The sequence below is a fragment of the Trichosurus vulpecula genome, chromosome 1, assembly GCF_011100635.1.
Source record: "Trichosurus vulpecula isolate mTriVul1 chromosome 1, mTriVul1.pri, whole genome shotgun sequence".
NCBI lineage: Eukaryota > Metazoa > Chordata > Mammalia > Diprotodontia > Phalangeridae > Trichosurus > Trichosurus vulpecula.
The window spans coordinates 6,702,756-6,846,934 of NC_050573.1; the positions used below are offsets into that span (position 1 = coordinate 6,702,756).

General features: G+C 39.7%; 1 protein-coding gene and 1 gene segment (V, D, J or C); both read left to right on the forward strand.

Annotated features, from left to right (window-relative positions):
- The first annotated feature begins 35,302 nt into the window (after positions 1–35,302).
- On the forward strand, positions 35,303–104,151 carry LOC118846435 (vomeronasal type-2 receptor 26-like). Its single transcript, XM_036755012.1, has 6 exons — positions 35,303–35,523; positions 36,531–36,822; positions 53,331–54,134; positions 60,096–60,323; positions 78,313–78,436; positions 103,181–104,151. Exons 1-6 carry the CDS (start codon positions 35,303–35,305, stop codon positions 104,149–104,151), a joined length of 2,640 nt encoding a protein of 879 aa, XP_036610907.1.
- A 15,584-nt stretch (positions 104,152–119,735) lies between these two features.
- Positions 119,736–120,281, forward strand: LOC118846492. The segment is given in 2 exon segments: positions 119,736–119,800; positions 119,965–120,281. Coding segments are annotated over 2 exon segments (363 nt in total).
- The last annotated feature ends 23,898 nt before the right edge of the window (positions 120,282–144,179 follow it).

Genomic DNA, 144,179 nt, shown 5'->3' on the forward strand with positions numbered 1-144,179 from the left:
AGGGGTATTACAAAGATCGCATGATTGTAAAGGTGCTTGGCACAATGCTTGGCGTAGAATAAATGCTATTTGAATGTACACTGTTTTAAGTTAAAAATAATTGCTTCATATTTATTAACCTTATGTGGATTTTCTTCACTGTGAAGTTTTGGTGATGAGATGAATGATTCTCTGTATCAGGCAGTTCGGGGCCATATCTGACTGAGGTAAAGCCACCACAATGGAAATTAATTGGTTTTGGTTTTCAAGTTTAAATAGATGATAATTGTTTATGATATTGTTATATGTCTAAAATTTTTCTTATTGCATAACTTGGTAAGCAGCTGTATCATCTGTGTTGTTAGAGAAGCAATTTCTTTTACAATCTAAATGTCATTAGGTTAAGAATTGTAATTTAAGAAATCTTCAATTACCAAATTTTGTCTTTAATTGTTTTGCTATCATTTGGGAAATTTGTGAGATCATTAATTAAGCTGTTGATGTTATTGCTTAGAGATAGTATTTACCAGAGTACGTTTAGTTTTGGTTTTTATTCTCAATTATGTGGAAAAGGTTTGGTGATCAAAATTTGGGAATTGTTTAGCACTTAGGAATAATAATATCAGGATAAATTATGAGCTGTTTCTGAGAAGGAGAGATTTTTTTATAAAAAATCCTTTGTATGATTTTTAGAAAGCCTCGAGCTTGAATAAGTGTGCTCAGAGAAACAGCAAAAGATAGCAAACAGACCCAAGGTTTTCTATTTAACCCCTTCTTGGGGTCCATGTTACTTCTCTTTATTTTGTAAAGTTGCCAAGGCACCTGGAAAACTATCTGCATGGGCAAGGTCATCAGCCCCAGACAAAGAACTTCTTTGAGTTATGTAGGTCCTAAACACTGAACTTAGCTTGCTGAGAAATTAAAAGTTTATATACAATAGATAGAAAGGATTCTAATATTTGGCTTTTACACCACGACAAATTTAAAGTGGAGAACGAGAACGTTTAATTAAATCCCTTATGTATGCGAGTCCTGGTAAATCTTTACTGCTTATTGTAGCTCCGTATCTGACTCTAAGCTGTGACTGCTGGGACGTGCTGTTTAAGGTTAAAAGGCACTTGGGACTATAACTACTTTTGTTTTAAGTTTGAATCTGGGTATAGTTGTCTACATTACATCAGTATCTGAGAGAAATGCCACAAGCTACTCAGAAAGAATGTGATCCATACTGTTAACGGTGGAGATCTGCATTTGGGACAAAAGCCGAGGGGACAATCTTAGCCTCAGTCTAGGATGGGATCCTCCTGGCCTCAGTTTCCCCCTGTGTTCATTTGGAAAGGAAGTTTCCCACCTATTTCTGAGTGTAGCAATGCGGTGGCAGAGATACTACATAACTGAGGAATCAAAACTATATCTGGATTATAAACAAGAGCCAAGGATGTTTTATCCTATAATATTTGACATATCACATGTCCCTGCCTTTTTTCCTTCTATAGCAAATTTCTGTGATCAGAGCAAGTAGTCAGTAAAAGATATGAGCTCTTTTTGTGTTATCTCTTACTGGGCAATCTAATATTATTTTATCTAGAACAAGGGCAGGTACAGAAATTTAAACAAACTGCTTAAGGCTCACTTTAAGATGTTCCCTTTGTCTAAAAGGAATCTAAGAGCAGTAGTATTTTTCTACAATCACTCTCTCACTGCTATCAATGTGAGATTCCATTACAATACCTTTTTGACTAAGAAACTTTGTAATGTTTCGGAATTCTGCTATAACTAGAAACTTTGTTTGTAATGATGCTTTGGAATTAGTGTTACGTATGGACTTTTGCACCAACTTAGTAAAGCTTTATGAAGAAGAGTAGAAATGCATACGAGCCACTTAGAACTCACTTTGTAAATGTTCCCTAAGCAATGTGAGAATGTTATTTTGTTATTTCATTAATATCATGCATGCTTAAAATTTTGGAAAATATGGGAGGAAAGGGGGATGATAAATAGTAAAGGACGAGACCTGGCCCACGTCGCCTTGGTCTCTCAAGTGTTAGAAAACTTATTATTACAGAAAATATATCAATAATCCATGTGAATGGTCATCAATCTAGACAATCCTTTGAGGTTAGAGGTAACTGCCTTGCAGATGAGGAAGCACGGAAAATAGGAGCTATAGAATCTGAACTACCCGACCATTTGCTGGTACTAATTCCCTCTTTTCCTCCGAGTCTTCCTTCCCCAACCTTTACTACAGAAGAACAGAAGAAGGTGTCATCTTTAGGGGCCGAGGAGCAGGAAGTCCGATGGTATCTCCCAGATGGAAGAGAGGTACTGACCAAATCAGGTATGAGACAGGTCCTTCACCATTTACACCAGGGCAGTCACTGGGATGTCCAGAGCCTGTGCGATGCTGTTCTCACGCGGTATGTGTCAACTGGCCTTTACACCCTAGCAAGACAATTGGTACAGGGATGCCTTGTTTGTTGAAGGACAAACAGGACTGCTTTGCGCCAAACCCCGATGGGTGGAAGGCCACCAGGTCTTCGGCCGTTTCAAAGCATACAGGTGGACTTTACTGAGCTGCCCCCCATAGGCTGTCTCAAATACCTGCTGGTCGTAGTGGACCATCTGACATCTTGGGTGGAGGCTTTTCCCTTGCCCCAGGCTACTGCCCCTATGGCATGTAAGATTTTGCTGGAACAAATAATCCCACGGTATGGGATGGTGGAACGAATTGACTCGGACCAGGGGACTCATTTTGGGGGAAAGATCCTGTAGCTCCTTATGCAAGCCTTGGATATTACATGGGAGTTTCATACTCCTTGGCATCCTCCCTCATCAGGTAAGGTAGAAAGGATGAATCGGGAGACCAAGAGACAGCTTATGAAGTTGATGTCAGAAACGCAGTTACCTTGGACTAAGCGTCTCCCCCTGGCCCTACTCAGAATACGTACTAAACCTCGAAGGGACGTGGGGTTGTCTCCTTATGAACTCCTATTTGGTCACCCTTATCTAGGAAGAGGAGAAACTTTGGATCCTATATATGAACAGGAAGATGGGTTTTTTAAGGGAATATGTATCTGCCTTGGCAAAACACCTCCATATTTTACAGACTAAGAAGTTGATCGCTCAGACCCCACCTTTAGGCTTTCCGGTGCATAAGTACCAACTAGGAGACTGGATCCTGATCTGGACATGGAAGGAAGAAAAGCTTGCCCCAACCCAGGAGGGGACTTTCCAAGTCCTGTTGACATCGGACACCGCGGTGTAGACCACAGAGCGAGGCTGGACCCATCACTCCCGAGTGAAGACATCTACTAAGCCACCCAGCAAATGGACTGTTGAACCCTCGTCCCAGGGGGACCCATTAAAAATACATCTGGGGTGTAAGCCTCCCACCGGCTGGATGCATAAACCCTGAACCCCTACTTGATCCATAACATTGCTAATAGCTATAAGTGGAGCTGTGCTCCTTCCTATTTGCCTCCCATGTATGCTGCAATTGATTACCAGAATGATAATAAGGACTCTATCAAAGATGATTAAGTTAGAAGGTACAACCAGTGGATCTATCAGACTGATGATCCTCAAAGGGGGGGAATGGGAACCAGTTGAGCAGGAGGACCCACTAGAGCAGACCAATGAGTTGGATCGTGCAATTGAAGCAGTGTATATGAATTGGCGTGGGAAGCTTTCAACTATGGAATAAGAGAGGGGATTTGTGTGGGATACAAGATTGTGAAAGCTTCCCATGAATAAATCAGGCAAGATAATACTCAAATAGTACAAATTTAGTTAGGATGTAGACCTTACTAGGCCTAAGTTTCGTTTTCCTGTAAATCATATGATTTCGGGGAAATCAGGTGGTCTCCCCCTGTCCCCCTCCCCTAGCCTACTCCCATAACATCATCTTAACATTGAAATTTCCCTATAAGGTAATTCTGTAGTTTTTATGCTAGTATTGGGTAAACTTATTCTGGGATAGATTGTGAGGCCACCTGTCCCAGCAAATAGGGACAGGGGTCCAGCCTCTAGGGGTGGAATTTCTTAGAATTGTTTGTACAAGGTTATATATCCCCTTGCTTGCCTTCTCCCCCTTGCCTCTATGCACTACCATCTCTGCCCTGGTAGTGGGAGATGCCCAATTCTCGCCAGACTTGATCAAAATAAAGCTTCTGTTTTGTTTCTACCTTGGAAAAACCGAGATACCTTTTTTTTATTTTGAGCCTGTTGTTTGTCCCACACACACCTAAGGCAACTGGCCCACCCCAGCTCACGGAGATCACCTAATTACCTTACTTGACATTCCTTTCTCTCTTGCTCTTGGCCCAGCACCGACTACTTGCATATACCAACCACTCTTTAATCCCACATAGACCACCTAACTAGCCTACTTGATATTCCTTTCACTGCTGCACCTGGCCCACCCCAGACTACTTAGCATTCCTTAATCCTATCTAGATTCTTTTCACTGTCCTTTTTTTGTATATAAGCATCAGCCTCACCCCCATTAATTTTCAGGTTAACTAGGAACCCTGCCCACTGCTATTGGTTTCACAATAAACTTTGCCACTGATTGGAAGATGGCTTGAGTTCATCAATTCATTCCAGGTGGACACTGACCTGTACCCTGACATTTTTGGGTTCCCTGCAACCCCAAACTGCATCATTTTGGTGTCCCATATGGGGAATTGCCTCACCCTTTAAGTCCTCCATTCAAGACCAGAAGGTAGAGTAAGCCTCCTCTCTCTCTATCCCTTTTTTGCTCTGCAGTTGGGGAGTCACTTTCCAAGCACCTAGGAAGACCTGGAGGTATTTTTTGGAGCCTGAAGCTCTCAGGCTCCATTTGGGTCCAGCAGGTCAAGTCTATGGGCTGGGGCACACTTTCCACCACATAGAAGATGCACTACCTGGAAGCTATTCCCATTTCTCTCATTTCTCTGGGATGCTGGGGAACTTGAGTGGCTGCAGGTGTTTCTTGGTTTCTTGAAGCTTACAGGGAAAGAAATGGACACATTTCCCTCTACACCTCAGAATCTTCCTTCATGAAGGGCCTCCCAGTCCCCAGGCCTGTGCCTGCTAGATCCTCCCTCTCTACCAGCCTCATGTCCTTGGAATCCTACTTTTTCACCCAGCCACACAGCAGAACTTGGCTTCTCAACAGCCCCCAACCCCTAGACCTACCCTTGAGTGATTTGGAATTTTCCCAAGATTTGCCTCTAGGTTATCTTTTACAAAATTGGAAAAACCTTAGTGTCCAAGACCTGGAAAAGCAGTACTTTTTGCCTGGTCTTAATACAATCTAGAGGACCAAGAAAAAATGTTGGATTTGTGCAGGGGCTTTCTGACAAGACTCTCTGACTTTTGAATGTTCCCTGTCATTACTGATATCACACTGTCTTTTTGTCATATTAAGTTGTTCTATGTTTGTCTCTGTGATGCTAGTGAGTGTGTGTAATCTGAAAGCCTGTGAGATTTAAAATGTAGCTGGCCAGCAAGAGAAGACTGTAAGGACTGTAGCTGGACTTTTCTGGGAATGCCTCTTTCTCCTTCTCTCCCCTTTTCCATCTCTGCATGATTACAGCCATTTTAGAGGAGCCTGGGGTGGGGAGGGAGGAGACAGAGAATGAGAAATGCTTTATTACTTAGATTACATGATTGATAATGGCCTGGAAAGGGGGTAAGAGAAGTGTCAGATCAGAATTAGAAATAAGATATGTGCAGTTTTAAAAGGGTTTTAATATAAGTCCACCAGAGTGATAAGTAAATAGAAGGAAAGATAAGAAAGCTGAAAGCATATAGGAATGAAAGGAAGAGAGGGTTTGAGAGTAAACAGTTTGGAAACTTGGAAAGAAAAAAACGTTGATTAAAAACTCTCTGTCTGTCTCTGCATCTGTCTTTCTCTTTCTGTCTCTGTCTGTTATCTCTCTCTCTCTCTCTCTCTCTCTCTCTCTCTCTCTCTCTCTCTCTCTCTCTCTCCCTCTCTCTCTCCATTCCAACTTTGGCCACATTGTGGAGAAACAAACAAAATAAAAAAGGGAGAACCCTTTCCCCCAGATCAAAAAGAAGAAGATTGACTAGTACTTAACCATTTCCTACCTCACATAAAGAAAAGAACTTTCGTGTAATGAGACTCCCACAAGGCAGTCTCCCACAAAATTGGAACTAATTCAGCTTACAAGATCTTAAAAAGAGATGCAGGAGGATGATAAATGCTGGAGAGGATGTGGGAAAATTGGAACATTGTTACATTGCTGGTGGAGTTGTGAGATGATCCAGCCATTTTGGAGAGTAATTTGGAACTACACCCAAAAGGCCCTAGGAATGTTCATACCCTTTGACCCAGCAATACCACTTCTAGGGTTGTATCCCAAAGAAATCACACAAGAGGGAAAGGGACCCATATGTACAAAAATATTTATAGCGGCTCTTTTTGTGGTAGCCAAGAATTGGAAATCAAAGGGATGCCCATCAATTGGGGAATGGCTGAACAAGCTGTGGTATATGAAGGTAATGGAATACTATTGTGCCATAAGAAATGGGGATGATACGGACTTTGTAACAACCTGGAAAAACCTACACAACATAATGCTGAGTGAGCGGAGCAGAGCCGGGAGAACATTGTACACAACCACAGATATATGGATTCCTTGAGGACCAACCCTGACAGACTTCACTCTTCTCAGCAACACAAGGTGCAAAGACAACTCCAAGGGCCTCACGATGGAGAATGCTATCTACATCCAGAGAAAGAACTGTGAAAAAAGAACTGTGAAAGAAAGAACTTCAAAAGTTTGAAGGCAGATTGAGGCACACTACATGCTCGCCTTTTTTTCTTCTCTTGTGTTTTTGTTTTTGGGGTTTTTTTTGGTTCTGTTTCTTCTTTCTCATGATTCATTCCATTGGTCATAATTCTTCTCTATAACTTGACTAGTGTATAAATTAATTCAATGAGAAGTTATACATGGTTGTTATGTGAGATTCCACACTGTCTTGGGAAGGGAGGGGAGAAAATCTGGAACTCAAAATTATGTAGAACCATGTGTTGTAAACTAAAAATAAAAATTAAAAAAAAGAGATGCCTTAAAATTGAAGCCTTTGAGCTCTCCAGTACTAGGGAGAAGAGACTAAGCGCCAACTGAATCTTTTACCAGAGGTCCCAACTTGCCTGTCTGCCAAGTTCAATGCTCCACTCTTATTTTCTTAAGGGGTGGACATAGAAGTGAGTTTTATTTTGAATAAAAATTTAAAAAAATGTAAGATTCTTCTCCCTCTGGTTCTCAGCTCTGAACAGGCTAAGGATACAGTAAAATGTTAGAACAGCTAAAAACATTTTAGCTGATTCTGGAGGGTTTGAAACTGACCATTTAGATGTTCTCAAACACCTCCTTACAATCTCAATCACTCTTTTCTCCCACTCCCTTCCCTTAATCAAGAAGGTATTTCAGTCTGGGGATTCCCAACAGTGTGTGTTTTCCTGTTAACCCCTCTCTTCCCAGATCAGATTAAGAGAAGAGAGTGCTGGAGAATGGTAGAGAATTTAGTTAGCCTACAAATTCATCCTCCCTCACCTGGTCAAAGGAAGGAGGGGTTAAGGGTAGCAGCTATAACCAGGGCCCCACTAGCAATGGCTCTGGCCCCTGGGCACCCTGTAGCTCTCCCAGAAAGCCTAGAAATAACATTCAGGTTCAGCATATCCTGCTCACCCCCAACAGCTGTGGGGAGAGAGGAATGTGGGATGGATCAAGGCAGTATGAAGTAAGAAGTCAGCCAGCCTCTGCACTTGGGAAGCCCATTCTTTTAAAGTTGTACTTTTAACATGTCGATGATGAGGTGCTGATTCTCTATGTAAAGTAATTTGGAAATACATTCAATAACATTGAAGTCACCTGATTGATAATGGGTTTGTTTCAAGTTTCAAACTGGTAAACTTTTGTGTCAGTTACATCAAGATTTGGATGTTAGAGTATGAAATGAGAGACACTGAAAGGACAGTGGAAAAAGTGTTTCCCTGCTAACCCTATCTTATAATGTTTTATAACTGCCATTAAAAAAACTGGGTATTTTCACCTTAGCGCAGAGTTATGAGGAAGTTGTAGTTAAAACAATTTGGCTCTCACTTATGCAAATTGTGATTAAGATATTTGGTTTATTTTTAAAGCTGAAACCTAAAACTGGTAATTGGTTACTGTTTGTGAAAAGGAGGGGATGAGGTGAAAGCCTTATCCAAATTGGTTCTGCCCATTCAGGGCAGTCCTTAGGGCTGGTCAAAAGGCACAGCCCACAGCAGATCCAAGAGTGTATAGGCAGCCCCTTCTCAGGGGTCCCTGTCATTCCCCCCCTTATTTTGTAAACTTGCCAGAGAGTGTTTTTGGGTTATGAAGTTCCTAAACAATGAACTTGGCCCGCTGAGATTTTGCAAGTATACAGAAGTGATCTCTAATGACTGGATTTTGTACCAGGATAAATTTAAATTTGAGATGTAAGCCCTGGAAAATTGTCCCTCAAGGTATGATTAGTAAAACTTGCTGTTTGGGCTAAAAGCCCTTGGGACTATAATTGATTTTGAGTTGTCTGATGGATCATGATAATCTATCCATAATCAATAGTCAAAAATCCACCAGGTGAAAGAATTCCACAAGTTACTCAGAGAGAATGTGATACAAGTGGAGGTATGCAGTTGGAAAAGCTTAGAGGACAGTCTTAGCCTTAGTCTAAGATGGGATTCTCCTGGCTCAGTTTTCCCATTGTGTTCCTTTGAAAAGGAGTGATACCCACCTGGCTATTCCTGAGTCTGGCTGTGAGGTGGAATTGATACAGCATGGTTGGAAAACTGTGAATTATCTGAATTCAAACAGAGCTTAGGAAGTTTTAAACTGTCATATTAGGTATGATTTTGTCTCTGCTTCGTCCTTGTATAGCAAATTTCTATATTCAGAGCAAATGGTCAGCAAAAAATATGAGCACAATCCATACATGTGAGATCTTGCTGTTTTGACCTGGATGTGTAGTCCTTCCATATCCCAAAAGAGCAGCTAATTTAGTACTCGGGCTTGTAATATGTTTGCCTGCATAGTCATTTGAATTATTTTTTCATAAACTAAGGCCAGGAGAATAAAATGTGTGTTTGAGATCTGAGCTATTCAACCTAAAATTATATTCCTAAGATATAGATCTTAGGCAACTTAGAAATTGGGTATTGCTATTAATTACTGAAATTAAATCAGAAACATTTTCAGTTTGCTTTGGGGAAAAGTATTCCAGTACAATCAATTCTCTTAGAGGGAGGTAATGTATAGAAAAATAGATATTTGGCTTAGTCCTTACTTAAGTATCCTCCCAAGTATTTTGTTATAATTGGAGCAAAAGTCAGTCTCTGGCAAATCCGTTTATATAACTATTGAACCCAAGGGTGGGAAACTTTTACATGCAAGAATGTTGATACTTCTATTTTTCTGTATAGAAATGAATCCCAATAGCATCAAATCCTCCTAAAGAAGTTGGAATCATAGTTGAAACTTTGGAGAAAGTAACAAGATCTGATAAGCTTGTTTGTCAAATATAAAGGATTCTAATGGGGCTCTTGCTTTCTTTGTTTTCCCCCATTCTGACATCACTTTTAATTCTCCCTATATTTGGGCCTTACATAGCAAACTTGCTCTTCAGATTCCTGCCTTCCAGACTAGAGGCCATTTCACCTACAGTTGGTAGCAAACAGTGGGTACCAGATCATGTCCCCCCATCATCCCCAGGATGCAGCCTGAGTTCTTCCAATCAACCTCCTCCCTGGGACCCCCTTGAGGTAGGGACAGCTCTACACACCTTGCCAGCAGGAAAACAGTTTCAGAAGCATGAGAACTTCATCCCTCACCCCAAAAGATTTTGGATCCCATTTGCTGGAGGTGGGAATGATGAGCTGATAGGACCTGGACCCCTAAAAGGAAAAGGCCATGTCTTTGAAAGCAACCCAGTCTCTGAATTTTCCCATACATTTCAGCATCCCAGATCACTGGCACCTTCAACCAAGGCAACTGACTCAGCCCTGCAAACCTAGATCACCTAATTGCTTCCTGTCATTTTTTTCACTGTTGCTCTTGGCCTAAGACAGACTACTTGCCTAGTCAACCACTCCTTAATCCCATCTAGATGACCTAATTAGCCTACTTGATATTTCTTTCACTGTTATACCTGGTCCAACCCAGACTACTTACCACTCCTTAATTCCATCCATATTCTTTTCACTGTCTTTTTTTGTATATACACAGAGTTCACTAGGAACTCTGCCTGCTTTGGCATTACAATAAACTTTACCACTGACTGTAAGATGGTTTGAGTAGGTGAATTAATTCCAGGTGGACACTGACCTGTACTCTGACATTTTGGGGTTCTCAGGAACCCCAAACTACATCAGTGAGATCAAAGGCACCATGCCATGGGTATGTATTTCAAGATATTTCTCTGGTTTTCCTTGTTCTTATACAATCTATTACTCAAACAGTGATGTTCCTGTGAGTTGTAAGTGACTGTACAAGAATAACCTTTTAGTTACCATGTCCATCAATGACCATGATAAGGGCATTACCTGCAGAAACTCACCCATCCAACTGGAGATTTCCCCTTCTGGGCATGGGGAGCAGTCAAAACAGCATGCAGCCTTTCCCTCTAAGGGACTCTTCCTGAATCCAGGACCACAACTATCACTGCATACTCCAGATGGTACCTAAGACAGAAACAGAAGAGTGCAATACACCTCTTTAACAGAGAGATACTGAACTTCTGGGTAGAAAAATGAAAATATTTTCTATGTAACCCCTGCTTCCACTGAAAGTGATGCTGTAGATAGAATTTTTAGCATGGAGTCAGGACCAAACCCAGTTCAACCTGAGAATCACACATTTTCTGTTTGGCCCTGGACAAAATACTCAACCTCTGTCTGCCTCAGTTTACTAAACGATAAAATGGGAAAATAGTGCTTAACTGAAAGGATCATTGGGAGGGTAAAATGAGACATTAAAAACCACCTGGCACAGCTTATATGCTAAATACATGCCTCGTCCCCACCACTTCCTTTTATATAACTTTAAGAGGGAAAAGATTCCTTTGGAAAGTGTCAGTTTTATCATTAATTTGGAGAACCTCTGAGTTGTTATGCCTGGAATGAGGCTGAGTACCTAACTAAAAGATTAAAAGAACCTTTTCTGAAAGACTGATTAAGGAAGCTCTTTTCTTGCCAAGAAACCTCTTGAGAAGAGACTTTTACTTCCTAAGAGAAGTGAGTGCTGGAAAAGTTAGTCCAGAGTTCAATGGTCACCAGTGGTAGTTGACACATGTTGATGACTGTCTAAGAGCTTTGAACATTGTTGAAGCATTTAAATGTGAACTAATGTTATTTATTTTCTTGGTAATTCATTAGATAGCCAGTGACATTGAACTACATTTAAGCTGTGGAGGGGTAAGGGGTGAGGAGAAGGGAGAGACAGAGTAAGAGCATTTTTGAGGAATAGTTATCTCTTGGATGGAAGATCAGAGTTAATCTGTTAATGAAATAAATTATTTATTTATATTCATTTATTAGAAAATATCATAACATAACACTTGATTGCCATAAACCTGGAATGAGAATTAATATGGTAATGTTTCATTTCTCAGGCTAAGTAGAGATTTGCCATGATTGTTGACTAATACATGTAAGAGTCTTAATCCATGAACCCAGGCTAACTACATTAAATGTTATGAGATTTACAGCTGTTTCATACATAAAGGGATTGAAATAGAAACCAGTTAAAATGTGTAGGCCATAACTCCGCATTTACCACTTAAAGTGTTACTTTGACCATCTCTTGAATGCTGGGGATTTCAGTTTATAAATGGTAAATTAACTGAATTGATCTTAACCTGTGAGATTCTAGGATTATTAAGGTAGTATGGGTGGTAGTGACCTAATGTGTTGGACAAAAAGCTTCTCTGTTGAAAGATAAAGAAAAAAATGCACTTAATCTATTACCATCCAGTTTGCAAGGCTCTTAGAGTTTAAAGTCAGGAAGAGATAAGTGATAGTTCAAGGTACAGTAAAAGTTAATATAAAGCTCCTTTGAAAAACCAGCCTATTCTGTAGCAATTAGAAATTCTGCCAATTAGAAGAAATATGAAATTCCAACCATTTTTCAGCTCCATGGGAACAAAGACTCTGAAGGGCTCAAGGCTATTTCTTTCCCTGAATTAATCTCGATGGATGCCCTACATTTGTTTGCATAATTGTAGGGCTGTGGAAAGAAAACTGGATTTGGAAGCATCTTGGGAAAGCAGGCATCTTTCTGTTTCCTCATGAGTCAAATTAAGAGAGTCGACTGGGGTGGAGTCAAGATGGTGGCTGGAAAGCAGGGACTTGCTTACATTCTCCCCCAAATCCCTCCAAACACCTTCAAAAAATGGCTCTGACCAAATTCTAGAGCTGCAGAACCCACTAAATAGCAGAGGGAAACAGGTCTCCAGCCCAAGAGAGCCTGGATAGTTGCTGGAAAGGGTCTATCCCATGGTGCTGGGAGTGGAGTGCAGCCCAGCATGGGTCACACTGGGACAGACCAGACCCAGAGTCAACCAGCTGAAACAGGCTTTGGGGCCATGAATCAGTAAGGTGTGGCAGTCACCAGACTTCTCAACCCACAAACGCCAAAGAGCAGGTTAGAGGGAAACTGCTAGATGGAGTTCAGAGCAGTCCAGCCACCAGCCCTGGGGGTGGTGGAGGTGGTGCAGCAGTGGTTGTGGCAGCAGCAGGAAGCTCCTGAAGCAGCCTCCAGAGCCCCAGAGTTGGCTGCTTTCCAAGTCCCTGGCTCACATGGTGGGAGGAATCTAGCAGTGGATCAGAGCAGGAGTGCAAGGAACACTTTGTGGGCACAAAGGCAGATTCTCTTGCTATGCCCCACTTGAATCTGGGTCACAGTCCTGGTTGGCAGTTCTTGGGGCAGGAGGAGGGCTCCTGTGGCAGAGCTTCCAGTGACAGTGGAGTAGAAGTAGCTCTGGAAACAGCAGTGCTTGGACCCTAAAGCTTGGGACAAAGTACTCTCTACTCTACAAGCAGTCATATCCTGACAAAAAGTTCAAAGGTAAAGTAGGTGGCTGTGAACATGGCCAGGAAGAGAAAAGGATGCAGACTCAGACGAGACTCAGACTATAGATTCTTTTTTTGATGACAAAGAAGATCAAAACATACAGCCAGAAGAAGTCAGCAAAGTCAAATTGTCTAAATCAAAAGCCTCCAAGAAAAATACGAATTAGTCTCAGGCCATGGAAGAGCTCAAAAAGGATTTGGAAAAGCAAGGAAGAGAGGTAGAGGAAAAATTGGGAAGAGAAATGAGAGTGATGCCAGAAAACCGTGAAAAACAAGTCAACAACTTGCTAAATGAGACCCAAAAAATCCTGAAGAAAATAACACCTTAAAAACAGACTAACCCAAATGTCAAAAGAGCTCCAAAAGCCAATGAGGAGAATAATGCCTTGAAAGGCAGAATTAGCCAAATGGAAAAAGAGGTCCAAAAGACCACTGAAGAAAACACCACCTTAAAAATTAGTTTGGAGCAAGTGGAAGCTAGTGACTTTATGAGAAATCAAGATATTATAAAACAGAACCAAGGGAATGAAAAAAATGGAAGACAATGTGAAATATCTCATTGGAAAAACCACTGACCTGGAAAATAGATCCAGGAGAGAGAATTTAAAAATTATTGGACTACCTGAAAGCCATGATCAAAAAAAGAGCCTAGACATCATCTTTCAAGAAACCATCAAGGAGAACTGCCCTGATATTCTAGAGCCACAGGGCAAAATAGAAATTGAAAGAATCCATCGATCGCCTCCTCAAAAAGATCCCAAAAAGAAAACTCCTAGGAATATTGTTGCCAAATTCCAGAGTTCCTAGGTCAAGGAGAAAATAATGCAAGAAGCCAGAAAGAAACAATTTGAGTATTGTGGAAACACAATAAGTATAACACAAGATCTAGCAGTTTCCATATTAAAGGATCAAAGGGCTTGGAATATGATATTGCAGAGGTCAAAGGAGCTAGGATTAAAACCAAGAATCACCTACCCGGCAAAAATGAATATAATGTTCCAAGGCCAAATATGGATTTTCAATAAAATAGAGGACTTTCAAGCTTTCTCAGTGAAAAGACCAGAGCTGAATAGAAATTTTGACTTTCAAATACAAGAATCAAGAGAAGCATGAAAAGGTAAACAAGAAAGAGAAATCATAAAGGACTTAACTAAAGTTGAACTGTTTCATTTACATTCCTATGTGGAAAGATGATGTGTATAATTCATGAGACCTTTCTCAGTGTTAGGGGAATTGAAGGAAATATACATAGATATAAACAGAGGGCACAGGGTGAGCTCAATATGAAGTTATGATATCTAAAAAATAAAACTAAGAGATGAGAGAGGAACATATTGAGAGAGGGAGAAAGGGAGAGATAGAATGGGGTAAATTATCTCACATGAAAGTGGCAAGAAAAAGTTCATTGGAAGGGAAGAGGCAGCAGGTGAGGGGGAATGAGTGAATCTTGATCTCATCGGATTTGATTTGAGGAGGGAATAACATACACACTCAATTGGGTATCTTATCCCACAGGAAAGTAGGGGGAAGGGGATAAAAAAGGGGGGATGATAGAAGGGAGGGCAGATGGGGGAGCAGGTAATCAAAAGCAAACACTTTTGAAAAGGGACATGGTCAAAGGAGAATACTGAATAAAGAGGGACAGAATAGGATGGAGGGAAAGACAGTCTTTCGCAATTGTGGAAGGCTTTTACATAATGATACCTGTGTGGACTATGTTGAATTGCTTGCCTTCTTAGGGAGGGTGGGTGGGAAGGGAAGAGTGGAGAGAATTTGGAACTCAAAGTTTTAAAATCAGATGCTCAAAAGAAAAAGTTTTTGAATGCAACTGAGAAATAAGATATATAGGGAATGGGGCATAGAAATCTATCCTGCCCTACAAGAAACTGATGGGAAAGGGGATAGAGGGGTAGAAGCAGAGTGACAGAAGTGAGGGCTGACTAGGGAATGGGGCAATCAGAACATATTCCATCTTAGAGTGGGGGGAGGGTAGAAATGGGGAGAAAATTTGCAACTGAACATCTTGTGGAAATCAATGTTGAAAACCAAAATTTTAAATAAATAATAAAATATTTTAAAAAAAAAAAGAGAGGTGAAGGACCCAGAATACAAAATGAAACATAATATTCTTTTGGACTTAGTCAATGTGTAAATTTGTTTTGCTTGACTATACATGGAGAGCTTTATTTTTTTCTTTCAGTTTCAATTCAGAAGAGGGAAGAGTTGGAGTGGGATGGAGAGAAGGTTAGAATTTCTGATATAAAAGATATACATACCGACATAGATGTACATATTATATATGTCTACATCCTTTCAGTTATGCATATGTATATGTTTTTTGTATATAGTCATTAAATACCACCTAAGTTGCTCATTACCTGTGGAACTTTGAATAAAACACTTACTCTACCTGGGGATCACTTCCCTCAGATGCAAAATGGAGTGTGGTTGGCTAAATGGCCGGTGAGGTTTCTTCATTACCAATATGTATAATCTTATTTTGAAAATTCGTCATTAGATGTCTTTGATTTATAAATATATGCAAAGTTGTTTTTTTCGGTAATTTTAAAATAGTGTCTGACTCTTCATGACCTTATTTGGGATTTTTGAGCAAAGATATTGGAGTGGTTAACCATTTCCTTCTAGCTCATTTTACAGATGAGGAAGTGAAGCAAACAGGGTTGAGTGACTTGCCCAGGGTCCCATAGATACTAATTGTCTGAGGCCCAATTTCAACTTGTGAAGATAAGTCTACCTGACTCCAGGCCTGTCATTCTCTCCAGTGAATCCACTAGATGCCCATATAAGTAATGTAGAGTAAACCAAATAGGGCAAGGATTTTTCTTGTGATTAGAAGCAAAAGAAAAGATTTAAACAGTCTCTGACCTTTGAATCTAACCATCCCCACACTATGGTATCCTCACAGATTGTGAAATCTTGACCCAGTGGAGCCTCAGGGACAAACTGCCCCCACTTTCACGAGAGTATCAGAACAATCAGAAGAGAATACATAGTTCATAATGGCATATTGAGCTTCTGACCTTCTATTCTCATCCACAAATACATGGTCACCAGCACTGTTGTTAAATTGGGTCTTCTTTAGGAAGGAGTGAAGCTGAAAAGGAAGAGAAATCCTCAACACTGGGTTTTATCTGAGGGAAGAGCTCCCTTATATGAGGGATAGTGGGCTTATTTTGTAGTGTTGTGGAGTTCTCTAGTCTTATTTGGAGGTGGGATCAAATCTGGCTTCATGCTGGGATGCACAGAAATGAACTTCTGGAACCCAGAGTTTTGCTTACCTCACCCATGTTTATAATTTCAGTTTTACCCTCAACCCCTCACTATCTCCCACCCCCTTTATCCAATCTATTTCCAAGGTCTCTTTTTACTTTTGCAACATTTCTTAAATATACCTCCACCCTCCTCTGAGACTGCCACAACCTCACAATCTGACAGTGGACTACGGCAATAGTTTACTGGTTGGTCTATCTTCCACAAGCCTGTCCTCATTCCAGCCAGTACTCCATTCAGGCACCAAAGTAATTTTTCTAAGGTACACCAGTTCCTTCAAGTTTCAACTAAAATCTCAGCTTCTAAAAGAAGCCCTTCTTAATCTACCTTAATTTCAGTGACTTCCATTAATTATTCCTTATTTATCTAATATGCAGTTTGTTTGTAGATGAAGAAACTGAGACAAAGTGTGACTTATCTAAAGTCACACTGTTAATATCAGTTTCTGAAGTGAGATTTGAACTCAGGTCTTCCTCAATCCAAGCCAGTCCCTCTATGTGCTGTGCCACCTTGCTGCCCTAAATGTTTCCTAAATTCTTTCCCTATTATTCCAACTTATCCAATAAACTCCTTGTTTGTTCATATACATTTTCTTGTAGTCTCTCCAATCAGGCCATGTTATCACTTTTTGCAGATGATATGATGATTTACTTATAAAATCCTAGAGAATCAGGTAAAAAAAACTATTTAAAATATAAGCAACTTCAGCAAAGTTGCAGGATATAAAATATACCCACATAAATCCTTGGCATTCCTGTACATTACTAACAAAACCCAACAACAAGAGATAGAAACAGAAATTCCATTTAAAGTTACTGTGCACACTATAAATATCTGGGAGTCTATCTGCCAAGACAAACACAGGGACTATATAAGCATAATTATGAAACACCTCTCACAGAAATAAAGTCAGGCCTAAATAAATGAAAAAACATGAGTTGCTCATGGTTAGGCCGAGCTAATATAATAAAAATGACAATTTTACCTAAATTAATTTACTTATTAAGTACCATACCAATTGAACCACCAAAAATTATTTTACAGAGCTAGATAAAATAATAACAAAATTCATCTGGAAGAACTAGAGGTCTAGAATATATAGGAAATTAATGAAAAGAAATGCTAGGGAAGGTGACCTAGCCATACCAGATATTAAACTGTATTATAAAGCAGCAGTCATCAAAACTACATGCTACTGTCTAAGAAACAGAATCATGGGTCATTGGAATAGGTTAGGTACACAAGACTCAGCAGTCAAAGACTATAGCAATCTACTCTTTGATAAACCCAAAGAATTCAGCTTCTCGGCTAAGACTTTACCATTTCACAAAAACTGCAGGGAAAAATGGAAAATGGTAGGGCAGAGACTGGGCATAGACCAATATCTTACACCATATACCAAAATAAAGTCAAAATAGGGTCATGATTTAGGAATGAGGGCTGATACTATAAGCAATTTGGGAGAGCAAAGAATAGTTTCCCTATTAGATTTATGGAAAAGCAAAGAATTCATGACACAACAAGAGACAGAGAGTATTACAAAATGCAAAATGGATAATTTTGATTATGTCACATTAAAAAGTTTTTGTTGAAAATAAAGCCAATGCAACAAAGATTAGGAGGGAAGCAGAAAATCTTTATGACTAGTGTCTCTGACAAAGGCCTCATCTCTAAAATATACAGGGAAAAGAGCCAAACTTATAGGAATACAAATCATTCCCCAATTGAGAAATGGTCAAAGGATATGAACAGGCAGTTTTCAGAGGAAGAGATTAAAGATATCTATAGGCATATGAAAAAATATGCAAATCAAACAACTCAGGTACCGCATCTCTCCTGTCAGATTGGCTAAAATGATGAAACAGGAAAACAATAAATGCTGGAGAGGATGTGGGAAAATTGGAACATTGTTACATTGCTGGTGGAGTTGTGAAATGATCCAGCCATTCTGGAGAGCAATTTGAAACTATACCCAAAGGGCAACAAAAATATTCATACCCTTTGACCCAGCAATACCACTTCTAGGGTTGTATCCCAAAGAGATCACACAAGTGGGAAAAGGACCCATATGTACAAAAATATTTACAGCAGCTCTTTTTGTAGTAACAAAGAATTGGAAATCAAGGGGATGCTCATCAACTGTGGAATGGCTGAACAAGTTGTGGTATATGAATGTAATGGAATACTATTGTGCTATAAGAAATAGGAAAGATACAGACTTCATAATAACCTGGAAAAACCTACACGATATAACGCTGAGTGAGCGGAGCAGAACTAGGAGAACATTATACACAACCACAGATATATGGATTCTGTGATGACTAACCTTGATAGACCTCACTCTTCTCAGCAAAATAAGGTTCAAAGACAACTCCAAAGGAATCATGAGGGAGAGAGCTATCTACATCCAGAGAAAGAACTATGGAGATTGAATGCAGATTGAGGCAATTTCACCTAAGGTCCTTGAAGCGCGGTTTGGAAAACGTGCTCCAAGAAAAGGAGAGCCATCCATTTGATTGTCCACAGGAAAGCATCGTTTGGTTCGCTGGAAAAAAGGAAAAGAGGAAAGGCACTGATTGGTACCACAAATGCGCTCATTTCGTTTCTCCAACCACCAAAACCCTCGAAAGAGACTGAAAAGGGAAAACACTTGCCTTGCAGGCAGTAGGAGACAAGTCTGGGGACAAGAGATACACCTATGCTCCGGCAGAGTCTCTCTCCGTGGGAAACACTGTCTTGGTGGCCGACGGTTCCATTTGGGCCCAATCGAATGGGGGCGAGATTCTGAGAAGAGTAGCGAGGGTGCCTTCCTTCCCTATCTAACCGCCTCCGCCACCTCTTGCGAACCAAATTGGCCACCAGCAGGAAGCGAGGTAGTTCTCTGAGCTCAATCTCATTTAGGAACAGGGGCATGCGACCTGCTAGGAAAGGCTGGGTCGAGCGGCCGCCTCCAGGCAAAAGATTCCATCCCCAAGGGCAGCTCCCTTTTCTCAACCTGCATCAGAGGGCGCCGCCAAACCCAGCTAAGTGGCCAGCATCAGAAGGAGAAGTCTTGCTCCCTGGGGAATCCGGAGGACTTGGGCAGAGAGCAGCAAGGACCGCCTCCCTCCAGCTTGGAGGCATGCCTGGCTCAGTGGATGAGCGCACGAATTGATACTGACTCTTAAGGAGCCAGGCTCCCTAGGCAGACTGGCGAGGGGGCCTTTCGATGAGCGGGCCGCCTTAAGCGGTCCGGGTGGGATGAGATCCTGCTAATGGCGGAGGTGGGCGGGGTGCGGCAGGGCAGAGGACAGGGAGGCTCCACCAGAACGCGCGGAAGCTTCCTTTTCTCAGAGACTGGGGGAAGGTACGCGCTTACAAGCGGGACAGGCAGAGTTCAATCCCGGATGAAACGCCACATCGCTAAGGACTTTCCCTACTCTGTCGGGCTGGACTATGCCAACGGTCGTGGGAGAGGCGAGAAAACCCTCAGACCCGGTAAGGTGGGACTTTGAAAATCAGAGCAATTGCTTGCAAGCATTCTGGGACCTCTGGTTCTTCCGATGCACCTGCTGAACGTCGAAGACTCTGGAGATCCGGGCCTTTTCTCAATCTTTCTGTGCCACCCAGTGGGTACATGCCTTGGTGCTGAAGGGTTCCGGGGCCTTTCGTGAGTTTTGTCAAGGGACCAGGCTCCATTTCCCTTGACTGCGGCATACAACACCGGCCATTTCCCGAGTGCAGGCACGATACACTGGCTTTTCGAAAGAAGATTTTATTTCCCCACGCCCAACGTCAGGAAAAGCAAATTTCGAGATACATGGTTTTGGGTCAGTTTTCAGTTGCCAATTTTATTTCTGCCCGCCACTCTGCGTCCCTCTGCCACTGCCTCCCCCCTTCTCTGTATCCCCTGCTCCAGGGTGACTTGGTCAGTCATCCGATAGTGTTTATACCCTGGCTATCAGAAAAAACTCTCTCTCTCTCTCTCTCTCTCTCTCTCTCTCTCTCTCTCTCTCTCTCTCTATCTCTCTCTCTTTCTCTCTCTCTCTCTCCTCCCGCTCCGCGACCCCCTCCGCCTCCCTGCCTTTGTCTTTGTGTGGAAGAGACGTCGATAATTAGAAAGCGAAAGAAAGTGAAAAGTCTTCTGCTTTCGATCCGTATTCAGATGCCATCAGATCCCGGTCCAGAGTGGGAAAGCACTCTTCATCGCGAGTCCTTTGGCAGGCTCCTGCGTCACTGGGTTGCTGAGAAGAGCTCCGCCTTCGAGGGCTGTTGGATCGTACAATATGCGGAGTTCTCTTGGTTCTCCTCGCCATCTTCTGCAGGAGTCCGTGGCAGTCTTTGCCGGTTTCTCCCAAAATCATCTGCTTCCACATTTCATAACGTTTTTCATCTCTTGTTTGCTCATTTTAACAATCATGTTACTAGCTGCTACTGTTGGGGTGTAAAACCAACAACACCAGCACACAGGAGGGCTACTAGCACAGGTTCTTTGATGTGCTTTTCTGAAGGAAAGTAACATAAAGAAGTTTACAATCTCACTTTAATTAAACATACATATATCATTCAGTTACTTTAGGGGGAAAAGTCAGCACCCAGAACTTCAGAGAAAATGTGAACAGAAATTCCAAGCCAGAACCTATATAAACAGAGCAAATGACAAAAATCAGCAGATAAGGCTTCTGTCTGTCCATAGCAATGCTCATATAGTTACCACAGAGAGAAGCACAAACATCTGTGTTTTCAAAGCCAGAGGGCCTCTTAACGGCTGCCCAGAGTCTTGTCTGGCCAAATCACACAACCACTCTTCCAATGAGTAAGTCCCAAAGCAAAATGCTAACCTCAGAGTTTATATACTGTTTCTAATCAAGGACTCTTGATTCAATCAAATACTCTTGATTCAAAGAAAGGCAAAACTCAATCAAAAGCACTCGATTTCCTTAGTGTTCCTTAGTTCCTTAGCACACCAAACCAAAAAAAAAAAAACAGTAAGAAGTCCCACTTTGCCTGCCATTACAGTCATGAATTCTTCCCCTACCCATAGATATGGCAGGCAGACTATTCCTTGCTCTTCTAAATTGATTGCTTCATTGTTTATGGTATCTTTGAGCAACATGTAGTTTCTTTCCTTTTATCTTTTAATTAAATTTATTTTTTGCTACTCCTGCTTTTTTAAAAATTCAGCTGAAGCATAATGGATTCTGCTCCAGCCCTTCACCTTTTCTCTGTGTGTCTCTCAGGTTCAAGGGATTTTTTCTTCTAAGCAACATATTGTACGATTCTGTTTTTCGATCCACTGTGCTATTTGCTTTCATTTTATGAGAGAATTCATCCCATTCACATACATAGTTATGATTACTACCTGTGTATTTTCTTCCATCCTATTCTTCCTCCTGTTTGCCCTCTCTCTCTCCTTTCAGTTTCTCCCACATCACTAGTGCTTTACTTCTGCCTACCACCTCCCCGAATCTGCCCTCCCTTATGTCCCCATCCCTTTAGTTAATGTCCTTCCCTTCTTCCTCCCTGTTGGGTAAGGTAAATTCATATATTCATCTGATTGTGTATATTATTCCTTCGTTGAGCCAAAACTGATGAGAAAAAGGTTCAAGCAATGCCAATCGCCCCACCTCCACTGCCATAGGTCTTTTTCACCTCTTTTTCACCTCTTCACTGTGAGATCATTTACCCCTTCCAACTCCCCCTTTCTTCTCCACCCATTTTGCCCCTATTTCTCATCCCTTATTTTTTTATGTCATTCCCTCAAATACACCTTATGCCCATACTCCCTGTCTATGTATATTCCTTTTATCTGTACTGTTAGTTATACAATTTTTAAAAGTAACAAGTATCATCTTCCCATGTATGGATGTACGCAGTTTCTATTCTCAAAGAGATACTATTGAATCCCTTCTTTCCTTTTCTCTTTTTACCAGTTTATACTTCTCTTGGGTCTTGATATGGGAGGTCAATTTTTTGTTTAGTTCTGGTTTCTTCCTTATGAAGGCTTGAAATTCTTCTATTTAATTGAATGACCATTTTTCTCTTGATGTATTATGCATCATTTTGCCAGGTAAGTGATTCTATAGTCCTACATCTTTTGCCCTCCAGAACATCTTGTTCCATGACCTCTGATATTCTATGTTGTAGCTGCCAAGTCTTGTGTGATCCTGATTGGGACTTCCTGATACTTGAATTGTTTCTTTTTGTCCACTTGCAGTGTTTTTTCCTTGACTTTTTTATTCTATGTATATGAATTTTATTCTATGTATATGAATTTCCTTGAGGTTTTTATTTTAGGATCTGTCTCCTAAGGTGACAGGTGGATTCCTTCAATGCCTGTTTTGCTCTGTTTCCAAGACACCAGGACAGTTTTCCTTGATAATTTCTTAAAAGATGCTGTCCAGGTCCTCCTTTTTATTATGGCTTTCAAATAGTCCAATGATTCTAATATTGTCTCTCCTGGATCTATATTTTCCAGCTCAATTGTCCTTCCCTTAAGGTATTTTACATTTTCTTCCATTTGTTTAATCTTCTGAATTTGTTTGCTTGATTCATGATGTCTCATACTCATTAGCTTCCACTTGCCTAACTGTAACTTTCAGGTTTTTTTCTCCATTAACTTTTGTACTTTCTTTTCCATTTGGCCAATTGTACTCTTAATGAGTTGTATTCTTCAGTGGATTGTTGCATCTCCTTTTCCATTTGGTCAATTCTATTTTTTAAGCAGTTTCCCAAGGTGTTGACTCCTTTTATCCTAATTCTCTTGCATCACTCTCATTTCTTTTCCCCATTCTTCTTCTACCTCTCTTATATGATTTATATATGTTCTGATCTGCATTCAGACTACATAATTCTTTCTCTGGATGTGGATAGCATTTTCCATCATGAGCCTTTTGGATCTTATGTGATTTTTAAGTTCCCTTTTGAGCTCTTCCAGGAGTTCTTTCTTGGCTTGAGGTGACTTCCAATTTTTCTTTCTGGCTTTTCCATAGGTGTTTTGACATTGTTGTCTTCATCTGAGTTTGTCTCTTGGTCTTTCCTGTCAGTATAATAAAGTTCAATGGTCAGATTCTTTTTTTGTTGTTTTTCTTCATCTTTTTTGGGCATTTATCCCTTTTTAAAAAAATTTTATCTCTGCTCCCAGGGTAGAAGGAACTTGGTCTCACGCTTCCTGAACCAATGGCTACAGGCCTTAGGTGTTTACCTGGTGCTGGGCTGATGTTTCCTTGTGGGCCCACAGGGGACCATAGTGTCTGGTGGTGTGTGCTTTTCTCATGAAGCACAAAACCTTTTTTAATGAGGGCATGATGGGGGCTCCTATTCCAGTGTTTCTCAAGTCACACAATCAATTCCAAAGTTCTTAATAGAGGACTTGAGCATGTTCTCATGTTGCTTCTTCTGAGCAACATGTGAGCAATTGGCCAGTGTGAATTCTCCATTAAATAATCTTTTAGGCAATAGTGTGTATGAGATTCAGGAAATATGTCCAGCCCATCAGAATTGCCTTCTTTGAAGTAATATTTCAATGCTTGGCAGTTTAGTTTGAGAAAAGATCTCAGTATCCAGTACCTTATCCTGCTAAGTGATCTTAGGAATCTTCCTAAGGCAATTCATATGGAAGTGATTCAGTTTCCTGGCATGGTGCAGGTAGATTGTCCAGGTTTCACAGGAATACAACAATGGGGTCAGCACAACAGCACTGTAGACCTTCAATTTGATATTCAGTCTAGTACCTCTTCTCTCCCATACTTTCCTTCAGGGACTCCCAAACAGTGAGCTGGTTCTGGCAATTTTTGTATCAACCTCATTATCATTGTACTTCCCTAGAAAGTACATTGCAAAGTTAAGTGAACTTACCTACAGTATTCTCCATTTGCTGTAACTGATGGTTCCAAATAGAGATAGTGTTATTCTGACTGGTGTAGCACCTGAATTTTCTTGGTGTTAATTGTTAGGCCAAAATTAGCACAAGCAGCAGAAAATCAACCCATACTTTGTTACACCTAAGCTTCAGAGGCTGCATTGAGTGCACAATGATCTGTGAACAAAAAAAGAATTATTCGCCAACTCTGAGTAAATGCTTATTCACTTTCTCCTTCCCTCCATCTCAGTACTTTGAGTAAAGTAGGAGCCTTGGTGGACTTGTGAGAGATGGAGTGGGGTGGATTTGAGGTCTTGAAGTTGGAGCCAAGGCAATAGTTTCTGTCTCTGTCTCTGTCTCTCTCTGTCTCTCTCTCTCTCACACACACACACACAGGCGCATGCGTGTGTGTGTGTGTGTGTGTGTGTGTGTGTGTGTGTGTGTGTATGTATAATCCTGGAAATTGAGAGAATTCCCACAAACAGGAATGGCTGAAAAAGTTGTGGTATAAGATTGTGGTGGAATACTATTGTGTTATAATAAATGATGAGTACAGCATTTTCAGAAAAACCTGGAAAGACTTAGAGGAACCAATGCAAAATGAAGTGAGCAGAACAAGAAAAGGAGTGTACACAGTAACTGTGATATTGTATAACAATCTACTATGAACGAACTTGACAAAATGAATTGTCTGTCCCAACCCCCCAATTAATTATAAAACGTTAAGATATTTTGCCTGAATAAATGAATTAGTTCAATGTATACTGGCATAAATAATTCCTTAATCACTTTTAAAGAATCACTGGGTTTTTTCATCACGGTATGAAACAGAAGTTCCATAAAGAAAATACCCGGAGACTGGTGGAGAAGAATAGGTCATAACCTGTGGAGATATGGATACCACACCAAAGTTCCAGGAGTTCAGCCATTTAAGTTGTGGTTGTATACCGTCATGAAGGAGTCCTTAATGTGAACTGACAGTAGGTATGGGAAATGAGTGCATTTACTCATAACTCTTTGTCTCCCGCTCCCACGTTGTCCAAGGGATGACACTGAGAACTTCAAATATTCTGAAAATCTAGAGTTCCCACATATTACTCAGTTCACTGGTAGCAGTGTCCATCAAAACCAGCAGTAACATCTTCAATACATCATTAGTCAGTTGTACTGTGGGGATCCAGCCCATATGTACAAGTAGAATTTGAAAAGGTAGCCAGAAAGAATGCCACAATAAAGTAATTTGGATTCATATATCAACAAAATTGATAAATATGGCTATTAGTGTAGGTTGTTCATCAGACTAATTATTCCCAAAACTAGAAGTGTAAGGTTGTGCTCTAGAAAAAAATTATTGCCTATGGAATCCCATTTATTCTTAATCTGTTTCTGGTATTTGTGTCTGGCTTCAGGAGCATCACATTACATTTGGGAATAAAGGTGCAGCGCAGTAACCCATCACTAGAGGCCAAGATAGAGAAGATCTCCAAAATCACCATGGCCTTTCCTTTACTGCTCTGATGTGGGAGAAAAGAGGCCCAGACAGCACAAAACACTAGCATGCTGAAATTGATGAAGGTATCAGGCAGGTTCCTGACCAAGAAAGCTACAGTATAGCTTCATGGGGCCAGGAGGCCTATGTTGCCCAGGACACAATAAAATGCAAAGACAGAGCCCTCATTACATCTAAGGGTTATGTAGCCAGATTCAGAGTGTGTGTCTGCCTCAGGAAACGGGGGATATGTTCACAATCAGATGCCACAGAAAATCACTTGAATCCCTGTGCAGATGAGAACAACATAGTTGGACACTCTAGGATGTATCAGCATCCAGATCCTGTCCCCTGGCCTTGTAATTCTGAAAGCTAGAACCATTATAATGGCTGTGGTCAAAATGGAGCAAACAGTCACTGTGAACTTAACTATTATTTGTTGAAGTAGACAGGTGATGGTGGTAGCATGGCCTATGAAGAACAAGGATAAGAGGAAACAGAAGGCAAGGGGAATGAAGAGAGAATTGCCAAGGGGCCGGTTATTGGCTGTGACTATGGGAGTGTCTTGGAACTTCACAAAGACCCCCAGAACCAGAGCTGTCAGTGAAGAGAAGGAAATAGCTACAAAGGCCAAAGTCATCCCCAAAGGTTCTTTCATATTTAGGAAGGTCACAAGCCTGGGGAGGCAGTGATCCCTCTGCTTATTTTGATATTCATTTTCTGGGCATTTCACACATTGCTCTGTATCTGCAGGAGAAAAACAAGGGCTCCAGTTTGAGATTCAAAAAATTATCCCCATTCCCAGACATAGGAAATAATCATTAGAACTGTAATAATGTCATATGCCTTCATAGGACCAAAAAATCCTCTTTCCTCTTTGCTGAGACAGAATGTCAGTGCTAAGTTGCATGGCACCCAAGGCTAGACCCACTCTGTTCATGTCCTCTATCATTGATTGGGCTTGCATTACATTGATCCTCTGTATTCCTTTTACTCAAGTCATTATAGCTGTTTTTTTCTTAATCTATTCACTTAGTACAATAATCTTAGAAACTGTAGCTCTTATAAAGATTGTTTCTGTGTGTTGTTGTCTTGTGCAATAATAATTCTACCTGGAGACTGATTTAATATTTTCTCATTCTTCCCATATCGCAGTCCACTCCCTCCCACAATTTTGTAAATGTCTATTCTGTGTGTGTTCGTGTTGTTTCCTTTGCTGGTATGGAAACTCTCAGAATGAAAGAATCATTTCCTTTTTGTTTTTGTTTCCCCTACCATTTATCACCAAGAATATCACATAATAAATGTCTATTACTTGTCTGAAAGATTAATAATTTATTGAATAGCTGGAATATTATAGAGAGATGTTCTTTAATTTTTAAGTGGCCCTCCAGTTAATCCTCATAAAATTGATGGAATTGCAAGGTATATTCAACAATGAATTTCATAACCTTTAATACTTTGGTTTAATCAGATTTCTTAAGGTGAAATTCTCATTAGATCATAGATTGAATTGGTTTTCACTTGTTTGGACTAGTAGGTGGATCATATTTTGACCTTCTTTCAGATTCATGAGATACACTTTTAAGTTTACCTTGGAATTGGCTTCACAAAGAAACTGTCTGGTACCTTAAGACTCATCCTTGCTGTCATCAGGCAGTCTTTTCCCTAGACATTCCTGTTTCTTCTATTTGCTTTTACATTTTTCAAGTCCCAAACAGACACTTGAATTGCTTCTGTGACATCATAGGTGAAAATCCAAACAGATTTGTCTACAGGTGTTGTCACAAATCCCTAAAGAAATCTTTAATTTTACTGTAAATGAATAAATAAATGGCAACTTGAATAGAGAAAGCTTGCTTATCTTGCTTTAGTCAGTCACTTAACAAACAATCATTATCTTGGGATTCTAATGCATACTTTATTGTTAAGTCAATTGCAAAGCAGGACCAATTTGTCCCCTTGTTGAGTACCCTTAACCAAAGCCTCTTCATTTCTCATTATAACTGGGTATTCTGAGTGATTTCTCTGTGTACAAAAGTTAAGAAATTCAGAAACATAACTATATTTACTCTTCGAATTTCGCATTCTTCATTCTCAAAGAAAATCAATGACATCATGAGCATGATTTGTTAACTTGCACATGAACTGGATTTGAGTAAGGCAGATCTGCACAATGCCATCAGCCTTGCCCTCTTCTCCAGAGTAATTGGAGTCCAGTGGAAATACAAGGTCAAGATGACTGGAAATGGCACAGGATGTAGTGGGTAACCTTCATATTTCTAAATTAATGTCTTTCCAAGGTCTGTTTGAAGCCACATCCATTAAATAACAAAGGGTTATATGAGAACTGAGACAAAAGGTGGCTCAGTTTACCATCCCAAAGATATAAATGTGGGAGGGGAAGACCCTCAGAGTTTTTGGGTAGGACAGAAAACAGTTGCTATTTACACTCGTTCTAAGCCATCGAAGCCTAAACAATGATTGCAGAGTCTTTGAGTGGGCCTGTTATTGGCCATTCAATGAAAGCCAGAATTTATAAGAATACAAGTCATTCCCCAAATGATAAATGGGCAAACAATATGAACAGGCAATTTTCAGATGAAGAAATTAAAGCTATTTCTAGTCATATGAAAAGAATTTTTCTAAATCATTATTGATTAGAAAAATGCAAATTAAAATGCCTCACAGCCATCAGATTGGCTAATATGACAAAAAAGGAAAATAATAAATGTTGGAGAAGATGTGGAAAAATTGGAATACATTGTTAGTGGAGTTGTGGATTTATCCAACCATTTATCCAACCATTCTCAACAGGAATTTGGAACTATGACCAAAAGGCTATATAACCTTGGACCCAGTAATGCTACTACTGGGTCTGTATCACAAAGACATGATGAAAAAAGGCAAAGCACCCACATATAAAATACATTTATATGACCTCTTTTGTGGTGGCAAAGAACTGGAAATTGAGGGCATGACAATCAATTAAGGTATGACTGAAAAAGTTGTAGTATATGAATGTAATGGAATACTATTGTACTGTAAGAAATGATGAGAAGGCAGATTTCACAAAAAAATAAAAACTTGGGAAAGACGTACACAAACTGATGCTGACTGAAGTGTGCAGAACCATGAGAACATTGTGAGGAGTAACAGCAACATTGTGTGATGACCAACATTGATAGACTTAGCTCTTCTCAGCATTACAAGGATCTAAGACAATTCCAAACCTCATGATGGAAAATGCTGTCCACAACCAGGTAAGGAATTATGGAGTCTGAATGCAGATTGAATCACACTATTTTCACATTTTTTGTTTTGTTTTCCTTTCTCATGTTTCACTCCCTTTTATTAAGATTTTTTCACAACATGACTAACATGGAAATATGTTTGTACATGTATAACCTATATCAATTTGTGTGCCATCTTGAAGAGCAGGGAGGGTAGGGAGTGGGAAAATTATGCAATTCAAAATCTTATAAAAGTGAATGTTGAAAACTAAGACTAAATAAATTAAAAGAATAAATTAAATTTTATAAAAAAGAAACTTCCTTTCATTAATCTTTAGATTTGAGTTTCTTGTCAGCATAACCTAGGTCCTTAGTTATGGATCTCTAAAGAGCAGGTAGATGTGGTCCACTTTCCAGGTCCCAGAGGGTTAGGCTCAAGCAATGCAATAAAGTTTGCTCACAATTTCCATAACTGAAAAAAATTTCCTCACAAGACACAAATTGGACCAGATCCATAAATGAAAAGAAACAGAATGGACCTAATCCAGAGTTGAATCACAATACGGGGTCAGTGTGGTAAACCAGTTACCACAATTCCTTCAGGTCATTTGATGAAAGCAGATAGTTCATAGAGAAGATACCTTGAGAATGCTTGAAAAAATAAGTCATATTTTGTAAAGCTATAGACAACACACAAAAGTTCCAAGAGTTTAACCATTTAATTCAACCATTTGGTTGAACCCAATGGTGAAGGAATACTTAAAGGGAATCCACAGTAGATATGGTAGATGGAAGAGATTCCTTATAACTCTTGGTCTCCTATTCTCCCATTGCCCAAGGGATGATTCTGTGAACTTCAAACATTCAGAAGATTTGGAGTTTCCAGATTTTACCCACTGCATTGGTGTTTACCTAAATTCTTATCAACCGCCTCAAAACAGCACTGATTAGATGCGCCAGTTGTGAGTGGAATTTAACAAAATAGCAAAAGAGAATGTCACATATATGCTAATTAAGGTTCAAACATAACAAAAACTGACAAATATTATTATGCCAGATTAATGTGGATTATTCTTCAAGCCTATTATTTCCAGAACTGGAAGTATTAGGTTGTGTTCTGGAAAAAAATCTTGCCCCTTGAATCCTTTTGATTCTTGGTCTGTTTTAGGGTATTTCTGTCTGGCTTCCAGAGGATTGGGAATAAAAATGCAGCCCAGTAACCCAGCACTGGAGACCAAGATGGAGACATCTCTACAATCACCATGGCCTTCCCTTTGGTGCTCTCATATGTGGGAAGAAAAGATGCCCAGACACTGCAAAACACTAGCATACTGAAAGTGATAAACTTGGCTTCATTGAAAGTATCAGGCAGCTTCCTGGCCAGGAAAGCTACAGTAAAGCTTCCCAGGGCCAGAAAACCCATATAGCCCAGGACACAGTAAAATGCCAAGGCAGAGCCCTCATTAGATCTAAGGATTATGTGGCCAGATTCAGAGTATGTGTCTGCCTCGGGAAAGGGGGGATGGGCTCCCAACCAGATGGCACAGAAAATAACTTGAATACCTGAGCAGATGATAACAACATAGTTGGACACTCTAGGATGTATGAACATCTGGATCTTGCTCCCTGGCCTTATTACCTTGAAAGCCAGAACCACTATGATGGTTTTGGCAAAATGGAGGAAACAGCCACTGTGAACACAACTGCAAATACTGTTTGTTGGAGGAGACAGGTGGCAGGGGTAGGCTGGTCTATGAAGAGCAAGGAGCAAAGGAAACAGAAGGTAAGGGATATAAGAAGAGTGTAACTGAGAGTCTAGTTATTGGCTTTGACAATGGGAGTGTCTTGAAACTTCACAAAGATCCACAGAACCAGAGCTGTCAGTAAAGAGAAGGTAACAGCTACAATGGCCAAAATCATCCCCAAAGGTTCTTTCTTACTTAGGAAGGTGACAAGCTTGGAGAGGCAGCAATCTCTCTGCTTATTTGGATATTCATCTTCTGGGCACTTCATACACTGCTCTGCATCTGCAGGAGACAAGCAAGGAGTCAATATTTAGGTTAAGAAAAATATCCTTGTGTGCTTCTAGGGCCAAGATGGCTGAGTAAGCAGTAAATTACTCACACTATCCTTTAATGAAATTGAAAAACCCAGAAAATACACCCCTGGAAAATCCTGGATGAATGGAGACAGCAGAAAGATGGGGTGCAGCAGTTTTTTAACCTGTGAGGCTAGGGATATTAACAGGAAAGGGCCCTCTTGCTGTGGATGAAGGTGACCAGTACAGAGTGGGAGGTGCCATGGAAAGCCAGCAGCAAGCCCCACCTCAGCAAGGCAAGAACCAAAACTAGGACCCCCTACATGACTTTGCACGGACAGGGAGTTGGCAGACACCAATGTAGAGAACAATCACTTGCATAATAAATGGGTGTCCACTAGCAGTTGAACCTACCCTTGTTCTAGGAAAGCTAATGGGGAGGAGTTAATGCTCACCTACTCCCAACACCTCAAACCACAAGCATAAACAAGGAGGGAAATAAGATGGAGAGAGAGATGCAGAATCATAACTGTGAATGTGAATCAGGTGAACTCTCCCATAGAAATAGAAGCAGTTGCCAGAATGGGCTAAAAAACATAATCCTTCAATGTGCTGTTTACAAGAAACACATTTGAAACAGGGGGATACAAACAGGGTAAAGGTAAAAGGCTGGAGTAGAATATATTATGTTTCAGCTGAAGTAAAAAAATAAAGCAGGCGTGGCAATCCTAATCTCAGACAAACCAAAAGCAAAAATAGATCTAATTAAGAGAGATAAAAAGTAAACTATATGCTGCACCCTAGATGATGAAGTAATATCATTACTAAACATATATGCACCAAGTGGTATAGCATCCACATTCTTGGAGGACAAATTAAGTGAATTACAGGAAGAAATAGACAGCAAAACTTCACTAGTAAGGGACCTCAACCTACTTGTCTCTGCACTAGATTAATCTAACCTCAAAATAAACAAGACAGAAGTTAAGGAGATGAATAGAGTTTTTAAAAGTTAGCTACGGTAGACTTTGGGAAAAAAACTGAACAGGATAAAAAGGAACATACTTTTTCTCAGTGCTACGTGGCACCTACACAAAAACTGACCATGTACTAGGGCATAGACTCACATAGATATTGGCTATAAAAACGTAAAATGTCACAATTCAATGCAGAAAGACAGGAATGTTAAATGTATGCTTTTCAGATCATGATGCAATAAAAACTATATGTAATAAAGGGCCATGGAAAAATAGACTAAAAATTAATTGGAAACTAGTCTATTCCTAAAGAAGGAGTGAGTGAGTCAAGCAACAAATCATAGAAACAACCAATAACTTCACCCAAGAGAATAACGATAATTAGACAACATACCAAAACTTATGGGATACAATGAAAGCATCTTAGGGGAAGTTTTATATTTCTGAATGCTTACATAAATAAAATAGAGATAGAGGAGATCAATGAATTGGGCAGGAAACTAAAAAAGTTAGAAAAAGAACAAATAAAAATCCCCAATTAAATACCAAATTAGAAATACTTAAAACCAAAGGAGAGATTAATTAAATTTAAGTCAATAAAACTATTGAGCTAATCAATAAAACTAAGAGCTGGTTTTATGGGGAAAAAACAATAAAATAGATAAACGTTTAGTTAATTTGATTAAAGATAAGAAGAAAACCAACATACCAGTATCAAAATGAAAAGAGTGAATTCACTACCAATGAAGGGGAAATTCAAAGAATAATTAGGAACTATTTTGTCCTGCTGGATGTCAATAAATTTGACAATCTTAATGAAATGGACAAATATTGACAAAAATACAAATTGCCCAGATTAACAGAGGAGGAAGTAAAATACTTAAATAACTCACCTCAGAAACAAGAAATTGCAGATGATATGAAGACACATTTAGATAATTCTAGACAATAAAATAAAAAAAAGCTATTTGAAAAAATTAACACATTTAGCAAATTTTCAGGATATAAAATAAACCCATATCAATAATTAGCACTTTTATTTATTACTAACAAAGCCCAACAGCAAGAGACAGAAAGAGAAATTCCATTTAAAGTTACTGTAGACATCAAATATTTGGGAGTCTACCTACCAAAACAAGCCCAGAAATTCTATGAACACAATTAGAAAACCCTTTTGACACAAATCCAGTCAGATCTAAGAAATTGGAAAAAATATCAGTTGCTCATGGATAGGCTGACCTAATTTAAAAAATGATAAATCTACCTGAATTAATTTACTTATTCAGTGCCATCTCAAACTATTCTATAATATTCTACAGAGCTAGAAAAAATAATAGCAAAATTAATCTGAAAGACCAAAACATCCGGTATATCATGGGAATTAATGAAAAGATATGTTAGGGAAGGTGGCCTAGCCATATCAGATCTTAAATTGTGTTATAAAGCAGCAATCCTCAAAACTACTTGGTGCTGGCTGAGAAATAGAATGGTGGATCAATGGAATAGGTTAGGTACAGAAGACACGTTAGTCAATGACTAATAAGAATCTGCTGTTTGATAAACCCAAAGACCCCAACTTTTGGGATGCAAAATCACTGTTTGACAAAAACTGCTGGGAAAACTGTAAAATAGTATGGGAGAAACTGGGTGAGACTATCTTTTACCATATACCAAAATAAAGTCCAAATGGGTACATGACTTAGCTATAAAGGCTGCTATTATAGGAGAACAAAGAATAGGATAGCTGTCAACTTATGAAGAACAGAGGAATTTATGACAAAACAAGAGATAGATAACATAATGAAATCCAAAATGGATAATTTTGATTAAATTAAATTGAAAAAAAAGTTTTGCACAAACAAAGGCAATGCAACCATGATAAGGAGGGAAGCAGAAAATTGGGAATTTTTACAATCAGTGTCTCTGATACAGGTGACATTTCTAAAATACTTAGAGAACTGATGTCAATTTATCAGAATATAAGTAATTTCCCAATTGATAAATGGTCAAAGGATATGAACAGGCAGTTTTCAAAGGAAGAAATTAAAACTGTCTATAGTCATATGAAAAATGCTCTAAATCACTACTGATTAAAGAAATGCAAATCAAAATAACTATTAGGTAACACATCACACCTATCAGATTGGCTAACATGACAAAAGAGGAAAATTTTTAATGTTGGAAAATATGTGAGAAAATTGGAACACTAATTCATTGTTGGTGGAGTTGTAAACCGATCCAACCATTCTGGAGAGCAATTTGGAAGTATTCCCAAAGAGTTACAAAAATGTGCATTCCTTTTGATCCAGCAATACCATTTCTAGGGTTGTATGCCAAAGAGATAGTAAAAATGGGAAAAGAACCCGAATGTACAAAAATATTTATAGCAGATCTTCTTGTGGTGGCCAATAACTGGAATTTAAGGGGATACCTATCAACTGCAGAATGGCTGAACAATTCATGGTATATAAATGTAATGGAATGGTATGGTGCTGTAAGAAAAGATGAGCAGGTGGACTTCAGAAAAACCTGGAAAGACTTATATGAACTGATGCTGAGTGAAGTGAGCAGAAGAGAGAACATTGAACAGAGTAACAGCCACCCTGTGTGATGAGTGACTTTGATAGACTTAGCTCTTCTCAGCAATGCAAGGACCTAAAAATTTCAAGACTCATGATGGAAAATGACATCAACATCGAGAGAAAGAAATATGTAATCTGAATGCAGATCAAAGCATTCTACTTGCTCTCTTTTTTTGTTTTGTTTTTTTTTTCATGGTTCCTCTCATTGGTTAGTCAACACACGTCATTTGTTGAATCCAGGACACAAAAATTGTTTTGTTTTGTTTTCTAGGAAAGCACTTCTGTACTGTAGCCTCTGTTGGGATCAAGAGAAAGAGAGTATAAGGTATAATTTTCCACTTACATTTTTCCCTTGGATGCAGAGACTCAGGTGGAGATGCCCCAGGCAGTCTATTCCCCGGAGTTCTTCATGGTCTGAAGACTTCTCTGTGGAGTCTGCATTAGTAGAAGTGGTCCCTATTGGTATAGAGTGCTGTGAGTCAGAATTCACTCTAAAAGCTGGTGAAAGTATAAAACATCCATTCATCTTATGCTATTGTCGTTGTCTTGGACATGGGCCTTATTAATGTCTCATTATGTTTCTTCAGGTGTGGCAGGCAGTCTAGGCCTAGGCATTTACAGAAAGACAGGGAATTTCTGAGACTGGACAGTTCCTCATCAGTCCATGACTTAGGAAACTGACTGTGCTATGATCTGAGTGGCTCCTAGTTTCACTGTCCTTGGAAATTTGGCTAATTTTCATGGAGATGTTGTTCCCATAGCATTTATCAAATGCTTTCTTTGCTTTTCATATCTCTGCTGCTGCTGCAGACTCCAGGCTATGGTGACAGGACCGAGAAGTTTCCCTGCTTCCACCAGATTAATCCCATTGTTTCCCGAGATGGGGACCTGGTGATTGGGATCTTTTTATCCTTGTTCTCAGTTGAAGTGAAAAAGTTAACAGGAGCAGAACTGTTCAAAAGTTTTCCTAACAAAGCTTGTAATACTTATCAGTAAGTGTCTCTTTATTTCATTTTCACTGTGATGATTGAGAAAAGGTCCTTATAAATGGAGCAGAAGAGCAGGCCCATTCCACATGAGATAATGGGTGGTCTCCCCCTCTTCTTGCCTCTGAATTTTTTACATCCTTGTCAGTTTCACCTCTGTCTGATTGACTTCCAAAGTTGAATAGAGAAAATCTCTCACTTCTACTTCTCCATTTGCACTCCCCTTCAAAGAGCCCCTACCCAGAAAGTTCAGTCCTGAGCAGGCTCAGTTTCTTATTATCCTTCTCTCCTTTTCCTGATTTTGTGTTTATACTTAATCAGTGAAACTAATGAACATCTTTAGACCCCAAACCTCCTGGCAATAGGTTAATATCCTGAAGCAGCAGAAGTTCTTGAGGCCTGTGCCTCTTTTCTATCCTTAGGCAGAGTTATTACTGTTGAAGGTAATGATATTGGCCAAGAAGAAATTTGCCCCATTCATAATTATTAAAGGTCTCATTTTTCCTCCCTACATTTGGACATCTGATAACAAGTAGCACAACATTCTAGGGAGTCATGGGACCTCCTTCTTCAGTGAAGATTTCATATTTCTCTATTAGTGGAAAATACACTGTCAGGTCTTCTCCCTCTTGTGAGTATGTGAGTTTATCTTTTGCCCAATTCTTCTTGGCACTAGCTACATGTTCCTGATGGATCAGTCTAGGATAGGGAATTCCAGCAGAGTTGATTACCAGCCTGGGACAGAGCCTGAAACTGAGGGCTTGGGAGATTTGTTTTTTGGGGGAGAGGCATGCTCAGGCTACACTTTTAACAAGTACTGAGTGAGGTTTAGAAATGTCTTTATGGAATACCTGTTATTGCTCTGTAATGTCTGGAGTATTCTGGCTTTCTCTAGGTTATGTGTGAGGGACTTGATTTTGATTCTCTTCATTAGCTTTGCTAGAGAATTCATCCTTCCAAAAAATATTCTTTTTGAACTTTTTGTTAATATTCTTTGGCAATAATCCCCATAGGTGGCTGCACAAAAATTACCAGCAGGCCCTGGCTGTTGTATTTGCTGTAGAGGAGATTAACAGGGATGCTGATCTGTTGCCCAACATTTCCCTGGGATTCCACATATACAATACCCACCACAGTGATGAGAGGACCTTGGAGAGCTCCCTGCAGTGGCTGTCTGGGCCTGGCCAGCTCATCCCTAACTATAGCTGCAGGAAGCAGGACAAGTCAGTGGCTGTTATTGGTGGAGCCACATCAGCTCTGTCTGTCCAGATGGGGACTCTGCTCCACCTGTATAAGTTTGCACAGGTGAGTGATAGTGAACCTAAAAAATTGCATATCTTTATGGATAATATTAATAATAATAGTAACATAACAGAAGCAATAGCATTTGTGAAGTGCTTTAAAGTTTAAAAATTGCTATGTATTTCTTTTGATTCTCATAACAAACCTATAAGCAGATGCTGTAGTTAGCCCTATTTTACAGAGGATACTGAGAATGAGGAAAGTTAAGTTGTGTGTATAAGATAATGCAAATAATAAGTTCCTGGGGCAGAATTTGACCTCAAGTATTTTGACACCCATTTAACTTTCTAGCCTCTGCATCAAGCTCCCTTAATTGTCAGTGAAGGTTACCCTCTTCTGTAGCATCACCCAGATTGTCAACCCAAAATGGAATTGTAGTCATTTAGCTTCCATTCCATGAAAAGATCTGAGAATTAATCAGAATATACTTTTCCATTACACAGATGATGTCACTGAAGATCAGTGAGTTAAAATGTTTACTCGACACTACACAATCCGCTGGCACGAGATTTGGGAAAAGAGCTTACTTGTCTGGACTTCAAATTGAATGACCATTCAGTTTATTATATATCACTATGCTTCATTTTTCATAGTCATTTGGTCCTTTAATGTTAGTCCTGAATTTATCGAGAAGAGTGTTATTTGCAAAAGTAGGGCTGAGCATGAGCAATGGTGTAGAAAACGTTGATTTTGGGGGGACAATGGTAAACGTGTCCACAATGCTGTGTTAACATCACTATAAGTACTTTTAAGAATGTGCAGAAGCTGAAGTAAATTCAAGACATTTCTCAAAAATAGGATATATATTAACTTTTTTAATGGGCAAAGAAGAAAAATGGATACATGTGGTATGAGGAATTTCATTTCAGAAGGCAGCTCACCTTTTAGAGACTGAAAGAAGTATTCTATAAGCACTGGCCTTGGTGGTGAGCTAATCTGTATTTCAGGCTTACTACTTGCTGAAATTTGTCATTGTTGGTCAGGCAGATAACTGACTGGTTTGTTAGTTCATTACCAAAAAAATAAGTACGGACGGCTTCATGGAAGAGAAATAAAGGAAATTGTGAGTCTTTCATTTAATGAAATGGAGGCCATGTTTATTTTGGGGGGGTGGTTTTTGTTTGTTTTTTTGGAATGGAATTATTCACATTAAAAAGAGGATTGACAGAGGGCCTCTCCCCATTTATATCCACACTTCTTATGTTAAAGATTTTATAACTGTATTCAATATTATTTTTCCCCAGTAGTTCCACAGATACAGATTCAGCATTTGGGAGCTTTGGAGTAGTAAGTAGGTGCAACTTTGTAGTGTCACTAGCATTGGAATAACAGAGAATTCTTGTCACACACTTGGCAATTAGAGTAAAAGGAAAAAAAACTCCAAGCTTAAAGGGACATAGGGATTAGCTCAAGGTTGGAGTTTGGAAATGAGAGTAAGATTTCTAAGTAAATGATGTAACAGGATTCATTTTACATCTTTATTTTCTAGAAAATATAGTAGCATAAGGTCCTGGATACAGAAGAGGCAGACTGCTGTGTTCATTCTGGGGACTTTTTTTCCTAGATCCCAATGGGGTACAGCATGGTGGGAAAGGAGGAATGTGTCTACTTCCAAAAAGGGATGTGTGGGTACATGTCTGATCTTCTGACATGTACAAATCTGATCCACTGATATCAGACAACAGTGGTCATGGTTAGCAAGACCTGGCATCAGTCCTATTAAGGGATTAATGAGCATTGTTTTTGCACATAAGACCAGTCTTTTTTGGTTGAAGTTTGTGGCAAAGAGTATCAAATAGTTGGGCAAGACTTCTGATGCCTCTTGGTGAATAGACATTACATTTCTGGTGTGCTTGACTACAGTTAGTGAGGTCTTGTCTATAGAGTGGAATTATGTTATGTATAGAGAGTCATAAAAGTCTCACATGGTGTTAAACCATTCTTGCTATTTTCATTGTCCTGTGCCTAAGAACAGCAGAGAACCCGCAGACTATTTATACACAATTTTAGCAGACATTTTGGCTGACGGATTATTTTTATTATATTTTTATTTTCTTAAATATGTCTAAATTACATTTTTTTTGCTTTCATCTTTTAAAATTTTGAGGTCCAAATTCAATGCCACACTCTTGACGATTCCCTACACAATGATTAGGCAAACAATAGGATATCAATTATACATGTGAAGTCAAGCAAAATATTTCTATATTAGCTGTGTATTTTTAAAAATGCAAACAAAATGCAAGAAAAATAAAGAAAATGAAAAGAATAGGCTTCAATCTATATTCATAGCTCTTTAGTTTTCACTCTGGAGATGGATAACATTTTTCATCATGGTTCCTATGATGACAAGAACCCATGCCCTTAGACTGATCTTTGATTCATTGTAGCTGTCTTTCACATTTGTTTATTGTTACAATAATACTGGTACTGTGTACCATATTCCCCTGATTCAGCTTAGTTAATCTTGCATCAGTTCATATAAATCTTAGGTTTTTCTGGAACTATTCTGCTCATCATTTCTTATAGCACAATAGTATTCCATCAAAATCATATTGTTTAATCATTCCCCAATTGATGGGCATCCACTCAATTTCTGTTTATTTGCAACCACAAAAGATCTGTTATATTTTTTGTATAGGTCCTTCCCTTTCTTCTTTGGTCTCTTTGGGATATAGACCTAGTAAATATTGCTGGGTCAATGGGTATGCACACTTTTATAGCCCTTTGTAATTAATTTCAAATTGTTTTTTGGGATGATTGGACCAGTTCACAATTCTACCAACATTGCATTAGCATCCCATTTTCCCCACATACTTTCCAGCATTTGGCATTTTATTTTTCTGTCATATTAACCAATCTGATAGGAGTGCAGTGGTACCTCTCAGTTGTTTTAATTTATATTTCCCCAACCAATGGTGATGTAGAGAATTATTTTTTTCATATGACTATGGATAGCTTTGATTTCTTCATCTAGAACTTCTTGTTCATATTTCTTGACCATTTATGAACTGCAAAATTGTTCTGCTGTGCACGTGACAATATTTTATTTTTCTTTTCTTATTTTGAATTATTTTAGTTTTAGCATTTAAGTTTATTTCAGTTTTCTGTTCCTATTTTGCATTAAAGTTTAAAATAAAAAAATTACCCAAAACCTCTTTTAACCTCTTTTTCCATCTGGCCAATTCTATTTTTTAATGTATTATTTTATTGAATATTTTTGTGCCTCTTTTATCAATCTGTAAATTGAATTTTGCTAATTTTCTTTCCTTGCTCTCATTTTTACCTAATTTTTCTTCTGTCACTTGTTATTGATGTCTTGACTTGGGAAGGAATTGGATATAAGGGGGACAGAGAAGCACAAAGTCATCAGCCTCATTCTTTCCTCCAGTCATTGAAGTCCAGTGGTAAAACAAAGATCAAGATGACAGGTGATGGCTTAAGATGCAGTGGGTGACCTCAACCTTTCTAAAATAGACCTTCCCTAAGTCTCACTTTGTCTATGGCCCCTCCCATTCTTTAAATAAGATATGTGGCAAATGAGTGAGCGGAGTAGAGCCAGGAGAACATTGTACACAGCCACAGATATATGGATTCTGTGAGGACCAACCCTGACATACTTCGCTCTTCTCAGCAATGTAGGGTGCAAGGACAACTCCAGGGGACTCACGATGGAGAATGCTATCTTCATCCAGAGAAAGAACTGTTAAGTTTGAATGCAGATTGAGGCACACTTCATGCTCGCCGTTTTTCTTCTCTTTTGTTTTTGTTTTTGGGTTTTTTTTTTGGTTCTGTCTCTTCTTTCTCATGATTCACCCCATTGGTCATAATTCTTTTCCACAACTTGACTAGTGTATAAATTAATTCAATGCGAAGTTATACATGGTAGTTATATGAGATTCCATGCCGTCTTGGGGAGGGGGGTGGGGGAGGGGAGAAAATCTGGATCTCAAAATTATGTAGAACCGTGTGTTGTAAACTAAAAATAAAAATAAAATATGGGGAAAATAAAAAAAAGATATGTGGCAAAAGATGACTCAATTTGTGTATTGGCAACCAAAAATGGGCTCCTTAGCACTTAGTCAACAAGTGCCCTTGACTAGTTTGGCTTTTTTCCCCTGAACTGAATGCTGTTTGTATGTTGGACTGGAGTAAGCTTGTCGGCCCCTTTACCTTGCTTCCCTTGCTTAAGCTGATGGAAAGAACCTGTGCTTTCCTGGTCAACCCCTTCACCTTGCTTAAGCAGATTGAAAGAACCTGTGCTTTCCCCGGCGTACCTTACACCCCCGCAGAAGCTGGATGGTTAAAAGCAGCTCCCGTTGGAGCCAGAGGCTGCTATAGCTATAGCCACAGCCGAAGCAGGAGCTGCCAGTAGCAGAGCTGACCTACGGGAGGAAGCTGAACAAAGACTTCAGGCCAGTGGGTAATCTTTTTACCATAGAGGGGGAAGCATGATTTTGCTTTACGCAATCATGCTTCTCTGTAGCCTCCTGGTTACTCTTTCAAGGCGTACTTATTGGGCCTGGAAGCTTTTGATCAATATATCAAAATGGGGTTGCTGGTTCATGGGTTGGTTACTGTGGAGCCTAAATATATGTTTTGATTCTTCTGCCTTCTACTTTGAGAGTTTCTTATATCCGGCGGTTCCGAACCTTTCAGACATGTTTATGATCCTCTTTGAGATTATAAACTCTGCCCTCCTAATACAATTTGCCATCACAAAGATATCAATCCAGAATGGGAAGATGCTTAGAGTTTTTGGCTAGAACAGAAAATAATTGCTACTTACACTCTTTCTAAGATTTCAAAACCTAAACAATGAGTCCCTGGGACTTGACTTGACACAATTATTGGTCATTCAATGAAAGTCAGAGTTATGTTATTTTTTCCCCCAATTTATTTATTTATTTTAGTTTTCATTATTCACTTCCACAAGATTTTGAGTTCCAAATTTTCTCCCCATTACTCTCCTCCCCACTCATGATGGCATGCATTCTGATGTATTAGGAGGGCAGAGTTTATAATTTCAAAGAGTATCATATATATGTCTGAAAGGTTCAGAACCGCCAAATATAAGAAACTCAAAGTAGGAGAAGAATCAAAGCATATATTTAGGCTCCACAGTAACCAACCCATGAACCAGCATCCCCATTTTGGTACATTGATCAAAAGCTTCCAGGCCCAGTAAGTCTGCCTCACAAGAGTAAACAGGAGGCCACAGAGAAGCATGATGGTGTAAAGCAAAATCATATACATGCTTCTCTTCTATGGTAAAAAGATTACCTACTGGCCTCAAGTCCTTGTTCAGCTTCCTCCCATAGGTCAGCTCTGCTACCGGCAGCTCCTGCCTCCAACGGAAGCTGTTTTTAACCATCCGGCTTCTGCGGGGGTGTAAGGTATGCTGGGGAAATCACAGGTTCTTTCGATCTGCTTAAGCAAGGTGAAGGGGTTGACTGGGAAAGCACAGGTTCTTTCGATCAGCTTAAGCAAGGGAAGCAAGGTGAAGAGGCCGACAAGCTTACTCCAATCCAACATACAAACAGCATTCAGTTCAGGGGTAAAAGCCAAACTAGCACTTGTTGACTAAGTGCTAAGGAGCCCATTTTTGGTTACCAACACACCTTTCCCCCAATCTGCTCTCCATTCTATCATCCTCCCTTCTCTTATCCCCTTCCATTTTCCTGCAGGGTGAGCTAGATTTCTATACCCCATTACCTGTGTATCTTATTTCCCAGAGGCATGTTAAAACAAATTTTAACATTTGTTTTTTTTAATTGGGTTCCAAATTCTTTCCCTTCCTCCCTTTCCACCCTTCCTCATTGAGAAGACAAGCCACTCAATTTGGTTATACATGTGTAGCCATGCAGAACATTTCCATAACAGTAATGTTGTAAAGGGATAAATACATTTCCCGCCATCTTATCCCATTCCCCATTTATTCTATTCTCTCCTTTGACCCTGTCCCTCTTCAAAAGGGTTTGCTTCTGATTAACTTCCCACTCATTTCTCCCCCTTCTCTCATCCCTTCTACTCTTATCCCATTCCTTCCTACTTTCCTATAGGGTAAGATATATTTTCATAGCCAATTGAATATGTGTGTCATTCCCTACTTAATCTAAATCTGATGAGAGTAAGGTTCACTCATTCTCTCTCACTTCCTCTTTTCTTCCATTATAAAAGCTTTTTCTGGCCTCTTTTATGTGAGACAATTTACCCCATTCTATCTCTCCCTTTCTCCTCCTCCCATTACATTCCTCTCTCACCCCTAAATTTTATTTTTTTATACTATCCCTTGATATCCAACTCACCCTGTGCCCACATATACACACATATATGCATATATACACATATATACACCCATATATATATATATGCAAACACATGTACATATATGCATATGTGTATGTATATGTGTGTATGCATAGGTCTATATATATGTATATATACATACATATACATACATATGGATACATACACCCACATATATCTATAAGTATATATGGGGAGAGAGAGAGGGAGAGAGAGATAGAGGTCTAATGTGTTATTGATATCATCTTTCCATGTAAGAATATAGAGTTCAAATTTAATAAGTCCCTTATGATTTCTCTTTCCTGTTTACATTTTCATGTTTCTCTTAAGTCTTGTATTTTCTATTTTCTATTCAGCTCTGGTCTTTTCATCAAGAATGTTCGAAAGTCCTTTATTCCATTGAATGTTTATTTCTTTTTTACCCTGAAGGATTATACTCCATTTTATTGGGTAGATGATTCTTGGTTTTAATCTTAGCTCCTTGGACCTCTGGAATATCATATTCCAAGCACTCTGATCCCTTAATAAAGAATTTGCTAAATCTTGTGTTTCTCCTAATTGTGTTTCCACAATATTTGAACTGTTTCTTTCTGACTGCTTGCAATATTTTTGCTTGATCTGTGAACTCTGGAATTTGGCTATAATATTCTTAGGAGTTTTCCTTTTGAGATCTCTTTCCTTGCTCTTCTAATTTGCTTATATTATTATATTTTATGTCTAAATTATTCACCCATTTTGATCTTATCTTGGTATACAGTGTGAGATGTTGATCTATAACTTGTTTGTATACTATTCTTTTCCAGTTTTACCAGCAGGTTTGTCAGATAGTGAGTTCTTTTTGCAAAGGCTGCAGTCTTTGGGGTTATCAAATGCTATATCAAATGTTATAATTGTAATTGACTACTGTTTGCAAACCAAATATATTCCACTGATCTACCACTCTATTAATTAGCCAGTACCAAATAGTTTTGATTATTACTGCTTTATAATATGTTTTGAGATGTGGCATTGGTAGGCCACCTGCCTTTCTTTCCAATACATTGCCTTTATTCTGTTTGTGTCTCTCTGCTTCAAGTATGTTTTTTCTTTTTATTTTTAATTTGCAACACATGGTTCTACAAAATTTTGAGTTCCAGATTTTCTTCCCTCCCTTCCACCCCTCCCTCCCCAAGATGGCCTGGAATCCCATGTAACTTCCACATATAACATCGCATTGAATTAATATACACACTAGTCAAGTTGTGGAGAAGAATTATGACCAATGGAATGAATCATGAGAAAGAAAAAACAGAAACAAAAAAAACACAACCCAAAAACAAATACAAAAGGGAGAAAAAAAAGGGGAGAAAAGGGCAAGCATGAAGTGTGCCTCAATCTACATTCATACTTCATAGTTCTTTCTGTGGATGTAGATAGCATTCTCCATCCTGAGTCCTTTGGAGTTGTCTTTGCACATTGTGTTGCTGAGAAGAGCAAAGTCTGTCAGGGTTAGTCCTCACAGAATCCATATATCTGTGGTTGTGTATAATGTTCTCCTGGCTCTGCTCCACTCACTCAGCATTATGTCGTGTAGGTTTTTCCAGGTTGTTATGAAGTCCATATCATCCCCATTTCTTATAGCACAATAGTATTCCATTACCTTCATATGCCACAGCTTGTTCAGCCATTCCCCAATTGATAGGCATCCCTTTGATTTCCAATTCTTGGCTACCACAAAAAGAGCCGCTATAAATATTTTTGTACATATGCGTCCTTTTCCCACTTGTGTGATCTCTTTGGGATACAACCCTAGAAGTGGTATTGCTGGGTCAAAGGGTATGAACATTTTTAAACTCCTTTGGGCATAGTTCCAAATTGCTCTCCCAAATGGCTGGATCAGATCACAACTCCACCAGCAATGTAGCAATGTTCCAATTTTCCCACATCCTCTCCAGCATTTATCATTTTCCTGTTTTGTTATTTTAGCCAGTCTGACATGAGAGAGATGATATCTAACAGTTGTTTTGATTTGTGTTTCTCTAATCATTAGTGATTTCGAGCATTTTTTCATATGCCTATAGATATCTTTAATTTCTTCCTCTGAAAACTGCCTGTTCATATCCTTTGACCATTTCTCAATTGGGGAATGACTTGTATTCCTATATATTTGGTTCAGTTCCCTGTATATTTTAGAAATGAGGCCGTTATCAGTGACACTAGTTGCAAAGATTTTCTCCCAATTTTCTGCTTCCCTCTTAATCTTTGTTGCACTGGCTTTTTTGCACAAAGATGTTTCAATTTAACATAATCAAAATAATCCATTTTGCATTTTGTAATGCTCTCTATCTCTTGTTGGGTCATGAATTCTTTTCTTTTCCATAAATCTGATAGGCAAACTATTCTTTGTTCTCCCAAATTGCTTATAGTTTCAGCCTTTATTCCTAAATCATGAATCCATTTTGACTTTATTTTGGTATATGATGTAAGATATTGGTCTATGCTCAGTTTCTGCCCTACCATTTTCCAATTTTCCCAAAAGTTTTTGTGAAATAGTAAATTCTTAGCCCAGAAGCTGGCCTCTTTAGGTTTATCAAAGAGTAGATTGCTATAGTCATTGACTTCTCCATCTTGTGTACCTATCCTATTCCACTGATCCACAACTCTGTTTCTTAGCCAGTACCAGGTAGTTTTGATGACTGCTACTCTACAGTACAGTTTAATATCTGGTATGGCTAGGCCGTCTTCTTTAGCATTTCTTTTCATTAATACCCTAGATATTCTAGACCTCTTGTTCTTCCAGATGAATTTTGTTATTATTTTATCCAGCTCTTTAAAATAATATTTTGCTAGTTCAATTGGTATGGCACTGAATAGATAGATTAATTTAGGTAAAATTGTCATTTTTATTATATTAGCTTGGTCTAACTATGAGCAACTGATATTTTTCCATTTATTTAGCTCTGACTTTATTTGTGTGGAAAGTGCTTCATAATTACATTCATATAGGCCCTGGGTTTGTCTTGGCAGATAAACTCCCAAATATTTTATAGTGTCTACAATAACTTTTAATGGAATTTATTTTTCTGTCTCTTGCTGTTGGGCTTTGTTAGTAATATATAGGAATGCTGAGGATTTATGTGGATTTATTTTATACCCTGCAACTTTGCTAAAGTTGTGTATTATTTCAAGTAATTTTTTTACTTGATTCTCTAGGATTCTCTAAATAAATCATCATACCATCTACGAAAAGTGATAATTTAGCTTCTTCTTTGCCTATTCTAATTCCTTCAATTTCTTTTTCTTCTTTTATTGCTACAGCTAACATTTCTAGTACCATAGGGGTGAATAATAGGGGTGATAATGGACATCCTTGTTTCACCTCTGATCTTATTGGGAATGTATCTAGCTTATCCCCATTACAAATAATGCTTGTTGATGGTTTTAGGTAGATGCTATTTATAATTTTAAGGAAGGCTCCATTTATTCCTATGCTTTCTAGTGTTTGCAATAGGAATGGGTGTTGTACTTTGTCAAAGGCTTTTTCTGCATCTATTGAGATGATCATATGGTTTCTGCTAGTTTTCTTGTTGATATGGTCAATTATGCTAATTGTTTTCCTAATATTGAACCATCCAAGCATTCCTGGAATAAATCCTACCTGGTCATAGTGTATTATTCTGGTGATAAGTTGCTGCAATCTTGTGGATAATATTTTATTTAAAATTTTCGCATCAATATTCATTAAGGGAAATAAGTCTATAATTTTCTTTCTCTGTTTTGACTCTACCTGGTTTGGGTATTAGTACCATATTTGTGTCATAAAACGAATTTGGTAAGACTCCTTCTTCACATATTTTCCCAAATAGGCTACAAAGTATAGGAATTAATTGTTCTTTAAATGTTTCATAGAATTCACATGTAAAACCATCTTGTCCTGGAGATTATTTCCTAGGGAGTTCATTGATGGCTTGCTCAATTTCTTTTTCTGAGATGAGGTTATTTAGAAATTTTGCTTCCTTTTCTGTTAAGCTGAGCAATTTTTGTTTTTGTAGATATTCATCCATATCTCTAAGGTTGTCAAATTTATGGGTATACAATTGGGTAAAATAATTCCTATTTATTGTTTTGATTTCCTCTTCATTAGAGATGAACTCACCTTTTTCATTTTTGATACAGGTAATTTGATTTTATTCTTTCTTTTTTTAATCAAATTGACCAACAGCTTATCAATTTTATTGGTTTTTTCATAAAACTAGCTCTTTATTTTATTTATTAATTCAATAGTTTTCTTGGTTTCAATTTTATTAATCTCTCCTTTGATTTTCAGTATTTCTAATTTGGTATTTAATTGGGGATTTTCAATTTGCTCTTTTTCTAGCTTTTTCAGCTGTATGCCCAAATCATTGATCTCCTTTTTCCCTATTTTATTCATGTAAGCATTTAGAGATATAAAACTTCCCCTAACAACTGCTTTTGCTGCATCCCATAAGTTTTGGTATGTTGTTTCATTATTGTCATTCTCTTGAATGAAGTTATTAATTGTTTCTCTGATTTGTTCTTTGGCCCACTCATTCTTTAGAATTAGATTATTTAATTTCCAATTAATTTTTAGCTTATTTTTTCCATGGTTCTTTGTTACAAATAATTTTTATTGCATCATGATCTTAAAAGTATGCTTTGACTACTTCTGCCTTTCTTCACTGGATTATGAGGTTTTTATGCTCTAGTACATGGTCAATTTTTGAGTATGTGCCATGGACCACTGAGAAGAAAGTATGTTCCTTTTTATCCCCATTTAGTTTTCTCCAGAGGTCTATCATATCTGCCTTTTCTAAAATTCTGTTCACTTCCTTAACTTCTTTCTTATTTATTTTGAGGTTAGATTTATCAAGTTCAGAAAGGGGAAGGTTGAGGTCTCCCAATATTATAGTTTTGCTGTCTATTTCTTCCTGTAACTCTCTTAGCCTCTCCTCTAAGAATTTGCCTGCCATACCACTTGGTGCATAAATGTTAAACAACGATATTGCTTCACTGTTTATGGTGCCTTTTAGCAGGATGTAGGGTCCTTCCTTATCTCTTTCAGTTAAATCTATCTCTACTTTTGCTTTGTCTGAGATTAGGATTGCTACACCTGCTTTTTTACTTTAGATGAGGCACAATATATTTTACTCCAGCCTTTTACCTTTACCCTCTGTGTATCCCCCTGTTTCAAATGTGTTTCTTGTAAACAGCATATTGTAGGATTATGGTTTTTAATCCATTCTGCTATCTGCTTCCGTTTTATGGGAGAGTTCATCCCATTCACATTCACAGTTATGATTTCTGTTTCTTTTCCTCCATCCTATTTCCCCCTGTTTATGCTTTTATTTCTCCTTTTCCCCTTCCACTCCTAAACAAAGTTTTGCTTTTGACTGCCGCCTTCCTCACTTTATCCTCCCTCTTTATTCCCCTCCCTTATCTTACCATTTCCCACTTGCTACTTCTCCACTCCCTTTTGACCACCCCCCTCCCTTTTTTCCCCCTTTCCCCTCCTACTTCCTGTAGGATGAGTTAGATTTCTGTACTTATCAAGGTATGTTATTCCCTTCTTGAGCCAGTTCAGATGACAGTAAAGATCAAATACTGCTCTTCTCCCTCCCTTCTTTCCCTCTACTAAAATGTGATTTTGTGCCTTTTCATTTGGTGTAGTTTACCCTTTTCTACTACCTGCTTACCTCTTCTCTCAAAGCCCTCCCTTTACATCTCTTAATTATGTTTTTTATCCTTATATCAGTTATTTTATACAGACATTCACAGTCTATGTGTATCCCTTTCAATTGTCATAATAGCTGTACTATTCTCAAGATTGACATATATATGCATACATATAAAACATACATAAGATGATATAATTCTGTATAAAGATGCAAATAATTTGCCCTTATTGATTAATAAGATTTGTGGGGGTTTTCCCCCGTTTATCTTTTTATGTATCTCTTGATTTTTGTATTTGGAAATCTAATTTTCCATTGAGTTCTGGCCTTTTCATCAAAAAGGTCTGGAATTCCCTTATTTCGTTGAATGTCCATCTCCTTCCCTGAAAAATTATGCTTAATTTTTCTGGGTAGTTGATCCTTGGTTGTAGTCCCAGGTCCTTTGCCCTTCAGAATATCATATTCCAGTTTCTCCTGTCTTTTAATGTGGAAGCTGAAAGATCCTGCATGATCCTGACTGTAGTTCCACAATGTTTGAATTGTTTCTTTTTGACCGCTTGCAGTGTTTTCTTGTTGATTTTGTAATTCTGAAATTTGGCTATAATATTTCTTGGTGTTTTCAGTTTGGGATCTCTTTCAGGGGGTGATCGGTGAATTCTTTCAATGACTATTTTGCCCTCTTGTTCTAGGACCTCTGGGCAGTTGTCTTTGATAATTTCTTCGAAGATACTGTCAAGGCTCTTTTTATTATTATGGATTTCCGGTAGACCAATAACTCTTAAATTGTCTCTCCTGGATCTATTTTCCAGGTCAGTTGTTTTCCCAATCAGATATTCCACATTTTTTCCTATTTTTTTCACTCTTTACATTTTGCTTTACTACTTCTTGATGCCTCATAGACTCATTGGCTTCCACTTGCTCAACTCTAATTTTTAATGAGTCACTGTCTTCATTTTGCTTTTGAGTCTCCTTTTCCTTGATTTTACCTCTCAGGGTGTCATTTTCTCTATTTAGATTCTGAATCTCTGTAGCCATTTCACCAATCTTATTCTTTAGGGACTTGATTTTGTTAGTGGATTTTTTTCCATTTTTTCCATTTTTTTCCATTTTTTCTTTTAGCTCTCTAATTTGGTTTTTAAAATCCTCCTTTAGCTCTTCCAGTAATGCTTTTGGGGCTTAAGACCAGTTCACACTACCTTTCGAGGTATCAGATGTGGGTATAGTGTCATTGTTATCCTCTTCCAAATTGGTATTTTGATCATGCCTGTCTCCATAAAAAGAATCAATGGTCCTCAGTTTTTTTGTGTTCTTCACGTTGGTTAGCCTTTTCCTGGCTTTACAATAAATTTCTGCTTTTGGGGCTCAGGGCTCTCTGTCCCAGCTTTCTTATTCTGGGGATTGTGAGTCTAGTTGTTGGCTTTGTGAATTATAGCCTTCAGTTTCCTGAGGTGTGGGGGAGGGGTCTCGCTGCCCGAAATCTCCTCTTCCCCTGAGGTTGCCCTCCAGCAATGGTCTCAGCTCTTTGTTGTTTGAACTGGTGTCTGGCATTTCCCCTGCGGGAGCAAGAGTATGTCTGGGCTCCTGGTGTTGACCCCTGCTGGCTCTGCTCCTCTGGGACTCAGGTACTCCCACTACTCAGCCACTGAAGTCCCACTTCTGTCTCCTCTATTCCAGCATTTTTTTCCCTGAGGAATTCTCTGGGTGGGAAGGGGAGGGATTGGAGCCGTTTCCCTGGCCATTGTGTCTCCTGGAAGTTCAAGAAGCTGTGTTTTGTGCCTTTGGGCTGCAAGCCTCAGGAGTTGATATCTCAGGGCTGGTGGCCTTGCGCTGCCTCTCGTCGCTTCCACAGACTGCTGTCCTGTGTTGGGAGGCCTGGGGATCTCCACTGGTTTTGGGCCCCGGGCTTTCTCCCAGCCTGTCTCCCATGTGGGTTTCTCGACCAGCTGCTTCTGCTTTGGTGCCATCTGGAGCAGCTCCGCATGCTGAGCGCTCTCCTAGACCACAGATTCGTTACTTCAGCCTTTCAAACTCTCCTGGCTGGGAAATTTGCCCCACTCAGGCTGCTCGTGGTTTCTAACTCTCTCAAATCTTCTCAAATTCACTTTTTTATGGGAATCTGACAGAAGTTGTGAGAGAGCTCCGGTAAGACGCTGTTTTCATGTGGCCATCTGCTTCAAGTATGTTAATCCTAACTCTTTTGACATCCTGAATATCATACACAAAGCCCTCCAATTCCTTAATGTAGAAGCTGCTAGATCTTATGTTATCTTGATTGTGGTTCCACAATATTCATTTTTTTTTTCTTTCCAGCTGTGTGCAATATTTTCTCCTTGACCTGGGAACTCTGGAATTTGGCTATAATATTCATAAGAGTCTTCCTTTTGGGATCTCTTTCAGGAGGTGATCAGTGGATTCTTTCAATTTCTATTTTACCCTCTGGTTCTAGAATATCAGGGCAATTTTCCTTGATAATTTCTTGAAATGTGCTGTCCTGACTCTTTTTTTCATCATGGTTTTCAGGTAGTCCAATAATGTTTAAATTATCTATCCTGGATCTATTTTCCAGGCCAGTGCTTTTTTCAAGGAGATATTTCACATTATCTTCTATTTTTTTTCATTCCTTTGGTTCTGTTTTATAATATCTTGATTTCTCATGAAGTCACTAGCTTCCACTTGCTCCAATCTAATTTTCAAAGTAGTATTTTCTTCAGTGGTCTTTTGGACCTCCTTTTCCATTTGGCTAATTCTGCCTTTCAAGGCATTCTTCTCCTCTTTGGCCTTTTGGAGCTCTTTTGCCATTTGAGTTAGTCTATTTTTTAAGGTGTTGTTTTCTTCAGTGTATTTTTCAGTATTTTTTTGGGTCTCCTTTAGCAAGTCATTGACTTGTTTTTCATGGTTTTCTGGCATCCTTCTCATTTTTCTTCCCAATTTTTCCTCTCCTTCTCTAACTTGCTTTTCCAAATCCTTTTTGAGCTCTTCCATGGCCTGGGACCAGTTCATGTTTTTCTTGGAGGCTTTTGGTGTAGGCTCTTGCACTTTGTTGTCTTCTTTAGGCTGTATGTTTTGGTCTTCTTTGTCACCAAAGAAAGATTCCAAAGTCTGAGACTGAATCTGGGTGTGTTTTTGTTGCCTGGCCATATTCCCAGCCAACTAACCTGACCCTTGAGTTTTTCAGTGGGGTATGACTGCGTGTAGAGTTAAGAGAACTATGTTCCAAGCTTGGGGGGATGCACCAGTTCTACCACACCAGCACTCCTCCTTCCCCAAGAACCCCCAACCCAGACTGGACTTAGATGTTCAGCAGGCTCTTCACTCCTGCCCTGATCTGCCACTTAATTCCTCCCACCAGGTGGGCCTGGGGCCAGAAGCAACTGCAGCTGTATTTCTGTAGCTGTCCCACCTCCTCTGCCCCCAGGGTGGTGGCCAAACTGTGCACTCTTTTTTAAACTCTGTCCCCAGCAGCTTTTCCCACTAACCTTCTCTGTTGTCTTTGGTGTTTGTGGGTTGAGAAATCTGGTAACTGCTGCAGCTCACTGATTCAGGGCGCTAGGGCCTGCTCTGCTCAGCTCCTGGTCTGGTTGGTCCACACTGCCCATGCTGGGCTCTGCTCCGCTCCGCTCTGCTCTGCTCCCAGCTCCGTGCAGGATAGACCTCACCCAGAGACCATCCAGGCTGTCCTGGGCTGGAGACCTGCTTCCTTCTGCTATTTTGTGGGTTGCAGTTCTAGAATTGGTTCAGAGCCATTTTTATAGGTTTTTGAAGGGGCTCGGCAGGGAGCTCACGCTAGCCCCTGCTTTCCAGCTGCCATCTTGGCTCCCCCCTCCTCCCCCCCCCCATATTTTCTTTTCTTTTTGTAACTTTCAACAATCTTTAACCTTCTGAGACAGTACAGTGCAAATATAATCCTTTATGTCACATAGTTTCAAATACTGGAAAACAGTCATCATTGTCTTTTTGAGCACTTACTGTTCTAGTCTACAGTTTCTTCTCCTGTTCATTTACCCAGTCCTTATAAGACATAGACTTACTACCCTTCACCATTCAAGTTTTCTCCCTCTTACTTGAAAAACATTTAAATCCAGTAAAAACATGTGTAGCTGAATTATATATGGTCCAATGAAAAACACACACAAATACACACAATAGCATTCATGTGCATTTATTTTTTAAAAAAGAAAAGAAAACATTGCCCCACCATCAATAATGTATGACAGGTTTAATCTGGAAATCTATTGTAGGCCAACAATCAAACAAAGATATATCTTAGTTCCTTTGGAAAGGACAGGGAAGACATACTGGCTGAAGTAGAAGTAAGATTAGACTGTCATAATCATCTTCGCTAAATCATTGTCTTTTTGAGGGCTCTGAGAGATATAAATATAGAGTAGAAAACAGTTCTTATAATAAACCGTGCCCTGAAGTCTCAATGCTTTTTTATGAACAGAAACATTTATTTGAGAATTTGAATTTTGCTTCAATTCCCTCAGAATCATCATGGGTCAGACTGACTTATGTTTCTTTCTCAAACAGATCAGCTATGGTCCATTTGATTCAGTTCTTAATGACAAGGTCCAGCTTCCTTCCCTCTATCAGATGGCCCCCAAAGACTCTTCTCTTCACCGAGGTGTTGTCCACTTAATGGTATATTTTAAATGGAACTGGATAGGTCTGATTGCCTCAGATGATATGAGAGGCGAGGAATTCCTCTTTGAAGTGAGAAGGGAAATGGTAAAGAATGGTATCTGTGTGGCCTTCACAGAGAAGATCCCTGTCAGTGAGAGAAGTCATATGGAATCATATGAGACTTTCATGCCCAGGATCTTAGCATCATCAGCTAAGGTGATTGTCATCCATGGAGACACAGATTCATTAATGATTCTGAGATACTCACAATTTCCTTTGCTTCTAACATGGAAGATGTGGATTGCTACATCTCACTGGGACATCACTATGAGACCCCTTTATGCTGATGGTTATGCTTTCCATGGGGCTCTCACATTTTCACACATGACAAGTGAAATTCCGGGGTTCAAGAATTTTCTTAAGAGAGTTACACCTTCTAAATACCCAGACGACATTTTGCTTAGGGGATTCTGGCTCTCAGTTTTTAGCTGCCCAGATCAACCAGAAAACTCAGAGCAAGAGGTATGTTCACCAAATGCTTCTTTGGAGACATTGCCTCTGTGCTTTTTTGATATGACTATGTCTGGTTTGAGTTACACCATTTACAATACTGTCTATGCTGTGGCTTGGGCTCTTCATGAGATGCTTATGAGAAAATCTGAGAAAATATCAATGGGAGATGAAGAATATTTAGTACCTCATCCTTGGCAGGTAATATTGAATGGATAGTCAATTTTTAGCTGTAGTGAGGTGTAGTGTAGGATGTGTAGTGAGGATGAATTTCGGGCTTTGGTAGGACAAGATGGATAATCACATCCTTTTATGACTCTCAAATTCTCTGAATAAAGATGTCCTTTAAAGATTGCATTGATGGTTAAAGATTGTATTGTTAATTGCCAATAATTGTATGTCTGCATGTTAAGGTCATAATACTGATTCCAGGTATTGGAAAGTTTCTCAGGTACCATCTGCTAGTCATTCATGTATCTGGAAATGAATCCCTTTTGCAAACACCTTAGTAGTGTACTTCCAGTGAGGGAATAACTTATCACCTCCAAAAGTATTTTCTTTTATTTTGTGTTATTTATAGTTGTTGAAAAACTCTTTGTTATTATCCTAGGTGGGGCTGGTTAGGCTATAAAATGTCTTTCACTAGTTGACATCCAAGTCAGTGACGAGACCTGATGATTCCTCTCCCTGCTAGTGAATCATTTTCTCATTAATTCTCATTCTAAGTTCTTGAGCTTCCAATGGTATCATATTTCCTCACAAATTATTAGTGATCCACCATTTTTCACTAATCAATCAAGTCTCATCCAATTTTACAAATGGATTGGATGCCTTTCTTTTCCTACAGATTTTTAATTATCTCTTTCATCAGTCCCTGGAATCATAGGGTCAGATGGTAACAAATTCTATTGACCATACATTTTGTTAAGAATGTACCAAATTATGGGAAGAAATATTTCAAAACAATATATCTCTGATAATTATATCTGTGATGATAAAATTTATCTCCCTGGTCATTAATGGAAGCTGTTGACTTTTTAATGCAATAACAATCTCACCAGTCAACCCTCTCCAAATTAGTGTCTGGAAAATTCTCCATGGGATATCTTCACAGGCTGATATAAACTCAGTTCTCTGGAAAATGGTCTTTAGACATTCTCATGGCAGTTAAGTTACTCAGTCTATCAGGAAAGTTCACTTAGTCCTTTCTGTGCTTCACACAGTTTCTCTCACCTTGAGAGTTTACTTTTTTTTCATGTAGCAGCTAAACTCACTCTTTCTATAATTCTGTTCCCTTTTAAAATACAGTAACAGTATCCTTTGCCTCAGTGGGAGAGGCTACAAAAGTTATGCTTCTTCTTTAGTAAAACAAAACTAGATTCTTTTTAATCATTATTAATTTTGTTCTTGAAATTGTTTCTCTATATAACCAGGAGTATACACGTAACAGTCACCTATAAGCTTGATCCCCAAACTGATCTCCAGGAAAATTTTAACCCACTTTGTTTTTCTGACCTTGTCTGCTTGGTATTAGGTAGCCTGATGACCCCATGTTATTATGGGCTCACCATATTTTTGAAAGAATTAACTCACACACCAAATCAGCCTTAACCCTATTTCTGTTCAAGTCTTAAATTTGATGTTGCACAAGACTCAGTATCAAGGACCATAGGCATGTGCCATAATGCCTAGCAGTAGCTTCTCTTTAACTCTCAGTCTTTGCTCCTACTTATGTCTTTTTGGCTAGGTAGACTTAATACTATCATTTTTCTATATGACATCCATTTAGACCTTGAAGGGGCTCACTATACCTTCCCTAATTCTTTCATTTTTTTTTACAATAAACATCTCTTGTTTAGTTAAACTAACCCTGAATTTCAGGATATCTGTTATGTTAAGTATACACAGACAGTTTTCTCCCCTATCTACCCCTTTAATTTCAGAATCACATATATCAAATCTCCTGATAACAAGACAAATATAGTTTTGCTAACCAACATTTAGGTGCACTCCATCCCTGACTAAGTATTCCCCCATCTTATAATTTAAAATGTGATCTAAAATGTGATCTTCATGGTAATGTTAGAGTGGATCTTTTGGTCAGGAAGATTTGGATTTACACATGCCCTTTGGACACATGTGATCATGGGCAACTTACTCAACCTTTGCATGCCTCATATTATTCTCAAAGAGTATAATTTGTTATAGTATGACAGATGCTATTTTGCATTAATAAAAAGAGTTTCCTCCCCAGGGAACTCCCCAATCTGATGAAATTGTAGGAACCCAAGTTAATATTCACCAGAAATCCTCACCTCAGATTTAATCTTCTGAACCAGTTGGTCACACTAAACTAACAATTCACTTGAAATTGTTGACTTTTTCCTTATCACATATGTAGAAGATTTAAAGTTCTTTACCTAGAAAAAACCATCTTCAAAATGATACCATCAGACTCATTTAGAAAGATCTTAACAGTTTAGAACATTGCAGGGAATCACTATTGAAGATGAAGTTTAATAGCAATACATTTGAAGTCTTGCACTTGGTCTACCTTTCTAAATATAGAAAGTGAAAGTCATGGTGAGACAATCAATCAATTAATCTATACACATTCATTAAGCACTTACTACATGCCAGGTACTGTGCTAAATGCTCGGGATACAAAAAGAGGCAAAAGACAGTCCCTACCCTAAAAAAAGCTCACAATCTAATGAGGGAGACCATAAGAAAATAAATGCATGCAAATAAAGTATATATAGGATAAATTGGAAAAATAAGAAAGGGTAAAGAAAGGGAGGTCACTAAAATTAGGAGGTGTTAAAAAAGCTTCTTGTAGAATATGTGATTTTACTTCAGACTTTAAGAAGTCAAAAGAATCTAGTAGGTATAGATGAGGAGGGAGAACATCCCAGCTATGGGGCACAGAGAAAATTCCTGCAAATGAGAGATGGAGTGTCTAATTAGAAGAACAGCAAGGGGCCATTGTCACTGGATCAAAGAGTAAATGTGGGGAATAAACGTGAGAAAAGTTGACAAGTAAAAACGGTCTGAGATATTAAGAGCTTCCCAAAGAATTTTATATTTGATCCTAGAGATGATAAGGAGCCACTAGAATTTATTGAGTAAAGAAGGTTATATGCTCAAATTTGTGGTTTGGGAAAATCACTTGAGTTGCTTAACTGAAGGTGGATTGGAGTGGAGAGAGACTTGAGGAAAGCAGACCCATTGGCAGGCTGTTGCAGTAGTCCATATGTGCAGTGATATGGGCTTGCACCAGGGTAGTTGCTGTGTTAGAGAAGAGAAGAGGGCATGATAAAGAGATGTCTCAAAGGTCAAAGCAACAAGCCTTGACAACATATTGGATATGGGGGGGGGCGGTGTAGATGATGAATGTCAAGGACAATCCCTAGATTGTAAGACTGAAGGACTGGAAGAGCAGCATTGCCTTTTACAGTAATATAAAAGACAGGAGGAGGAGTTAGGGGGAAAGCTAATGAGTTCCATTTTGGAAATGTTGCTCTTAAGACATCTAATGGACATATGGATTAAGATGTCTAAAAGACAGAGGTGTGAGATTGGAAGAAGGAGGTCTGGTAAAGATCTGGAGGTCTTCAGGTGGACTATGAACTCAATATTATACACAAATAAGATGTGATAGTCATGAAAGCTAAAAGGACCTTGAACAACATTAATTGATGCACAGAGTCTGTCAATAAGAACGAAATAGTACCATATAAGAAATCTTGTGTTCAGTTTTGTCAGCCTCAGTTTAAAAATGATGTTGATAGCTACCATTTGGTATTTAAGCTGGAGAATATCTTTGGAAGATGGCCATGTGAAGGAACTGCTTTCCTTATATGATCATTTGAAAGAGAGGGGAAGTGTAGCCTGGTGAAGAAAGCATTCAAAGGAGTGAAACATGATAGGTTTGCTCAAGAATTTGAAAGACTTTCATATGCAAGAATTACTACATTTGTTCTATTTTTCCAAGAGGGAAGAATCAAGAGCAGAAAGTGGAAGGTGCCCAGAAGTATATATGTCTATGATGTCAGGAAAAACCATGCATCCAATTGTAGCTATCCAAAAGAATAATGGCTGTGAGTAGTTAGATCCATCTTATTGCAGGAATTTCAGCATGACATTTAGCACAGTTTCTTGCACTTAGTAGTTGCTTAAGAGAAGTTGATTAATTGACTCAAGCAGAAGCTGGATGATAAAATTTTAGGTGTTTTGCAATGGGAGGTATCGAAGTATTTTAGGGATGGGTTAGAAAAGAAAGTCACTGAAGGCAATCATTTCAATAGAAATCGTAGGGGGAGAAAGAGAGAGAGAGAGAGAGAGAGAGAGAGAGACTCATTGATCAATGACATTGTCAATTTTTATTTCTCTCATGGTTTCTATATCCAGTTCCTGAAAGATGATCATTTCCCTGGCTCAGCACACTCAATCCTATCAGGGGAACATACAAATCTGTGTACTGGTATATGCCTCAGGCCTGTCTATGGGCACTAGTGATCACTTTAATTGAGTGTCAGTCCAACACCCTGTTCTGGGGAATAATAGTATATAATCAGTCAGTGGACAAGTATTTAGTAAGTGCTTACTGTATGCCGGCACTGTACTGTATTAAGGACTGGGGATACAAAGACAGTCCTTGCTCTCAAGCTGGTAACGATATAATGAGCAAGAAAACAAGAAATCAACTGTGTACAAATAATCTACATATTTGATAAATAGGAAATGATTAATCGAAGGGAGACACTAGAATTAAGATAGATTGGGAAAGCCTTCTTTTAGAAGGTGAGGTTTTAGCTGGGACTTGAAGAAAGCTAAGGAAACCAGGAAATGGAGATGAAAAGGGAGAGATTCCCAGGACTGGAGAACAGTAAGAGAAAATGCAAGTGGAGCTAAGAGATGGAGTGTCTTATTACTGGAACAGCAAAGAGGCCAGTGTCACTGCATTGAAGAGCAGGTGGGGAGAAATAGTGCAATGTACAGAAGAGTGTAATGCTGAAGGGAGTACATGAAGTACTTTGAATCCTACAGAAGATTTTATGTTTTCCAGGAGATAGAAAGCCACTAGAGATCAAGTATGGAAGTGAATGGTCATATCTGCACTCTAGAGAAATTACTATCAATGCAGAATCAAAGATGGACTAGTGTGAGGAGAGTTCTATGGCAGATAGACTCACCCATAGGCTCTTGAAGTAGTCCAGGTGTGAGAAAATGAGGTTAAGGCAACATCATAGGAGAGGAGAGAAGAATATTTGAGAGATGTAGCAAAGTTGAAATTAACATACCTTGGCAATAGATAAGATAAAGAAAGTGAAAGATAGTGAGGAGTGTGGTGCTAATGTGACCAAAGATCTTCCCCACCCATTCAATAAGCCCCAGGTGGAGCTATACAGAGTGTATATATATATATATATATATATATGTGTGTGTGTGTGTGTGTGTGTGTGTGTGTGTACATTGTGGGTAGCCATTAAGCTCAGACTAGGAAGCTGCGGGGTCTAGAGATCTGCAAAGAAGACAGAACTCTGAGAAGAAGAGAGAACTGAAAGAGACAGAAGTGGAAGGGCTCAGAACTGCAAGGAATTTCAGAATTGTGAGAGGAGAGAACACAGGCAAGCAGACAGTTAAGATTCTTGAGTTAGCATTTTCAGGAAGGCCCTAGCAGAGGGGAAGGTTACAGGATAGCTTGGCTCTTTGCTATGATACTGCATTTTAATTTCATTGCTGTTATATTGAGGTGGACTTACTGGTTTTGGAATACAATTACTGCTATGTTGAATTGGGGTTATTGGTTTTGGGATTTGATCCTCTGGTGTCTGAATAAACGTTTTGCTTCTTCTGCCTTCTATACAGAGAGTGTCCTATATTCTGTGATACCAAACTATACAGACATATTCATGGTCACCATTGGCCTTACTGATACAAGGATTCAAGGGTAAATGAGGTTATAAACCTAGAGGTATAAGCAGCACTCTGGGTTCCAGAGTTCTTTTTTATGTGTCCCAGGAGAAGGCCAGATTTTATCATACCTCCAAATAAGACTACAAAACTCCATAAGATGATAAAAAAGACGCAGTTTCTCTTGTATAACATAGTCTTTCCCTTGGGCACCACACAGTGATGAGGATTTCTCTTCCCTTTCAGCTGCACGCCTCTCTGAAGAACACCCAATTTAACAACAGTGCTGGTGACCAGGTGTTTGTGGATGAGAATAGAAGCTCTGAGATCCAATATGCCATTATGAACTATGTCTTCTTTCCTAATTGGTCTGAGACTCTGGTGAAAGTGGGGCAGTTTGTCCCCAAGGCTCCACGTGGTCAAGATTTCACAATGTGTGAGGATGACATAGTGTGGGGATTTTGGGATTCAAAGGTCAGAGACCATATATAGATATAAATGAATAAACACACATTGGTCATATAACTTACCTCTTTCATTTTACAGATAAGTCAACTGAGGCCCCCAAAAGTCAAGCCTTCCCCAAGATCCTCTGATCTCAAATCTAGTGTTCTTGGCATTGTGATACCCTTTTCTGACTCAAGGCAATGCATCCATTTCAATCAATTCACTTAATCTAATGGCATTGAGGCCTCCAGAAGTACTGGTACCTTATCCTTTTTTAAACATAATTCTTAATGTATTTTGTAATTTATTTAGCATTTTATTTTTTCCCCAAATACATGTAAAAACAATGGTAAACACTTGTTCTTAAAAATTTGAGTTCCAAATTTTCTCTCTTCCTCACTCACCGCCCCCAACCATTGAGAAGGCAAGCAATTTGATATAGGTTATATACATGCGGCCATGTAAAACATATCCATTATAGCCATGTTGTGAAAGAGAATTTAGACAAAAAAATCAAGAAAAATTAAGAAAGTTAAACACCTGTGTGTCAATGTATATTGAGGCAGCATCAATTCTCTCCCTGGGGACAGATAACATTTTTCATCGTAAGTCCTTCAGAGTTGTCTTCGATTGTTGTATTATTGCAAACGGCTAATTCATTCACAGACGACCATCTTACAATGTTGCTGTGAATTCGTACACAGTGCCTTCCACTCTGCATCAGCCCGTGCGAGTCTTTTCGGGTCTTTCTGAAAGCAGTGCAATCGTGTTCTGTCATAATCACATACCACAACTTGTTCAGCCATTACGTAATTGGTAGGCTTCCTCTCAACTTCTAATTCTTTACCCCTAGAAAAAAGCTGCTGTAAGTATTTTTGTACAAATAGGTCCTTTTCCTTTTTGTTCTTTATCTCTGGGGGCACAAACCTAGAACTGGTATTGCTATGTCAAAGAGTATGCATGGTTTTATAGCCCTTTGGGCATAGTATCAAATTCATTCAGAGAATGGTTGAATCAGTTCACAACTCCACCAACAGTGCATCAAAATCTCATTTTTCCCACATCCCCTCCAACATTTGTCATTTAGCTTTTCTGTCCTATTAGCCAGTCTAATACGCATGAGGTAGTAGTCAGAACTGTTTTGGTGTGAATTTCTCTGATCAATAGCGATTTAGTGTATTTTTTTCAAATGGTTATAGTTTTGATTACTTCATTTGAAAACTGAAAACATGACTTTCGATCAATTTAGGAATGGCTCATTTTTATAAATTTGACTCACTTCTCTATATGTTTGATAAATGAGGCCTTTATCAGAAAAAAACTTGCTTCAAAATTTGTTTTCAGAGTTGTGATTACTAACTCTATTTCCATCCATCCTGTTTCCCCATCTGTTTATTCTGCTCTCTTTCTCTCTCCTTTCACACTGTCCCTCTTAAGTGTTTTGCTTTTGACTACCACTTCCCCCAATCTGCCTTCCATTCTATCAACCCTCTTCTCTTATAACATTCCCCTCCTACTTTCCTGTAGGGTAAGATAGATTTATATACCCAGGTGAGGGTGTATGTTATTCCATCTCTGAGCCAATCCTGATGAGAGTAAAATTCACTCACTTCCCCTCATTTCCCCCTCTTTCCCTCCATTGTTAAAGCTTTTTGCTCTCCTCTTTTTTGTGAGATAATTTCCCTGTTCTACCTCTCCCATTCTTTTTTCTCCTAATACTTTCCTCTCTAATGCCTTAATTTAATTTATTTTCTACATATCATCCCTTCAGATCCAATTCACACTCCCTATATATACTCCTCCTAAATGCCCTAATGATGAGAAAGGTCTTATGAGTTACAAATATCATCTTCTCATGTAGGAATGTAAATAGTTTAAAAATATTAAGACCCTTATTATTTCCCTTTCCTGTTTATGTTTGTGCTTCTCTTCAGTCTTGTATTTGAAAGTCAAATTTTCTTTTCAGCTCTGGTCCTTTCATCAACAATGCTTGAAAGTCCTCTATCTCTTTTAATATCCATTTTTCACCTAAAAGATTATTCTCAGTTTTGCTGGGTAGGCAATTCTTGATTGAAGTCTTATGTCCTTTGTCCTCTAGAATATCATATTCTAAGTCCTTTGACCCTTTAATGTAGAAGTTGCTAAATCTTGTTATCCTGACTGTGGCTCCATATTCTTCCAAAGTGGCATGATTTAAGCAGAGGAGTTTACTACTCTTCCGACCTATGCTCTAGTCTGTGAGTGACCACAAGCACTCCTTTCTGCCCTGGAACTGTGAGGATGGTTCCCCTCTCCACTGTTGCTGCAAGTTCTGCTATGCTAGTATTCCTCCTCACCCTGGGACTGCCACCCAGGATTGAGGCCTAGATCTAAGTATGATCAAAGCAACAGAATGCTGCCTCATTTCTAGTAAAAAAAGACCCCTGTAATCTACTTCTGACCAGTTGTTTGATCACCTTACCATCTATGGGCTGAGAGCTCTGGAAGCAGCTGCTGCCATTACCACTGTTGATTCAGTCACTCCCAAGGCCTGCTCCTGGTTTGCTAAAGGCAGGGGCTTGGTCTGTGCTGGTCTGGCCTTAACTGGGCTGTGCTTCTTTCTCATTCTGGTGTAGCAGATCTTTCCTGCTGACCCTCCAAGTTGCCTTGTGCTGGAAATTTGTTTCACTTCATCATTTTGCATTCTTCTGCTCTAGAATTTGTTTAGAGTCATTTTAAAACAGTGTTTGGAGGGGTTTCAGGGATAGCTCAGGTGACTCCCTGCCTTTACTCAGCCATCTTGGCTACACCTCCACATAAAATTATTACTAAACTTCATTTTTAACAATGTTGAGTTCCAAATTCTCCTTGACCTTCTGTTTACCATCTCCCATATTGAGAAGGCAAGCAATTTGAAAAAAAAATTATACATAGGCAGCCACACAAAACATATTTCCATATGTTGTGTTGTGGAAGTCATGTTGTACAAGAAAACACAGACAAAAAAGAAAAATAATGAATGTAGAAAAGGAAAACCATATGCTTCAATATGCATTCCTATTCCATCCATTCTTTACTTGGAGGGGGATAGCATTTTTTCATCATAGATCCTGGAGAATTGTCTTGGATCATTATTTTGCTGCAAATAGCTGTCACTCACAATTTATTGGTGTATAATATTGCTGTCACTGTGTACAGTGTTCTTGTTGTTCTCACTTCATTTTTAATCAGTTTAAGTTTTGCCACGTTTTTTTGAAAAAAATTCTGCTAATAATTTCTTAGAACAGTATTTCATCACAATTATATACCACAGTTTTTTCATTAGTTCCCCAATTGATGGGCATGCCTTAATTTTCAATTGCTTGTCACTACAAAAAAGGGCTGACATATGTGTGTGTGTGTGTGTGTGTGTGTATCTGTGCACAAAGGTCCTTTTCTTTTCTTTTTTTTTAAATCTCTTTAAGATATAGACCAATTAGTCATATTGCTGGGTCAAAGGGTAAGCACAGTTTCATACCCCTTGGGCACAGTTCCAAATTGCTCTTCAAAATTGTTGATTCAAGGGGGTGGAGCCAAGATGGCTGCTGGAAAACAGGAACTTACATAAGCTCTCCCCCAGGTCCCTCCAAACACCTATTAAAAATGGCTCTGAACAAGTTCAAGAACTGCAGAGCCCACAAAATAGTGGAGGGAAGCAGGGCTCCAGCCCAGGACAGCCTGGATGGTCACTGACTAAGTTCTAGTGCAAGAAGCTGGTAGCAGAGAGGAGCAGAGCTCAGCACGGGCCGCACCCGGACCAACCAGACTAGGAGCCTGGCAGAACAGGTCGTAGTGCCCTGAATCAGTGAGCTGTGGCAGTTAACAGATTTCTCAACCCACAAACACCAAAGACAACACAGCAGGTTAGTGCATAAAAACTTCTGGGACACAGTGAAAGGAGTTTGCCTTCGGCCTCTGCCACTGGGGTGGTAGAGGTAGAGGGGTGCAGCTCTGAGGTTGCTTCCAGAGCTGAAGTTGCCTCTGGCCCCAGGCCCAGCTGGTGGGAGGAATTAAGTGGCGGATCAGAGCAGGAATGCAGAGCCTGCTTGTATCTGAGTCACAGTCCGTGTTGGCAGTTCTTGGGGGAGGAGGAGTGCTGGTGTGGGAGAGCTTCTGTACAGAAATAGCTCTGAAAACAGCAGCACAACACCTAAAGTTTGGGACAAAGTACTCTCTCCTCTACAAGCACACATGCCCCAATGAAAAGCTCAAGGGTCAAATAGATTGCTGGGAATATGAACAGGCAGCGAAAACAGTCTCAGATTCAGACTCAGACTTTGGAAAATTTTTTTGGTGACAAAGAAGACCAAAACATACGGACAGAAGAAGTCAACAAAGTCAAAGAGCCTACATCAAAAGCCTCCAAGAAAAACATGAATTGGTTCCAGGCAATGGAAGAGCTCAAAAATGATTTAGAAAAGCAAGTTAGAGAAGTAGAGGAAAAATTGGGAAGAGAAATGAGAGTGATGAGATAAAACCATGAAAAAGAAATCAATGACTTGCTAAAGGAGACCCAAAAAATACTGAAGAAAATAACACCTTAAAAATAGACTAACTCAAATGGCAAAAGAGCTCCAAAAAGCCAATGAGGAGAAGAATTCCTTGAAAGGAAGAATTAGCCAAATGAAAAAGGAGGTCCAAAAGACCACTGAAGAAAATACTACCTTAAAAATTAGATTGGAGCAAGTGGGAACTAGTGACATTATGAGAAATCAAAATATTATAAAACAGAACCAAAGGAATGAAAAAATGGAAGACAATGTCAAATATCTCATTGGAAAAACCACTGGCATGGAAAATAGATCCAGGAGAGATAATAAAAAAAATTATTGGACTAGATCAAAAAAAGAATCTAAATATCATCTTTCAAGAAATTATCAATGAAAACTGCCCTGATATTCTAGAGGCAGACGGCAAAATAGAAATTGAAAGAATCCAACGATCACCCCTTGAAAAAATCCTAAAAAGAAAACTCCTAGGAATATTGTCACCAAATTCCAGAGCTCCCAGATCAAGGAGAAAATATTGCAACAACCAGAGAGAAACAATTTTAGTGTTGTGGAAACAAAATCAGGATAATACAAGATCTAGCAGCTTCTATGTTAAGGGATCAAAGGGCTTGGAATATGATATTCTGGAGGTCAATGGAGCTAGGATTAAAATCAAGAATCACCTATGCAGCAAAACTGAGTATAAATTTCCAAGACAAAATATGGATTTTCAATAAAATAGAGGACTTTCAAGCTTTATCAGTGAAAAGACCAGAACTGAATAGAAAATTTGGCTTTCAAACCCAAGAATCAAGAGAAGCATTAAAAGGTAATCAAGAAAGAGAAATCGTAAGGGACTTACTAAAGTTGAACAGTTTTGTTTACATTCCTACGTGGAAAGATGATGTATATAATTCATGAGACCTCAGTATTAGGGTAGCTGAAGGATATATATATATACATATATATATATATATATATATATATATACACACACACACACACATACATACATATACATATATATACATATACATATATATACACATATACATATATATATAGACAGGGCACATGATGAGTTGAATACGAAGGGATGATATCTAAAAATATAAAATTAAATTAAGAGATGTGAGAGAAATATATTGAGAGAGGGAGAAAGGGATAGAATGGGGTAAATTATCTTGCATAAAAGTGGCAAGAAAAAGCAGTTCTGTAGGAAGGGAAGAGGGAGCAGGTGAAGGGGAATGAGTGAATCTTGCTATTATCAGATTTGACTTGAGGAGCGAATAACATACACACTCAGTTGGGTATCTTAACCCACAGGAAAGAAGGAGCAAGGAGATAAAAAGGGGGGACGATAGAAGTGAGGCAGATAGGGGGAGGAGCTAATCAAAAGGAAACACTTTCAAAAAGGTACAGAGTCAAGGGAGAAAACTGAATAAAGAAGGACAGGATAGGAGGGAGGGAAATATAGTTAGTTTTTCACAACATGAGTATTGTGGAAGGGTTTTGCATAATGATATACACATGGCCTATGTTGAATTGCTTGCCGCCTTAGGGTGGGTGGGTGGGGAGGGAAGAGGGGAGAGACTTTGGAACTCAAAGTTTAAAAGCAGATGTTCAAAAAAAGTTGTTTTTGCATGCAACTGGGGAATAGTATATAGAGGCAATGGGGAATAGAAATCTATCTTGCCCTACAAGAAAGTAAGGGAAAAGGGGAGGGAGGAGGGGGTTGACATAAGGGAAGGGTGACTGGGGAATGGGGCAATCAGAATATATGCCATCTTGAAGTGGGTGGAGGGTAGAAATGGGGAGAAAATTTGCAATTTAAAATCTTATGGAAATCAATGCTGAAAACTAAAAATAGTAAATAAATAATAAAATAACAAAAACAAATTTGATTCAGTTCACCATTCCACAAACAGTTCCAATTTTCCCATGTGCCCTTCGACATTTGCTATTTTCCCTTCTGTTACATTAGCCAGTCTGATAAGTGTGAGGTGGTAGGTGAGAGTAGTTTTAATTTCCATTTCTCTAATCAATAGTGATTGAGAGCACTTTTATATGACCATAGATAACTTTGATACCTTCATCTGAAAAGTCCCTGTTCATATCCTATAAGCATTTATCAATTTTGAAATTATTTATATTCTCACAGATTTGACTCATTTCTCTGTATATTTGAGAAATGAGGTCTTCATCACAGAAACTTGACTGTAAAATGTTTTCACCCAGTTTTCTGCTTTCCTTCTAATCTTTTTTTTCCACATGTATTTTTTTATTTTTTTTATTTAAATTTATTTATTTAACATATTTGGTTTTCAGCATTGATTTTCACAACAGTTTGAATTACAAATTTTCTCCCCATTTCTACCCTCCCCCCACTCCAAGATGGCATATATTCTGGTTGCCCTGTTCCCCAGTCAGCCCTCCCCTCTATCACTCCCCTCCCCTCTCATCCCCTTTTCCCTTCCTTTCTTGTAGGGCAAGATAAATTTCTATGCCCCATTGCCTGTGTATCTTATTTTTTAGTTGCATGCAAAAACTTTTTTGTTGTTGTTTTTGAACATCTGTTTTTAAACTTTGAGTTCCAAATTCTCTTCCCTCTTCCCTTCCCACCCACCCTCCCTAAGAAGTCAAGCAATTCAACCTAGGCCACACGTGTATCATTATGTATAACCCTTCCACAATACTCATGTTGTGAAAGACTAACTATATTTGCACCTTCCCAACCCATCCCGCTTTATTGAATTTTCTCCCTTGACCCTGTCCCCTTTTGATAGTGTTGGTTTTTGATTACCTCCACCCCCATCTGCCCTCCCCTCCATCATCCCCCCCTTTTATTTTTTTCTTATCTTCCTCCCTCCTCTTTCCCGTGGGGTAAGATACCCAACTGAGTATGTATGGTATTCCCTCCTCAGGCCAAATCTGATGAGAGCAAGGTTCACTCATTCCCCCCTCACCTGCCTTCTCCCCTCCTCCCACAGAACTTCTTCCTCTTGCCACCTTTATGGGAGATAATCCACCCCATTCTATCTCTCCCTATCTCCCTCTCCCAGTATGTTGCTCTCTCATCCCTTAATTTCATTTTATTTCTTTTAGATATCTTCCCTTCATCTTCAACTCACCCTGGGTCTCCTCTCTCTTTTACATGTATATATACATACATATATATATATATATATATATATATATATATATATATATATATATATATATATATACATATATATACATATATATATACACACACAGACATATATATATACATACATACACATACACATAGATATATACATACATACACATTCACTTCTATATATACATAAACATATATATATATATATACACATGCATATTCCCTTCCGCTACCCTAATACTGAGGTCTCATGAATCATGCACATCATCTTTCCATGCAGGAATGTAAACAAAACAGTTCAACTTTAGTAAGTCCCTTGCAATTTCTGTTTCTTGATTACCTTTTCATGCTTCTCTTGATTCTTGTTTGAAAGTCAAATTTTCCATCCAGTTCTGGTCTTTTCACTGAGAAAGCTTGAAAGTCCTCTATTTTATTGAAAATCCATATTTTGCCTTGGAACATAATACTCAGTTTTGCTGGGTAGGTGATTCTGGGTTTTAATCCTAGCTCCATTGACCTCCGGAATATCGCATTCCAAGCCCTTCGATCTCTTAATGTAGAAGCTGCCAGATCTTGAGTTATTCTGATTGGGTTTCCACAATACTCCAATTGTTTCTTTCTGACTGCTTGTAGTATTTTCTCCTTGATCTGGGAGCTCTGGAATTTGGCGACAATATTCCTAGGAGATTTCTTTTGGGGATCTATTTGAGGAGGCGATCGATGGATTCTTTCAATTTCTATTTTGCCCTGTGGCTCTAGAATATCAGGGCAGTTCTCCTTAATAATTTCTTGAAAGATGGTATCTAGACTCTTTTTTTGATCGTGGCTTTCAGGTAGTCCAATAATTTTTAAATTCTCTCTCCTGGATCTATTTTCCAGGTCAGTGGTTTTTCCAATGAGATATTTCACATTGTCTTCCATTTTTTCATTCCTTTGGTTCTGTTTTATAATATCCTGATTTCTCATAAAGTCACTAGCTTCCACTTGCTCCAATCTAATTTTTAAAGTAGTATTTTCTTCAGTAGTCTTTTGGACCTCCTTTTCCATTTGGCTAATTCTGCCTTTCAAGGCATTCTTCTCCTCATTGGCTTTTTGGAGCTCTTTTGCCATTTGAGTTAATCTATTTTTTAAGGTGTTGTTTTCTTCAGTGTATTTTTCAGTATTTTTTTGGGTCTCCTTTAGCAAGTCATTGACTTGTTTTTCATGGTTTTCTCGAATCCTTCTCATTTCTGTTCCAAATTTTTCCTCTACTTCTCTAACTTCCTTTTCCAAATCCTTTTTGAGCTTTTCCATGGCCTGGGACCAGTTCATGTTTTTCTTGGAGGCTTTTGGTGTAGGCTCTTGCACTTTGTTGTCTTCTTTAGGCTGTATGTTTTGGTCTTCTTTGTCACCAAAGAAGGAATCCAAAGTCTGAGACTGAATCTGGGTGTGCTTTCGCTGCCTGGCCATATTCCCAACCAACTAACTTGACCCTTGAGTTTTTCAGTGGGGTATGACTGCTTGTAGACTAACGAGTTCTATGTTCCACGTTTGGGGGGGAGGTGCCAGCACTACTCCTTCCCCAAGAACCCCCAGCCCGGGCTGAGCTTAGATCTTCAGCAGGCTGTTCACTCCTGCTCTGATCCACCACTTAATTCCTCCCACCAGGTGGGCCTGGGGCCAGAAGCAGCAGCAACTGTAGCTGCCCCACCTCCGCTGCCCCCGGGACTGGAAGCCGAACCGTGAACTCCTTCCACTCCCGCAGCTTTTCTCACTAACCTTCTCCGCAGTCTTTGGTGTTTGTGGGTTGAGGGGGTCTGGTAACTGCCGCAGCTCACATATTCAGGGCGCTAGGGGACCCATCCGCCCGACTCCAAGTTTGGTTGTTCCACGCCACTCAGACTGGGCTCTGCTCCACTCCGTTCCCAACTCCCAACTCCCAGCTCCCAGCTCTGTGTGGAATAGACCTCACCCAGAGACCATCCAGGCTGTCCTGGGCTGGAGCCCTACTTCCCTCTGCTGTTCTGTGGGTTCTGCCGTTCTAGAATTGGTTCAGAGCCATTTTTTATAGGTTTTTGGAGGGACTCGGTATGGAGATCACTCTAGTCCCTGCTTACCAGCCGCCATCTTGGCTCCGCCCCCCTTTCCTTCTAATCTTTTCTGAATAGGCTTTGGTTGTGCAACATATTTTTTATTTAAATATAATCAAAATTATCAATTTTATGTATTTCAATGTTCTCTGTCTCTTGTTTAGTCATAAATTCTTCCTTCACCCATAAATTCAACAGGTAAACTATTCAAGGTCCTATAATTTGCTTAATGTATCACCCTTTATGTCTAAATTGTGTATCAATTTTGGCCTTATGTTGGAATGCAATGTGAGATGTTGATCTATATCTAGTTTCTGCCAAATTGCTTTCCAGTTTCCCAAACAGTTTTTGTGAAAGAGTGAATACTTGTCCCCAAAAAATTGCATCTTAATGCTTATCAAATACAGAATAACTATGGTCATTTACTACTGTGTATATTGTTCCTAATCTCTTTCATTGATTTAGCACTTTATCTCTCTTTCAGTACCAGATTCTTTTTTTATTATTACTTTGTAATACAGATTGATATCTGTTATGATTAGACTAATTCACATATTTTTATTCACATAAGATTCCTGAACTTTTCTTCTCCCAGATGAATTTTGTTATATTTTTTTAGTTCTATTAAATAATTGTTGGTATAATAATTGTTTAGTATGACACTGAATAAGCAAATTAATTTAGTAGGATTTTAATGTTTATTATATTGGCTCTGCCTATCAAGAAGCAATTCATGTTTTATTATTTTTTTGGATTCAAGACTCAACTTCCTTTGTGTGAGAAATGTTTTGTAATTCTGCTCATATAGTCCCTAGTTTTGTCTTGGCAGGTAGACTCCGCAGTACTTAATATTGTCTACAGTTATTTTAAAAAAATTTCTCCTTCTAGCTCTTGCTGATTGACTTTGTTGGTAATATACAGAAATGCTGATGATTTTCATGGGTTTATCTTACATCCTGAACCTTTGCTAAAGTTGCTAATATGTTCTAATAGTTTTTTTTAGTTGATTCTCTACAATTCTCCAAGTACTATCATATTATTGACAAGGAGTGATTATTTGGTTTCCTCACTGTCCATTCTAATTCCTTAAATTTATTTGTCTTTCCTTATTGTTATAGCTAGCATTTACGTTACAATATTGCATATTAGTGGTGATAATGGGCACCTCTGATTCACCCTTGATCTTACTAGAAATGCTTTCAGCTTAACCCCATAACATTCTCTGGTGTTTTAGGTAAATGCTACTTACTGTTTTTAAGAAAGTTTATTTATTCCTTTGCTTTCTATGGTGTTTTTAAAGAAGAATGAATGCTGTATTTTGTCAAAAGTTTTTGCTGAATCTATTTAAATTATCATATGATTTTTCTTGGTTTTGTTATTTACATGGTAAATTTTGCTGATAGTTTTATTTTAATATCAACCCAACCTAGCATTCCTGATATAAATGCCATTTGCATATAGTGTATGAATTTTGTGATATATTGCTGGGATCTCCTTTATTTAAGTTTTACATAAAAATTGGTTTATAATTTTCTTTTGCACTTTTTGCTCTTTTTAGCAGAGGTATCAGCACAGTTATTTTGTGTAATAAAAGAAATTTGGTAGTACTCCTTCTTTGCCTAATTTTCCAAATAGTTTATACAGTACATGAATTTATTCTTTTTTAAATGTTTGGTGGAATTCATTTGTGAATCCATCTGGTCCTGGTGATTTTTTTTCTTAAATAGCTTATTGATGTCTTATTTGATTTCTTTTTTTCTAAAATAGGTTTATTAAAATAATCTAGTTCAAAAAAATAATCTAGTTCTTTGTTAATCTGGGCAGTTTTTAGTTTTGGAAATATCCATCCAGGGAAGCTGGGTGGCACAGTGAGTAGAGCACTGGCCCTGGAGTCAAGAGGACCTGAGTTCAAATCCAACCTCAGCTACTTGACACACTTACTAGCAGTGTGACCTTGGGCGAGTCACTTAACACCAATTGCCCTCCCTTTCTCTACCACAAAAAGAAAAAAAAAAGAAAGAAAACATCCAGCCATTTGACTTAGATTGTTAGACCCATTGACATATAATTGGGAAACATAGATCCTAATGATTCCTTTAATTTCATCTTTATTGTTGATGAATTCACCCTTTTCATATTTGATACTGGTAATTTGGTTTTCTTTTTTAAAATAAAATTAACCAGTGGTTCATCTATTTTATAGGTTTTTTCTCATAAAACCATCTCCTAGTTTTATTTATTAGTTCAAAGATTTTTTTTAAATTTTCAACAGTCATTGCTTTGATTTTCAGGTTTCAAATTTGGTGTTTAATTGGGGATTTTTATTTGTATTTTCAAGATTTATTTAATTGCATGGTCAATTCATTGATCTGCTCTTTCCCTGGGCATATTTAGTGAAATAAAATTCCCCCTGAGTACTTCTTTCGATGCATCCCATAAATTTTGGTATGTTGTCTGACTTTTGTCATTCTCTTTAATAAAATTTTGGATTATTTCTATAATTTGTTCTTTGACCCAGTCATTTTTAAAGATTAGATTATTTAGTTTCCAACTGATGTTCAATGTATGGTTTCAGGACCCTTTATCGAGTGTATTTTAGTGCATTATAATCTGAAAAGGTTGCATTTAAAATTCCTCTTTTTCTGCCTTTGGTTGTAAGGTTTTTATGCCCTAAAGTATGATCAATTTTTGTGTACCTAACACTACTACTGAAAAAATAAGTACTCTTTTCTATTTCTTTTCAATTTTCTCCAAAGGTGTGTCATATCTAACTTTTCTAAGATTCCGTTCAATTCTTTAACTTCTATCTTGTTTATTTTTATTTAGATTTATTTGTTTCTGAGAGGGGCAAGATTATGTACCCCACTAGTACAGCTTTATTGTATAGACTTCTATCTTGTTTATTTTTATTTAGATTTATTTGTTTCTGAGAGGGGCAAGATTATGTACCCCACTAGTACAGCTTTATTGTATATTTCCTCCTGTAACTCAGTTAATTTTAATTTAAAAATTTAGATGCTATGAAATTTAGTAAATATATGTTTAGTATTGATATCATTTCATTGTTTATGGTACCTTTTAGCAAGAGGGAATCTCCTTGCTTATTTCTTTTAATTAGATCTGTTTTTCTCTTTGCTTTATCTGGGTTCACGGTTGCTATCCTTGCCATTTTTTTCTACTTCAGTTAAAGCATAATAGGTTTTGCTCCAACTTTTACCATGTATGTGTCTCTCTGCTTTAATTTTGTTTTTTATTGTAAACAACATATTGTAAAATTCTTGTTTTTAATGCACTCTGGTATCCATTTCCTTTCCACAGGAGCGTTAATCCCATTCACACTCACAGTTATGATTACTGGCTCTATTTTGCTCCATCCTATTTTGTCCCCTGCTTATCCTTCTCTCTTTCTCTTTCTGTCTCTCTATCTCTGTTCTCTTCCTCCTCATTTCAAAAATGTGTGACTTCTGACCACTATCTCCCACAGTCTGCTCTCCCTTCTATTGCTTCCCCGTTCTCTTATTCCTCTACTCTCCTGCTACTCTGAAGGGTAAAATTGATTACTATACCCAAAGGAATATACATGTTATTCCCTCATTCAATCAATTCCTGATGAGATCCAAGTTAAAACATTGCCTGCCATGCCCCATCATCCCCCTCATTGGGAAAAAAAAACTCTTTTGTATCTCTTTTACTTGACATAATTTATCCAATTCTCCCTCTCCCTTCCCTTTTCTCAAAGGGAATCCTTCTTTCTCACTGCTTTTTTTTATATTATGTTATCACAGTCAACTCATACTTATGCCCTCTGTCTATGTGTACTCTAATTCCCCTAATAATGATAAAGTTCTTTGGAATTACTCATATCATCTTCCCATGTAGGAATACAAACAGTTTAACCCTACTGAATTCCTTATGGTCTTTCTCTTATTTTTATCTTTTTATGCTTTCTTTCTATCTTGTATTTGAATATTGTATTTTCTATTCAGCTCTGTTCTTTTCAACAGGAATAGTTGAAAGTCCTCTATTTCAATAAGTATTGATTTTTCCCCCTGAATGATTACACTTAGTTTTGCTGGGAAGGTGATTCTTGGTTGAAACCTAGTTTCTTAGCCTTCTGGAACATCACATTCAAAGTCCTCAGATCCTTTAATGTAGAAACTTCTAAATCTTGTGTTATCCTGACTATGTCTCCATAATATTTAAATTGTTCCTTTCTGGCTGCTTGTAGTCATTTCTCCTTGAAATGGAAGCTCTGAAATTTGGCTATAATATTTGCAGGAATTTCAATTTTGTGATATATTTCTGGAGGGAAATAGCTATATTTTTTATTTCTATTTTATCCTCTGGTTCTAGGATATGAAAGCTGTTCTCCTTAATGATGTCTTGAAATACAATGCCTATGTTTGTTTGCTTGTTCATTCCTTTCAGGCCATCCAAAAATTCTTAACTTATCTCTCCAGAATCAATTTTCTAGATCAGTTGTTTCTCCAATGAGTTATTTCACATTTCCTCCACTTTTTCATTCTTTTCATTGTTTTGTTGTTTCTTGGTGTTTAATGCAGTCATTAGCTTCCACTTGCCCAGTCCTAATTTTAAGAAATTGTTTTATTCAGTGATTTTCTTTACCTTTTTCCTGTTTGTCCAATTCTACTTTTTAAGGAGTTATTTTCCTTAGTGATTTTTTTTTGTAATTTTTAAAATATCTCTTCTCATTTGTCTGATTCAGCTTTTGAGGCTATTTTCTTCAGGTTTTATTTTTTTACTTCATTTATCAAGCTGTTGGTGATGTTGTTTTTGTTTTTTTTTAATTTTCTTGTACCACACCGCTCTCATGACTTTTCCCATTTTATTCTCTACCTCTCCTCTTTGTCTTTTAAAACATTTTTGATCTTTTCCAGTAAATCTTTTTTTTTTTTTGGAGATCTGAGATGAATTCACACTTTTCTTTGAGGATGTGTGTATGGTCATTCTGTCACTGTTGTTCTCTTCTGAGTTTGTGTTTTGATATTCTCTGTCAACATAACTTTTTATGGTCAGGTTCTTTTTTGTTCTTAATTCTTCCATTCTATTTCTTGGTTTTCAAATTTATGTTAACATTTGGCTCTGCTCCCAGGGTTTAGGTGGCACTCTCTGACAATGGTTTGTGTTTGTTTGTTCTTTAGACTCAGTTCTGCATGTCTGTAAGTTTTTCATTCTTCTGAGGTGGTATGATCTATAGAATGGTGTGGTCACTGATCTGGCCTCTGATCTAGTCTCTGAGTGACCACAAACAGGTTTCTGCCCTGGAACTGTGATCAGGATCCCGATTCCCTTGTAGCTTGGAACTGTAGTGTACTAGTGCTCCTCCTCACCCTGAGAAGGTGACCTGGATCCCACTATGGGCAATGAAACAGAGTCCTGCATCCATTGCCAGCTAAGGATCCTTCATAACCTCCTTCCTATAAGTTGTTTGATCCTCTTACCATATGTAGGCTCAGCTCCAAAAGTGGCTGCCACAGATTCCATTGCCCTCAAGGCCCCAGAGCTGACTTTCCAGGTACAGTCTGTGCTAGACTGCATTCCCCTCTGTTGCAACAATCCGGCTAGCAGCTGCTGTGGGGGTATAAAACCAACAATGACCAGCTCACAGAATGCTGCAAGCCAGGTACTTTTGATCCACTTTACTAAGGAAAGCAATTATAAGGGGTTAACTATCTTGCTTTAATCCAACATACAAATATCATTCACTCAGCTGGGGGGGGGGGGACCAGCATCCTGAGATCCAGAGCACAAACAAACAAATTTCAAACATCAGCAGACAGACTTTGTCTGATTCAAATCTCAATGCATAGTTACCAGAGTTTAACAAAGTCCAAATATCCGAGTTTACAAGCTGGAGGGCTCTTAAGTACAGCTGCCTGGAGTTTCCACATCAATGCACTGTCAAGAGTGAGCAACCTAAGCAAATAGCTCTGTCTTCTCTTTTTATTCATCTTTTAGCCATCATCAAATGTCATCTGAGAGATCAGAACTTAAGGTCTTACTCTTGCCTCTGGAGTTAGCACCTCCCCCTAGGACCTTGAGGGCTTCATGCCCACATGGATTTAGCATATAATAGCTAGTGGTTTGGGACCTACTTGGGAGCAAGATATAATCAGACCTCCCCTCATGGGCCCCACCTGGATCCCCACCTTAGTTACCTAATCTAATTAAGGAGATAAAGGCCAAAACTCTTCAAGGGCACTTGGTTGAATAAGCACTCATAGCCCATCTGGATCACCAATACACGCTCTTGCCCCAGTGCTACAGACCTTTTCTGCTAACATTTTAAGTTTTTGCGGGGCTGGAATATTTTTTCACCCCATTTTTGTTGGGTTTGCTGCTCCAGAATTCATTTTGAGATGTTGTTTTAAAGTTGTCTGGAGAGGAATTTGAGAGATTAGTGAGTCCCAGCCTTTATTCCTCCTTGATGGAGCTTTAATAGCATCTAGTCTACCCTCTTGATTTGATGTATGAGGAAAATGAGCTTCAGAAAGATAGTGACTGTCCTACAATTATTTGAATGGTTAAAGCACCCATTCAGATTAATTCAGAGGACGAAATGGCACTGAACCTTCCAAAGTCTTTGTTCCAATAGAGCTGAGAAATCATTTGATTTTTATATTTCTTGAAACTGGCTAAGTTTTTTTTTAATTGTTCAAGAATAGGCTGTTTTCCTGAAGGACTTTTATATTAACCTTTACTTTACCTTTAATTATCGTTTCATTCTTGTATCCCTTCAACGTCATTGAAAACTGGATAGAAACAGATTAAATAAATTTTATGTTTTTAAAAAGCTTTTTGTTCAACACTTTGGGTGATTACCATCCATATCATATTCATAATCATGTTTTACAAAGTTGAGACCAGCTAGTTAGTTTATGATTAATGAAAATAAAGTTCCTAGAGCCTAAAAGTTAGTCAAAATAACACAACTAGTGCAAGTGTTGGGTTAGGGTCAATATATTTCAATTATTAAATATTTAAGTACCTTTACATTTGAATCAGGCATAAATCTTATAATCCTTGATATAAGTAGCCAGCTTATAGGGATTATGACTCTAACATGTCTTAGTCAGCAATCATACCAAACTTTGATTTATCAGCCTGCTACAAGACATATTACTATATTAATTATCAGCCTAGGTTTAAGGCCCTCAAGCAGTATGTTATGAGATTTTTAATAAATAAATATAAATGAACAATTTATTTCATTAACAAATTAACTCAGGGGCAGCTAGGTGGCACAGTGGATAGAGCACCAACCCTGGAGTCAGAAGGATTTGAGTTCAAATCCAGCCTCAGACAGTTGATACTTACTACCTATGTGATTCTGGGCAAATCACTTAACCCTGATTTACACACACACACACACACACATACACACACACACACACACACACACACACACACACACACACACAAATAACTGATAATTCATGAAATTTTCCTCAAAAGTCCTCCCCTTCCTCCCCGTCTAAACCCCATCTCTTTCTTTCCCTTTATGCCACTACAGATTTAAATACAGATCAATGTCACTATCCATCAAATTAATTACCAAGAAAATAAACACTGATAATATACATTTAAATGGTTCGATAATCTTGAAAGCTCAAAGATAGTCACCAATAAACTGCTGACCAATAAACTGCACCAATAAATTGCTACTACTTACCTCTCAGCTCTGGAATAACTTTCCCACTACACACTTCTCTTAGGATGTTAAAGTTTCTTCTCAAGAGGTTTGTTGGCAAGAAAAGAGCTTCTTTAACCATTCTTTCAGAAAAAAATTTAGTATTTTCTATGATCTTAGACTCCTTCCAGGCATGACAATTGAGGGCTTTTCCAAAACTTCCACTCTCAACAGGATTTTTTTTTCTCTTTAAATATTTATAAAAGGGAGGGATGAGGGAAGATGCATTTGTGAACACCTGCTATGTGCCAGGTGGTTGATAAATAGTTCATTTTATCCTCCCAACAACCCCTCCAGATAGGTATTGTTGTTATTTTAAACTTCAGTAAACTGAAGGAAAAAGAGGTTAAATGACTTGTGTAGGGCCATACAACCAATATGTTTTGCTGGTTTTGAATTCAGGTCTTCTTGACTCCAGGCTAAGCATTCTATCTACACTGCCATTTGCTTGAATGTAGGAGTGGCTGTTGAAGTAGAGGTTACATAGAAAATTAAATTCCATAGAAAATGAGTTTCCTTTTTCTTCCCCAAACTTAAGTAACTCTCAATTAAAGATGTGCATTCCATTCCCCTCTTACTGTCTTAGGTTCCATGTGGAGTATGCAGTGACAGTTGTGGTCCTGGATTCAGGAAGACCCTTTTGGAGGGGAAGGCTGCCTGCTGCTTTGACTGCTCCCCATGCCCAGAAGGGGAGATCTCCAGTCAGATGGGTAAGTTTCTGTATGGAACTCCCTTCTCTTTAGAACTGATTTTTTTAAAGTAACCAACATGTGGTTCTTGTACAGTCACTTACAACTCTCAGGAACATTACTGTCTGAGATAGAGATAATAGGAAGCCAAGGGAAATCAGAGGAATATATTGAAATAAGTATGCATGTATGTACACACACCTGTACACACATATGTATGTATGTATGTATATCGACATCTATCGATCTACTGTACTGGTGTGGAACCAAAGTTGCATGCCATCTCTATGTGGGCAGTAGGAAAGGAAGGAGATAATTTGAAGCTCAAATTTTAAAATGAATGTTGAAATTTGTTTTAACATGTAATTGGGGGAAAATAAAATGCTAGGTTAATTTTGGGGGGGAAATTCATCCTTTTTCCCCCATCAGTTTATTGCATTAATATTCCAAGTTACAATTAAGTTTGTTTTTCCTCCATTAAATCTTGTTGTATTACCTTTAAAAATCCCTACTAGGTACTGTGAGAATAATTTTCATACCCTATTCAATTTTGATCAGTATCTTTTCAGCTCATTGTATTTTACTAAATATCAGTGATTGCATGAGTGAGCTGGTTTAAATTGATTAATGCTGTGAGAATGGGAGTTGTGTAGGTTAGAATTAATCTATTATACACAAATAATTATATTGCTTTTAAATGATTTATAAGACAGATTTATAATATCGAGGTTTATAGTTTGTTATATCAACAACAAAGACCTATTGAACTGCCCCCCACCCTACCAATTAATCTTCTTGTAGGTTGCAAAGATCCAAAAATCTCAGTTTCCTGTTTTCTTTGTGCCAGATGGTTGTAACAAAGAGAGGAAAGTCCCAGAATCTTGTTGCCTGGTCACTGATTACACAGCGCAGGTGACTGGGTGACAATATACTTGACCAAATATGGGACTTACTTCTTTTTGGCTTCTTCCAGTAGTCAAACATGGAATTCCACTTCCTCCTCTTAACCAACCATATAACCTTCCCCCCTTTTTCTGAATTGACCAATCATAGAACCGTACTGCTCTATTCTACTTTTAGTACTCTCTTATTTGCTATAAGTATGCCTCACCCTCAGACAGCAGGGGTCCATGACAGCAGAGGCAAGTCTTGGATCCAATTTCTTAGGGACCACCAGTTTCCTTAAAAAGCTGAAAATGTTCACAGTGCCTCAGTGTCCTTTTGTTTCACATTGAATTGGAATTTTAAGGTCACAGTGCCTTCAATTTGGTTACTTTAAATATAACAATATCATTCCTAAACCTCTGATAAGTCATCCTTCTCTTCCTCCTACATTCCCTATGATCAAACTAAATCCATATTTCTGGAGGTACTACTTTTTAAAAATCAGCACGAAATACAACAGTTGATTTTTTTTTCAAACACTCCTACCTCTGTCTTTATTGTTGTTTATTTTACCTACATAACCATACTCCACCCTAACTCTTATTTAGTTCAGACTCATATTCCTGGAGTCTGCTTTTACTCAAATCTCTTATATAATCTCTTGGCACTTCTATCCCTAGGGCATACCCAGACGACTCCCACTGCTGGAATGAATGAATGAATGTATTGTGTTTTACGGATGACATCTCTAGGGTTATTTGTTGACCCAATTGTATGAAATCATAATTTAGAGTGTTCTTTTTTTTATTTTGTTGTTATTATTATTTTTAATTTATTTATTTAATTTATTTAATATTTTTAGTTTTCAGCATCAATTTTCACAAGAGTTTGAATTACAGATTTTCTCCCCATTTCTACCCTCCCCCCCCACTCCAAGATGGCATATATTCTGATTGCCCCATTCCCCAGTCAGCCTGCCCTTCTGCCACCCCACTCCGCCCCCATCCCCTTTTCCCTTACTTTGTTGTAGGGCAAGATAAATTTCTATGCCATATTACCTGTATATCTTATTTCCTAGTTGCATGCAAAAAGAATTTTTGACCACCTGCTTTTAAAACTTTGAGTTACAAATTCTCTCTCCTCTTCCCTCCCCACCCACCCTTCCTAAGAAGGCAAGCAATTTAACATAGGCCACATGCGTATCATTACATAAAACCCTTCCTCAATACTCATGTTGTGAAAAACTAACTGTATTTTGCTCCTTCCTATCCTATCCCCCTTTAATCAGTTTTCTCCCTTGACCCTGTCCCTTTTTGAAAGTGTTTGCTTCTGATTAGCTCCTCCCCATATCTGCCCTCCCTTCTATCATCCCCCCTTTTTTATCTCCTTCCTCCTTCTTTCCTGTGGGTTAAGATACCCGATTGAGTGTGTATTTTATTTCTTCCTCAGGTCAAATCCAATGAAAGCAAAATTCACTCATTCCCCTTCACCTGCTCCCTCTTCCCTTCCTACAGAACTGCTTTTCCTTGCCACTTTTATGGGAGATAACTTACCCCATTCTATCTCTCCCTTTCTCCCTCTCTCAATGTATTCCTCTCTCATCCCTTAATTTGATTTCATTTTTTAGATATCATCCCTTCATATTCAACTCACCCTGTTCCCTCTGTCTATTGTGTGTGTGTGTGTATATATATAGTACATATATATTCCCTTCAGCTACCCTAATACTGAGGTCTCATGAATTATACACACTATCTTTCCATGTAGGAATGTAAACAAAACAGTTCAACTTTAGTAAGTCCCTTATGATTTCTCTTTCTTGTTCACCTTTTCATGCTTCTCTTGATTCTTGTGTTTGAAAGTCAAATTTTCTGTTTAGCTCTGGTCTTTTCACTGAGAAAGCTTGAAAGTCCTCTATTTTATTGAAAATCCATATTTTGCCTTGGAGCATGATACTCAATTTTGCTGGGTAGGTTATTCTTGGTTTTAATCCTAGCTCCATCTAAATTAAATTAAAAGAAGAATAGGTGTACAAGACATATGAGAGCAAATAATGTATGGTAGAAAGATATTAGATGGTCATAAGGTGAGAATGAAGAATGAGACGTGGCCAGATTACTCCCTTTGTATGCTCATGTCAGGAGTCAGTGACTAAGGTCCTCAGCACATTGGACTGGCCTCCTGTGGTCTCCCAAAATCATGGGAAAACAAGGTCAAGAGTCCCACAGATTGGGCAGCCATAGATGAACAATGACGTTCAACAATAAAAGGAAAACACAAATCAGCGAGCCCGGTGATGCATCTGAATATTTGAGAGTTGAAGCAAGTGAAACTTTAGGAAGGAACTTTGAAAGCAGTAAAATCAGGAAGTTTGATCTTGCAAATGGAGAATGACTTGAGAGGAATGCTTCAATGAATGCCTTTGAATGTTATATATAATTCTGCTTTAGGATGTGGTGGGGGAGGGAGGTTTTTCATTCTTTTGTGTCTAATGGAATATAAGTTGCTCTTTTCTCTAACTTATGGTTTTGGTTTAGAGGAACATCTGCACATAATTTAACCAATGTTGAAGCTGAGCAGGGACTTCAGAGATCATCTTTTCCATATTCTTTTTTTTAATTTAATTTATTTAATATATTTAGTTTTCAGCATTGATTTTCACAAGAGTTTGAATTACAAATTTTCTCCCCATTTCTACCCTCCCCCCTACTCCAAGATGGCATATATTCTGGTTGCCCTGTTCCCCAGTCAGCCCTCCCTCCTGTCACTCCCCTCCCCTCTCATCCCCTTTCCCCTTCCTTTTTTGTAAGGCAAGATAAATTTCTATGCCGCATTGCCTGTGTATTTTATTTTCTAGGTGCATGCAAAAACATTTTTTTTTCTTTTTGAACACCTGTTTTTAAAACTTTGAGTTCCAAATTCTCTCCACTCTTCCCTTCCCACCCACTCTCGCTCAGAAGTCAAGCAATTCAACATAGGCCACATGCATATCATTATGTATAACCCTTCCACAATACTCATGTTGTGAAAGACTAACTATATTTTGCTCCTTCCTAACCTATACCCCTTTATCCAATTTTCTCCCTTGACCTGTACCTTTTCTAAAGTGTTTGGTTTTGATTACCTCCTCCCCCACCTGCCCTCCCTTCTATCATCCCCCCTTTTTTATCTTCTTCCTCCTTCTTTTCTGTGGGGAAAGATACCCAATTGAGTGTGTATGGTATTCCCTCCTCAGGTCAAATCTGATGAGAGCAAGATTCACTCATTCCCCCTCACCTGCCTTCACTTCTCTTCCTACAGAACTGCTTTTTCTTGCCACTTTTATGCAAGATAATTTACCCCATTCTATCTCTCCCTTTCTCCCTCTCTCAATATAATCCTCTCTCATCCCTTAATTTGATTTTATTTCTTCAACTCACCCTGTGCTCTCTCTCTCTCTCTCTCTCTCTCTCTCTCTCTCTCTCTATATATATATATATATATATATATATATATACATATATATATATATATATATATATATACACACATACATATATACATACATACACACTCACATATACATATATATACATAAGGATAGATAGATAGATAGATATGCATATTCCCTTCAGCTACCCTAATACTGAAATCTCATGAATCAAACACATTATCTTTCCATGTAGAAATGTAAACAAAACAGTTCAGCTTTAGTAAGTCCCTTGCAATTTCTTTTTTTTGTTCTTTTTCTTGATTACCTTTTCATGCTTCTCTTGATTCTTGTGTTTGAAAGTCAAATTTTCTATTCAGCGCTGGTCTTTTCACTGAGAAAGCTTGAAAGTCCTCTATTTTACTGAAAATCCATATTTTGCCTTAGAGCATGATACTCAGTTTTGCTGGGTAGGTGATTCTGGGTTTTAATCCTAGCTCCATTGACCTCTGGAATATGGTATTCCAAGTCCTTCGATCCCTTAACATGGAAGCTGCTAGATCTTGGGTTAGTCAGATTGTGTTTCCACAATACTCAAATTGTTTTCTTCTGACTGCTTGCAGTATTTTCTCCTTGATCTGGGAGCTCCGGAATTTGGCGACAATATTCCTAGGAGATTTCTTTTTGAGATCTATTTGTGAAGGCGATCGGTGGATTCTTTCAATTTCTATTTTACCCTGTGGATCTAGAATATCAGGGAAGTTCTCCTTGATAATTTTTTGAAAGATGATATCTAGGATCTTTTTTTGATCATGGCTTTCAGGTAGTCCAATAATTTTTAAATTCTCTCTCCTGGATCTATTTTCCAGGTTAGTGGTTTTTCCAATGAGATATTTCACATTGTCTTCTATTTTTTCATTCCTTTGGTTCTGTTTTATAATATCTTGGTTTCTCATAAAGTCACTAGCTTCCACTTGCTCCAATCTCATTTTTAAGGTGGTATTTTCTTCAGTGTTCTTTTGGACCTCCTTTTCCATTTGGCTAATTCTGCCTTTCAAGGCATTCTTCTCCTCATTGTCTTTTTGGAGCTCTTTTGCCATTTGAGTTAGTCTATTTTTTAAGGTGTTGTTTTCTTCAGTATATTTTTCAGTATTTTGTGGGTCTCCTTTAGCAAGTCACTGACTTGTTTTTCATGGTTTTCTGGCATCCTTCTCATTTCTCTTCCCAATTTTTCCTCTACTTCTCTAACTTGCTTTTCCAAATCCTTTTTGAGCTCTTCCATGGCCTGAGACCAGTTCATGTTTTTCTTTGAGGCTTTTGTTGTAGGCTCTTTGACTTTGTTGACTTCTTCTGCCTGTATGTTTTGGTCTTCTTTGTTACCAAAGAAAGATTCCAAAGTCCGAATCTGGGTGTGTTTTCACTGCCTGGTCATCTTCCCAAACAACTAACTTGACCCTTGAGTTTTTCAGCAGGGTATGACTGCTTATAGAGTAAAGAGTCCTGAGTTCCAAGCTTGGGGGGATGCGCTGTTGATTTCAGAGCTCTTACAGCCAGCTGTGCCACCAGCACTCCTCCTTCCCCAAGAACCCCCAACCCGGACTGGACTTAAATCTTCAGCAGGCTCTGCACTCCTGCTCTGATCCGCCACTTAATTCCTCCCACCAGGTAGGTCTGGGGCCGGAAGCAACTGCAGCTGTACTTGTGTAGCTGCCCCACCTCCACTGCACCCGGAGCAGTGGCTGAACCTCAAACTCTATCCCCCTGTCCTCAGCAGCTTTTCCCACTAACCTTCTCTGTTGTCTTTGGTGTTTGTTGGTTGAGAAGTCTTGCAACTGCCACAGCTCACTGATTCAGGGCGCTAGGGCAAGCTCCGCCCTGCTCCTGGTCTGGTTGGTCTGCACCGCCCACGCTGGGCTCTGCTCCACTCAGCTCCCAGTCTGTGCTCAAAAGACCTCACCCATCAACCATCCAGGCTGTCTTGGGCTGGATCCCTGCTTCCCTCTGCTATTTTGTGGGTTCTGCAGTTCTAGAATTGGTTCAGAGCCATTTTTATAGGTTTGTGGAGGGACTTGGCATGGAGCTCACGCTAGTCCATGCTTTCCAGCCACCATCTTGGCCTCTTTTCCATATTCCTTACCACACACATGGAACCCAGAGCAATTATATGACTCTGTAGGGTTCAGTACAGGTCTTCACAAGACTAATAAACATATCTCCAATATTCTTTTTCTCTACTTAATCGTTCAACTCACATAACGTGTTTGAACTGAATGACACAGAAGAATCAACTTTGCTAGAGAATGATAGAAGCAATTAACCATATATTTTTGGACAGTTTTACCAACATAAAAGATGGTAGTGATAGATCTGGGACTGGACCTGTGACTTTGTTGCTGAAGGGAATTCCTGGACTAGGAACTGCCTCTAATATTTCATGTCAGCAGTTTATCTGAGCCTTACTGTCTTAGAATTTCCTAGCACATTGACGGGTTGAGTGAATTTCACAGTATCACAAGAGTATATGTATTAGAAGCAGCACTTGAACCCAGATCCCCCTGGCTTGGCCATCAGCTCTTTATCACCTTTACCACACTGCACATGGAGCAATACCAGAAAATTAATACTCAAGAAATTAAGGAATGGGGGAGTTAGGATGGGTAAATATATTCCTGGACCACAGTACTTGTGGAGTCCATATATCATCACATCTTGGAGAAGAGTGGATGTTCCCATGACTCATCCAATGGCATGGCATTTGGGCTTTGCCTTAGTTTTTCAAGCCAAGATAGTAGGGTAAAAGAGGAAAACAGAGAAAAAGACTGATTCTATGAGAAGTTCATAGAATATGTGTGAAGTTCGCAACACCCCCAATCTGTTCTGCTGCCTTGGGAATGAACACATGGGTCTTCCCCTGCAATGAAGTTAGTTTCTTAACCTGGTGGTAAAAACTAAGGCAGACAAAGATGAAGTGATTTTCCTAGGGTCACACAACTACTAAGTGTCTGAGGCAGGATTTAAACTCAGGCATTCCTGCCTCCAACTCCTATGCCCTATGTATATTGCCAACTATGTACTTAAACTAAATAGTAAACATATAGGATTTCTATAGGGATTTGTGTCATCCCCAGCAGACAAGTTGGTTTGAATTTTCATGTCTAATGTCACAGAGGCAACTCAAGGATTTGTTTGGTACCTGAAAGACTGAAGTTATATAAAAACACAGAAAAAGGAGGGAGAAGCAAGCAGGAGGAAAGGGGATGTCTATGGAAGAGACAGCTAGCTGGCAGAAAGAATGAGTCTAGGATGCTAGAGAGGGTTTTTGCAATGTCATTTCAGGCTAAACTTCAAGAAGAGCTCATGGATCTGAAGAGGTAAAAGATAGTCAATTTAGTATTCCCAAAAGAAGTGAAAAATGATTTAGTCTTCTATCCATTGAAAATTTGGCTTTAAGCTATTTTATCGAACTCTCTGTATTGGTAATTGTAATGGGGCGAGTTAGAGCTGACCCCTGCCCTTGTTGGACCACCGCCCAGGGTCTGCTGAGGTAAACTTAGGGCTCTGAAGTAAGGGGGGAACAAGATGGCGACAGGAGGAAGGGTCTCGCTCTTGTTGACAACGTGGCAATTCCAGGTCTTTGTCTGGACTTGCCTGATTGTGAGGGAATCATGGGGAGAACACGGGGAGGAAAGGGGAGGGGAGGGGGAGGAATCAAGGTGGCCCTAGTGCCTACATAACTAAGGCTATAAAGGCTTTGCTGCTAGCTTGAATAAATGGAGTTGCTCACCATCTTGCCTCCCACCTCATTCATTACTTGCGCGACCAAGCCGTTGCTGGACAAAGGCCTTGGGTCTGGGGTCTTAGGGACCCCAACAAGTGGTGCCCAACGTGGGGCCCCGTGCGGAGCCACATGCACCCCCACGTTCCCCAGGGAGCCTCCTTCCTGTGAGAGGATGGAGAAGACAGCACACAACCATGGGACGAAGTTGCAGCACGGGAAGAGCAGTCCGTGTCTCCGTGGGAAACCCAGCTTCTACGCTGGTGAGGTAAGGAATCTCCCTTATCTTGGGGCAGGCAGAGTCCTTAGGAGCCATGGAGGATCAGGCCACATTTGTAAAAATCATATATAAGACAGCCAAGGATCAGGAGTGTACAATCACTCCCCGGGCTATCAGGGGTTTTCTTACAACCCCTGTTGCTGCGGGGTCTTGGAAAATTGTAGGAGAGCAGCTAACAAGCTATGAATTAGAAAACCCCGGGGAGTTGGAACCCAGCACATTTTTTCTATATAACATTATAAAAGTGGCTCCTGAAGCTGCAGAAGGCTGCTGTGAAAAACAGCCCAGGGAGTTTACAGCCTCCACCCAAACCCCTCCACGTCGCTGGATTCCTCTCTAGAACCGTCGCGACCCCCTTCCCTGGATCCCAGCACTCCACCTTACTCACCCTTGCTATACCCTAATTTAGATCAGTTTCAGGAACAAGTGCGAGAGAAGGAGAGACAGAGGCTGCAACAAGAAATAGAGGAGCTGAGGAGTAAATTAGAAAAATTGTCAGCTCAGTCAGCCCCACAGAAAGTTGTCCACTTCAAAGAGGAAGTTGGCCAAAAGCAACAAGGGAATAAGACAAAAGCAGAAGTTCCCGTGAGAAAAGAGGAAGTTAGAGAGCAAGCACCCATTAGTGGAACTCGGGTGCCTCCTGGTGGAGGAAAGGAATCATCACACCACAGTGAGCTGACCCCTGGTGGCGACATGTTCCCATTACAACAAATGATAAAACAGATGAGAGAACAAGGGGAAGAGGAACTGTGGGACCTCCTAGGAGTAGGGGCTTTCCCAGTTTTAGAGGAATCCAGCTGGGAGGTGGAGGAGGATGATCCTGACAATCCAGGGCAGAGGAGAGTAAGACAAATACCCCCAGTGAGAAGACACACCCCCGTGTCCCCTTCCCTGGTAAAAGAGCTAAAGAGAGTAATCACAGATTATGGTCTAAAATCCCCTTATGTCAAGATTAGACTGAAAGACTTGGCTAACTATGTACTCACTCCCAATGATTGGAAGCTATTTATGAGAGCCATTCTCTCCCCAGATGAGATGATAGTCTAGACCTCCCTGTTCTTGCAGGAGTGCCAGGATATGGCTATTCAGTGTAATCCAGGCAACCCTCAAGGGGCTCAGAGATATTTTCAAATGCTGTTAGGGACAGGGGACTTCTCACGGACACTCAACAGATTCATGACCCCATTGAGCTATATGAGAGACTTGCTACCTGCATGGAGAAACCCTATGATAAGATACCTGTGAAAGGTGAAAGGACCATGCAGTTGTCTGCCCTGAAACAAAAACCCAATGAATCCTTCCCTGATTTCTGTGCCCGGGTCCAGAAGTGTGTAGGTAATCAAAAATGGGGTCCTTAGCACTTAGTCAACAAGTGCCCTTGAAATGTGACCCATTGTCACTTTGAATCTGCATTGGGGTTCCATAATATAAACTTACAATATCTAGGGTTTTACAGGTGATTCTCTGAGTTGCATCCTTATAAGGACAAGCCACTAGTACAACTGAATAGGTGTCAACACATGTACATACATATTCACATCCTTTATCCTGGGGTAGTGGGCCAATATAATCTATCTGCCAAATTTGGGCTGGAACTTTTCCCCTCACTATTTCTCCAGTTACTATCCTAGGAAGAGTTCGTTCTTTTTTCTAATTGGCATATACAACACCCCTCTGTTATTTCTTTTAACAACACATGAGAGATACTGATACCTCGATCCTGCGCCCATCGATGGGTGGCCTGGACCCCTAAATGGCCAGCGGTCTGGTGGACCCATCTTCCTAAGGCTGGGTCATCACTTGGAGTCAGAGTAGGGACAATACATTCAGTAGCAATCTTTGCTAGTCGATCCGCATGTGCATTGTACTCACATTCTGGTGTGGTCAGGGTCGCGTGAGCATCAACATGAAAAACTGACAAATCTGTAACCAAAGACATGTCCCGTATATTTTCCCACAACTCTTTACCCCAAACTTGTTTGCCATGAATCTCCCAATTCTGATTCCTCCATATAGGCATCCATGTAGCTAATCCATTAGCTACCACCCACGAGTCAGTAAATATATGACACTGTGTCCCTTTCTCTGCTCTGATGGCCTGATGCACTGACATCAGTTCAACATATTGGCTACTTCCACCTATCCCAGAACTTTCCAGAGTTCGCCTTGTACAGGGGTTATAGGCTACTGCTTTCCAATGTTTCTTCTGTCCTAAATATTTTGCTGTCCTGTCAGTAAACCAAGCATGTTTCTTCTGTTCTTCATTTAGTCCGTCATATCCATTATTCCATTTCACTAAGGATGGTACTATCTGTTGCTTAGATTCACAGGGCTTTTCATTCCTCTCAGTATCAATGTTTGCCACAGATTCATGTAGAACAGAAACTCCATTTTGGCCTGCTCTGGACCTATTCTGAATATGCCACTTCCATTTGATTATGCTTGCCTCTTGTGCATGTCCAATTCTGTGAGAAGCTGGGGTACTCATTACCCAAGTCATAATTGGAATTCCAGGCCTTAATACCACTTCATGACCCAGACTTAGTTGCTCAGTTTCTACTAAAGCCCAATATGCAACTAACAACTGCTTCTCAAAAGGTGTATATTGCACTCCAGATGAGGGTAGTTTCCTTGACCAAAAGCCTAAAGGTATACTTCGGCTTTGTTGTTTTTGCCACAGACTCCAATTTGCATAGTCATCTTGTACAGTCACTTGTAACTCCACTGGCCCATTTTGCATAGGCCATAAGTCCAGAGCTAATTGTATAGCAGCCTTTGCTTCCTCAAAAGCTCTACTTTGTTCAAGGCCCCAATCGAATTCATATTTCTTTCTGGTGACTTTATACAAGGGTTTTAAAATCTGTCCCAAATGTGGGATGTGGTGTCTCCAATAACCAAATAGCCCTATGAACTTTTGGGCCTCTTTCTTATTGGTAGGGGTGGGAAAATCCTGGATATTTGGCGAGCTTGTGGGAGAATTTCTCGCAGTCCTCTATTCTACTGTATTCCCAAGAATTTTACAGTTTGAGCTGGCCCTTGAACCTTCGCGGGGTTGATTTCCCATCCTTTGCTTTTCATATGGTCAATTAATAATGCTAAACTCTCCTTCACTTTCTTTATATTCTTTCCCTGTATCATGACGCCATCTATGTAATGTGTAAGCTGTACACCAGGTAGCTTTAATTCATCCAAATGTTCAGCTACAATCCTGTGGCAAATAGTTGGGCTATGAATATATCCTTGCGGCAGGTGTGTAAATGTATACTGTCGGCCTTGCCAAGTAAAAGCAAACTGGTTCCATTGCTTGGGGTCTATTGGGATCGTAAAGAAGGCATTGGCCAAATCAATAACTGCATACAAAGTCCCTTCATGTTTTTGTATTTTCTCTACTAAAGTAACCGTGTCTGGAACAGCAGCATACAAGGGAGGAGTCACTTTGTTCAGCTGTCTATAATCTACTGTCATCCTCCATGTCCCATCTGACTTTCGGGCTGGCCAGACAGGGTTGTTCCACTGAGTAGTTGTAGGGACTAACACTCCTGCCTCAACACATTCTCTTATAGTGTTGGCAATTTCATCTTGCGCACCTGGCACACGATATTGCCTCAAAGTAATTATTTTAGAAGGTTCGGGCAAAGTGATTGGATCCATCTTGATTTTCCCCACTAAGACTGCATTAATGCCTATTTTCCTCACAGCAAATTGATATTTCCCTTCGGGTAAATTTAAGGTGATACCCTTCAATATGTCTATTCCAATGATGTATTCGGGAATAGGCAAAATAACCACAGTACATTCTTTCTTGGGCAACTGTTCAATTTTCATCATTAATGTAACTTGTCTGGCTGATATTTCAGTCCCTCCTAGTCCTGTAATGGTAATAGGAGTTCCATGGCTGAACTTGTCTGGATTTCCATAAATAAGGGTGGCCTCAGCCCCAGTATCTATTAATGCCTCAGTTACCGTATTTGACCCATTTTTCCAATATATGGTCGAGTTAATGTGAGGTCTGCAATCCAGCCTGTGTATTTCCTTAATTTGGACTGGGGCTCGGCCTGTTCCCTAGCATTCCCTTTCATGTGATTCATTTGGGTATGAAGGTTCAACGTCTGTGGCATTTGCAGGAGCAGTTCTTATTTCCCTATCTCTCCTGTTATCAAGTCATTTATCTTGGTACATTCTGTACAATTCATTGGTTGGAATGCCATCTATCATTTCAAAACCTACCCCTGCTCTCAATAGAGCAGTAAACATTTTTTTTCTTATTACTCTCTTTTGGCACCAAGTTTGCTGGTTATTCACCCTTCTCCCTCGAGGAGATCTATCCCTTTCCCAGTCTCCTAAATCATGTAATTGTAAAATCTTATTTATCACTGTTGTAAGACGGCTCCCTACTTCCCCAAGTAACAAATTCAAAATTAGTTGTTTATAAGCAGGGGGAGTTGTCCTAATGATTAAATTCCTATGAGGCAGTCCGATTGGATCATTGTAATATTTGTCTGCAGTTCCTATCATGATAGCAGTCTTCATTACCTCCTCCTTTAGTCTCATGATACAATCTCTAACTGAATACCAGGGTCTGTGCTCAGTGGGCCACATAGAATCAGTAGCATATCTCTTATTGCATCCCACAGCGGCTACCACCAACAGAGTAGTCCTGCTATCACCATCTCCAGAAACCCGCACAAATGGCTCTGTCCTCCCTTCTTATAGGGCTTCAGACCTCAAACATCATCTGAATCACCAGAGCTCAGGCTGAGGGACTGAGGCACAAAACACTACTAGGGTTCAGGACATCCCTCACATAGAGAATGGGAGATGGTTAAATAATCAGACAAGGGCTCGACCCATACAAAGGAGGAAGACAGAAACCCGAGGTGAAGATTCAGTTACAAGGGAAATTCAGGAAGATTTCTCACCGCAAGAGGTCACAGATATTTTGAGTAGATTCAGCCAAAGAATAGGAGAACCATTAATATCTTGGATGGTAAGACTCAGTGATCAAGGGGCCAGTGGAATATCAGTAGATAGGACAGACTGTATGAGATTCATAGGTATCAGCCACGATCCTCTAGTTCAACAAGCTTTTAGGGAACATCATCAGCAAGAAGAAGCTACGGAAAATGAGACCTTCACCCCTTACCCCAAGATTTTGAGCCCCAATAATTTGAGGGGGGTCGGAATGATGATAGTGTTCTATGTTTACTTATTTTGTGTTATCTTTGCTATGTTGTTTTATTGCTATGATATTATTGATCCTATGTAATGGATACAAGGATCTAGGGGTGGACATTTGAATTATTAATAATTATTTTGGGGATGATTGATTGAAGAGATTATTTTGCTGGGACCTACTGGTGGATCACATTTGAATCATAAACCAATATTTGGGAATGTCACTGAATGAAACATTTTGCTTTATTATGAATGATATGTTTTAGTTTCCTTTGTAATTGGATCACAGTGTATGTTCTAGGATACATGGCTGATTAGATTATGTATCTTAGAACAAGGGGTGGAGAAGTGTGTTGGTAACCAAAAATGGGCTCCTTAGCACTTAGTCAACAAGTGCTCTTGACTAGTTTGGCTTTTTCCCTTGAACTGAATGCTGTTTGTATGTTGGATTGGAGTAAGCTTGTCGGCCCCTTCACCTTGCTTCCCTTGCTTAAGCAGATCGAAAGAACCTGTGCTTTCCCCGGCATACCTTACACCCCCGCAGAAGCTCAATGGTTAAAAACAGCTTCCATTGGAGCCAGAGGTTGCTGTAGCTACAGCCACAGCCAAAGCTGAAGCAGGAGCTGCCGGTAGCAGAGCTGACCTACGGGAGGAAGCTGAACAAGGACTTGAGGCCAGTGGGTAATCTTTTTACCATGGAGGGGAAGCATGTATATGATTTTGCTTTACACCATCATGCTTCTCGGTGGCCTCCTGGTTACTCTTATGAGGCGGACTTATTGGGCCTGGAAGCTTTTGATCAATATATCAAAATGGGGATGCTGGTTCATGGGTTGGTTACTGGGGAGCCTAAATACATGCTTTGATTCTTCTGCCTCCTACTTTGAGAGTTTCCTATATCTGGCGGTTCTGAACCTTTCAGACATATATATGATCCTCTTTGAAATTATAAACTCTGCCCTCCTAATACAAGGACACAGTGACTAAAATAATGGGGTAAGTGGAAGGCACGATTATAGTCATCACAGATATTTTGAGGAATAATTGCAATGCAGATTGTAAAAAAACCATGACCAGACTTAGAAAAGATGCAGGGATAGAGGAGATGCTTCAAAGATGTAAGATGGTAGGGACAGAGGTTTTCACTGCACAAGTGCAGGCAGTGGCTTACAGGTTCAAGACACAATGTCCCCGAAGCCAGCAGAGGGGCTAATCAGGACAAAAGGTATTTTCAATGTGGAAAACAGGGGCACTTTAAGAAGGAGTGTAGAGCCACCCTGCAAGCCGGATCCCAAAGACACCTTGCCCCAAATGTAAGAAACCAGGGCACTGGGCCTCTGAATGCCACCAGGGAACACCACCTCCTCAACAATATTTAAACACCCTGGTGAGCCACCCACCAGCCCAGGAGCAATGGTGGGATCAGCCAAACGCCAATACCATGGTGCTTCGCCAACAGTACCAGCAGTTGGCAGCCATGTGGCCCCCTACCGGACTATACACCTCCATTGTAGAGGGTATTACAGTATCAACCCCCTCACCGCTGTAATGGCACCTATGCAAGAGACTATTACTATCAAAGCGGGAGAGCTCGGCCTTTTGGTGGCTCCCCCAGCACATGAATACACAGGCTTAGTCCCTATAATTCACCTTTTTCCCAGCAACCTTCCTATCACCAAAATATCTTTAATGAACACCACTAACACAGAAAGTACCCTGGATGATGGAGAAGAGATGGCAATGCTGTCAATATTTACTATGGAAGGTCCTGCCACATTTCTCTCACAGGCATTGGCCACCCAACGCCCGAAACTCACCATCATGGTGGGTGGGCGCCTTTTCACTGGCCTAATGGACACCGGAGCCGATCGCACCATTTTTCTCCTTGAACAGTGAGTCCATACTTGGCCCTTAGGTCCTACACAAGACCTCTATGGAATAGGGGGTATACAACTGGCTGCAATGGCTGCCCAACCTCTCACATGGGAATTTGAAGGAAAACAAGGTCAGATCAGCCCTTATGTAGTCTCTGGCCTCCCAGTAATTCTATGGGGGTGAGACCTCTTGGCCCAACTGGGTATTACCATCACCACCCAGAGTTTTTCATAGGGCCCCCTGGCAAGGCTGCACCACCCATTCAGGTCCCGGCCCTCACTTGGACGAGTGACAAACTGGTATGGGTGGACCAATGGGCCCTGTCTAGAGAAAAGATAGCAGCCCTCAAGGTGATAGTTCAGGAACAGTTGGAGGCTGGTCACATAGAACCTTCCACCACCCCATGGAATTCACTTGTGTTTTGCATCAAGAAAAAAAATCAGGTAAATGGAGGATGCTTATTGACCTTTGGGTCAATGCCTCTATGGAAATGATGGGGGCCCTTCAACCAGGGCTCCCTTCACCAAACATGGTCCCAAGAGGATCTAAAATTTGGGTTATTGATATAAAAGATTGCTTTTATAGCATTCCACTGCATCCTAATGATACCCGGCGATTTGCCTTTTCCATTCCTTCAGTGAATTTGCAGGAGCCTTATGTCAGATATCAATGGAAAGTGCTCCCTCAAGGCATGAAAAATAGTCCCACCTTGTGTCAATGGTATGTTCAACAAGTTCTCCACTCTGTCCGTGAGCGCTACCCGACTGTTCTCTTAATACATTATATGGATGACCTCTTGGCAGCTCATCCTGATTGTGACCTCTTGAAGAGGTCCTGCAGGCCATTGTCACACAGTTAGAAGTTTATGGGCTTACTGTAGCTCCAGAAAAGATACAGAAGGCATTGCCCATAGATTATTTGGGAGTAAAGTTATATGAACAAGAGGTGCAGATGAGACAACCCCGTTTAGAGCCTTGTAAGGTCCACACCTTGAATGATTTTCAAAAGCTTATTGAAGATATTCAGTGGCTCCGCCCCTGGTTGGGGCTAACCAGTCAACAGCTTTCCCCTTTATATGAAATGCTCCAGGGACCCTCTGACCTTAACTCCCCCTGGCATTGGACCCCTGAGGCCCTTCAGTGCCTTTAGGAGGTACAAGCTGCCATCCATGCCGGATCCACTGTGAGATTCCTTGCGACTGTCTTTCACACTCCATCACTCCCCACAGGGGTTCTTCATCAGACAGCTGGGATTATTGGGTGGGTACACTTAGCTCAGATGAAGAATAGGAGGTGCCCTCCCTATGCCAATCTTGTTGCCCAAGGTGCCTGGAAGGGCATAGTTAGAGTACGATCACTCAGTGGCAGAGACCCTCAGGTCATCTACACTATGTATACTAACCAACAGTCACAAAAATGTTTCCAAGAGGACCCTGATTGGCAGCTTATAATTGGGCACACCTTTCACCATTGTGCACCTCTTCCTCTGGCCCACCAATTCACCAGTTGGCCTTGGGCATGGGGGAAAAAACTTTCTTCTACATCTGTTAATGGGATCAATGTATTTACTGATGCCACAAAACTGCATCAGGCCTCCATATATATACCTTCTAGGAATGGTATTCAAGTCTTTACAACTCCATTCACTTCGACTCAACAAAATGAATTGTTTGCAGTCCTCCAGGCCATTCTCTTAGACACTCCCATTAACATCATTACTGATAGTCATTATGTCGCAGGACTTATATCGCATTTGGAAACAGCCTATGTCCCTCCCCGCGATGATTCTACTACCCAGCTCACATTGGAGATGCAGTGCACGGTGCATGAGCATTCTTCTCCCTTTCATATCCTACATATCTGTCCCCATTCTGGATTGCCTGGCCCCCTTGCGTGCGGCAATGCTACAGTTGATGCTGTGCTCTAGGGAGTGGCCCTGACATCACCTGCCCAATTGGCTCATTCCAAATTTCACCTTTCTGTGCGCTCTCTCTGACACCTGTATGGTCTTAGCAAAAGTGAAGCATGGACTATTGTAAAATCTTGCACCAGCTGTGCTCCTTTTCTTCCTCCTCCTGCTGTCACTGTTCAGAACCCTGTAGGAGATGGGCCCAATGACATTTGGCAGATGGACGTCACCCATTATTCCCCATTTGGATGCTCTCAATATGTTCATGTCTGTGTGGACACATTTTCCAGCTTCACCATGGCTACTGCCAGAACAGGTGAGGCGGTGAAGAACATGACTGCACATCTCCCTTCTTGCTTTGCCAATCATGACATCCCCAAAATCCTCAAAACTGCTAATGGTCCAGCTTATACTGCACAAGCCTTTCGGGTCTTTTGCCTGGAATGGTCTATTACTCACATCGCCAAGATCCCTCACAATCCCACTGGACAGGCTATTGTGGAACAGGCTAACCACTCCCTGAAAACCTTCCTACAAAAACAAAAAGGGGGAGCTAGGCCCAGTCCACAGAATACTTTGAATCTGGTCCTATACACATTGAATTACTTAAAATTCGATGATGATAACATGTCCCTAACAATGAAATACGTCCTCGGCCCACTACAGAAGTCACAGTCCATGCCGCAGCCCGGGGCCCAACCTGCACTTGGAGGTATTGGAGCATCTGCTATGTGAAAGGGCATGGATGGACAGTGGGTGGGTCCAGGAACCGTAACTGTCTGGGGTCGAGGCTATGTTTGTGTTTCCACAGGTAAAGGTGACAAGGTGTGGGTTCCCATCCACAGGATCCGTGTGCTTGAGACAACAGCAGGCCACGGCAGGGTGAAAGTCACAGGGATGGTGGCAAAGATAAGAACGGAAGCAGCAGAGGTTATTTCAGGGGCTGATTAGTCTTCGCCTGCGGCATCATGCTTCTGCACCTGCTCCTTCTAGTTTCCCTGATGGGTCTCAGCAAGGGGACCCAGTCACCAGCCCATCGACACCATTGGGCCTTCATCAACAACCCCCCTTGGTTGAGGGTGATGGGTTTGGGTGAACCCATCCCACACCCCGTACTACAAGGGAACCTTTCCCACATGCTCGGACAACCCTTTACACATAAGGGGAATCAGACAAAGGAGCCCCCTCAGATGAACTTCACAGGCTTGATTGCCAGTTTCCCCTTATGCCTACAAAAAGCCATAAATGGGAACTGGAATGGTTCCACATGGAACCTTACAGAGGTCCCCAACATGGTGCCATGGTGTGCTAACATCACTCAAATTCAGGAGACATTGCAAGATGAGAATAATGTGCAGTTTTTCCACCTGTGGAGCTGGGCGTTGCAAGGGGAAGACATGTCTCCCCTAGAAAGCATTCATCGGCCACGTCCTTTTTGCACACATACGAACAATCCCCATATCATGCTCTGGCATAATTATACAGGCTTTCTGCCATTTACAAACTGTCACTCCCATCAGTGCCAAAAGACTGTTGTGAGTTTGAATGAGACCAATCAGACCCTTACTTCTTGCCATAACCTCTCCCAATTTACTAATGACCGCTTTTTTGCAGGATACCTGATCCCTTTATATACCACCAAAGAAGGTTGGTTTACCACAGAACTGGCACAGGTAATCCTTGCTCTTGGGGGTCCGAGTGTCCAGGCATTTCAACTCCCGGAGTCATTATCAGGGATGTTCACAAACAACGTAAGCCTAACTGGGTGTGTGTGTCTAGGGACTTCTCATGCCTTCCTGTGGGACCACACCGGCAACTCCACCCTCATTCCCCATCACAACATATCAGGGGTATTCAATTTGTCCTGCCCTAACTGCTTGGTACATGTATGCATGGGGCCAAAATTTACTAAGGGACGTGTCTTCATCATTACCAGGCCCCGGTATGCCCTGACTGTAGTAAAGACCGAAGGGATGGTATCATACCCCGGCTGACCATGCACACTCTCCATCCTAGACAACTGGATAACAGCCTTGATTCACACCAGATGGTGCATCTCATGTGTTGTGCTTGGTATCACCTTGCTGGTGGAGCTCATTGTTGGTTCCACGGCCCTAGTAATGGCAGTATCAAACACACAAAACGAGGTTCGGGAAGCCACCGAGCTACATGGCCTCATGTGTAATGTTTCCCTTGAGTTCAAGCATCAGGCTCAGATAGATCAGGAATTTTACCAAGCTGTTAGAACTTTACAAAATGCAGTGCGGGTATTAGGCACAGAGGTGGAGTATTTGGAATTACAGGCTAAACTACAATGTGACAGCCTGCTGAAGATCTAAGTCCAGTCCGGTTTGGGGGTTCTTGGGGAAGGAGGAGTGCTGGTGTGGCAGAGCTGGTGCATGCCCCCAGGTGTGGAACATAGTTCTCTTAACTCTACATGCAGTCATACCCCACTGAAAAACTCAAGGGTCAAATTAATTGGCTGGGACTATGGCCAGGCAGCGAAAACGCAACCAGATTCAGTCTCAGACTCTGGAATCTTTCTTTGGTGACAAAGAACACCAAAAAATACAAACAGAAGAAGTCAACGAAGTCAAAGAGCCTACAACAAAAGCCTCCAAGAAAAACATAAACTGGTCTCAGGCCATGGAAGAGCTCAAAAAGGATTTGGAAAAGCAAGTTAGAGAAGTAGAGGAAAAATTGGGAAGAGAAATGAGAAGGACGCGAGAAAACCATGAAAAACAAGTCAATGACTTGCTAAAGGAGACCCAAAAAGTAACTGAAAAATATACTGAGGAAAACAATACCTTAAAAAATAGACTAACTCAAATGGCAAAAGAGCTCCAAAAAGCCAATGAGGAGAAGAATGCTTTGAAAGGCAGAATTAGTCAAATGGAAAGGGAGGACCAAAAGACCACTGAAGAAAATACCACCTTAAAAATTAGACTGGATCAAGTGGAAGCTAGTGACTTTATCAGAAATCAAGATATTAAAAAACAGAACCAAAGGAATGAAAAAACGGAAGACAATGTCAAATATCTCATTGGAAAAACCACTGACCTGGAAAATAGATGCGGGAGAGAGAATTTTAAAATTATTGGACTACCTGAAAGCCATGATCAAAAAAAGAGCCTAGATATCATCTTTCAAGAAATTATCAAGGAGAACTGCCCTGATATTCCAAAGCCACAGGGCAACATAGAAATTGAAAGAATCCACCGATCGCCTCCTCAAATAGATCCCAAAAAGAAATCTCCTAGGAATATTGTCGCCAAATTCCAGAGCTCCCAGATCAAGGAGAAAATACTGCAAGCAGCCAGAAAGAAACAATTTGAGTATTGTGGAAACACGATCAGAATAATCCAAGATCTGGCAGCTTCTACATTAAGAGATCAAAGGGCTTGGAATATGATATTGCAGAGGTCAAAGGAGCTAGGATTAGAACCCAGAATCACCTACCCAGCAAAACTGAGTATCATGCTCCAAGGCAAAATATGGATTTTTAATAAAATAGAGGACTTTCATGCTTTCTCAGTGAAAAGACCAGAACTGAATAGAAAATTTGACTTTCAAACACAAGAATCAAGAGAAGCATGAAAAGCTAATCAAGAAAAAGAACAAGAAAAAAAAATTTCAAGGGACTTACTAAAGTTGAACTGTATTGTTTACATTCCTCCATGGAAAGATGATGTGTATGATTCATGAGACCTCAGTATTAGGGTAGCGGAAGGGAATATGCATATATATGTGTGTGTGTGTGTGTGTGTGTGTGTGTGTGTGTGTGTGTGTGTGTGTATGTATATGTGAGTGTATGTATGTATTTATGTATGTGTGTGTATATATATATATATATATATATATATACATAGAGAGAGAGAGAGAGAGAGAGAGAGAGAGAGGGCACAGGGTGAGTTGAAGATGAAGGGAAGATATCTAAAAGAAATAAAATCAAATTAAGGGATTAGAGAGGAATATATTGAGAAAGGGAGATAGGGAGAGATAGAATGGGGTAAATTATCTCACATAAAAGTGGCAAGAAAAAGCAGTTCTGTTGGGAGGGACGAGGGGGCAAGTGAGGAGAAATGAGTGAATCTTGCTCTCATCAAATTTGACCTGAGGAGGGAATACCATACATACTCATTTGGGTATCTTACCCCACAGGAAAAAAGGAGGAAGAAGATTTAAAAGGGGGGATGACAGAAGGGAGGGCAGATGGGGGTGGAGGCAATCAAAAACAAACACTTTCGAAAGGACTCAGGGCCAAGGGAGAAAATTCAATAAAGGGGGACAGGTTAGGAAGGAGGAAAATATAGTTACTCTTTCACAACATGAGTATTGTGGAAGGGTTATACATAATGATATGCATGTGGCCTATGTTGAATTGCTTGACTTCTTAGGGAGGGTGGGTGGGAAGGGAAGAGGGAAGAGAATTTGGAACCCAAAGTTTTAAAAACAGATGTTCAAAAACAAAACAAAAAAAAGTTTTTGCATGCAACTATAAAATAAGATACACAGGCAATGGGGCGTAGAAATTTATCTTGCCCTACAAGAAAGGAAGGGAAAAGGGGATGGGGGGGAGTGGAGTGACAGAAGGGAGGGTTGACTGGGGAACAGGGCAACCAGAATATATGCCATCTTGGAGTGGGGGGGAGGGTAGAAATGGGGAGAAAATATGTAATTCAAACTCTTGTGAAAATCAATGCTGAAAACTAAATTAAAAAAAAAACTACAATGTGACTATCATTTTAACACATTCTGCCTCACCTCAAAACAATATAATGCCACCGAACATAACTGGGACACAATCCATGCGCAGTTGAAGGGTGCTGTTTTGAACAACATCACGCTTGAACTCCAACAACTAATAAGCTTGGCAGAGGACATTAACATTGCATCACGTGATGATTTGCTCCCTGATAAGACTGCGCAGCACATTCTGGACTTTTTTCAACAAGCTGACCCACGGAATTGGCTGAAGCAATGGCTCATCCCGCTTGGCATAGGGCTTCTGTTCCTGGTTCTAGGTCTTTGTCTCCTTCCTTATCTCCTTCATTGTCTCTTCTCCCTTATGCACCGCTCCCTGCTTGGCGTGAAGCGCGACATTATGGTCCTCCATGACCTGCCTGCTTCATGGCAAAACAAAAAGAGGGAGTTGTAAATGTGCGAGTTAGAGCTGACCCCTGCCCTCGTTGGGCCACCGCGCCCAGGGTCTGTTGAGGTAAACTCAGGGCTCTGAAGTAAGGGTGGAACAAGATGGCAACAGGAGAAAGGGTCTCGCTCTTGTTGACAACGTGGCAATTCCGGATCTTTGTCTGGACTTGCCTGATTGCGAGAGAATCATGGGGAGAACACGGGGAGGAAAGGGGAGGAAAGGGGAGGAATCAAGGTGACCCTAGTGCCTACATAACTAAGGCTATAAAGGCTTTGCTGCTAGCTTGAATAAACGGAGTGGCTCACCATCTTGCCTCCCACCTCATTCATTACTTGCACGACCAAGCCTTTGCTGGACAAAGGCCTTGGGTCCGAGATCTTAGGGACCCCAACAGGTAATTAAGGTGGGATATTTTTATTATTGTTTTCTCTTTTTGAATGCTAAAGTAATTAAGTGTCTTTGATTAAATCTTACTAGGTGCAAAGCCCCAGGGCAAAGCTTTTTTCTGATTAGGCATGAAGCCTTCTGGCCCTAAGAAGTATATATAAGCTCAAAGCTTGGCATTTTGTTTGGGGCTCTCACTCATTGGAAGAGTGTTTGTGTGGAGACTCTGGGTAGCCACTGAAGCCCCCTGGCTTTCAAGAAACCCAGATGTTGGTGCTTCTCTGGTAACTATGTATTGCTGTAGATAGACTGGTTTGTGTTATTTGCTCTGTTTATATCATGTATGTTTGTAATTTCTGTTTGTATTCTCTCTGAAGTTCAGGGTTCTGGCTTTTCCCCCTGAACTAAGTGAATGGTATATGTATGTTAGATTAAAGTGAGATTGTTAACCCCTGAAAGTTGCTTTCCTTAGAAAAGCAGATCAAAGAACTTGTGCTGGCAGCCCTTCTGTGTGTTGTTGTTATTGGCCTTACACAGCCACAGTACCTACTAACCACATTGTTGTTAAATCATCAAATTAAAAGGCTTTGAATTCAAATATAGGGTGTTCATAAAGTCTGCGTGCAATTTAAAATAGTTGTAACTTTGTAACTGTATGTGATGGAAAGAATCGGTAAAATACTATGTAAATATATTACTATATCCTGTAAATAGTAAAATTACGGGATTTCTATAGGGATTTGTGTCATCACCAGCAGACGGGTTTCAAAATACAGGGTGTTCATAAAGTCCATGGTGGCTTCATTAGAAGATAAAGTAAACCGTGTTCTTTGGTTGGCTGAACTAAAATCTGCCACTGCTGACCAAAGAAGTTTTAGAACCCAGTACAAGAAAGAAGCATCACATAGGAATTTCATACCCAAACATGTGATATGATTGCTGGCATTACTGAAAATCAGCTTGAAAATGTTTTCCATGAACTACAGCATCGTATTACGCTTTGTATAAGTAATGATGGTGGACATGTTGAAAATTACCAAGAACAATAAAAAAGTAAGTGTTTTTCTAGTTTATTTTTCTCTTTGGAAATTTTATGTTTATTTTTTTAGACAAAAATAAGCTAGATACATCAAGCTTTCAAATCCTTGTTATAGATTCTTTCCATCACATACAGTCACAAAGTTACAACTATTTTAAATTGCACATGGACTTTATGGACACCCTGTATATCCTGGAATGCCAATTATTTCCTGGGGATTAAAAAGAGAGTCACTTACAAAATAAAAGAAGATTTCTGTATGAGAAATCTGCCAGTTATTTAAAATATTTATCAATCAACAAAAAATAGTGATTTAGTGTGTAACAGTCTTGGTGATAAATGGTGGGGATATAAATGTAAAAAAGAAATTATTCCAAATTTCAGGGAGCTTTCATTTCAAAGGAGGAGACAACATGAAGATACACAGAAGAGACACTTACAAAATATGTGCAAAACACATACAAATAAATTATGGTATGGAGTGGGAGATGAGAAAAATGAGGAAAGATTAATGCAGGTGATTTGCAGCTTGACTTGTTACTGCACAACAAAATGGACACAGAAGTGAACTTTATATTTGATACTAAAGGGCTCTAGTTTCTTATTTTATTGTAGTGAGAGAAGAGACTCAAAAGAACAGGTATCATCAGTTAAGTAAATGAAATACAGAGAATCAATGTGATTTATGTCCAAGGACTAATAAAGGACATGAAGAGAGTGTGTCTGGTCTTGGCTGCCATGCAACTTAGTGCCAATCTTGTCTCTTAGCAAAGAGGAAAGAGAAGGCAGAAAGAATTGTTGTAGCAATCATGATTTTTTCTACATTTGGGCATGGGAATAATTCCTTGAATCTAAATATTGAGCCTTTGATTGTCCCCTGCAGATGCAGAGCAGTGTATGAAATGCCCAGAAGATGAATATCCAAATAAGCAGAGAGACGGCTGCCTGCTCAAGCCTGTGACCTGCCTGAATGTGAAAGATCCTTTGGGGATGACTTTGGCCTCTGTAGCTGTTTTCTTCTCTTTACTCACAGCTCTGGTTCTGGGCATCTTTGTGAAGTTTCAAGACACTCCCATAGTCAAAGCCAATAACCAGACTCTCAGCTATGCCCTCCTCATCTCCCTTACTTTCTGCTTCCTATCCTCCTTGCTCTTCATAGGCCAGCCTACCATTGCCACCTGTCTCCTACAGCAAACAGTGTTTGCAATTGTGTTCACAGTGGCTGTTTCCTCTATTTTGGCCAAAACCATCTTAGTGGTTTTGGCTTTCAGGATTATAAGGCCAGGGAGCAGGATCCGGATATTCATACACCCTAGAATGTCCAACTATGTTGTTCTCATCTGCTCTGGTATTCAAGTTATTTTCTGTGCCATCTGGTTGGGAACTTCTCCTCCCTTTCCAGAGGCAGACACACACTCTGAATCTGGCCACATAATCCTTAGATGTAATGAGGGTTCTGTCTTTGCATTTTACTGTGTCCTGGGCTACATGGGCTTTCTGGCCCTGGGAAGCTTTAGTGTAGCTTTCTTGGCTAGGCACTTGCCTGATACCTTCAATGAAGCCAAGTTCATCACTTTCAGCATGCTGGTGTTTTGTAGTGTCTGGGCCTCTTTTCTCCCCACATATCAGAGTACCAAAGGGAAGGCCATGGTGATTGTGGAGATCTTCTCCATCTTGGCCTCCAGTGCTGGGTTACTGGGTTGCATTTTTATTCCCAAATGTTATGTGATCCTCCTGAAGCCAGACAGAAATACCCAGGAACAGATAAAGAATCATCAGGATTCCAGAGGCAATATTTTTTCTGAAGCCCAGCCTTATAATTCTCATTTTGGGAATAATACTCTTGAAGGATAACTCACGTCCGTCTGACGGTCATATTTGTCATTTTTATGAGGTTTGAGTCCCAATTAGTATATGTATGGCAATCTGTCTGTCTACTTTGTCAAAATCCACTCATATGTGCAATTAGGATTTTTATATTAATGGATATGATATGTGTAATGAATATACTAATAATTTCATTTTCTCAAGAGCTGCTTCTCTGGCTTGGGAGTCAGAGTTCACAATGCAGCTTGAACTGATTAATCAGAGTATGAGAATGCTCACAATCACTGGACCTTAAGTGAAGTGAATAAGAGATTCTACAACTGTTCCCATCACAAAACTGTGGTTCTGTGCTCTAGAGGAGATGGTCACAGCCCCCAAAGACTTGACTCCAGAATTTTTGTATTGTGGGATTGGTGGGTTTTTAGTGGGAAACAACTGAATGATTGTTTGTAACACACTCCCCTTCCTCACCTGTGATTTAAGTATATAACCTGTGCTTTTACCTCAGCTATGAGAACATTCCTCACTCTGAAACTGATTAATTAAACTACTTGATTATTGGCACTTCAATCTCTAGGCCTACTTTGTTTGCCTCCAAGCATTATCATGTTAAAAACTGGCTCAGTGAAAATCCCATTAACACATAGGTTGGCTGGTTCCCCAGAGCCCAATCACTACTGCTATTTTGAGTATGTTACTATTAATTTTGGTGGACACTACTTACCAATTTGTTGGGTAAAATCTAGGAAATCCAGACTTTTAGAATTTTTGAAGTTCTCAGTGTTATCCCTTGGACAACGGAGGAGTGGGAGATTAAACACTATGAATTAAACATCATCTCTCATTTGTTGCTGTTCCATTGTTCAGTCATCTGATTCTTTGTGACCTCATGGACCATAGTATGTCAGGCCTCTATCCTCCAGTCTTTCTCAAAGTCTATACAAGTTCATGGTTCTTGTTTCCATGATATTATCTCTCCATCTCATCCTCTACTTTAACCTTTTCCTTTTGCCTTCAATCTTCCTGAAAACCAGGATCTTTTTCCAATGAGTCCCACCTTCTCATTATGTGGCAAAAGTATTTAAGCTGCAGCTTCAGTATTAGACCTGAAAGTGAGTAGTCTAACTCATGACATCTGCATGACTCCCCTTGCTCTCTCTTCTCAACAGAGAAGACAGAAAGCAAATATATTTAAAACTGACACAAAAAGTGAATAGTCTCATTTCTTCCAGTATTAATTTATTTGATTTCCTTGCTGTCCAAGGAATTTTCAAGTCATCTCACAGCATCACAGGCCACTGGAAGGATATTTTAAAGAAAAGAAGAAAGGTCTATAGTTTAAGCATGTTGAAAATAAAGATTGTTTTTGGTCTCATAGACGTAAGAAGGATGTGGGAAACTATATAAGCTTTTTCATTGTGATATTGAGGTAGAGTAATATGATTGGCAGTTGGAAATTCCCTGACTCCAAAGCAGGGAATAGGAGAACACAAAACTGCTCACTTGGAGATTCTCCCCTACCTCTTACCCTCAAGGTAAATAAGAAGGTTGGAACAAGGACTTGATTAGGTTTTTTTGGGTAATTGAAAGGAAATAGGGAAAAGCTTATAGAGATCTGGGAATGCTATCACATGTCTTTATTTTTTTTATTTTTAGTTTACAACTCTCAGTTCCACAAGTTTTAGAATTCCAAGTTTTCTCTCCCACCCTACTTCTCCTTCCCGCTGCCCCCAAAGACAATACATAGTCCAATACAGGTTCTGCATATGCCTTTGCATCAAACTTATTTACATAATATGTAAAGGAGAATTATAATCAATGGAATGAATCATGAAAAAGAAGAAACAAAACCAAAAAAAAAGGTGGAAAAGGAGAATGAATAGTTTTCCTTAATCTGCATTCAGATTCCGTAATTCTTTCACTGGATATAGATAGTTTTTTTTCCATCATGAGTCTTTTGGAGCTGTCTGAGAATCTTGTGTTGCTGAGAAGAGCCAAGTCTATCAAAATTAGTCATCTGTAACAACAATGTTGATAGCAGCTGCTGTAGGGATGTAAGATCCAGCAATACCAGCAACAAAAGCTGCTGCCAGCACAGGTTCTTTGATCTGCTTTTCTAAGGACAACAGCTTATGGGGTTAGCAATCTTACTTCAATTAAATATGCATATATCATTCACTTAGTTCTGGAGTCTTGCTGCACTAATATTCAGACTATAGTAAATCTTTTTTTATTTTAATAACAAAGGAAAAAGGTGGCCTCAGGTGTTTGATCCAACCCTTTCAACCCTCCAACCAGCCCATTACTTACTGTTCTGCCTAGAGTTACTGTGTTACTACAGGGGCTTCCCCTTATGTTATAAAACTCTGGAATGTGGTTATTGAGAAAATAAGATCCCTTCTTGTATGACTAACATTTCTTGACAAAAGTTATAGTATATTAGCAATTTATAGGATGACTTGTGATTGTGAAATTATGAAGTTGTACTTGGAATGCAATGAATGTACTTTCATTCCAAGTACAACTTGGAATGAAACCTAGATCTTGAACCAAGCTAGTATTAACAGACTCCAGTCTTAGGGACTTTGTTTTATTTATACAATATTTATAAAGCATGAACTTGAGAGTAACAATAACTGAATACAGTCCTAAGCTATGATCAGTGAAACTTTGCTATTTAAGGTTGAATCTGGTGGGACCATAATTTTTATTATTCTGAGTTCGATTTCAAGTACTATCACTGGAATTGTCATTGAGCCAATATTCTATAATGCCAACACCCCAATGAGAGTATGTATTGTGTATGTGTGGAGACTCTGGGCAGCCATTATTAAGAGCCCCCCAGCTTTGAAGAAACCCAGATGTTTGGTTTGGGGTCACTGGAAGAGTGGCTTAGCACTCTAGGCAAACCGTTGTAACTGCCTCCCCGCACTGGCTTTGCTAACCCAGACACATTCGTTCTTTGGTAACTATGAATTGTGATTTGGTCTGTTTATATTGTCTCTGTAACTTGTTTGTATTTGTTTTGAAGTTCATGGTGCTGGCTTTTCCTCTTGAACTAAGTGAAAGTTATTTGTATTTTTAATTAAAGTGAGATTGTTAACCCCTTAAAGTTGCCTTCTTTAGTAAAGCAGATCAAAGAACCTATGCTGGCAGCAGCTTTTGTTGCTGGTATTGCTGGGTCTTACACCTCTACAGCAGCTGCTAGCAAAATTGTTACTACAGAGTGACATCTGTTTAATGTGTCCCTGGGGAATAACTTGGGGGCAGGGACTGACTTTGAGAAGTCTAAGGTAGAATCCTCCTTACTTGGTTTCCCATACAAGAAAAAATTTTCCCTCCTGGTTTGTTCTGAGTCTGGATGTGACATACTGTCCATACAGTTGGCTGCCTATATGACTTTTGCCTGAAATTAACACAGAGCTAGGGAAGCTCCCTCCTCTCACTATATCTATGTCTCTCATTTTACATTTCTGTAATCATGGAAGGTGGTCAGTAGAAGAGATGAACATATTTATTCTATTACCTTTTAGACAATTGCTAGAATGCATCTAAGTTACTATAATATGATGAAAGTGTATAAGACCTAAGTTATTCAATCTGAAGTTATAGTCCTTTCTATACCCTAAAAAACTAAATTGTCATCTGTCTGTCACTAGTTCTTCCTGTTTCCAGTTCTCGTACTAGTGCTACTAGTACTAGAACATATATTCAAGTGTTAGGTTAGGTCCTTGAAATAAATCTACATACTCTGAAATGCAAGTAAAATACAAAAAAAGTTACCTTCAAAATGTCCTCATTGTTTAAAGTATATTTAAGGTTAGGGGTCCAGGTGTGTGTGTAATATCTATTCCATTTCAACATGGTTAATAACTGGACATTTTATTATGGATATTGTTGCAACAATTCAGTTAGCAGCTGTTGTGGGGGTGAAAGACCAACACAAGCCCAACAACAAGAATGCTTCCAGCACAGGTTATTTTGATCTGCTTTACTAAAGAAAGCAATGTTAAGGGGTTAACGATTTTACTTTAATCCAACATATACATATTAACTCACTTAGTTCAGGTGGAAAAGCCAGCAACCTGAACTTCAGAGCAAATACAAACAAATTACAAACATATACAATATAAACAGAGCAGATCACAATTTATAATTACCAAAAAGCATCAACATCTGGGTTCACAATCTGGGGAGATCTTAACAAAGGCTGGTCCAGAGTCACTCGCCACTCCTCCAGTGGCTCAGAGCCCCAAGCAAACAACTCTGTTCTCTCTTTTTATAGAGTCTTTAGACTTCATCAAATGTCATCTGAGTGACCAGAACTTAGTACCTACTATTGGCTCTGGTCTTAGCAGCTCCCTTTACGGACCTGGGGGCTTCCTGCCTCTTTCAAACTAGTGAACTAGTTTGCTAACCAGCCTGGGGCTTTGCACCTAGTAGTAAAAGGGTATGGGCCTGGGGTCTGGCACCTAGTAAGACTCAATCAAAAAGACTTAATTAATTTATCATTCTAAAACAATAAAAAAGTCTCACTTTAATTACCAATACATATATACGCTGTTTTCTTTCAACATTTTGGAAGGCTGCAAACAGACCTTGGGTTAGATGCTGTGCAGTCCTGCCTTACACCATATCAAGGTTAACCTCAAAACTTTCCCCAGGCATAGAATTCCACTTTTTGCAGTTCCCAGACTACAGTGTATATCTTGAATTTATCACAATTCAGACAACTATTCTTGTAATCAAAGTTCAAAACAACAGCAAATTACAGTCTCAAAAGTTTTTGCTTAAAAAAGCAACATTTCACTAACCACAACTTAGGGCTTGAATATTTTTCCTGATATTTCTCTAACACTTAACTTTTCATTTTTACTTATAAATTTTACTTATAAATTAAAACTACCCACATTCTGAGGTTTCAGACCAACAGTAAATACCTGGTAGTTGTAAGTTCAAGCTACATCTTTAAACAATCATATATATTTTCATACCTAGAAATATTTCAAATGAAAATTTTCTATTTTAATCTACTTATTATTTTCATTATTATTACTTTTAGTTAGCAGTTTTCAAATATCTATTTTTAGCACATCCCTTTTAAAAGCCCAATTCATCTAACAGTATCCTGATTAAAAGGAAAGTTTTGTCTAACAGCATTTTTGTTTCAATAGTCTCCCAAATGTATACAATATAAGAGAATTTAGAAATGCAATAATAACACATGGATTTAAAACATGAAACAAAACTCCAGATGACATCAATTCAGTTAATTGCATTTCCAAATCATCCCATATTAAAATCATTTATCTTATTACTTTTGTCATTTTTGAATCCACTTTGGATTTATAACAATTTCATTCAAATAAAGAAATGATAATAATATTGTAATTAGCATATGGCAGTCACTGTTTTAAGTACTTTGTAATCATTAGATAGTTTTGATTATCAAAACAACCCTGACTGAGGCAAATAGTGATTGAGATTACACGGTTAATAAATTTCTGCCATAAGAACATAATTCAAGTTTCCCTACATCTTTTTTTCAGTTTTTTTTAAACACCTGTATTTGGGAAAATAATCTGAGATGAGAGGGATTAGGAGAATAAGAGAAAGAGGGTCTCTGAATGGAGATAGAGGAGGTCACAGGAGATCCTTGGTCAGGCTAAAGGATCATACTCCTTTGTTAGACTAAAGAGAAGGTCCCAAAATAAGAGTTTTGTCATCTTACTTTTTTCTTTTCTTTTTATATAATTTTGATTTTTACCTGTGGTCTAAATAGTTTGTCTTATTGCACACTAGAACCAATTATATCTCCTCTGTTAAAAATCATTCTTTTTATTTTTTGCATTATTCAGTGTTAATCACATTCTCTGCTTTCTGACTCTCATCTTGAAAATAGTATCAATGCTGAACAGATATGAAGCTTCTTATTCATCTCTTATCCCAGACTCCTTCAATTCTGGATCCTGAACCAAATTTTCTTGATTCAGTTTCTATAATTCTCTTAAATCCATTATGATTCTGAATCTATTTAGCTACTGAAAGCATGCCTATTTCAGTGCTACCAAGTTGAGAAAAAAATATGTTGAAAATTTGGAATCAAGAAGAAAGGGCAATAGGAAGTTGTTCAAATTCCTTAGCAAGAGAAGAGGTGATAAAGTTTGTTAAAGGAGAATGAATCTTGAAGTTATCTTGCAAGTGTACTAGTGAGCCCAGAAGAAGGATGTTTCCATAATCCAAGTCAGATAGGATGAGTTCTTGGTGAAAGTATTGGCTTAAAAAGTGTATCTAGTCCAGAGACAGAATCATCTCACTAATCTGTGGCAAAATTGTTGTTCTGACTTCTTGTTCTATGCTCTGCCTTGAACTCAAACACCCATCTTCCATGCTGGAGTACATAGCTCCTGATTATTGGGAGCTGTCCAAATTTAGCTCAGAGACATAGTGCATTGTAACCATAGCCATATTTATGCTTCCTCCAAAACCACACCCATTCCTTCCCAGCTTTAGCTCTGGGAACAGTAATCATATTTACATTGCCATTCCACATCAAAGTGTATGGGGTATTCAAGGAGGGTTCTGGTGCGAGAGCCTGCTGCACCCTTTAGAGGGCTACTCATCACCTTTGGCATCTACCTCACACTCAGCTCTAACCTGTGGCTATAGGATGTGCAATGACCTGGTAAACTCTATTTGCACACTGACTAAACCAGGTTGAGTAACCAAAGGATTTCAAACTCATTGGTGAGTTGGGGGGGGGGGCATGTCTACCTCAAGCATGTAAAGACTTACCCCTGTGTAATGGATAAACATGAACAAAATGTTCCAATTGCCGTGAAAGCATCTGAATCAGGTGTGGTGGAGCACTTAGAGCTTGGCCAGACATTCAAGACACCCATATCATTTACTAAATCTCAGGAAACTGCCATTCACCTTGACTTTTGTCTTGCCTTTGGGCTTTGCTGACTCAGGAATAGAGGTGAAGCTGACAAATTTATGTAGCTAAATTATGTCTAATTTAAAATTTACAGATGAGTCAATTAATGAATGAGTCATGATATCTATCATTATCTGATGCATTGGCATTCTTCCAAACTTAATGACAAACAACCACATTCAAAAGAAGAATGAGACCACAAATAGTTCAATGTTATCACTCACTGCCCTTGGGTCTTCACAAATCAACCCACCCCACCCCACACACACACACTAAGCCTACCTTATCCCATATTTGTAGATTTTCTTGGTTAGAATCTAATTTCTTTATGGGCAGGGACTATATTGATTTTTTGTATGTGTATCCTTAACATTAAGGGCAGTATCTAGCATATATTATACACTTAATGTATTTTCATTCATTCATTTGTAAGTCAAAAGGTATATTCCCAAAGGTACAATATCAATAGAATATAAATAATTCAATTATGGTTTCATTGGGTGGAACAGTAAGAACAAAATGAGAATAAAAATACCAACTTTGTCAACATTAGGCAAGGACGATTAAAGAAAGTAGAGCCTATGTAACAATATTTCAGAAGTTAAAGGGGAATGATCAGTTGAGATTCATGTAAATGTTGGAGAATGAGGGGTTTGACCCAGTCGCACATTAATTTTCAAAAGTTAACACATTTGGCTGAATAAATTAATCAATCAAATGCAAAATATCATGAATGATGTCAATCAATTTTTAAAGGATCACTGGATCTTTGGGTCATTGGTTGAAAGCAGATGACCCCTAAAGAAGTTACATTGAGATTGGGTAAACTACCCTCTATTGCTATGGATAACACACTGAAATTCTAAGAGTTGTGGTTGAGTCAAGTGTTGAAGGAATGATTAATGTTGATTGACACTGGGTGTGGAAGACGGAAGAGTTTCTTGATAACCCTATTTTTTTCTCCATCATAACTCTTGCTCTCCCATTCCCCCATTGTCCAAGGGATGGCACTAACAATTTCAAATATTCTGAAAATCTGGATTTCCAAATTTTATCTATGTCATTGCTAATACTGTCTACTGAAATTAGTAGCAACATCCTCACAACTGCCGTAGTTGTTGCCCTCTGGGGATCCAGCACATCTATGTGAGTGGAATTAGACAAAGAAGCCTGAAAGAATGACACACATATACTAATTAGGGTCCAAGTATCACAAAAATGGACAAATATGGGTATGCCAGGAAAATGTGGGTTATTCTTCAAGCCTGTTATTCCCAGAACTGGAAGTCTTAGACTGTGCTCCAGGAAATAATCTTGCCTCTGGAATCATGGTGATTCTCGATCTGTTTCTGGGTATTTTGGGCTGGATTTAGGAGGATAACATAACATTTGGGAATAAAAACGCAACCCAGTAACCCAGCACTAGAGGCCAAGATGGAGAAGATTTCCACAATCACCATGGCCTTCCATTTGGTACTCTGATAAATGGGGAGAAAGGAGGCCCAGACACTACAAAACACCAGCATGCTGAAAGTGATGAATTTGGCTTCATTGAAGGTATCAGGAAAGTTCCTGGCTAAGAAAGCTACAGTTAAGCTTCCCAGGGCCAGAAAGCCCATGTAGTCCAGAACACAGCAAAATGCAAAGGCAGAACCCTCATTACATCTAAGGATTATGTGGCCAAATTCAGAGTGTGTGTCTGCCTCTGGAAAGGGAGGATAGGTTCCCAACAAGATAGCACAAAAAATCACTTGAATCCCTGAGCAGATGAGAACAACATAGTTGGATACTCTAGGCTGTCTGAACATCTGAATCCTACTCCCTGGCCTTATAACCCTGAAAGCCAGAACCACTCTGATGGGTTTTGCCAAAATGGAGGAAACAGCCACTGTGAACACAACTGCAAACATTGTTTGTTGGAGGAGACATGTGGCAGTTGTAGGCTGCCCTGTGAAGAGCAAAGAGCATAGGAAGCAGAAAGTAGGGGAGATGAGTAGAATATAACTGAGAGTCTGGTTATTGGCTTTGACTATGGGGGTGTCTTGGAACTTTACAAAGACCCACAGAATGAGAGCTGTGAGTACAGAGAAGGACATAACCAAAAAGGCCAAAGTCATCCCCACAGGTTCTTCTGCATTCAGGAAGGTCACAAGCTTGGGGAAGCAGTGACCTCTGTGGTTATTTGGAAATTCTACTTCTGGGCACCTCTTGCCTGCGTCTGATGCTGTCCCCTTCAGGCTCTTTGAAACTGGAGGGCAAGGTCCCCTATGGGCTCAGAAATCCATTCGGGAGCAGGGGCAGTCCAAAAGTTGGCAGCTGTAGAAGTAGTCAGATCTGACAGAAGCTCCCAGAACACATATGATTTGATAATTGAGAGGAAAACAGCACAACATAGGTCCTAGCCATGCAGGGCTAAGTTCAAACAGTACAATAAATGGTTCTGTATCCCAGCCACACAGGGCTGAGTTTAAACAATTACAATAAAATTACAATAAAGTTTTTTCTCACAATTCACAAAACTGCACAATTACATTAGGTACAGACCAAACCACTTGGTTCACAATAGAGGGGGAAAATTGCATGTCACATGTTTTACATTTACACATTAGATAACCAAGGAAACTTAAACATGAACCATACAAAGTAATGCAATCATTATTAACAATGTTGACTAACATTAAACTTCAGTTATGCCATGTCTCTTTCAAGGCATTTACAAAATAATCCACAACCATTCTTAACAAAGCTTAAAATGTTTCTGATTTAATTCCAGCAATTAATTGTACAATTTTTATACAAAGTAGCTTTAAATCCCAGTTACATATTTCCAATGTCCGTTTAAAGCAGCACTATCTGGTCCCTAGATAGTAAAAGAGAGGTCTGCTTCTCTGGTTCAGATCTAGAAATTCCAAGGCAATTCTTACTTAATATAGCTTAGTACAATCACTTAAATTTGGCTGTCCTTTTTTAAACTTCAAAGTATTTCAGTTCATATATCATCTACTGTTTCTAACCTTACCTAAATTTTGTACCTGGTATAAGAATCCTTTAAAATATAAAATATTCCAACCATAAATTGAATTCATCTTCCTTTTAAAATCATCAGACAGATACCTTAATAAAGGAGATACAATTTCACTTGTAACAATATCTTATACAATTTCCTTGTGCAAAAATCCAAAATTAAGATCTTATTACCAAAACACACTTATTAGCTTGAATTTCCATGACTGATAAATTTTGGAGCCAGTCATACACATCTGTATATAATTCTTAGAGGAATCAATCTGATCCTATTGCCTTTTCCTCAAAATTTGCTATCCCTTTCTTTTTTATTAGACATTTATCACATTACGTCTTTGTCTTATTACTTTGTCTAATCATTTCCTCCTTTTGGAGGATGTTATCTCTATATCCTTCTAATCTTTATTTGGTCATGAACATAGGTTAAAATTGTAAGCTATTCATTCCTGCATCCTATTATAATAACTCAGAGATATTCCAATATCCATCTATTACCTAATAGATTTAGCATTGTGCTTACAAAACTTCTTGATAATATAAATTTGCTATGAAAGGAAAGAGGGACAGTTTCATACATCTTAACAAAAGGAAAGAACTTCCTTAGCTCTGTTTGATTCCAGGCACGAGTCATATCTGATAGCCAATCTTATAGTCACCAGGTGCTGAAAGCAGGGCTTAAGAGTAATCAGGTAGGGATTTTCCTTTTCAGAAAGGAAATAGCAGAATTGGGAAATAGAGTCAGGAAGATCCTACCTAGGTTGTGTCCAAGGTAGTCTTCAAGACTTTTTCCCAGGCACAGATATCCACTTTTACAAATTCTCAGTCTGTAATGCCTGCCATTCCACTACTGGCTTCATGTGACCTATCCCTGTAATCAGAGCTTAAAACAATATTAAATTATAGTCCCATAAAATCTTAAATAGCAAATAAATATCCTTCAGATAGGACTGTCCCAAATTTCATTGAGCTAATAATTATCAAATCAAGCTACATATCTTTTCTGTCTTTTAAAATACTTTCTCACACTCTTTCTCAACTTATTTAAACCATTTGAAACTAGTATTCCTTTGGGACAGGAGAGGCTTAGCTAACTCCCATTTGTTCCCAAACCTTCTTATCTGCCTTTTGTATTTCCAATCAAACCTTTATTTACCTTTCCAAATCTCTCATCCCATTATTCAGTCTTCCTTCATGTTTCAACCATAACACAAGATAGCTCATAAATTAATACTTTTTACTGACATAACTGTCTGTACTGGAATCCATTCCAGCTTAAACAAAGCAAAGAGATTAATGACCAACCTCACATGTTGAGGAAAAGGACACTTCAGGAATCAAATCTTATACACATTGATAAGCTCTAACTTTTGCTTAAAATCACAAACACATTTTCCAAAACATTTCTAGAATTATTTTCCTTTCTTAAAAACAGTTTAAAATTTTTTATTCTGATGTTAAAAGGAATGCTCACTAAACTTTCCTGAAGACAATTATTTAGAAGGTTTTAAAATGATAGACATCTCCTTCTTTTTCCTTAAAGCAAATTAACCCTTAAATGCTGGAATTAATTAACTAAGTTGGTGCCAAATGTCCTCATTCTCAAATATTGCACAAAATTTCTAGATATTACAAAGTTCCTTAGTCAAAAAGTGTTGTAATGGGGAGGACACTTAGTTTCTATAATTACGTAGCCAATTAAATTTACCTTATCACAATAATAAGGTTTACCAGGACTTTAAAAAGCTTTTCTCCATAAGAATTCCTCTACACAGAAAACCATACAAGATTGATAAGAATTCATGACTAGATGGTTTCAAAAGTTCTTGTTTCAGTTAATAACCTCAATTTCTTAATTAACTACAATTCTTAATCTAAAAACTTCTCAATTACAAGAGGAATTATTTTAATCACTAGTGGTAACATTTTAATTTCTAAGGCCCAATACTCTTAGCATTGTAAAAGATTGCCACATTTTTCAATATTGCTGATACATCTGTTTGTCAAATTACACAATTTAGAAATGTAACAGTGCCCTAAACATAATTATGCATTTTAAAACTCGATACAACCCATTTATCAATTTAGGTGAACACATTTCTAAATCTCCATGCAATCCAAGAGATTTCTAAATGTCTTTCATCTCATCATTATTTGGAACTATAACCTTAAATCACCAGATATATTCTCATAATAGAAAACTTTTTTCACACAGAAAGTCTGTTCTTATGGTTAAATATCAGTATTGTTAATTATTTACTTGTTATAACCACATATAACAGTTCCAAATTTTATCACATCCCTTTGAAAACCCAATTCACATATATCAAAATCAGCTTAAAATTGCTATGATATCATTTCTTACCACACAATGGTCTTCTCAAATTTCACAATCTAAGAGAATTTTTTGGGAACACAATGCAAGTTTAGAAATACAGAAACAATAATTTTCAGATGACATCTATTGCATTTCCAGATTTCCACATATAGAAATTATTCAGCTTATTACTTTTGGTATTTAAAAACCACTTCAAAAGTTAACAATTACATTAAATCAGAAAGAGATAATAATAATGTTGTATCTATCATATACCAGACTTTATGTTAAGCATTTTACAATCATTATCATTTTGATCCCATAACAACCATCATTATTATTTTCCCTTTACAAATCAGGAAACAGGTGAAACAGAGATTAAAATACAGTTTTGCAACTGGAACACGGAAGTGTAAAGTTACCTAGAGCAGAAGCTAGTATCCCAGTGGTGATAATTCTGGGAGGCAGAAAGTCCAAATTCATCTACCTTACCCTTCCCCCACAACTGCAGAAGTTACTGAGCCTAGGGCAGTTTGCAGCTGCTAGGACAGAGTGGGCAGAATGCATAGGACCTGGGTGACAATTCCAAACTTTGCCAAAAAGGATGGGCTACAAAGGTATCCAGGGGGCACAGGACTGTCATGATACTGTCAGTCTGTGAATTTCTGTCCTTCTCCTCCTTTTGCCAGGTGGGGAAGGGTGATTTAGGTTTTCCCTACAGTTCTCCTGCATTATCTTCTCCTAACCTCATTTGGGAGGAAAGGAGTTTGTTTTAGCTGCTTTGACTTTTACTGCAGCTCTGCAGCTCAGAGACAAGACAATGGTGAAAGATCTCAATGATTTTAACTCAAGTAAACTTCACCTAAGTGATCAGCATTGGGAGGGTGTTTTAGCAAGAGTGAGCTCCTGGAGGGATTTTACAGTCTCAGGAGTTCTCTCCCAAAATTCCAACTAATAAGTTTCCAAACTTTTTAATGATTAAATCCCAGAATCTGCTAAAATGTTTCAGCTCTATTTTTTTTCTTTAAGTCCGGTTGGCCAGACCAGACATTGAAAAAGAAAAAAGAGTCTCTGTTTCCCTAACTGCAGCCTTAGAATTCTCTGGCTACCTCTGTTTCAGATTTTACACAGTATAGACATAGAGCACATGTTCTCACACAGACAATTAACAGACAATTAACAAAACAAATACAGAACAAATACAGACTGAGCTCAGAGTTTAAACAACAGAGAATTAGAAGCTTTCATGAGTTGGCTATTAGCACCCCTATGGTCTTTGGGGAAGCCTTGGCGTTCCTGATTTTTCTGACTCTCCATATCTTATCCCTTAGGAAGGGGGAAAGGGGAGATGGAGGAAGCAGAACAGAGTTACCTCCGGATCAGAGCCTTTCCTGGGAGGCAGAGGGGGAGGGAAAAAGCAAAATGCAGTTTTTCTCCCCAGGACCAGAGCCTCCAAGGGAAGGAAGGAAGAAAGTGGAGGAATGGTTGGACTTCTAATTCTAGTTTTTGACTGATCCATAGCTAATTTTCTAGATCAATCAGTTTTTCCAGGGGATCTATGCGTGTTTGACCACAGATTTGACCCTTGCCCCCAGAGCTAGCTTAAAGGGAATTTTCAGACTTCAACCCATTTTGTGGGAGTCTTTTTGGAAGCTGGGAATGGAGACAACTTACCCCCACCTTGTCAAGGCCAAAATTCCAGGAAAAATTAATGCTATGGCGCCCAAAAGCATTGGCAAGGTTGGGCTGAATTGTCCCGTTTCCATCATTTCCATCTGAAAGTCACGGCACCATAACGGTTAAACCTGAAAATTTGGTTGAAGCAAACAACAGAGCTAGGTGATAGAAAAATCCATGTTGTTTATTATTTTCCCTTAAAGCATAGCTAAGCTAGCTTATTTGTACGTACAAGGAGTCAAAGCATAAGCTCTGGTTGCCTGAACAAAGGAATGAGAAAACTTATATACATTATTTTAGCAGACCTAGCAAGCCTGTATTACCTCATTTTTTATGACCCCCATGTATATTTAACCATGATACAAGAAGAGGATTTCCCTTAATGAATAGGGTTGTAAAGAATGTCGACAAAAGTCAGTTGAAACTACAGTCCAGCATCTCTGTGTCTCATTACATTCCATAACATAGTATATATCTGTAGAATATTAAGCAGGGTAATCTCTCTTGGGGTTAGGGTAATGTCCTTTAATGATCTGGCCTTGTTGACAGAGGTAAGGGTATTTCCTGAGCAAACTTTTAGAGAGAACAAAGAAGCCCAGGTCCTGGATCTTCATCCAGTTACTCATTAATTCAGGCTCTGGGTCTAGTTGAAATTAAAAATGATATAAAATAGTATAATATTTTCCACAACCCCTAACTTTGCTTCCCAAAGGGCCTCAATGTTTGGAGAATCTGCCTAGAATCAGAGATGAAAACAGACCGTTTTGGGCTGGATCAGTGAAAGCCACAGCTGGAAGGGAGCCTAGAGATGCCCTGGTCCAACCACCCTCATTTTACCATGGGGGAAGGGAGCCCCACAGAGAGGATGTGTCTGGCTTCCTTCCTCTGTAATCCCCTGGGAGGCCTGAGCAGCAGGAGCCCAGGGGATGTGGGGGCAGAAGCTGGGCAGATTGTCTATTACAATTGTTCCTTTCCATGCTCATGAAGGCAGCTCTGGACTGGAGGCCAGGCAAGGCAACAAGCATATCTTAATCCTTCCTGTGCACCAGGCCCTGTTCTAAGTGCTGGGGATTCCAGTGCAAATAGATGGAGAAGCCCTGCCCTCTTGGAGCTTATGTTCTAACAGAGAAAGACAGCCCAGGAAAAGGATTCATAGTGATGGGGGAGAGAAGTCCCCATTCCACGGTGTTCCTGAAGCCTGCAGAGTCAGAGGCACAGGGGGAGGGGATGAAGCCTGGCTGTCCCCAAGCAGGTCTGGGGGTGAAGTCAACAACGGGAGGTGAGGGCAGCATGGTGGAGGGATGGGCCATGGTGAGAAGGCTCCAATGCACAGGGAAGGTCCAGGAGGAGAAAACAGTTGAACTACATTGACAAGGTCCTGGAGCATCAGACACAGGCCTGGGGGTGGGGAATAAACCGGACTCCCAGAATCCCAAAATCTCAGAGCTGGAAATGACCTCAGGGGACATGATGACCCTCCCCTGCCAGAAGAAGGAGCCTACATGGTAAGTCAGTCATCACCTGAGTCCCCTCCTTCAGGCATCCAGAGCAGGAGCAGATTTGCATGTAGGGGCCTCCTCCCTGCAGGGCCTGGGCTGGTCTTAAGAGAGCCCTGGGGGAGCCCAGCCCCAGCTGGGGAGCCTCAGGACACAGAGCTCTGGGACGAACCTTGACCATGGCCTGGATCTCTCTGCTGTTCTCACTCCTCACTGTCTACACAGGTGAGGCTTCCCTGGGTCTCCTCCCTATGACTAAGGCACCACAATGTCTCAGACCAGGCTTAGTCCTGCCCTGAGCTCATCCTGAAGCTGCTTGAGGGGTCAGCATCCCCTTGGGGGAGAGACGCCCCTGCCTCTGACCACTCTCTTCTTTCCTTCTCTTGCAGGTTCTGGAGCCTCCTATGTGCTGACTCAGCCATCTTCAGTGTCCAAAGGCATGGGAGAGACAGCCTCCATGTCCTGTGCTGGGGATGGAATTAGTAGTTACTATGCAAACTGGTACCAGCAGAAACCTGGGCAGGCCCCTAAGCTCGTGATTCATGATAATGACAAGAGGCCCTCAGGGATCCCTGACAGACTCTCTGGCTCCACCTCAGGGAACACTGCCACCCTGAGCATCTCTGGGCTTCAGGCTGAGGATGAGGCTGACTATTACTGTCATGTGTGGGATAATACTAAAGCTGCTCACAGTGACACAGACTGATGGGGAAGTGAGACAAAAACCCCTCAGGCCTGCTCCCCCTGTGCCCTCCCCTCTGGGCTCCAGAGAGGTGCCTGCTGAGCACAGAACAGAAACAGCTTCTCCCTCGGGGCCCTTCTCCCCCTCCTCTTCTGCCTGGCTGGCCCCTTCCCCCTCTCTGACCCTCCCACTCTAAGGATCCTTCCCCCTCCCCAGCCCCTCATCTGCTCCTTGTCTCCCTCCTCGTGTTGTCCTCTCATTCCTGGAGTTCTGCTGCCCGCCTGAAAGCCTGTTTTGGCCTCTCCCCAGCTTTGAAAGCTGTTCTGGTGCCAGGATCCAGGAGTGAGGAAGGAGCCCTCTGAAGATCTCCCAAATTCCACTCCAAACTGCCTCAGAATGCATCCAGGAGCAGGGAAACAGCTTAGCAGTCAGACAAGAATGCTGAGTTCCACTGGGAGCAGCAGCAGCAGCAGCAGCAGCAAGGCTCACAGCAGGGGCCCTGCAGCAAGGCTCCAAGTGTGGGACAAATCACCTTCAAGGCCCCAGCCTCCTGCTAACCAGCAGCCCCCTAAGCAAGTGAGCAGTCTGTACTGCCAAATAAGGCCCCACCTCAATGACCCCTCCCCCAGCACAAGCCACCAGGAAGCCTAACTGTTAGTGAGACCTGGCCCTGGGTCTAGCCAAGAGAGAGACCCTGTTTCCATAGCAGCCCAGCAGCTGAGCCCCATCCCTGGGCCTGGTCACGGTTGCTGAACCTTACATTCAGGAGAGGACAACAGGGAATCCCCGCTGCCAGTACAAGCCAGAAGGGAAGCCTACCCTCCTGGGAAAGCAAGCAGCTAAGCCCAGATAGATGTTCAGTGAAATCCAGCAGTGAGACCCAGGGCCCCAGCACTAAAACCTTGGCAACTGTTGTGGTGGAAGCATCTCAAAGAATTCAGTCAGACCACCTCTAATCCAAGTATATGCATTTATTGAGATTGATGCCTCCCATGAAGCAGGCTAAGTTCCAAGAGGAACCAGCAACTTCAGAGAAAGCAAGATGGATTTTATAGGGGAAAGATACTGATTACACAAGCAAAATTCACATGGAATATAGCAATATGATTAATATTAAAAAGGCAGAAGAGTTAGTTAAGGGATTAGGTAATGCAGGAGGGTTCCTGGCCACAGGGGAACTGTACATGCCATTACTCACAATGCATACAGAAAAACCCATGGGAGGGTGAGTATATATGATACTGATATCACAATAAGGCTCTCTACCTCATAAGTTTACTCTAGCTCAGTTCTTTACTATTCCTGAGTAGGTGCTGTATCCACAACCAAGCTAGCAGCTTCTGTGGGGGTGTAAGATCCACCCACAGCCAGCACCTAGAAAGCTGCCAACAGCACAGGTTCTTTTGATCTGCTTAACTAAGGAAAGCAAGGTGAAGGGGTTGACAAGCTTACTTTAATTCAGCATACAAATATCATTCACTTAGTTCAGGGGAAAAAGCCAGCACACTAAACTTCAGAGCAAAATACAAATAAATTACAAACATCAACAGACAGGCCCAATACAATTCATAGTTACCAACATCTAGGTTCAGCCCAGGAGCTCAGAACACGGGCTGGCCCAGAGTCACACGAGCCATCACTGCTGCGGCAAAGAGCTCCAAGGAACAGACAGCCACCCCCTGGTTTTTATATCTTTTTCAGGGTCTGGGGTGAGTCACAATGCGACTCACCCACGTGACGTAGAATCATCACAAAGAGGTGACTTAAACCCACGTGGTCTAAGAGCCTCTGCTCTCCCAGACATGTAAACTAAGCCCTCCCTGGAATTAGCCCAACCTTGGGCCCCACCTTAGTTGCCAATCCACACCCACTAAGATTTTACACCTAATAGAGGTTTGGGCCCTGGGGCTTAGCACTTAGTAAGACGCAATGAAATACACTGAATTAATCAAAGCAAACAAAAGTCAAACTCTTCAAGGGCACTTGTTGAACTAAGTGGTAAGGAGCCCATTTTGCTTACCAACACAGGTGCCTACTTAGGGAAAGTCCCTTCTATTATGTTGAGGTCCTCATCCTCCTTGGGCATCCTGCTGGTGCTGCTTTCTGATTGGCTGAGTATTGTGGTCCTGTCTAAGGCTAGATGGATGTGGTTATGGTTGAGTGCATGGACACACCTGCTGTTTCTGTGAGAAATATGGGGAATGGGTCAAGGGGCAGTAACTAACCAGAGACAATGGCTGGAATCCCATCACAAGGTCATACCTGCTGTTCTGGGAGAAATAGGAGTTCATGTTATTTAAGGGAGCCATGAGACATTTATGAAGAAGTTAGGATAGTAAGTTGGGAGTGAGTGGCTAGCTTTAGCAGAAAACAGGTTGGTCAGGTGAAAGGTCAGAGGCTTTATACATGCTTAAATAAGCCATTTGAAGAGGGCATGATGTAGGCAGTCAGGGGTTTATTTCTGGCCAGTGAAGATCCTGGAAAGAGATTTGAGGTGAGGGTGTATTAAAGGACTAGCATCTATGTGAGTGCATTGTACTTTCTCCTATACTCTGTTTAGGGGAGGTACCTATTAATTCAGGGGGAATAAATGTAAATTATCATTAAAATGTTCCTCACTTCCCAATGAGTCTTGCTTATTCCTAGACAACGTAAGCATGTTTGTAACTCTATGAAGGTAGTCTGGGTTCTAAATCAGGGACCTTGGAATGATGCACGTGGAACTGACTAGTCTTCCATTATATGTGATAGATGAAGTCCTAGAGAAAGACTAGTCTATGCTATCCATGAGGGCTCCCGGAATAATGCCAGATGTTTAGTATGAAAGGGAAAATTCATGGACTCTTTGACCTTTACAAAAATTTAGTTACAATATATACCATCTGAAAATTTAGTACAAATTTAATTTTTTTAATTTTTAGTTTATAACCCACGGTTCTACATAATTTTGAGTTCCAGATTTTCTCCCCTCCCTCCCTCCTCCCTCCCCAAGACAGCATGGAATCTCATACAACTACCACGTATAACTTCACATTGAATTAATTTATACACTAGTCAAGTTGAGTACACAGTAAAATTTATTGGATTGAACAAAGAATAGGAAGTACAATTCTCCAGATGAGATTTATACGCATATTAGAAGAATCAGTAAATAAATTCAGAATGTCTATTTGGTTTAATAATGTATGTATGTATGTATGTATGTATGTATGTATATGTATATATACATATATATATTTGATCATCTACTAACATCAAATAAGCAGCAGAATAATGTTACATTTAAATTCCAATGTCCATCAAGTTGGACCACAAGTTGGACCATTTTCATCGCATTCTGGTTCACTAATCTACAGAGCTTTCTGTCTACTCTTCAGATTAAAGGACTGGAGATTCCAGCTATATCTGAGCACTAGGTTTTTGTCTCTGCCTACTGCATTGCTTTCTGTACCCCAGGACAATGTAAGAAATAATTATTTCTCTCTTGCATTTAATAACTAATTATTGTATTAGAACCAACATTTTCCCATTTTCTACTTCCTCATCCAGAAATCAACCAGTGTAGGAAATATTTCTAAACACTTACCCAGCCAGGATGGCTAAGGGCTAATCAAAGACAGTGAAAAGAATCCTAAATTTAGGCTAATGAGTGCACTCCTGCTCATTGTGTTTGCTCAGGCAGATCTGGAGAAGTGTTGATTCTCCCTTTTGTAAGACAGGTGATATGGAAACAGATGAGTCTCTTTGACCAAGATTTGGGTGATTCAAATCCCACACCCCAAGGTCCTCATTGTAATTTAGCCCAGTTTCTCCTTGTAATAGTCATTCTCTCCTTAACTGTTAACCAATCAGACCTGACTGCCTCCCTCAGGAATACCTGCTCTTCCAAGGGCACATAAACTGTGAGCCCTCTGCCATCAGGGGTCTTTGGACTAAGAGAGACAGTCAAATGACCACACTTTTATTAATAAACATGATGGGCTTATTAATAAAATGACTGAGTTACCCAGAAACCACATCTCTCAAACTTTTTTAAATGGCACAATGAGATGTTTCAGTCCCAATCCCTTGGCCTGCTGAATAACATCTACAGTAGTCTTTGCCATTCCATCATTTTGCTGCATTTGGTATATCAAAGAGACGACAGAGAACACCCATATTTATACTGAGCAAACTAGAGCAGGAGTTGTTATCCTTCTCTGTGTCTCAAACCCCCGAGGCAGCCCAGTGAGACCTATACATTCCTTCTCAGAACACAATTATCCCTTCCACATCATGGGGTTAGGGGTGTGGTGTGGAAATCTGGAAAATCTGCCTAAATAATTTTTGGCCCTCCCTTCAGACCAGAGAGGGTCTCATTTTCTTTTTCTTTTTCTCTTATGTGCTGTTTAAAGTAACTTATTGTAAAATCTGAGTTAAGTATTTGGTCATAGGCTCTGAGTCATCTGCTTACCTTTGTGTGGCATCTGCAAAACTCCCCCAAAACTCCCATTTAGCTTCTTATGCTTATGTGCAATATATTGAATCTGTTGTTATACCAAGAGCAAGCAAGACACACCACAGAGTATAAGTGTTAATTGGAGAATTTATTAGCCGGCAACCTTTCAGGGTTCAACCCAAATCAGAAGGACCATGAGTAGAGCTGAAAGAGCCATATTTATACAGAAAAAACAAGGTACAGTGGTTAATCATTGACGGGCCAGGTCACAAGGTGATTGGGGGTCCGGGGGAACAGGAACAAAGACCCTGACAGATCAAAGATTCTGACAGGTAATCATTTGGTGGGATAATCTTATCTACTGACATTCCTTGGAGGAGTCAGGGTGCCCCAGGGACATTTGCTAAATGCCAAAAGGTCTGAGTCCATTCTTTCTTACCCAAACTGGGGTTTTCTCAGGGAATGTGGGGCAGGGGTCTCCTTAGCAATAACTTGTTTCTTCAAGTCTCACATTCCCCCCTGCTTTTAGGGAGCTATTCAAACCCTTGAAAGAGGAACGACCTGATCTGGGGCATAGCAATAAAATAACGGGGTTGGGAAGTAACTGAAGGCATGCATATTAACAATAGAGGGCAAGGCTCAGGTAGAGACTCTGGCCCAATGATAATGCAAGGCCCATGGCCCTAGGGGAAGGTCATATCCAGTTGGAAGACTCAAGGAGAACTCAAGTAGGCTCCCAGGGACTGCACTCCAGATTCAAGGTGGTTCCCAGAGACTGTAGTCCAGATTCAAGGGTGTTCCCAGAGATTGTGCCCTCATCATTCCTCCTCAAACAAATAGGACCCAAATTCTTTTGGGGTCAGGAACAAAGGTCTCAGCTTCTGAAACTCTTTCCTGCTGGCAAGAGTCGTAGAGCTGTCCCTGCCTTGATGGGTTCAGTTCAGGGGCTATATAGTGTGAACAAAGCTTAGAGAACCAAGAAGCCCAGGTCCTGGATCTTCTTCCAGTTACTCATTAATTCAGGCTCTGGGTCTGGTTGAAATTTAAAATGATACAAAATGGTATAAAACGTTCCACATTTCCCCCTTTTGGTAAAAGGCAAACTGAAAGTTTCTCCTGAAGACCAATTAAGGTATGAAAAAACCTCCATCTTAAACAAGCAGAGGGAGCAAGTTGCAAGGGGGATCAAGGTAGGGCAAACAGTCTTGGGAATGCAAGGACTCAGAAAAGGGAAAGAGCAGGTCTTTGCTCAGGTTCTGGTCTGGAATCTCAGGAGAAAGCTGTCTGCGTCTGATGCTGTCCCCTTCATTCTCTTTGAAACCAGAGGGCAAGGTCTCCTATGGGCTCAGATGTCCACTCGGGAGCAGGGGCAGTCCTCAAATGTGACAGAAGGATCAAGGAGTCCGTATCTACATGTTGGCAGCTGTAGAAGGAGTCAGACCTAACAGGAGCCACCAGAACACATATGATTTGATAATTGAGAGAACAACAGCACAACATAGGTCCCAGCCACCCAGGGCTAAGTTCAAACAAATACAATAAATGGTTCAGTATCCCAGTCACACAGGGCTGAGTTTGAACAATTACGATAAAGTTTTTCCCATAATTCACAAAACTGCACAATTACATTCAGTCAGGTACAGACCGAACCACTTAGATGGATCACAATAGAGGTCTTCAGAGGGGGAAATTTGCATGCCACATGTTTTACATTTACACATTAGATAACCAAGAAAACTTAAATATGAACCACACAAAGTAATGCAATCATTATTAACAATGTTGACTAACATTAAATTCCTCATATCCCAGTAGCACAGTACATATAACATCATAAACTTTTAGTCATGCCATGTCTGTTTGATGGCATTTACAAAATAATCCACAAACCATTCTTAACAAAGCTAAAAATGTTTCTGATTTAATCCCAGCACTTAATTGCACATTGTGTATACAAAGTAACTTTAAATCACAAATTACATATTCTCAATGTCCATTTAAAGCAGCACTTTTTGAATCCCAGATGCCTGATTGTAGTTATCTGGTCACTAGATAGTAAAGGAGAGTTCTCCTTCTCTGGTTCAGATCTAGAAATTCTCAGACAATTCTAACTTAATATAACTTACTACAATCACTTAAATTTCACTCTTCTTGTTTGGGAACTTCAGAGTACTTCAGTTCATACATCATCTACTGTTTTTAACCTTACCTAAATTTTGTACCTGGTATAAGAATCCTTTAAAATATGAAGGTCCGACCATAAATTGAACTCATCGTCCTTTAAAATTATCAGACAGATACTTTACAAAGGAGATATAATTTCACTTGTACTACTATCTTACACAATTTTCTTGTGCTAACATCCAAATTTAAGATCTTATTACCAAAACACACTTATCAGCCTGAATTTCCAGGATTGATAAATTTTGGAGCCAATTATACACATCTGTATATAATTCTTAGGGGAATCAATCTGATCCTATGGCCTTTTTTAAAATTCGCTATCCTCTTTCCTTTTATTAGACATTTATCACATTACATCTTTGCCTTATTGCTTTGTGTAATCATTTCCTCCTTTTGGAGGATGTTATCTCTATATTATTTCAATGTCTTATTTGGCCATGAACATAGGTTAAAATTGTAAGCTATTCATTCCTGCATCCTATTGTAATAACTCAGAGATATTACAATATTCATCTATTACCTAACAGATTTAGCATTGTGCTTACAAAACTTCTTGATGATATAAATTTGCTATGAAAGAAAAGAGGGACAATATCTTAACAGAAGGAAAAAACTTCCTTAGCTCTGTTTGATTCCAGGCATGAGTCATATCTGATGGCCTATGATACAGTCACTAGGTGCTGAAAGCAGGGCTTAGGAGTAATCAGGTGGAGATTTTCCTTTTCAGAAAGGAAATAGCAGAATTGGGAAATAGAGTCAGGAAGATCCTACCTAGGTTGTGTGCAAGGTCGTCTTCAAAACTGTTTCCCAGGAAGATGGCGGCTGGAAAGCAGGGACCAGCATGAGCTCCCTGCCGAGTCCCTCCAAAAACCTATAAAAATGGCTCTGAACCGATTCTAGAACTGCAGAACCCACAAAACAGCAGAGGGAAGCAGGGCTCCAGCCCAGGACAGCCTGGATGGTCTCTGGGTGAGGTCTATACCACACGGAGCTGGGAGCTGGGAGCTGGGATCTGGGAACAGAGTGGAGCAGAGCCCAGCCTGAGCGGCGTGGACCAACAAGACCTGGAGCCAGGCGGAGGGGCCCTAGCACCCTGAATCAGTGAGCTGTAGCAGTTACCAGACTTCTCAACCCACAAACACCAAAGACAGCAGAGAAGATTAGTGGAAAAAGCTGCGGGAGTGGAAGGAGTTCGCCCTTCGGCTTACAGTCCTGGGGGCAGTGGAGGTGGGGCAACTACAGCTGCTGTTGCTTCTGGCCCCAGGCCCACCTGGTGGGAGGAATTAAGTGGCAGATCAGATCAGGAGTACACAGCCTGCTGAAGATCTAAGCCCAGTTCGGGTTGTGGGTTTTTGGGGAAGGAGCAGTGCTGGTGTGACAGAGCTGGCACCTCCCCCCCAAACGTGGAACATAGAACTCTTTAGTCTACAAGCAGTCATATCCCACTGAAAAACTCAAGGGTCAAGTTAGTTGTTTGGGAATATGGCCAGGCAGCGAAAACGCACCCAGTTTCAGCCTCAGACTTTGGATTCTTTCTCTGGTGACAAAGAAGACCAAAACATGCAGCCTAAAGAAGTTAACAAAGACAAAGAGCCTCCAACAGAAACCTCCAAGAAAAACATGAACTGGTCCCAGGCCATGGAAGAGCTCAAAAAGGATTTGGAAAAGCAAGTTAGAGAAGTAGAGGAAAAATTGGGAACAGAAATGAGAAGGATGCGAGAAAACCATGAAAAAGAAGTCAATGACTTGCTAAAGGAGACCCAAAAAATACTGAAAAATACACTGAAGAAAACAACACCTTAAAAAATAGACTAACTCAAATGGCAAAAGAGCTCCAAAAAGCCAATGAGGAGAAGAATGCCTTGAAAGGCAGAATTAGCCAAATGGAAAAGGAAGTCCAAAAGAACACTGAAGAAAATACTACCTTAAAAATCAGATTGGACCAAGTGGAAGCTAGTGACTTGATGATAAATCAAGATATTATAAAACAGAACCAAAGGAATGAAAAAATGGAAGACAATGTGAAATATCTCATTGGAAAAATCACTGACCTGGAAAATAGATCCAGGAGAGAGAATTTTAAAATTATTGGACTACCTGAAAGCCATGATCAAAAAAAGAGCCTAGATATCATCTTTCAAGAAATTATCAAGGAGAACTGCCCTGATGTTCTAGAGCCACAGGGCAAAATAGAAATTGAAAGAATCCATCAATCGCCTCCTCAAATAGATCCCAAAAAGAAATCTCCTAGGAATATTGTCGCCAAATTCCAGAGCTCCTAGATTAAGGAGAAAATACTGCAAGCAGCCAGAAGGAAACAATTTGAGTATTGTGGAAACACAATCAGAATAACCCAAGATCTGGCAGCTTCTACATTAAGAGATCGAAGGGCTTGAAATACTATATTCCGGAGGTCAATGGAGCTAGGATTAAAACCCAGAATCACCTGCCCAGCAAAATTGAGTATCATGCTCCAAGGCAAAATATGGATGTTTCAATAAAATAGAGGACTTTCAAGATTTCTCAGTGAAAAGACCAGAACTGAATAGAAAATTGGACTTTCAAACACAAGAATCAAGAGAAGCATGAAAAGGTAATCAAGAAACAGAAATTGTAAGGGACTTACTAAAGTTGAACTGTTTTGTTTACATTCCTACATGGAAAGATGACATGTATGATTCATGAGACCTCAGTATTAGGGTAGCTGAAGGGAATATGCATATATATATTTATGTATGTATATAAGTGAGTGTGTATGTATGTTTCCTACAGATGGGGGCTCATCCCGGATCCTGACATCCTGAGTGAGGGGCTGCCACCTCCAAAGGATGGGGAGACTTTAAACATTCCCATGTACTGTTGACAGGCATCCCCACTCACAGACTGTTCAAGATCCCAAAACCACATTAATGAAAGAGGCCGCTGTGGATTTAGAAACTAAGGGAAGAAGGATAAAAAGGAGGCCTCAAGGGAACCAGGTAACTCTGTGCACAGACCAAGCTAAGAAAATAGGATGTTAAGTATTACCTTGGAGGTTGGGACGTCCTATGGGGTTCTGAGACTCAGCATGTGATGCAATGTCTCCAACAAGAGTTATAGGTTAGGGAGTAAGGATACAAAGTTTAAGAAAAATAAAGGGGAGGAGAATATCCCTACAGACATTGCTCCAGACATTCCCTTGGGGAGGATGTTGAAATATGGGGGAGAAAAAGATCCCACCTTATCAGCCAATCAGAGTTGATTGTCACCCCTTGGAAACACCTACCCTTCCAAGGGACTGGGAAGGATATCCTCTGCAATTGACTAGATGTCAGTCAGAGCAAATTGGCATGTGATAACTCTGAATTTTGACCAGTCTAATTCTAATTCTAAATTGGTTTCTCTCCTAAAAAGTCAATACTGTGTCTTGTCAGGTGCCTCTGTGTGTTTGTAAAATGTTTCATGTTTGTGATGAAACATTTAAAATGCAGCCCAAAAATCTTCTAAGAAACTTTCAAGGTCTCTAATTAGAAAGAGAATATTGGGAAAGAACTCCCACCTTAGGCTTTTTAGTGGGAGATTAAGATTCTGGGTGGGGGGCAAGATCCCAATATTGGCCAAGTTGGGATACCAGAATAAAGTTAGATAATAAGGAACAGAATTAAAAAGCAGGGTGAGCCTCTCCCAGAAATTAGTTGGGAGGTGGGATCAGTTAGATAGCAGCTTTTAGACTGATAAGAATCTAAACCAGGCAGCCTAGAGAAATCAGGAGCTGAGAAAGAGAAAGGTGTGAGTTAGAACTCAGGTTTAATTAGATCCTAAAACCTTAAGTTTGTACTTTATATTCAATTTAAATCTAGAGAACTGTCTTTGCACCCCTACCACCAATGTATCTGATATCAGAGCAATGTATTTAAAATTGCAAATATAAGGGTTTTTCTGTCTTTTAAGCATTACCATTATAATGTTTGCAAAGGGTGTAGGAGAAATACAGCTCTCTTGCTTTATAAATTGGTAGATATGAACTTCCTCCAGATTCTAACAGGTGAAGAGAAGCAGGAGAAAATTGGGGTGAGTGTAATTCTTTTCTAAATTTGGAATATTTATGGATCTCTCTGCTCTTCTCACTCCTGAAACTGGAGGTAGTCTGAGTAATAAATTGGAAATATCAGGAAAGAGAAATAATAGTTTGAGAAGCATGTTGAGAGGGTATGAGGAAGTCTGAGTTTGACTTTGAGTAGAATGATTGAAAAGGAAAATTTCATAGTTTGATTTGAAACAAATAGACAAAGTTACAGAAAGTTAGAAGGTATTATATACATAAATATTGGCTATGGTAAAGATATTGGTTTGTGACTTGCAATTATTATGTAAAATCTTAGTGTTTCCTTGTACTGTTTAATTAATTATAAAGTTAGCTCTGGAGGGAAAACTGACCACATCCTGTCAACATTAATTCAAATTCCTTAGGTGTCTTGTTTTGTTGGATTTTTTTTTCCCACTGGGTCAAACCCTTTAGTTAACCTGAGGATAACAGGTGATTTCAAACTGTAAAACTTTCCCAGGAGAATGAGAATGGGAAGCTGAAAAGCTTAGGACAGTTCTTAATCTGATGTCTCACAGGAGACAGGACTTCAGCTTTTTTTAAGGTACTAGAGGAAAAAGTTTTCAGAGCTGGAAATTGTCACCACATGTCTTTTTAGGGGAATATATGAATTTTTGGAAAATATTTCTGATGATGGTAGGGAACCATAGGTTTCTAGGGGTGCTCATGACGCCAAAATACCAACATGCCATGTCCTGCCAAAAGAATTTGACTCAAACCTTCTCAGCTAAGGGAAAAGAGAAAGTTTATTAGGGATTCACCATAATGGGTTGTCTTAAGAAATCCCACCCTTTGTGACACCTGTTTTCACAAGCGGGCCAGACTCAATCTAAACTGAGCTAGATTTAATCTGAGCACCTTCATGGAGGCAAGATAGAGATTATATACACAAAGATTGTAGGAGGGATTGAGGGGTGGTCTGGGGTGACTAGAGGAGGGCTTTAGGGAGGGTCCTGAGGAGGAGTCTAAGGAGGATGAGATGAAGTCAGAGTCCAGCAACCCAGGGAATGGAATTAAGGGTGGGAAGTAGGTGAAGGCATGGATATTGATATTATCAAGGGTGGGAAGTAGTAGGACAATAAAGGGCAAGGCTAGGTAGAGATTTGGGTCTAATGTTAATGTAAGACTTATAGCCTTAGGGGAAGGCCAGATCTAGTAGGAAGATCCAAGGACAGTTCAAGGGGGCTCCCAGAGACTGTATTCCAGGTTAAAGGGGGTTCCCAGAGACTGCACCCTCATCATTTCCTTTTAAAAGACAAAGAGTATTGGAACAATCATAAATAAAACAAGGAATTTTGGAACCATCTAGTTCGAGGGGGACTTGAGGGACCTCTCAAGGACTAGGGTACAGGACAGGGTCACCTGGAATGAATTCATGGACTCAAGCATTCTTTAAATCAAGGTGGCAAAGACTTATTTGAAGGTCAATATGTTGGACAGAGCTCCCTAAGAAGCTTGCCACTTAATAGTCATGATGCTAAAGCTTATATAGGAAAGTAATATAGTAATCTGGCAGATGTGCTAATTAGGTAATAACTTAGTGTCATTCACTACTAGAAACTGGGAGAAGGGGTTTTGTCTTATGGTTGAAATGTAAAGGAAGACTGAATAATGGGTTTGAAAGATTTAGAAAGGTAAATAAAGGTTTGAGGGGAAATACAAAAGGCAGATAAGAAAGTTTGGGGACAAATGGGAGTTAGCTAAGCCTCTCCTGTCCTGAGAAAATGCTAGTTTCAAATGGTTTAAGTAAGTTCGGAAAGAGTGTGAGAAAGTATTTAGAAGATGGAAAAGTTATGTAGCTTGATTTGATAATTATTATCTCAATGAAATTTGGGACAGTCTTATCTGAAGGATATTTATTTGCTATTTAAGATTTTAGAGGACTACAATTTAATATTGTTTTAAGCTCTGATTACAGGGATAGGTCACATGAAGCCAGTACTAGAATGGCAGGTGTTACAAGCTGAGAACTTTAAAGGTGGATGTCTGTGCCTGGGAAAAAGTTTTGAAGATGACCTTGGACATGGCCTAGGTAGGATCTTCCTTTCTCTATTTCCTAATTCTGCTATTTCCTTTCTGAAAAGGAAAATCCCCACCTGATTACTCTTAAGCCCTGCTTTCAGCACCTAGTGACTATATGATTGGCTATCAGATATGACTCATGACTGGAATCAAACAGAGCTAAGGAAGTTCTTTCCTTCTGTTAAGATATATGACATTGTCCCTCTTTTCTTTCATAGCAAATTTATATCATCAAGAAGTTTTGTAAGCACAATGCTAAATCTGTTAGGTAATAGATGAATATTATAATATCTCTGAGTTATTTCAATAGGATGCAGGAATGAAAAGCTTACAATTTTAACCTATGTTCATGGCCAAATAAAACATTGAAATAATATAGAGATAATATCCTCCAAAAGGTAGAAATGATTAGACAAAGCAATAAGGCAAAGATGTAATGTGATAAATGTCTAATAAAAAGAAAGGGGATAGCAAATTTTGAAAAAGGCAATAGGATAAGATAGTAGTACAAGTGAAATTATATCTCCTTTATTAAGGTATCTGTCTGATAATTTTAAAGGAAGATGAGTTCAATTTTGGTTAGACCTTCATATTTTAAAGGATTCTTATACCAGGTAAAAAAATTTAGGTAAGGATAGAAACAGCAGATGATATATAAACTGAAATACTCTGAAGGTTCAAAAAGAAGGAAAGCCAAATTTAAGTGATTGTACTAAGTAATATTAAGTAAGAATTATCTGAGAACTTCTAGATCTGCCCAGAGAAGCAGAACTCACTTTTACTACCTACGGACCAGGTAACTACAGTCAGATATCTGGGATTTAAAAAGTGCTGCTTTAAGTGGACATTGGGAATGTGCAACTGTGATTTAAAGTTACCCTGTATACAAATTGTGCAATTAAGTGCTGGAATTCAATCAGAAACATTTTAAGCTTTGTTAAGAATGGTTTGTGGATTATTTTGTAAATGCCATCAAAGAGACATGGCATGACTAAAGGTTTATGATGTTATATGTACTGTGCTACTGGGATATGAGGAATTTAATGTTAGTCAACATTGTTAATAATTATTGCATTACTTTGTGTGGTTCATATTTAAGTTTTCTTGGTTATCTAATGTGTAAATGTAAAACATGTGGCATGCAAATTTCCCCCTCTCAATACCAGTCTATTGTGAGCTATCTAAGTGGTTTGGTCTGTACCTGATTTAATGTAATTGTGCAGTTTTGTGAATTATGGGAAAAACTTTATTGTAATTGTTTAAACTCAGCCCTGTGTGACTGGGACCTATGTTGTGCTGTTTTTCTCTCGATTATCAAATCATATTGTTCTGGGAGCTCCTGTTAGGTCTGACTACTTGTACAGCTGCCAACATGTGGATATGGACTCCTTGATACTTCTGTCACATCTGAGGACTGTCCCTGCTCCCGAGTGGACATCTGAGCACATAGGAGACCTTGCCCCTTCAAAGAGCCTGAAGGGGACAGCATCAGATGCAGACAGCTTTTTCACAGGGTCCAGACCAGAACCTGAGCAAAGACCTGCTCTTTCCCTTTCTGAGTCCTTGCCTGTATCTTTAGTATTTTTAGCCATTACGCTCCCTACCCTGATCCCCCTTGCAACTTGCTCCATGTGCTTGTTTACAATTCGTTTACAATCACTGCCCATCTCTGGGGATGTTCAAACACAGAAAGAAACAAAAACCTGACTCCCCCTAGATAAGGATTTTTATAACTTCACCCCTGAGGAAGACAGAGGTTTTTTTCCATACCTGAATTGGTCTTCAGGCAAAACTTTCAGTTAACTTTTGACAAAAAGGGGGAAATGTGGAACATTTTATACCATTTTAGATCATTTTTAATTTCAACGAGACCCAGAGCCTGAATTAATGAGTAACTGGAAGAAAATCCAGGACCTGGGCTTCTTTGTTCTCTAAGCTTTGCTCAGGAAATACCCTTACCACTGTCAACAAGGCTAGATCAGACTGACTTAAGGACATTCTTTCCTCTGTTAGCCATTAAGGGATGAGACCCTAATCCTGAGAGGAGCACCTCGCTTAATATTTTACAGGTATATAATTTAACTGACCTTTGTTAACACTCTTGTCTTTACAAACCTTTCACTTGGTATGTTGATGAAAGGAGAGCACAGGCTTTTGGAGTCCTAACCCAGTCCTTAGCACCCGACCCCAAGCCAGTTGCCTGTTTTCCAAAACAATTAGACTCCATGGCTGCTACAGCCAATCTAATTGAATAAGCTTCTAAACCTCTAGCTGACCAGTCCTCAGAAGCTCTGACTCCCCATCGAGTTCAGAGTATCCTAGAAGCAGATGGCCACCAGTGGCTAGCTAACTGCCTTGTCAGGTTTGTTTCCTCCAGACTCCAAGCCATATGTACCCCCTGAACTGCACCCATCAAGGCAGGGACAGCTCTATGCCCCTCACCAGCAAGAAGCAGTTTCAGAAGCTGAGACCTTCATCCCTGACACCAAAAGAATTTGGGTCCTATTTCTTTCAGGGGGGAATGATCAGGGCACAGTCTCTGGGAACCCCCTTGAATCTGGAATACAGCCCCTGGAAGCCTCCTTCAATCCTCCTTGAATCTTCCAACTAGATCTGGCCTTCCCTTAAGGCCATAAGCCTTGCATTATCAGTAGGCCAAAATCTCTACCTGATCCTTGCCCTCTATTGCTACTACATGCATGCCTTCAGTTACTTCCCAGCCCCCTTTCTCTATGGGCTCTGCTTTACAAGATGCAGTTAGGGGAACTTTTACTTCAGACCTGAGCACCTGGGACCAGCCTAAGCTGACACTGAGTGATTTGCAGGGGACCAATGTCCCCCTTGGCTCACCACCCTGCTTAGCACTTTGGCTGGCCCCCTCGTTTTATTGATCCTGGCTGTAACTTTCTCATATCTGAAACCTAATTCGTTCTCATGCAAATTCTGTTCCTGTCTGGATCAGGTTGTTCCTCTTTCAAGGGTTTGAATGGCTCCATAAAAGAAGTGGGGAATGTGGTACTTGTTATTGCTATAGATCCCTGCCCCACAGCCCCTGATAAAACCCCCAGTCTGCATAAGAAAGGATGGACTAAGACCCTGCCATTTGGCCTTCAGCAAATGTCCCTGGGCCCCGTGACTGCTCCAAGGAATGTCGACTAATTAACCAGAGGAAAAGCATAATCCTAACAGTCTCTTTGTTTCCTGAGGGGGCTCAGAGATGTCTCTATCTTGTGTCAACAAACCCAGATGGAGCATTCCTTGGTCTGTCTATGGCCATTAAGGATGAAAGCCTCAGTCACAGACATTATCTCAAATTATATGACTTTTCCTTATCCTGATATTTTATGTGCATATACCATGTTGTGGGATGTTAATGGCAAATTGGACACAGAGATCCTGGGTTGTAATTTAAGTTGACAATTTGTCAGCTATCTGATTTGTTGTATTTACAATCTATTCCATTAAGGAAGTTCCTCTTCTTGTATCATGGTCATAAAAAGTGAAATAACACAGGCTTGCCGAATTTCAAGAGATAATTAACAATTACACCTTGATTTTCTGTATAAATATGACTCCTTCGGCTGTTCTGTATAAATATGATCTGGGCTGTTCTGATTTGGGTGGAACCCCGAATGGTCACTGGCTAATAAATTCTCCATTTAAAACTTATACTCTGTGGTGTGTATTACTCACTGTTGGTACTACATATGTATGTATTTATATATGTATACATATGTATACATATATACATATACATATATATATGTATATATATATATATTTGGTCATCTACTAACATCAACTAAGCAGCAGAATAATGTTATATTTAAATTCCAATGTCCATTAAGTTGGACCACAAGTTGGACCATTTTGATCTCATTCCGCTTCACTAATCTACAGAGCTTTCTGGGTACTCTTCAGATTAAAGGACTGCAGATTCCAGCTATGTCTCAACAACAGGTTTTTGTCTCTGCCTACTGCATTGCTTTCTGTACCCCAGGACAATGTGAGAATTAATTACTTCTCTCTTGCATTTAATAACTAATTAGAACCAACATTGTTCCCTTTTCTACTTCCTTATCCAGAAATCAACCATTGTAGGAAATATTTCTAAACACATACCCAGCCAGGATGGCTAAGGGCTAATCAAAGACAGTGAAAAGAATCCTAAATTTAGGCTAATGAGTGCACTCCTGCTCATTGTGTTTGCTCAGACAGATCTGGAGACGTGTTGATTCTCTCTTTTGTAAAACAGGTGATATGGAAACAGATGAGTCTCTTTGACCAAGATTTGGGTGATTCAAATCCAACACCCCAAGGTCCTCATTGTACTGTAGCCCAGTTTCTCATTGTAATAGTCATTCTCTCATTAACTGTTAACCAATCAGACCTGACTGCCTCCCTCAGAAATACCTGCTCTTCCAAGGGCACATAAACTGTGAGCCCACTGCCGTTAGGAGTCTTTGGTCTAAGAGAGACAGTCAAATGACCACACTTTTATTAATAAACATGATGGGCTTATTAATAAAATGCCTGAGTTACCCAGAAACTACATCTCTCAAATGTTTTTGAATGGCACAATGAGATGTTTCAGTCCCAATCCCTTGGCCAGCCGAATAACATCTACAGTAGTCATTGCGATTTCATCATTTTGCTGCATTTGGTATGTTAAAGTAGACCACAGAGAAGACCCATATTTACAATGAACAAACTAGGGCAGGAGTTCTTACCCTTCTCTGTGCCTCAGACCCCTGAGGCAGCCCAGTGAAAACTGTACATTCCTTCTCACAACACAATTATCCCTTCCACATCATGGGGGTTGGGGTGTGGTGTGGCAATCTGGAAAATCTGCCTAAATAATTTTTGGCCCTCCCTTCAGACCAGAGAGGGTCTGATTTTCTTTTTCTTTTTCTCTTATGTGCTGTTTGCAGTACCTTATTGTAAAATCTGGGTTAAGTATTTCATCATAGGCTCTGTGTCACCTGCTGGCCATTGTGTGGCATCTGCAAAACTCCCCCAAAATTCCCATTTAACTTCTTATGCCTATGTGCAATATATTGAAACTGTGATGGGGAACGTCATGCTGTGGAAAGGATACCTGTAGTGTTTTTCAATGTATAATATAAATTTCATAGGATTACAAAGAAAAATCATTACACTGAAATATAGCTATGAAAATGTTTTTAAAAACCAGATTAAGAACCCTTGAATTAGAGGAATGTGTCATGAAGAGCAACAGCTGGAGAAAGAGACTTGGAAATGATGAAGAGACCAATCTTGGCAATAGTCGGGTTCAGCCCAAAATCAAGGGAAATGTGCGGAAGCATCAGAGAGCCTCTTCTTTTTAGTCCAACTGAAAAGATTGAAGAGTAAGTATTTCTCCAGCCTAAAATCCTTTCGACATTTAACTGAAAGATGGAATTTATGTCAGTGCTTAATCAAACACCTCAGGAAACAATGCCCTCCACTAAAATCCTTTTCCTTATTTCAATTAGGTTTAATCCTTTTCTTTTGGGAAAGTGTGCACAGCTAGGTCTTGATCAGTGAGAATAATAAACCCCATTAAGTGATCATATTATCTGGATTCAGAATATTTGATTTTATAATTATATGCAATACATGACAATTCTGGTCAATGAAGATATTTAATGAATATTACAATAATGAGACTGCTTCATAGAATTCATTATCGAGCATTCAAATGAAAGCAAAGGTCCTGGGAAAATGGGTTAAACCTGATGACCAGATTTAGGAAAAGAAATGCCTCTTGTCTAGTTACTGATCTTCTGATTATTGCTGGTTACTTCTGACCAGCTTGAAGGATAGCCCTTGAAGGGAGTAGTTGCAGAAACATTGAGTAGTTTTAGGAAAATGATTCTTTGAGATTAAGTAACTGTTGTCCTAGACTGACGAAACAAACTATTTGTTTTTACCCTTCTCTGAGTAATATATCTGGATTTCAATATATTATGAAATTTTCCTCATCGAAGATTCCTATTAATGTCACTTCAAAATATGTTAGAGGGATGTTTGAGGGCATGAGGTGACTACCGCAATTAGGACATTTCTCTTTCCAGGCTAGAAATGTTCAGATTTAGAATAATATAACTTATAAAAATTGTTTCTGTCAGGCTCAAATGCAGAATACAGTTTTATTTTCTTGATACGATCAATCAAAAACTTTCCTAAACACCTGCTATGTTCTGGAGATACAAAGAAAAAGGTGAAATAGTTCCTTACGATCTAGCTGTGAGAGACATGTGCCCATATAAACAAATACAAGCTATTTCCCAATGGTAAGGAGAAGCATTCATGGCCTGAGAGATCAGGGCAGGATTCATAAAGAAGGTGGTGCTTCATCTCACGATTGAAGGAATCTAGGGATTTTAAGAGGTCTCAGAGGTGAGGAGAGAGTGCCTCCTAGGAATGGGAAGCAACCTATGCAAAGGCAGAAAGACAGGAGATGAAGCATAATAAATGAGGAGAAGCCAGTTCCCTGCACCTTAGTGTACATGGAAGGGAGAAATGTGTAAGAAGGCTGGAAAGGGAATTTGGGGACAGATTGTCAAGAACTTTAGATGCCCCAGAGAGAAATTTCTATTTGATCCTAGAGGTAATAGGATTTATTAAATAGGTGCTTTGTAAAATTCAGTAAGAGGGTTCAATGAGATATAGCACAGTAAGTAGCTAATAGGATTGAGGCTGAAGCTGAGGGATTTGTTTGGTGTATATACAAACACCACCATAGACACTTTCAGAATCTGTCTAAGTCACCCATGCAACCAATGAAATTAAAGGATGATTGGCAACCATCTGGGCTGAAATTATGACAGAGGATCGTCGAATCGTACACCTACCAGGAAGAGACTTAGAGGTCACCTGGGCCATCCACCTCATTTTATAGATGAGTAAATTGCATATTAGAGAGGGAGACTTGGGTAACTTACCCAAAGAGAGATGGAACAAATAGCTAAGATGGAATTGTTACCAACTTGTTCTGAGTCTGAATTAAGCAGTCTTTCCATGGAACCTCGCCACTTCTGAGGAACATGCAAGTTGGCTGATATTCACAGTGCCTTAAGTAGAATCACATGTAAGAAATGATTAATAAATGCTTGTTGACTGATGGAATAACTGGAGTTGAGTGGTGGTCATTATAGAGTGTTCTAATCATAACTCTTTAATAGGATCTCTCAAATGAGGCTTTACTGTTAAGTCATATTAAAAACAATCTAGTCAGAGAATAATGTTAAATCAATTAGATTGTAAAAGTAGATATTATACAAAAGATACTATGCCAAACCTTATCTGTAATGAAGTAGGAGTCTTGTCTGGACCAGATGAGAGATGTAAGCATGATAAAGAAGGAATTACATGAAAAAAATCAATAAAATTTATGGTCATATGAAAAATGCCCTAAATCATCATTGATTAGAGAAATACGAATTAAAACAACCTTGAGATAGCATTTTACACCTACCAGATTGGCTAAAATGATAGAAGGTGAACGTAACAATTTTTGGAGAGGATGTGGAACAACTGGGACATTAATTCATCATTGGTGGAATTGTGAACTGATCGAACCTTTTTAGAAAACAATCTAGAATTATGCCCAAAGAGTTATTAAACTATCTATATACTGTGACCCGGCAGTGTCACTATTAGTTTCATTTCTAGTGATGATTACAGAAAAAGGAAAAGAACCTAGATGTTCTACAATTTTTATAGCAGCTCTCTTTGTGGTGGCAAAGCACTGGAAATGGCTAGGATGCCCATCAATTGGGGAATGGCTAAACAAGTTGTGGTCTACTATTGTGATGGAATACTAAGGGGCTGTAAGAAATGATGATCTGGGGGTGGTAGGGAGCCAAGATGGCACCTTAAAAACAGGCACTTGCTTAATCTCTGCCCCAAATCCCTTCAAACATGTCAGAAATGACTCTAAACAAATTCTCGAACTACAGAACCCATGGAATAACAGAGGGAAACACGTTTCCAGCCCAAGATGACCTGGATGGTTGCTGGGAAGGGTCTATTGCACTGTGCTGGGAGTGGAGCACAGCCCAACATGGGCCATGGAAGGACAGACCAGGCAGACTGGGCACAGCAGGCCTCAGGGCCCTGAATCACTGAACTGTGGCAGTTCCCAAATTCTCAACCTACAAACAGCAAAGACAACTGAGCAGGTCAGTGGGAAAACTCTGGATCTGGATGGGGGAAATGCACCATGTGGCTACAGACCTAGGGCACCATAGGTGCCTGGCCTGCAATGGCACTGGCAGCAGCAGCAGCAGCAGGAGTAGCTACAAAACCAGGAGCAGCAAGGAGGTGCTTTCTGGCCCCAAACCCACACGGTGGGAAGAATCAAGGATTGATCAAAGTGGGAGTGCAAGAGCTGATGCAAGTTTCTCTTGTTTTGCCCTGCTTGAATCTGGGTCACAGTCCTGGTTTCCTGTTCTTGGGGCAGGAGGAGCACCCGTGTGGCAGAGCTTTGTGGTGTGTCATACTACCTCAGAATAGAATTAGCCCTGAAAACAGCTGCTCAAAACCCCTGAAGCTGGGGACAAAGCACTCTGAAAGCAGTCATACCCTGAGAAAAAGCTCAAAAGTCAAGTAATTGGCTGGGAACATGAGCAAGCAGTGAAAAAAAGACTCAGACTACAGAGTCTTTCTTTGGTGACAAAGAAGATCTAAACATATAGCCAGAAGAAGTCAACAAAGTCTAAGATCCTAGATCCAAAGCCCCCAAGAAAAATATGTATTGCTCTAAGGAAATGGAAAAGCTCAGAAAGAATTGGAAAATCAAGCAAGAGAAGTAGAGAAAAATTGGGAAGAGAAATGAGAGTGACACAAAAAATCATGAAAAACAAGTCAACAACTTCCTAAGGGAGACCCAAAAAATACTGAAGAAAATAACACCTTAAAAAATAGACTAACCCAAATGGCAAAAGAGCTTCAAAAATCCTATGAGGAGAAGAATGCCTTGAAAGGCAAAATTACCCAAATAGAAAAGAAGGTCCAAAAGACCAATAAATAAAATACCACCTTAAAAATTAGATTGGAACAAGTGGAAGCTAGTGACTTTATGAGAAATCAAGAAATTATAAAACAGAAACAAAGGAATGAAAAAATGGAAGACAATGTGAAATATCTCATTGAAAAACCAGTGACCTCTAGAATTGATGCAGGAGAGATCATTAAAAAATGATTGGATTACCTGAAAGCCATGATCAAGGAAAGAGCCTAGACATCATCTTTCAAGAAATTACCAAGAAAAACTGCCCTGATATTCTAGAACCACAGGGTAAAATAGAAATTGAAAGAATCCACTGACTGCCTCTTGAAAAAGATCCCAAAAAGAAAAGTCCTGGGAACATTGTAGCCAAATTCTAGAGTTTGCAGTTCAAGGAGAAAATACTGAAAGCAGTCAGAAAGAAACAATTTGAGTATTGGGGAAACACAATCAGGATAATACAAGATCTAGCAGCTTCTACATTAAGATATCAAAGGGCTTGGAATATGATATTCTGGAGATCAATGGAGCTAGGATTAAAACCAAGAATCATCTACCCAAGCTCCAAGGCAAAATATGGATTTTCATAAAAGAGAGGACTTTCAAGCTTTCTCAGTGAAAAGACCAAAGCTAAAGAGAAAATTTGACTTTCAAATACAAGAATCAAGAGAAGCATGAAAATGTAAGCAAGAAAGAGAAAATCATAAGAGACTTACTGAAGTTGAACTGTTTGTTTACATTCCTACATGGAAAAATTATATTTGTAACTCCTGAGACCCTTCTCAGTATTAGGGTACTTGAAGGGTATATACATATATATACATATACATATACATATATAGACATATATATAGACAGAGGGCACAGGATGAGTTGAATATGATGGGATGATATCTCAAAAAATAAAATAAATTTAAAGGGTGAGAGAGGAATATATTGAGAGAGGAAGAAAGTGAGTGATGGAATAGGGTAAATTGTCTCACATAAAAGTGGCAAGAAAAAGCAGTTCTGTTGGAAGGGAAGAGAGTTCAGGTGAGGGGGAATGAGTGAATCTTGCTCTCATCAATTTAGGCTTAAGGAGGAAATAACATACACCTTCAATTGGGTATCTTACCCCACAGGAAAGTGGGGGGAAGGGGATAAAAAGGGGTGATGATGGAAGGGAGAGCACATAGGGGAGCAGGTAATGAAAAGCAAACACTTTTGAAAAGGAACTTAGTCAAGGGAGAAAATTGAATACTGGGGGACAGGATAGGATGGAGGGAAATATAGTTAGTCTTTCACAGCATGATTATTGTGGAAGTGTTTTACATAATGAAACAAGTGTGACCTATATTGAATTGCTTGCCTTCGGAACTGAAGGTTTTAAAAGCAGATTCTTAAAAAAAAGTTGTTTTTGCATGCATCTGAGAAATAAGATATGTATAGGGGGCAGAGCCAAGATGGCGGCTGGAAAGCAGGGACTAGAGTGTGCTCCTCACCAAGTCCCTCCAAAAACCTATAAAAAATGGCTCTGAACCAATTCTAGAACTGCAGAACCCACAAAACAGCAGAGGGAAGCAGGGCTCCAGCCCAGGACAGCCTGGATGGTCTCTGGGTGAGGTCGATCCCCCACAGAGCTGGAAGCTGGGAGCGGAGCAGAGCCCAGCATGAGCGGCACGAACCAACCAGATCAGGAGCCAGGCGGAGTGTGCCCTAGCGCCCTGAATCAGTGAGCTGCAGCAATTACCAGACTTCTCAACCCACAAACACCAATGACAACAGAGAAGGTTAGTGGGAAAAGCCGCAGGAGTGGAAGGAGTTCGCTGTTTGGCCATGGCCCCCGGGGCAGCGGAGGTGGGGCAGCTACAGAAGTTCAGCTGCAGTTGCTTCCGGACCAGGCCCACCTGGTGGGAGGAATTAAGTGGAGGATCAGAGTAGGAGTGAAGAGCCTGCTGAAGATCTAAGTCCAGTCCAGGTTGGGGGGGTCTTGGGGAAGGAGGAGTGCTGGTGTGGCAGAGCTGGCGCATCCCCCCAGGTGAGGAACATAGTTCTCTAAACTCTACAAGCAGTCATACCTCACTGAAAAAACTCAAGGGTCAAAGTAGTTGGCTGGGAATATGGCCAGGCAGCAAGAACGCACCCAGATTCCGTCTCAGACTTTGGAATCTTTCCTTGGTGACAAAGAAGACCTAAACACAC

Coding starts and splice junctions, on each gene's coding strand:
- LOC118846435 (XM_036755012.1), top strand. CDS start 35,303: ATGCTTTCTTTGCTTTTCATATCTCTGCTGCTGCTGCAGACTCCAGGC. Junction 54,135..60,095: donor TAGTACCTCATCCTTGGCAG/GTAATATTGAAT, acceptor CTTCCCTTTCAG/CTGCACGCCTCTCTGAAGAA. Junction 78,437..103,180: donor GGAGATCTCCAGTCAGATGG/GTAAGTTTCTGT, acceptor TGTCCCCTGCAG/ATGCAGAGCAGTGTATGAAA.